Here is a 144,179-nt window from a genome sequence, read left to right on the forward strand (position 1 = left end):
ACTGTCAACCACCTCACTTTGGGGTCTGTGGATCAGCTGGGAGAGAGGCTGCAAGCAGCTCCTATTGCAGGCATCTTGAAGGCAAGGGGCAGATACATCAGGCTGAGGTAGGAGCCTGAAAGGCCAGTGGGAAGAGGCCATCAAAGTAATAGAGAAGGCCTCAAGAACCAGACAGTTTCAGCCTGATGAAACCCAACCAGATGACATCTTAGGAGCGCACTGACCGAGCAGGAGCCCACGGGCAGTCATTTGAAAGCCTCTAAACTGCACTCCATTGGCAGATCCTCCTTATTTAGGGACTGCGTTCTTTTTTTCTGGCTTGTCTCACCAGCTGTTCATTTAAATTTGTCTGTGTCTTGTCTAAAATCTGTGTTTCCCAAATGCAAGCCATGCCACATATTTAGAAATGTGATTATTTTTGTAGCTTATGAATGCATTTATGAGAAGTTTTACACACATACAGAAAATTATATATGTTTAACAAATTGACTTCACTGGGGGGGGGGAAATGATGAGACAACAGGAATTCTGGAAGATCTCATGAGCAGGGTCCTCGGGTTTGGAGAGATTCCCATGGGTTCTTCTGGTGGGTGGAGAATTGGCCCAGGATTTGTTGGTTCTTACTGCTTTGGAGCCTTGGTTTCAAAGAGCAAAGGGAGCAGACAGGAAAGGAGGAGGGTGTGAAAAAGGGAGTAAGGAGGGAGGGGAGAGTTGGGGAGGAAAGAAAGAGGGAAAGAGGGAGGAATGAAAGAAAGGGAGCAAAAGGAGAGAGGGGAAGAGAAGGAGAGAAAAGGGGAAGGGAAAAAGGGAGGGAAGAGGAAGAGAAAAAGGGCAGAAGGTTGTACAGAAAGTCAGAGGCGGCCTTTTCTGGTGAGCAGTGTCCTGGCTTTTGACCCGGCTGCGTGTTCCTCACTACATCTCACAGTAGTTGCAGTACACGGGCTTTAGGGTCATGCTGGTTGCTCAGGGTGCTTGGTGGGTAATTTGGAGGCTTCCTAAGCCCTGCTGCCTCTCCTTCTTCGCTTGGATATTCTACTCAACCAACTTACTAAGGATCATTTAATGGGCAGAAGCCAAGACAACCATCAAAGGGAAATTGTCCCTTGACATCCTGGAAGAATCACGCTGAAACCCGCACAAATCACAGACAATTGCTGATCATTGAAACTTGTACAAACCACAGACAATTGCTGATTGTCGAAAGCTCGGTGTCACCTTGGCCCAGCTGAAAACCACAGACAGGAGCAGCTAGGAACAATGAAATGTCTGCCTTAAATCTGAATCTGAAATTTAGAACAGACCCCTTGGACAGTCTGTGGGCTGTGTCATCATACCTCAAGATAATGCTTGGGGGGAGCAATGACCTCACACCTAAATCATGTCCCCCTCATAAAACAGAGTCTTGACACAGATGCATTCTTTATTTTTATTTATGAATTTAATGTTCATATGATGCATTGATACATTTTCTATTCTTATCTATGTTTGTAGTGGGCATGTATATGCCATCAAGAAAATGTGGAGGCCAGAGGGCAGCCTGTGGAAGTCACTTCTCTTAGCATGTGAGCACGAGGAATACAGAAACTCTCTCTAAAATCATCTCTGGCACAAATGGTAACAGGTGTGTCGTCAAAGCCTCTGGTTAAAGATAGGCACCTAGATATGAAGCAAAGATGTGCGTGCTTCTGTTACTCCCATAACAGCAACTTGGGGATTCATGCTCAATATTGGATGCCCAATGGCATGTGGCCTGCATACAAATCATCCTAACCAAATATGCATTTGTCACCTGCCAGAGGCAGGCATAGAGATGCAGCCTTGAGCAATGGCTGCAACCCTATCCAGATGTCACAGATACAGCTGTGTGTAAGAGCAGAGCCTCAGACCAGAGGGACGGCCCAGCAGTTAAGAGCACTGCCTGCTCTTCCAGATTGCACATGATCAGTTGCCAGTACCACATGGAGGCTCAGGACCATCTGTAACTCCAGTCCCAGAGGATCTGGTATCCACCTTTGGGCCTTTAGGGGTAAAATAGACTGGTTTTTTTTTTTTTTCTTTCTAACAGGTATTTGCATAGACTTGTCACAGTGAAGTTTGAAGAAGCTGATCTACACATAGCTGAATTCCATGCTGGGAGCATCTCCATGCTGGAGGATAGAAAATATGTAAGGCTAGGGTATCCAGCTTTCATTACACTGCTAGAGTCAGCCTCTTTCTTGTCAGGGTATTTAAAATGCTTTCTAAGCTCAGGGATTGTGCTAATTTCCACCAAGAGAGAACATCGTCGTTTAGGTGAGAAATCAAAGGAAATAGGTTTGAAAATGACACCACCTGACATCTAATCATTCCCAGAAGGGCAGTAAGGACCATGGTGCATAGTTAGGAAGAGGATTATTCTATGACTTACAGATGTATTCATGAGATGTTTCATAAACAAACAAAATGAGTTATGTGTGCTCAACAAATTGGTACTTTGAAGAAGAAGAAAAAAAAAAAAACAGATGAAACCCACATGAAAATACCATGCAAGGATTTGAGCCAAAGTTTGCCTCTTGCTGCTCAGTCTACCTGGGCTTATTTAACATCATGGCTCTTAGCTGGAGGAAAAAAATCAGAGGATTCCCACAGGATAGCTCTCAGAAATGGCCACTTTCAGAAGGACTGCAGGTGAGGCCATGAGAACTCGCCTATCAACACTGAGAGAAAGCTGATGATCTGGCCACAGCCAGCGAGTCTGACCACCCTATGTAAAGAATGGAAAACCACCCAGATTCCCCCTTGCTTCCTCAAGTGCCCTCCTTAGCAAGAGCCGATGTGTGTCCCACCCCTCCTGTTTTTTGTTTTTTTTTTAAGTCTACATCCTTAATTGAGTTTGAGGCCAATTGTTCTGATTAAGCCTCAGTGCCTTCAGCATGTACTGGGCCATCTGCTTGGCCTCACTCTCATGGGAGAAATGTAGTTAAATGTACATTGAGTTTCCTACTGATGCCCCATGGAAGTCCTCCATATTAGAATCCTTTATTATTAGCTGAAAAGCAGTGCATAGCAGACAGAATACCCAACAGTTGGAAAAGTGGGAAATGTACTTGGGAGACATTTGGGTGATGAGCAGATGTAGGGGAGGGTGCCACCGGCTGGTACAAGAAAAGGAAAAAGATAGCTTTCTTTAATTTCCTCATTGCGCCTTCCCCCTCCTCCGTCGGCCTGAACACTACCGAGGTGAGTGTACCCTCTGCTCCTGCCCTACTCCTACCCAACTTCTCATTCACCCAGGATCTCTCTGGGCCTGCACCTGCTTAGAGTGGACCCGCCCAGGCAGGGAGGAGCTCCCTGAGTCTGTAAACACCGCACTCTTCCTTCCCATTTCCTCTGCCACCAGCCCGACCCCTACTGAGTGAGGAGACTACCAGGAAAGGCAAGACCATCCAGAGCTGCAGACATTGAAATCTTGGCCCCCACACACCAGCGGGTAACAGGAGGAGATAGAGAGACCCCACCTGCGCCCACTGGGAAAAGACATGGGAAGAAGACTGAATAAGAACACACTCAGCAACAGAAAGACCAATATGACACCAACAGAATGTAGGGACTCCACATTAGCAAGATCTGAAAAGCCCAACACAGAGGATGAAGAAGAGATGGACCTCAAAAATTATCTTAGGAAGATGATAGAGACCTTTAAAGATGAAACAAGAAAATCCCTTAAAGAAATAGAAGAAAAAACAAGCAAAACATTAAATGAAGTGGAGGAAAAGACAAACCAAAAAATTCAAGAAATAAACAAATCTCTCATAGAATCTAAAGAAAGCCAAGAAAAAACAACCAAACAAGTGAAGGAAGCACTCGAAACAGTTCAAGGCATGAAAGCTGAAATAGAAACAACAAAGGAAACACAGAATGAGTAGATGCTGGAAATAGAAAGGCTGGATAAACGATCAGGAACTAAAGATGTGAGTATAACCAATAGAATTCAAGAGATGGAAGAGAGAATCTCAGTTGTTGAAGACTCTCTAGAGGATATACAGTCATCGACCAAAGAAAATCTCAAGTCCAACAAATCCTTAACACAAAATATCCAGGAAATATGGGACACCGTGTAAAGACTGAACCTAAGAATAATAGGTATAGAAGAAGGTGAAGAAATACAGCTCAAAGGTACAGAAAACATATTCAACAAAATCATAGGAAAAAAACTTCCCCAACCTACAGAAAGATATGCCTATGAAAGTACAAGAAGCTTACAGAACACCAAACAGACTGGACCACGAAAAGAAGTCCCCACGACACATAATAATCAAAACACCAAACCTTCAGAATAAAGAGAAAATATTAAGAGCAGCAAAGGAAAAAAGCCAAGTAACATATAAAGGCAGACCTATCAGAATCTCTCCCGACTTCTCAATGGAAACTTTGAAAGCCAGAAGGTCCTGGATAGTTATCCTACAAACACTAAGGGAGCATGGATGCTGATACAGACTACTGTACTTAGCAAAATTTTCAGTCACTATAGATGGAGAAAACAAGATATTCCATGACAAAACCAGACTTAAACAATACATATCCACAAATCCAGCACTACAGAAAGTTCTGGATGGAAAACTGCAACCCAACGAAGATAACTACACACACAAAAACATAGGCAATAGATAATCCAATTTTACCAAACATGAAAAGAAACAGGAGGGCGAAATCCACAAACAATGACACCACCAACAATAAATCCAAAACAAACAAGAACCAACAATCAATGGACATTAATATCCCTCAATATCAATGGTCTTAACCTGCCCATAAAAAAGATACAGGCTAACAGAATGGATACGAAGACAGAATCCATCCTTCTGTTGTATATAAGAAACACATCTCAACTTCAAAGACATACATTACCTCAGAGTAAAGGGGTTGGGAAAAGATTTTCCAATCAAATGGGCTCAAGAAACAAGTTGGTGTAGCAATCCTAATATCTAACAAATTAGACTTCAAACTGAAATCAATCAAAAGAGATGAAGAAAGGCATTTCATAATTATCACAGGAAAAGACCATCAAGATGAAGTCTCAATCCTGAACATCTATGCCCCAAATACGAAGGCACCAACATTTGTAAAAGAAATAATACTAAAGCTCAAACCACACATGAAACCACACACAATTACAGTAAGAGACTTCAACACCCCGCTTTCACCACTAGACAGGACCACCAGGCAGAAACTTAACAAAGAAGCAAAGGATCTAACAGAAGTTATGACCCAACTGGGTTTAACAGATATCTATAGAACATTCCATCCAAACACAAAAGAATATACCTTCTCAGCACCACATGGAACCTTCTCTAAAATTGACCACATAGTTGGCAACAAAGCAAACCTCCACAGATACAAAAGAATTGAAATAACCCCCTGTATCTTATCAGATCACAATGCTTTAAAGTTAGAATTCAACAGCAATACAAATTGCAGAAAACCTACAAACTCACCCCATTGCACCATTCCTGGGTTGAGGAAGAAATAAAAAAAGAAATTAAAGACTTCCTAGAATTTAATGAGAATGTAGACACAACATACCCAAACTTATGGGTCACTCTGAAAGCAGTGATACGAGGAAAGTTCATAGCACTAAGTGCCCACATGAAGAAACTGGAGAATAGTCACACTAGAGAATTAACAGAACAACTGAAAGCTTTGGGTAAAAAGAAGCAAACTCACCAAGGAGGAGTAGACGCCAAGAAATAATCAAACTGAGGGCTGAAATCAATAAAGTAGAATTTAAGAAAACATAACAAAGAATCAATGAAACAAAGAGTTGGTTCTTTGAGAAGATCAACAAGATAGACAAACCTCTATCCAAACTAACCAAAAGGCAGAGAGAGAGCGAGCATGCTAATTAACAAAATCAGAAACAAAAAGGGGGATATAACAATGGACACTGAGGAAATCCAGAGAATCATCAGGTCATACTTTGAAAACCTGTACTCCACAAAATTCGAAAATCTAAAGGAAATGGACAATTTTCCTTTAGATTTCTGGATAGATATCACTTACCAAAATTAAGCCAAGAACAGAGTCAGGGCCCAAATGAATACACAGAAACTTGTATTAGGTTCAAAGCTGCGTGGCCAATGACTAGGATTCTTCATCTGCTAGCTCAGTCTTAATTATCATAAATCTATATATGTTATAAGACTTATCTGTATAGAGGATGTCTTTTGCTGGCACCCTCTCTTGCCCGTGGCTCACATCTTGCCGCTGGAGGAGAAGGGGAAAAGAGGGCCCTTCCTGTTTCTCCTTCACTTAAATATGAGTCTCCTTGCTATGTCACTTCCTGCCTGGATCAGCACTTCTCTACTACATTTCCCAGAATCCTCTTTGACTCCTAGTCCCGTCTACTTGCTGTCTCATTGGCCAAACAGTATTTTATTTAACAATCAATAAGATAAACATACACAGTACATTCCCCATCATCTCCTCTTTTCTGTCTAAATAAAAAGAAGGGTAACTTATCTTTTATAATAACTGAAGAAAACTATAACCATAACTATCTGTCTTCAACTCTATCAAAGACCACAGAAGGATAATATATAAACTCTAGAATTGACAGGACATCTTGCTACCTGGACAGTCACCCAAAGCTTCTCTGTAACGTTGGGGCATCCATCTTCAGCCCATAGGCCACAGTGTGTCTGGCACACTTCTCCATTTCAACAGGAACCCTTCAGTACTGTCTTGTTTTGTAAGTTCAGCAGTCACTTTCTTGTGGGTCCTGTATGTCCAGTTTATACAGCAACAAACAGTCCAGGCAAGAGCAGTTTCTTGCTCAAATGGCTAATCTTGCCATGTTGAAAGCAAACTCCATAACGAGTTTCTTCGATGCCCATCCTCCTTTCTGACGTAATTGGTGTGCCAGGAGCAGTTGTGTCTCACTGCCAAGATAAACCCTAAACCATTTAAATGCCATATTTCTGTAGGTCTTTGAAAGGTTTGAAGAATACCTATCCATCTTAAATACATCTCTGTATATCTAGAAAACCTAACTAACCTAATTATAAGTTCTGTCTTTTACAGGTAAAAGATCTGTATAAACACAGTACCTAAACAAGAGGAGACATATACATATCACAAAATTGACCTTAAAGTTGTATCAATAAATGAAAATCTATACCAATGCAAAGTATTCATTCCTATATCCTATTCCCCTTTTTTTCTTTAAAAAAATTGACTATGCTCATTATCATTTATAACCCACTCCATTTAAATGAAAACAAACATTTATAAACAGTATTTAGGAATATGGGTGTCATTCTTTCTAAACTGCTTCCTGCTGGTTGGGGACAATGTTCATATACCATAGGGATCATGATAAAACATAGAAACCTGACCAAGTCCTTGTTTTTGTAGTCTGCAAGGCTGTATCGTCTCAGCTTCAGGGGTCTTGCTTGATCAAACCATATTAGAATGGTTTTGATTTTCTGTGGAAATACAAGCAAAACCTTTATTTCTAAGTAGCCTGTCCTTAAACTTAAATTTTGAAGTCAAAGCATTTTTAAAATGTGTAAGTTGGATTAATTCAGCAGCACTTATAATCAAATGTATTTTAGCAGCAGTAAGTCTTTCCTTGGCAATCAAACAACTTAAAGACAACAATATGGCATAAAGTATCCAGATTCTCTGTGTATTTTTCATCTCTAGGTGGCTTTTTTATTACTTTATTTTTACTTTCTTTTGTTTCTTTTTTCCCCGAGACAGGGTTTCTCTGTCGAAATCTGCCTGCTTCTGCTTCCTTCAGCAAATCCTACCGGTGCCACCACAACCAGCTACTCTATTTCCTCCTGTTATTTTTTCTCTCACAAGCCCATATATATTTTTGAATGCAATGTAAACCTTTAGAGGTTTTTTTTTATCTGGATCTGTCTTTATCATCTCATCATATCCAATGCCCAAGAGCGCCGAGACGGTGCGAGCATATGGAAGCTGCTCCAATGCCTCTCTGTGGCCCGACAGGGCAAGCTGTGGCGGCAGGTTTTTCTCTTTCTCTGGAAACCTTGGGGCATGGGTTTATCCTGCTCACTGCCACCAGAGAAGCTTCTGTAAGGAAAAGGACACAGTAAGACAAATTGACAGCCCACAGAATGGGAAAAGATCTTCACCAACCCTATATCTGACAGAGGGCTGATTTCCAAAATATACAATGAACTCAAGAAGCTACCCACCCAAACACACAAACAATGAAATTAAAAAGTGGGGTGCAGAACTAAATAGAGAATTAACAGAGGAATCTGAAATGGCTGAAAGACATTTAAAGTGCTCAAAATCCTTGGCCATCAGAGAAATGCAACTCAAAACAATTCTGAGATACCATCTTACACTATCCAGAATTCCTTAAATAAAAAACACCAATGACAATCTATGCTGGAGAGAATGTGGAGAAAAAGGAAAACTCCATTGCTGGTGGGAGTGCAAATTTGTAAGACCACTTTGGAAATCAGTGTGGTGGTTGCTCAGAAAAATGGGAATCAGTCTACCTCAAGATCCAGCAATTCCTCTCTTGGGCATATACCCAAATAATGCATGTTCATACAACAAGGACATATGTTCAACCATGTTCATAGCAGCATTGTTTGTAATAGCCAGAACCTGGAAGCAACCTAGATGCCCCTCAACTGAAGAATGGATAGAGAAAATGTGGTACATTTATACAATGGAGTACTACTCAGCAGAAAAAAAGCAATGGAATCTTGAAATTCGCAGGCAAATGGATGGAACTAGAAGAAACCATCCTGAGTGAGGTAACCCAGTCACAAAAAGACAAACATGGTATGTATTCACTCATATATGAATTTTAGACATAGAGCAAAAGATAGTCTACAGTCCTCTTCACCAAAGAAACTAGGAAACAAGAAGGACTCTAAGGGAAAAATGCATGGACCCCTGAGAATTGGAAGGGGCAGGATCTCCTGAGCTAATTGGGAGCATGAGGGTAGGTAGCTGCCAGAATGATAGGAGGAGAGGAGAGGAGGAAATGGAGGAGCAGAAATGTTGAGTTGGGGGAAGAATAGAAGAGAGCAAGATGAGAGATACCACATCAGAGGTCCAAGGAGAGATCTTGCACTAGGGAGATTTCCAGGTATCTCCAAGGATAACACCAACTGACAATCTAGACAATGATGGAGAGGATAACCTAAATTCCCTTCCCCTAAAATGAGACTGATGACTACTTCTTATGCCATCCTAGAGCCCTCATCCAGTGGCTGATGGAAGCAGAGGCAGACACCCACAGATATACACTGAACTGAACTCGGGAACCTAGTTACAGAGAGGAATGAAAATCAAAGGGGTTGTTACCAGGCTGGTGGAACCCCACAGAAAAAGCTGGCTTGAACAAGGGGGAGCACATCGACCCCAGACTGCTGTCTGGGAGGCCAGCACGGGACTGATCCAGACCCCTGAACATGGATGTCAATGAGGAGGCCTCTGCACTCTAGAGGGCCCCTGGTAGTGGATCAGTATTTTTCCCTGGTGTAAGAAGGGACTTTGAGATCCCATCCCACTTCTCGGCCTGGACACATGGGGGGGGGGCCTCCATCGAGGGCCCTCCCAGCCTGGGGAGTGGAGGATGGATGGGGTGGGGGGCAGCTGGGGGGAGGGGAGGAGGGATTGACATGTGAAGCAAGCTCGTTCCTAATTTTATTTTGTTTGTTTGGTTTTTTGTTTTTTCGAGAAAGGGTTTCTCTGTGACTTTAGAGGCTGTCCTGGCACTAGCTCTTGTAGACCAGGCTGGTCTCGAACTCACAGAGATCCACCTGCCTGTGCCTCCCGAGTGCTGGGATTAAAGGCATGTGCCACCAACACCCGGTCAAATTTGAACTAATAACAAAATTACCAAAAAAATATGATCTAAAAATAAACTATAAAGTTAAGTTACTATTTTAAAAAATTAAATGTCCTCATTGCTCCTGGCAATTTGATCCTTCTAGTCAAGAATCAATGTAAATTAGTTGCCCATAACGACGGCCAGCATTAGAATTAATTCTTGGTTACCATGTACTTATTTCCTAAATGGGAAATAACTATTAGCATACATATTCAAATAGCACCACAGGCCATTAAAACTCCATTTGTTCTACACACAGAGGGCTGGTGCTTTAGAATCAGCTTCTTTTAAGGGGCAACAACAACAGAAACTTCTAGATCTTCAGAGTCGGTTTTGAGCTCCAAATTGTAAAAAGAGATTATATTTATTTGCTAGAGAGGTCACACTGGCCACAGAACAGGAGTTTAGTCTTTATTTCTCCTGGACTCCCAAGGAACATTTGGCTCCCAAACTATGTAATAAATTCCCATTTCATCATAGTAGTTGTTAGAGTTAGGAACCATTTCCTGGAACTTAATGAATGATCACTGGGAGGCGGGCTGGGGCCACTCAGGTAGTTCTCAAGCTCTGCCTAGATTTTTATAGCTCAAAAAAGTTACCTCAGCTAGCAGAAGCTCTGTGGTACAGTAATCTTAAAGGAAATTTATTGCCTATGTCAGGCTTGAGAGTGGGGGAGAAGATTGATGGGAGAATCTGAAAGGGAGGCCGTTGAGAAAGGATCCAGAGTCCCCCAGCGAGCTATTTGGCTAAATCTACTAATTTCTTTTTATTAATCTTTAACTAATGTCACCAGGCCACCTTATTCAAGGAGCAGTCTGCCAAAGAAAAGTGGGGAGAAGAGAAAAAGAGGTGTGTGACACTTGGAGATGAGTGTGATCAATCATGGGGCCTTTATTCCTTGGGGACCCTGTGAGAAAGAGGTGCTGGTCTTGAGGGGTGATATTGGAATTAATGACACAGACAGGACAGTAGACCTTCAGGGCAGTCATGAAGGTGCTCCTGACCCTGAAGGATTTTCAAAGAACACAACGCCTCCCTGCAGTTCAGAATATTGCCATGCCATCCTCTTCCCAACCTGGGTGACTTTTGTTCTACTTTGCTTCTTGTTGCTATGATAAATTATCCTGACCAGAATCGACTTTGGGTTGAAGGGTTTATTTCAGGTTACAGTCCATTGTTTGAGAAATGAAGGCAAGAACTCAAGCTGTGGTCACATCACATCAGCCAACAGCAGAGAGACAGGAGTGCACACCAGCTTCCTGCCTGCTCAGATGCAGCTAATCCTCTCTAGTCTTAGACATCCCAGAACCCCAGACCAGGGAATGGTCTTCCTCAGCCCAACCTGATCTAGATAACTCCCCAGTTAAACTCATCTCAGGTGGTTCTAGATTGTGTCAAGTTGACAATTAAAACTACCCACCATCTCTTTCACCTTCCACGGTAGAGCAAAGCTACCATGGGCTCGTCTCAAAAAGAACTAAACGAATCTTTGTACTAAGAAGTTTCAAAGGAACTGGTGTTAGTGTTCAGGCATTTGTACTGGCATGCCTTTTGGAGTTCTGACAGGATACACCCTCAGCTGCTGCCACTAAAAGCATCACTTGTGCACCTTCTCTATGTTCCCTTTTTAAAAGGGCCCTGCCCACCTCCCATCTCTTTCTTTCTCTCCCTCTATCTGTTCCTTTCTCTCTCTCTGCCTCTCTTTTGTCTCTTTGCCTCTCTTTCCTCTCTCCCCTCTCTGCCCTCTTTCCTCTCTCTCTCCCCTCTCTGCCTCTCCTTCTCTCTCTTCTCTGCCTCTCTTTCCCCTCTCTCTCTCCTCTCTGCCTCTCTCTCCTCTCTCTCTTCTCTGCCTCCCTTTCCTCTCTCTCTCCCCTCTCTGCCTCTCTTTCTTCTCTCTCTCTGCCTCTCTTTCTTCTCTCTCTCTGCCTCTCTTTCCTCTCTCCTCTCTTTCCTGTCCCCAGAGGCCGGTCTCCCCACCTCCCCATCAGCCTTTCCCTTTTAACAATCCTTTTCTTTTAATTAAAAAACCCTTCACTTGAACTCTGCTGAATGGTGTCTTTCTCTCTGGAGGCACTTTTTAAAAAAAAATTACAACAACTGGCCCTGTAGTCACATGGATGATTCCTGGGTTATGACTTAGCACATTCAGGTTCTGCCAGGGCATTACATGTACTGTTTTGTCCTTTTTCCTGTGTCACAGAAGTCTCCAAACTTTGTGCAGAAGAAACTGAGGCTGACAGAGAGGAACTGACCTTACCAAGTAAAAGACTCTTGTAAAGGGGAGTGAGCCCAAAAGTGCATGTAAATATATTTACACCTACAAACATAAAAGCTCTGCAATTCATAGTATCAACAACTTTATTTTCAAATCAGCAAGCATTGGTTCCCAGGCAATTTATTTTTACTTACTTTCCGATGTTGGGAAGTTCTCTGGCCTCCTACCCTGCCTCAGTTCCACTGGTAGACCCATTATGCTTCCCGGGAGTGTTCTTCCTATGGCTCCCTTCCCTACCCTATGGCTGATGCTCTGCCAAGTTACTCAAGGACTTTCAGTGTGCAGAGCAATGTCACCAACTTCTGAGGCACTGCCACCTCACTGGCCATGAGTGACATGGATATTTGGACTTGGATACTTTTCTTGAGGTGACAGGAGTGTCTCAGACCCTCTAGAGGCCTCCAGCTCTTTTCTAAGCCTGACACATTCCCCAGTGTGAGGGAGGCAGTTGACTTTAAGGGCAAATAAACATTTCTACACTTTCTTTCCAATAAATTACTCCTACAGAAATTATATAAGCAACTCCTGTGTCCCAATTCACAGAATATAGTTCTTGGGACTGTGGAGAGGGGCGGGGTCTTGGGACTGTGGAGAGGGGCGGGGTCCTGGGACTGTGGAGAGGGGCGGGGTCCTGGGACTTTGGAGAGGGGCGGGGTCTTGGGACTGTGGAGAGGGGCGGGGTCTTGGGACTGTGGAGAGGGGCGGGGTCCTGGACTGTGGAGAGGGGCGGGGTCTTGGACTGTGGAGAGGCTCCTGGGACTGTGGAGAGGGCGGGGGGACTGTCTCTTGGGACTGTGGAGAGGGGCGGGGTCCTGGGGACTGTGGAGAGGGGCGGGGTCCTGGGACGGTGGAGAGGGGCGGGGTCTTGGCACTGTGGAGAGGAAAGGGCATCTGTGCTTGTTTTCACATGAGCGAAGCCCAGGTCATCCTCATGTCCTCAGTCTTTGGCTGTTCCTTATGCATGGCATCGCTCCCCATGATGTCCCCATCACATTCCACATACTATTCTTCCCCCATCAGTTTGTGGGACTCCAATTCACCCTTTTCACAGCAGCCCCAAAATTCCCTGTCCAAACACTTCTCCATGGTGCCTCACCTAGAGCCTCGCATGTCTCCATGGCCCTCTACTGTACACCTTTACAGGGGTCTTCCTCCCAGAACTCCCACAGGACACACCCACAGCCGTGACTCCACTAACACCATGCTGAGCACACTGAGCTGAAGGAAGTGGCACCAGCCTTCCTGTTATGAGAAGCAGCCAAGTCTCCATGGCTCCTGTGAATTCTGAGACTCCTCAGCCCAGAAACCTTGACATTTCTCCCCACATCTCAGAATTCCAGACCCCAGGCTATAGTCGCCGGACCATAGATGTTAAAATTCACTGCTATGGCCTAAAACCCATTAAGACCCTTCGAAACCCCTATATAAAACCCCCTGCACTTCAGCTGGTGAAAATTATCCTGGTGGAGAGTAGAGAAAACACACAGTAAGAGGGTTTTGTTGGCTGCCCTCTGCCCTGGGTAGCTTTAATTGTCAACTTGACACAGCTTAAAATCACCTGAGAGGAAAGCCTCCATTGAAGAATTCCCTGGATCAGATTGGCCTGTGGGCATACCTGGCGGGTGTGTCTTACTATTGGTAGAGGAGAGCCCAGTCTACTGTGGGTGGCAGTGCCATTCTGTAGGCAGTGTAAGAAAGCTAACTAAGCTGGTGTGCAAACTAGCATGGAGCATTCCTCTGGGGCTTCTGCTTCAAGATCCTGCCCTAACTTCCTGCAAGGATGGACTCCAACTAGGCACGAAGTCACATATACCCTGGTCTGCCTTCCCCTCCCCTTCCCTGACCTCCCCTAAGTTGCCTTTGCCCAGCGGGATTCACCACAGCAACGGGAGGGACCTGGAACAGCTTCCTAAGGGCCTTTCGCACATCCTATTTGGCTTTACACAAGGGGAAACTGAGACCTTGAGAAGTGAAATGTCTCGGTGGCAGAGTCGGCTCTCCTAGGACTTAATCTGACCCACATGTACTCATAACCTAACCATCATGACAACACTGGATAGAGCTTTGAGAATCCTGGGCAAGGCTCAAGTGCCTTGTATGCACCCACTTATTCCAGACAACGTCCTGGGGAATGGATGCTATTATTATCCTTCTTAACCGGTAGGGGAAAGGCAGATGGAGGTAGAGTCAACATACACCACTTAGTGAGTGGTTTGACCTTAACACGACTGCCTGGAGCTGCTCTCATGAACAGCTATGGATTAAGCTTTTAATGAAGTTTTTAAAAAGCGTTGCTCTTGACTTCTGACAAAACGGGGTGGGAGGATGGAAAGCACCCAGCACAAGCTCCTTCCCTACTCTTCTCCTACAGATACAGGCCCAGCCCAGCAGGCCTCCCTCTCCTGGGCCCAGAAACCATTTCCAGGCCATTGAGAGCCAATGAACAGCAGGATCACATCCTGTTAGCCTGAGGAATTACTGCATAAGCCACCAGCTACATCCTCCTGCGAGGGCTGTGAGACCCTACACTCAATGGTCACCACAAAGCCTGCCCAACAGCCTCTTGTCCCCTCTGTCATGAGCAGCCCCGTTAAACAAGGTTTCTTCCTCTCTTTATAAGCTTGTGTGTGTGTATGTTGTGTGTGTGTGAGTGTGTGAGAGAGTGTGAGAGAGTGTGTGAGAGTGTGAGAGTGTGTGAGAGCGTGTGAGAGTGTATGTAATTGAAAGTGTGTGCTGAGTGTGTGTGTGTGAGAGTGTGTGTGTGAGAGAGTGTGAGTGTGTGTGTGTGAGAGTGTGAGAGTGTGTGTGTGAGAGTGTGAGAGTGTGTGTGAGAGTGTGTGTGAGAGTGTGAGAGTGTGAGTGAGAGTGTGTGTGAGAGTGTGTGAGAGTGTGTGTGAGAGTGTGTGTGAGAGTGTGTGTGAGAGTGTGTGAGTGTGTGTCAGAGTGTGTGTGAGAGTGTGTGAGAGAGTGTGTGAGAGTGTGTGAGAGTGTGTGTGAGAGTGTGTGTGAGAGTGTGTGTGAGAGTGTGTGTGAGAGAGTGTGTGAGAGTGTGAGAGTATGTGAGAGTGTATGTAATTGAGAGTGTGTGCTGAGTGTGTGTGTGTGAGAGAGTGTGTGTGTGAGAGAGAGTGTGAGTGTGTGTGTGTGAGAGAGTGTGAGAGTGTGTGTGAGAGTCTGTGTGTGTGAGTGTGAGAGTGTATGTAATTGAGAGTGTGCGTTGAGTGTGTGTGAGAGAGTGTGTGTGTGTGAGTGTGTGTTGAGTGTGTGTGTGTGAGAGAGAGAGTGTGTGAGAGAGTGTGAGAGTGTGTGTGAGAGTCTGTGTGTGAGAGTCTGTGTGTGAGAGTGTGAGTGTGAGAGAGTGTGAGAGTGTTGTGAGAGTGTGTGTGTGTGTGAGTGTGTGTGTGAGAGTGTGTGTGTGAGAGTGCGTGTGTGAGAGTGTGAGAGTGTATGTGTGAGTGTGTGTGTGTGTGAGTGTGTGAGAGTGTGTGAGAGAGTGTATGTGAGTGTGTGAGAGTGTGAGAGAGTGTGTGAGAGTGTGAGTTAAGTGTGTAATGAGTCAGTATGTGAGTGTGTTTGAGAGAGTGAGTGTGAGAGTGTATGTGAAAGGGTGTGTGAGAAAGTGAGAGTGTATGAATGTGTGTATGAATGTGTGTGTGTGTGTGTGTGAGAGAGAGAGAGAGAGAGAGAGAGAGAGAGTGTATGTGTGGGTGAGTGTGTATGAATGTGTGTGAGAGTGTGTGTGTGTGATCTGCATTGCCCAGCATACTGTTTGGTCATCTTCACAGCCCAATGGGATGCATGGAAATAGAAGGTAATCGAGACAGCACGAACCAAATGACCCAGGGTCAATGGAGAAGCAAAGGCTCTAACTAGAAAAAAATACACAAACACAAAGTCTTGGTGTTTCTTAGCATTCCTTAGTGATCACATTTCCACTCAGAAATGACAGATCTAACACAGGAGCTGGGATCCCACGGTTTCCTGAAAAATAAGGACTCTGCCCTCATGGGCCATCCTTCATTCAGGTCAGCTGTAAACAAAGGAGCAGGTGCAGGCCTTGAATTCAAGTCATGTGCATTTTTATGGTCCTCTCTTGATCAAACTCAAGTTATTAAAGATGAAAGACAGGGAAACCTACCAGCTGGGCTGCCAACTCCTTTAGAATTCAGAATGTCATTATCTGACAAGGGATTTCGATTTTTATTTCTATAGTCCCCAGTTTAACTGGGCAGACACCTCAGTAGTTGTCAGGGTGTGAAAGTGCCCTGTCCCAGAGGTGTTTTGGAAACTTAAATCCCCTGCAATAGCATGAGAGACAAGACTGGAAGGGAGATGCGCAGGTCTTAAGGGATCCCCCACCCTCGTGGTAGGTTAAGGAGGATAAACTCCTTTGCCTCTTGCACATCCTCTCTGACTGTGGGATGACTCCCACTGTGTCACAGCGCACAAGGGCATTACCAGATAAGCCCCTTCTGTCTTGGACTTCTTGACCTCCAGAAACAATAAGCTTCTACTGCTCACATAGACAGGTTGGCGATATTCCATTGTAGCAGCACCGAGTGGAATAACAGAGAAGCACATACACACTCCCCACCCCAAGTGTACAGGGTTTGTAATTCAATGACTTACTCTCAGGACCTATGGTTTATATGCAAATGCTGACAACCACAGAGTACACCACAGGGCACACCAAGCACAGGATTTAAAAACATTGTAGGGAGAGATTGCTAAATACCTGTACCGCTCACCACGCCCATTTAGGCGTGGTCACAGGTACATAGAAGGCAGCCTGTGGAATAAAGGGCTGAGAGAGAGGGCACAAGCTGGCTTGGTTCCTGTCTGGTCAGAGAGAGCAACTGAGCTTGCTCCTCAGAGCTGGAACTTGGGGTTATCGGTTTCTCGTGTAAGTGACGAATAAAATTGATTTATATTATCTTAGTCCCATGTATCTTAATCTGGACATCCAGCAGTACAGGTACATAGCGATCTCTCCCTACAAAACACTATCTTGATGTCAGTCAGATTTTCATTGCTACGACAAAACACTTGATAAAAATCAATCAAAGGGTGGAAATGCTGGCTTGTGATTTCTGAGGTTTCAGTCCACTGGATGCACAATAGAGAAAACCTCATCTCATAACAGCAAAGAATCAAAGAGAAAAGGGAAGACATCGGGAATATTCAGGTGCATAACCCTAACACCCCAACTTCCTCCATCAAGTTCCACTTCTTGAAGGATCCACCACTTCTCAAGACCACCACAGGTTGGTGACCAAGCTGTTAGCATATGGCCTTTGGGGAGACATTTTCAAGCTTTTAGCACATGACCTTTGGGGGACATTTGCAATCTAAACCATAACACTTGAGGAGGGACCATGAGGTAGAGTGAGCACAGATTGCTCCTGTAGATACAGCCTTTGACTCTGACAAGATGGCTCCCTGGAAGTCAAGTCATCACAAAGCCATGGCTCTTCTCTCTGCTGTCTACTGCAGCCTGAGAGGATCTAAATTCAGCATCATCTGCCCTTATAAGAGTAAGACAGGAGGAACTGTGTGACACGGACCCAGAGGATGCCACATCAAAACTAAGGTGGAGTGCTGGGGTCCCTAAAAGCCAAGGCAGACTAAAGTTGTCAGCCATAGCAGCTAAGAGAAGGTAGCGTTGCTGTGATCATGAACATTGACCTCCAGAACAAAGGGATAGGTTTCAGGACATCCAGGTGTGATCCACAGAGAAGGGGACCCCAGGACACTCACGATGGAGGGAGAAGATATCTTGACCCACCCCTACCCAGCATCCTCTCATCTTGATGAACCCAGGGCCGGAATCCTTCTGCATATCCAGTTGTTTTGGTCTTCAGGCACTGCACGTCAAAGGGCAGTATCTTCAACCATCAAAAAGCTTAGTGGCTATCCATTGTCCAAACAAGACAGCTTCCAAATATGAACCATAGGCACAGGAGCCTGTTTGGGGGTGGCGGAGAGGTGCAGCATGCAGGCTGAGGTCAGGGATCCTGGAAAGGAAGTAGGAGGTGGCGACAAAGGCCCCTACTGTGTATTTCCCTGTCTCTCATACATGCTTAATAAAGCAAATTATTTCAAACTCGACACCATGCCTACCATTTTCCCCAGGAGCTGAATGTGCCTTTATGACTGTTCCAGGATTCTGAATGACTCTCACAAGCTATGAATCTTTAATGTGCAGCTGAAGTACTGAGCAGGGCTGCGGGCTCCCTGGGAGACATTTACGGAGACTCTGTTAGGTTTGTCTAATTAGCCGCTCCAAAATGCAGATCCCTCACTTAATGACAAGCTTCCTTTATGTGAAACTACCCCACAAATTCAACAGGCACTTTTGTTTATCCACAGACCATCAACTGAAGTTGACTGAGATAATTTAAAGAGGCAGTTACGTGTTTCTGGCAAAAAATAAAAAGCAAAAAAAGCACAAAATAATAATAAACAAATAAAATGGCATTTCATGGCTCAAAACTATGCTGTTACTGAAATTTGCTTCACTCTGAAGTTGGCCATGCGTGCTTTGAAGCAGTGACAAGACCCAGAGGGTCTTGGGCAGAGGGACAAGGTCCAGAGGATGTACTGTCCTTAGTGAGCCACTCTGTTTAAGAAGAGAAACAAGTTTGAGGCAAAGTTGGCCCTCTCTTGGAGAAGAATCTTCATGTGTCTGGAGTTTATTAAAAATGGTAACTACAAGAAAGAGGCAGCCATGAGCATGGACTATTATTATAAGAGCTTCGAGGCTTTGGCCAGGCATGGGTTGACTGGGTTTGCATGTATCCCTGAATGTTGTGATAGTCCAAACAAGCCAAGATGTTAAAGACATAGAGACCCAAAAATAAATGTAACATTCTAGAATCCCTGTGTAGTTATATAGTCTACAGGATAAACACACTTGTCAAACAAAAATAAATGCAGAAGCTAGGGAAGGAAACTCAGTCATTAAGGTGTTTGGTTCCATACAAAAAGCTGGGCATGGTTGAAGATGGAGGTTTTTGTCCCACCAGGTCCCACAGATGCTTTGTCCCAAATAAACACACAGAGAGACTTATATTAATTATAAACCTGTTGGCCAATGGCTAGGGCTTTTTACTGGCTAGCTCTCTCTTAATTATTAACCCATTTCTATTAATCTAAGTATTTCCACATGGTCTTATCTTATCGGAGAAGGATCTGGACCTGTTATTCCTTCCTCAGCTCCATGGCATCTCTCTTCGGCCTCCCTCTCTCACCTCACTCTTTCCTCTCATAGGCCCAACTATCCTTCCTGCCTGACTATTGGCCAAACAGTATTTTATTCATCAACCAATAAGAGAAACATAAATACAGAAGAAGGACATCCCCCATCACATGGTGGCCCACACTCATAATCCCAATTCTGGGGAGACAGATGTATCCCGGGTTCAGTGAGCCATGGGCCCACGAGACCCTGTCTCAAAAAGTGGACAGCTGAAAGGTGGACAACAGCTGAAAAGTGAATGATGGCTGAAAAGTAGACAGCTGATTAGGAAGGACACTCAAGGTTGACGTCTGGCCTCCGCAGGCATGAGCACACACAAATGCACGTGCACTCACAAGTTCAACAAATAGATAAATTCGATGAGTAGAAGAGAAAAGAAACATCAAAACACTTAAGAGAAGCTCTTGTGCAAGAGAAAGTGAACACCCAGAGCCGAGGCGCATGGAATTTTTGCAACACCAAGGGTGAGACAGGAGGTTGTAGAAAGCAGGTCAGAAATGCCTCGTGCTCACCAGTGGCCACTCAATGCCAGAATTCCTCACGGCAGCCAGTGACCCCATCACACAGCTACACAGGACCCCATGTACCCTTCTGCTTCTTCAGAAGGCTTTGTTCATCTCAGAAGGGAGCGATTTCCCCAGGGCAGAGGACCTGACCCACAGGAAATTCATTTGTGCAGCAAAACCACAAATGCTGAGCTGAAGGAACCAGACTCTTTGCTAACAAAGGTAAAGTGACTGTCATTGCTGAAAAGAATGACCTTGTGACATCCACTTCCTTAAGTGAGGGTTCTGTGACAAATGATTTTGAACTTGACTTGTCAGAGGAGCTCAGCCTACCATCAGTTTAAAAAGCTCCATCATCATGAGGAAGCAGAAATTTTGAGTCAGGTGTAGATTAGAAGAAAGGACATATGATAGGTAGGATTTTAGTTGGGGGGATTTAGTTGGTAGAGGAGGCAGGAAGGGAGAAGGGAACTGGGATCGTCATGTAATTCAATCTTGTTTGTAAATCAAATATATAAAAAAATAAAATAAAGCTCCATCACACTGTGGCGAGTGTCCCCACTCCAAAGGCCAATGAAAGGCATTGGTTTGGAGAGGCCCCTCTTACTGTCTCACTCTGGTGCACAATCAGCAGAAAGCTGCCATGGTGGGTTACATCCAGGGAAGGCAACTTGGTTTTTCTCCTATCTTAAGTATCACAATGGCCACCAAATTACAGTGGCCCTACTATATTCTGTTCTTAACAAGCTTCTGAAAAACTTATCTACAGGTTTTGTTCCCAAGAAATCTATGTGACTTAGAGATGTTCATCTGTCTGCTCTGGCACTCACAGGCCTTGGCATCAGCTTTCAGGAACTCCTGCATATTTGTAGGAAACAAGGCTCCTCCAGGAAGGACCTGAGATGGGTCATTTGCTGAAGCAGTGTTGAGCACAGTTTCGGGTAGCACAATCAGCCAGGCACTGAATATGAGCAAATCAATGCAGGTAAGCAGGCTGTGGCTCCTTCGTGCACCTCCCATTCGCTTTTTCCCACCATCTAAGTGGAGGCTCATCACAAGCTAGCAATGGGAAAAGGTGGCTAGGGTAGGGAAGAGGTAACTAGTTGTCAGTATCTGGTAGGCTCTGTGGTGTCCTTCAGAGAGAGCAGCGCTCAAAACTCAATCAGCATCAAGTTGTTGGAGTTGAGATAAGACTGGTGGCTGGCTATCTCAGACAGATGTGTGGATCAAATGTTTTGATACCAAGGAAGCTATGTATGCATTTATGGTGTTTATCTCACCAACCACATTAAAGAGTCTATTGAATGAATTTAGTTATTCCTACTGCAGCTGGCTCCTACGAAGATATGGCTCATCAACTTGCAGAAGTTTTCTGTGACTCCATCCTATAGCAAGACTAGCTCCACAGACTGGCATTTAACCCCTTCTTTGGTCCTGAGTTCTTCAGCGAGCATCAAGTGTGTACCAGCAAAGGACAAAGCCCATTGGTACTCAATAAGGAATAAACAACTCAAGGGAGGAAGTGAGGAATGGAGAGACTGATAGCATAGGAAATACAGGATCTCAGTGGCCAAACTCCCACCCATTATCCCCTCCATCCTTATGAGGTGCTACAGTTTGCCCCTGATGCATCCCTCAAAGGCCTGGTCTTCATTTTTTGGCCTTGCTGAGAGGTGATGGAGCCTTTAAGAGCTGGGACTGATGTAGAGGAAGTTAGGTCATTGGTGGTGCATTATTCAAAGGGATTTTTGAGAACTCAGCCCCCTTTTTTCTATTTTCTTCCCAGATGTTGTGATGTGTGTGACTTAGACCAGCCCATACTCACCACAGCACCCTAAATAACAGGCGAAATAACCACAGGCAGACCTCCAAAATTATTAGTCTAAATAAACTTTCATATAAGTTGACTTATCATGTGTATTTTGTTACAGTAATTCAGAGCTGTACGACTCTTGGTGAAAGACTCAGTGGCAGGGTCACTCACTATCATGGCTATAATATGGGTGTCTATGGCTTCCATTCAGCCAATGAGACCTCATACCACAGGGTTTAAAGTCATGGCAGGAGGAACCTATACCCCAGGATTCATGGATACTGGCATTAGGAATCCAGACTGGCCAGTCTGTGACTCCATCCCTGGTGCCTTGGTCTTTACCTTTTCTCTGAGTCAGGATCTTCAGCCTTCCTTTTAGATCTAGAATCTTCCATTGTAGTCATCTCTGCTTTAGTGGCTTCTGTATTCACCCTAAAGTTTCTGACAATGCCCTCACCTACAAAAAAGTTTCCAAGATCTTGGATCAAATGGGTTTGTAACATCTGGACTACTAATGTCAAGGGGTTTAAGCCACATGGGTGAGAATCCCCAGTGAGGTTCATTGGGAATTTTATATTATATATAAGTATTTGTATTATTGACATATGTTCATCTATCCAAAAAACTAAAAGTGGGGATCTTTTCTGTTAGCTACTTAAGGTGCATCCTATTTAACAAAGCAAAGAAGCTTGGATTTATGCAAGTCTTCATCATACCATAAGTGAGTGAGGATGTTGCTTTTCCCCATGTCTGGTTTGTTTCATTTGACTTAATGTGAGTTTCACACATGCTGCTGCAAATAACAGGATTTCACTCTTTTAACAGCTGAGTCATACTCTACTTGATAACTCTGCCATCTTTTCTTTATCCATTCACCCGCAGAAGGACAAATGGACTGGTTCCATATTTTAGTTAATGTTGAATAGTTCTGCAATGGAAATGGGGGTGAAAGCATCTTTTAGAGTATAAATATTTCATCTCCTTTGTGTGTATACCCTGTATTGGCATTGTTGAATCATGTAAAGATGCTATCATTGGGTTTTGGCATTTTTCTATTCTTTTTTGAGCACCCCCATGCTAATTTCCATGGTGTCTTTTGTTTGTCATTGGGACCCTGGGAGAAGGGGGAGTCATTACTTATCCCCCTGTCTGTCAGGAAGAAAATCCTCAAGTTGGGAAAATTCCAAGTTGGCTTGTTAGAATTCAAGGTGTGAATTCAAGGAATGGGGCATAATGACTTAGCTTCCTCCATCAGCAGTGTATGAGAATTTCCATATTGCAGCATCTACAAAGGCAAATACCACTGGTTCTTGCTCACATTTGGAGACCAGAAAGTCAACTTTGTAGAGGTGTAGAGTGGAATAGAGGACACTAGAGATGGGCAAGGGGAAGTGAAGGAACAGCAGGAAATTGAGATAAACTTCTAGAGACCAGGAAGGATACTAGCAGGGAGAGGGAAGGGAACTAGGGTACACATGACCAAGACACAGTGTGCTCATTAAGACATGCCACACTGTAACCTGTTAATTTATAAAGCTGATATGTCTTGAAGTCAAATTGCAAAAGCAAGATGAACACATTTCACAGAGTCAGCTTCTTGTGGGGTGAATAGGAAGCTCATTCAAGGGCACAGAGTGCCCAGTCATAGTGTAGAGGCTAGGCCAGCATCCCATGCCCGAACTTCAAATGTCTTACTTTTCAAAAAACAATTTTAATAATGGATCTAAACCTCAGAATAGATGGTCTTGGGGTTTATAGCTAAAACACAGGAAAAGGTTTATGAATAGAGATATGCAAATTGATTAAACCTATGGCCTTAGAGATCATGAAAACATCCAGCCACCTTCCAGAACAATGCCAGACAAAGATCACCAAGTAATTTCTGTTCTTACTTGAATAAATTAAAACCCTTGTTAGTCCCCAACCTTTCTCAGTCATCAGATCTGAGGGAAATGTGTTCAGTTCCTTCAGGAAATTACAATGAAAGCCAACCTTATAGCAGACATTGACCCACAGATGCTATGGTTGAGTGTCTGCCCTACCCATTAAATTCATACCTTGAATTATAACAAGTCACTGTTGTGAGAATTTTCTCCCAGAATGAAGAGGGGATTAAAAATGCCTTCTTCTTCTTTCTTCTTCCTTCTGCCTCTTCTCCTTCATAAGATCCCAATGACTAGCCAAAGTTCAATTCTACTAGAGATTTACCGAGTGAAGCAATGACCTTATTGATTTCAGCAAGAGAAAATAATGCCATACCCCAGCTTTCCCCACACATAGGCATTTAGAGTTCCAAGCACAGAGTTGAGATGCACCTTGCTGCCCACCTGGGGACCCGACTCTGCAGCTTTCTGCCCACCCTAGCAGCAGCAAAGTCAGAGAGCAGATACGACAACTGGGCCATCCCTATGTGGCCCCTAGACAGAGCCCTGTCCTCATTGGGGATTTCACAGTGAATGAGGAAGGGAAGACTAATGGCTCCAGCTCAGATACAGGCAACTCTAGAAATATGTAGACCAATGATGTTTCCTTGAACAAGGTCATGGATATCTAAGAAGCTTCCAAGAAGGGGCCATGACATTTTAATTTACCTTCCCCCAATTTAATCTCCAATATCATGAACTACAGTAATTGGAGTGCAGCTTGTGGAAAATGCTTAGGGTTAAATGAGGTCATCAGGATGAGACATTGGTGATGACATTAGTGACTTCAAAGAAGGAATTGTATGTGTTTATTGGGGGGGGGTCTGGTGGTATCTTCCTCTGTGTAGTAACACAATGAATGCCATCATAGTGATGTCATTTTAGTATAACATCATTATTCTAGGGAATCCATTACCAGATACAAGCACTTTTAATACTGGACTTCTCAGCCTCCTGGATTATGAGGGATGTTTCTTTTTATAGTGACTTACCCAGTCTACGGTATTTTGTTATAGCAGCAGAAAAAAAGACTAAGACAAAATTTAAGGAAAAGATACACTTAACTACGAAGCTGTCACCCTTGACATCTCATCTTACCACAAAGAGAGGAGAAGAACACAGCTGTCAGTGGCAGCTCTGTGTCATGACGCCTATCCTGAACTCTCTGGAACTAGTTCACCACTGGAAAGAGACTTAGGACACAAACATACTAGTGAGGCTATATCTGGGGTTACCTGTATTTGAACAGAGACTCATCACCATTGTAGAGACTTGAGCATTAAGATGGTGAATTCCACATCTTTAGTCAGGATGGTTATAAAATCCTCTGTCATAAATCATCATCTATTTACTCTGGAGCCCATAAATTCACAAGAATCCCCAAATCTGGGTATAATTCGTATACATCATGTTACAGAACTTTCAGCTATCATCCAGTAAAACACAAGTAAGTTCTGAATGCCTAGATATCTGTATTTTCTGAATTCATGTTATGAGATCAAACCGTCATTGCTACCATCTGGGTATAGTTCAAGTGTCCCCACAGCCTCTTGAAGAAATCTGGTTCCCATCAGGGGGTATCATGATGTTGGAGATGGAACCTTTAGGAGATGGTTAGGGTTAGATGAAGTAATCAGGATGGAACCAACATGAGTGACTCATAGAGACCAGAACATACGCACAGATACACACACATATACACATACACACACATATACACACATACACACCCCCACACAAACACACCCACACACATACACAACCACACACATCACAACCACACACACAGATACACACACACACACACACACACACACACACACACACACACAGGAGATCCCTGCACTCTATCCATATATCACTTTGCAACCATAAAGGCCACATCAGCTGAAACTCCTAGATCTGGAATGCATGTCCAAACTGTCACCAGGGCAAAGCTTTTCACACCTGACCCATGCAGCTGTTGGTCACCAGCAGTGCATAGGCCAGTAGGCAACATGGGACTTCAGCATGCATCACAGGGATCTGTGAGAAACCTGGCTCCCTTCCAATGCCTGGATTTAAGTACTACTTGTGAAAAGAAGACAGAAGACAGAAGATAGAGCCAAAGATCTCGACATCATCCCGACAGGTCAGTTACTTCACTCTGCAGCATGTATACTGGGAACTGCAAGGCTTCCCACAAGTGTAGTGCATGTCACAAGCAATCCAAGCACTGTGGTTGAAGACGTTCATAGCTGTCTTAATTATACTCTGCATGATGTGTTGGGTGTGTGTACATTTTGAAAAGTAACACAAATCTAAAAGTGTACCATGAGCTCCTGACCATGGGAATCCATGCCTTCCCTATAGCAAAGAAAACAGCCAACACCTAGTCTGTCCCCCTGAGGCCCATCAGTTTGGATAAACTGGAACCGCTATTTTGGAAGAGATAATCCATTAGCTCTGAGGCTGCAAAGGAAAACGAGTTCCCAACAGCTGGTGGAGGCGGAGCAGGTGGAGCAGGGAATCTATTATCTCTCTTCCTCTGCAAAAGGCTTGATGACTTTCTTACATGGGATGTTGACTCTGGCTCACAGCCTAGGGCAGTGAGCATGTCATCACTGCCAAGGGGCAAGAGGATAACTCCATTACACTGAGTACAGAGTCAATCAACAACACATCATCAAAATCAAGACACCACTTCTAAATGTCACTTAGCTCCCTGATGATGGACTTGTGTCGGAACACAGAAAGACTATTTAAAATGCTGGACAGGTTGTAGGCTCCTGGACAGAGGTGGGAGAGACAGTCACTTAAAACTGTGGAAAGCCTTAAGAGTTCTGTCACTGAAGACCCTTCAATGGAAGGAGGTTGGTAGCTCTCTTTGCGACAAACTCCAGAATTCTCTGCCTGCAGGGCAGGAGCAGAGTCATCTTCGCCTGGTGTCTAAACACACTTTCCAACAACATGTGAGGAGTGGGCATCTGAGAACAATGCTTCCCTGGCAAGCAGAAGGCCCTGGGTCCTATTCCCAGCATCACGCAGACTAAGTATAGTTGTTTATATCTGTGACCATAGCATCTGTGAGGTACAAGCCAGGGGATCACAAGATCAAGATTACCCAAGTTCAATGCCAGCCTGGGCTACATGAGACCTCGTCTTTTAAAAAAGTATGAAAAAGAGATGACAGAACTGATAGAATTCACTGGTGACAATGTGGCTGGCCCTCTCATTGTCACCTTGAGCCTCCGGGTGCTAAAGCACTTAAGGGCATCCTGAACCTGTCCAAACCAACCCAGCAATAAAATACAGGCTAAATATCTGTTTAATGGCTACCTAGAACAGACAGCCTCTGCCAACCCCTTTGCTCTCTAGTCTTATATCTGATTGGTTTTAGACCATTTCAAAGATTCAAACCTAATACCAACAAGCAGTAATTAGCTAGCAGGAGAATTGCATGCCTGTCTTTAGAAAAATTTATTTACTACTATAAGTCTGCTATCCAGCTCCTCATGGTTATAAAAGTAATGGCTGATTAAATTACAAAGAACAGAAATATTTCTCACAGCTCTGGAGACTAAGAAGTCTAAGGTCAAGGTGCCACTCTTGGTGAGGTCTTATTGCTATGTCATCACATGACAAAGGCATCACACTGCAGAGGAGCAAAGGCAGGAAATGGGAGAGCTGGTAGTGAGGGGGCAGAAGGAAAAGATGAGGAAGAGGGGAAGAGGGAGGAAGGGAATGTAGGGAATGGGAAGGGAGAGAGATGGAGGGAAGGGGGAGGGAAGGAGGAAGAGAAGGAGGGAAGGAGAAGAAAGGATACAAACAGCCTTTTGTAACAAGCTTACTCTCACAATGATAGAATCACTGTGTTCCTGAGGGTGGGACCCTACTGGCTCTACAGAGTTAAAACACCTAGCAAAGAGAAGAGGGCCATGAAGATGTCCACACTCTTAAGGCTTCTATTCTCGATACCGTTTCAGGGCCTTTGGATTTCAACATGAGTTTTAGAGTGGGCCAATGTTCAAACCATAGGGAAAAAGAACATACCAGCAACAACACTCTGGAACAAGGATTCCCTTCACTGTGAAAATACATGAATTAATCCCACAAATGATGCTGTTGTTCAAGAAGTCTTTGTATGGGGAACGGGGGAGGGGACTCGGGCTTCTTTGTGTTTATTTTTTTAACAAATACTGCCAGGAATTGCCAGACCACCAGAAGTTCTCAATCAGGCAAATGAATACAGGCTATGATTAAAAAGAAAATTACAAGACAAAATGCTGTGTTCAGACTTTCAAGGAGCCAATCAGGTGGAGATGTGTGATGGGGTCCTTTGAATTTGTCCATCATCCAAGGGAAAGGTAATAGAACAGAAACTGGATAGAGATAGGTGACAAGATGGATAACATCAACGCCAGCAGAGCCTGGGATTGAGCTGCAGACATCTTGAGAGTTGCTGCATATTTGTCATCACAAGAGACCCAAGTTCAAGGCCTGAGTTTTAGCAAATGGAAAGAGGGATACCCAACAGCAGATAACAGCTAATGGTAAAGGATGCTCCCAAAGACACTGATTCATAGAAGTGCCCAAGACAAGGTCAAAAAAGAGTGCATTCAACAGTAGGAGAAGCTAGGATTTGAGTGTACGAACCTTCCAGATTTTATCATGAGGTTCCGTGAGGACCTTTTCTGAAGGTTTCCAAAAGTCACAGCGTGAAGAGGAAAGAGTGGAAGATGAGGGGACAGAGTCAGTCCACATGGAAAGGGGATATCATTTGAGGGACCTAGGCTTGGGAGAGCAGAAACACCGTGGGGTCTAAACGCTGAAAACGAGTGTTAGGAAGGACCACATGAGGGAAGGATGAGCTAGACTTCTGAGGGCTCAGAAAGGCACAAAGTGCAAGAAGAGAGCAAAGAGGAGCATGAGTTGGCACACAAGTTGGCAATGACACCAAGCCTGAGTTGCTATTAAGACGATCACAGGAAGATGGACACAAGGCACTAGATGTTTAAAGAATCAGGAGCTAAGGAGCAACTAAGGGATTCTCTAGATAGGGGAACACCACTCTAACTTGAAATGATGATGTAATTCATTCCATAGAAATCATCTCCATTGTCCCCTTGTCCTGGTTAATTTTAACTACCAATGTGACACGGCCTATAGTCACCTGAGAAGAGAATCTCAATTGAGAGACCATTTGATGAGACTGGCATGTGGGCATGTCTGTGGAGGTTGTCTTGTTAATGCAGAAGACCGCAGACCACTGTGGATGGTACCATTCCTTGAACTGTGGTCCTAGGCTGTACAAGAAAGCCAGCTGAGTATGAGCCTGTGAGCAAACCAGAAAGCCACCTTCCTCTATAGTTTCTGCTTGAAATCCCTGAGGCTGGCAGATCTCAAAGTTAGCCTAGTCTACAAATCCAGTTTCAGAACAGCCAAGCTTAGGAAGTGAAGGAAACCATCTAAAATAGAAAGTTAGTGAAGGTGCAATTGAATGAGGGGGTCATTTTCCAACCCCAATAAGCAGCAGAACTTGGCAGCTTTAGCCACGTGTTTCTGGGGTTAAGGATAAAAGAAAGGCACAATGGAATTTTCCTCCATGACTAGGGAAAGCCTCTGAGGCCAGGCACATGCCAGGGGTATCCCTGAATTAGAGGCCTAGAGAGGCCATGGCATGAAACTGTGAAGTTGAAGCCTGGATTGCCTTGGAGACCCCAAGATGTTGAAGATGCCAGAGCTGTGGGATACCTGCTGAGGAGAGCTGCTAACAGGAGTGGAACCAGCCCAAGAAAGGGAAGTGTGTTGCAATCAATAAATCTGAACTGAGCTGAAGATCTGAAGAGTGTTTTGACATCAGACATGGAGATGCAGAGTTTGGAGTTTGCCCAGCTGGTTTTCAGTCTTGCTTTGGTCCTGTTTTTCCTCACTATGCTCCCTACCCTATGTTTTGGGATGGTAATGTATATCTTGTGACATTTGTATGTTTGATTTTGATTTTATAGGGGATTACAGTTCAGAAATTGTATGAAATTCAGAAGAGACTTTGAACTTTGAGCTTTAAGACATTGTTGAGTCTGTGATGGAACATGTGAACTTCTGAAGTTGGACTTATGCATTTTGCATTGTGATTGGACTTCAAGCATTTGGGGGTCAGGAAGTGGAATGTGGTGGTTTGAAAGAAAATGGCCCCCAAAGGGAGTGGCACTATTAGGAGGTGTGGCCTTTGTTGGAGTGGGTGTAATTGTGTTGGAGGAACTCTGTCACTGTGGAGGTAGGCTTTGAAGCCTCATAGATACTCAAGCCATACTCAATGTCTCAGACCATTTCCTATGAGTAAAAATATAAGGACTCTCGGCTACCTCTTCAGCACCATGTCTGCGTGCATGCCACCATATCTCACCATGATGATAATGGACTGAAAATATATGCAACCCCAATTAAATGTTTTCCCTGGTCATGTTGTCTCTTCACAGAAATAGAAACTCAACTAAGACACTAAGAATGAAGACCACATGACCAATGGGGAAGAGAAAAAAACATCCAATAGAAGTGTACTCAGATAGGTCAAACATTACACAAAGACCTTAACTAAGTTGGTGTTTCTCTGGATGAAGGGAAAGTATTACAAAGTAGACAGATAAAGCAACATTTTTGCCAAACAAATCAAATTGACAATCAAATGGGTGACTTAATTACAAGAGCTGAGTCACAATGGTGACTGGGTTTAAGAGAAATCCAAACACATCAGAAGCAGTGTCAGAGAACACGAAGAAAGCTATTAAATCTGTGCAAATTTCAGGAAGGGAAAATTGCCCTGAACATAAGTGAGACTCAAGTTGCCCACAGAGGTGCAGCTTGCATATACTTGGGGTCACAAAAAGGGAAACAAAGAAGGAAAATTGGTCAGAGGTGACAACCAAACAGATAATGGCTAAGAATTTTCCAGTGGTTAAAATGGAGGCAAGCCACCTCATCGTCTGAATTGTTAGAAGAGACAGAGTAAGGGATGTGGAGAATTCTGATTTGATGGTGTTGAGGATAAGAAAGGAGAGGCATAATCGTGTCTCAGTGAAGTGAAACACAGGTAACTGTATTAGCTACTTTTTCATTACTATGATCAAATACTCAAGAGAAGCAACATGGCGGAGAATCTGTTCTGACTTGCAGTTGGAGGGTACAGTTCATTGTGCAGACCTGGTGGAGGGAAAGGCTCCCAGCTGTGGCTGCTGGCTCACATTTAGGGCAGTGGGGAAGCAGTGAGATTAATTCCTGTATTCCACTTGCTGTCTTCTTTTGTTGTGTTTGCAGTGGTGCCACTCATACTCAAGAAGGGTCTTACCACCTTGATTCCCCAATCCAGAAAAATCCATCACAGACATGCCCAGAAGCGTGTCCCCCACATGTTTCTAAATCAAGCTGAAGATGAAGACTAGCCATCGCAGTGAGTTTCAGAGAGTGGGAATGGAATGAGAAAGTGAGTTGGAAACCTGAAGAAAACAGGGAAGCCATTAGCCATTGCCAGCACTTCACTAAGGAATCAGCTAAGAAAAATGGTTTTAAAAATGCTGACAAAGAATGGCTCAGCTGAGATTATACAGAATACTTTCCTGGTGAGAGCAAGAACTCCATGAGGTACATATTTCTCTAGTAGCACCTACAGGCTCTACGACAAGACTAGGATAGAAAACACATGTGTGTATACAGACACACGAGAGGGAAACTCACAGAGATGGACGTAGCCAGTGTTGGGTGACATCAAGTAGGATAATCAAATTCCAGCTGACACTGGATCTTAGGAGGCCTGCAGAAGGGCAGTTGGAATGTCTGGTCACCCCACTTCTGGAGGATACCAAAAACTAGGCAGGCCTGTCCTCTTCTTCTGTTTAATTCCTTCTTGTCTTTGCAAGCTAAGCAAAAGGACAATGTGTTATGGGAGTTTTTTAGTTAAGTCTTAACTTTTAAGAAAGGTTTTCCTTCCTCCCGGGCAACAACAATCTTCTAAAAACTTCTATTCAAGCTGTTAAAAATAAAAATATAGGTATAACATTTTTTGAAAAGTCCCTTTAGAAATGCCTGCCCATTTCCTTTTGGAGTCCCAGCTAAAAAGAACATACAAACTTAAAAAATAGTATTCCACCTGGCTCTTGAATTATGAAGTGAAAAACATCAGGTCAGCATGTTTTTAAGGGAGCGGTAAGAAAGAATATCCAACTCAATATGCTGCTCAGCTCATCCATAAAACATTAATATTTATGAAAGTACATTTCAGAGAAAGCTCAGAGAAAGCACAATCAAGAAAATGCAGCAAGGACAACTAAGTAATGCCAGCGACCCTATATGTACCATGTGTACATAGAGCCCAGAAGTTGGAATTGGGTGTCCTCCTCTACTGTTGTCCACATTATTTTTGAGTCAGGGTCTCTCTCTCTCTCTCTCTCTCTCTCTCTCTCTCTCTCTCTCTCTCTCTCTCTCTCTCTCTCTGACCATGGAGCTCCCAATTGGCTAGACTGGCTGACCAGCAAGGCCCAATGATGCTCCTGTATCTGCCTCCAAAGCATTGGGGTTACAGGGAACACCACTAAACCCGTCTTTTTACACCTGTGCTGAGGATTCAAACTCAGTTCCTTTGTTTGCCTGTGAGGCCTTTTACCAGCTGAGCCATCTGTCCATCCCAAACTCCCTTATTGTTTTAGTTAGGGTTATTATTGCTGTGGTAGAAACACCATGACCAAAACAACTTGGGGAAGAAATGTTTTCTGGCTTACACTTCCACATCACTGTTCATCATCAAAGGAAGTCAGGACAGGAACTCAAGCAGGGCAGAACCCTGGTGGCAGGAGCTGATGCAGAGGCCATGGAGGGGTGGTGCTTACTGGCTTGCTCAGCCTGCCTTCTTATAGAACCTAAGACTACCAGTCCAGGTATAACCCCCACCTACACTGGACTGCCCTCCTCCACATCAATCATCAATTAAGAAAATGCTCTACAGGTCTGCCTACTGCCCAATCTTATGGAGGCATTTCGTTTTTCTCAACTGGGGCTCCCTCCTCTCAGTTGACTCTAGCCTGTATCAACTTTGAGATAAAATTAACCAGCACAATTGACCCTTTGTCAACTTTACACCTAATACTTTTTAAGCCATAACTCTTCCCCCCCCCCCGTTTTTGGTTCTTCCCCAAGATCTCAGATTAATAAATACCACAAATATAAAACATTACAAACTTAACAAGTCCCACAGTTTCTTACCAATGCAAATACTTCAAAAGTTCAGTCTCTGTAAAAATCCAAAGTCTCTTTTAAAATACAAAATCTCTTAAAAATTCACTCTCTCAGCTAGTAAACAAGGAGGACCCTAAGAGAGACATATGTGGTCCCCTGGATAAGGGGAAAGGGACATGATCTCCTGAGCAAATTGGGAGCAAGGGAATGAGAAGGAGAGAAGAGGAGGGCTGAGGAGGACATGAGGGAGCAGAAAGGTGGAGTTGGGGGAAGAATAGAAGAAAACAAGAAAGGAGATACCATAATAGAGGGAGACATTTTAGGTTTCCAGAGAAATCAGGCACTAGGGAAAGGTCTGGAGATCTACAAAGATGACACCAACTAACAATCTAAGCAACAGAGGAGAGGCTACCTTAAATGCCCTCCCCTGATAATGAGATTGATGACTGTCTTATATGCCATCCTTTAGCCTTCATCCAGCAGCTTGTGGAAGTATAAGCAGACAACCACAGCTAATCACTGAACTGAACTGGAATCCAGTTGCAGAGAAGAATGAGTGATGAGAAAAGGGATCCAGACCAGGCTGGTGAAACCCACAGAAACAGCTGACCTGAACAACGGGGAGCTCTTGGTCCCCAGACTGATAGCTGGGGTACCAGCATGGGACTGATACAGAACCCAGGAACGTGGGTTTCAATGAGGAGACCTCGGAAATCTACAGGACCTCCTGTAGTAGTTCAGTACTTATCCCTAGCATAGGTGTGGACTTTGGGAGCTCAATCCACATACAGAGATACTCCTTGAGCCCAGATACACGGGGGTGGTCCTAGGCCCTATCCCAAAGTATATGATAGACTCTGATGAGCCCCCGCCCCCATGGAAGGACTCACCCTCCCTGGGAAGCAGAAAGGATATGTGATAGGTAAGAGTTTTAGTTGGGGGGGTGGTAAGGGAGGAGGGGAGGGAGTGGGAACTGGGAGTGACATGTAAAACAATCTTGTTTCCAATTCAGTTATAAAAAAAAATGGAAAAAATTCACTCTCAACTGTGGGATCCTATGGAATCAAATATAAGCTAAATTTTCTTACTGAGGAAGAGAAGAACCAGAGCACAGTCACAAACTAAACAAAGCGAAACCGCAACCCAACAATGTAAATAATTCGATGTCCGCCATCTTGGATTCACTCACAGTTTTCTGGGCTCCTCCACCGGGCATGGGTTGCCTCTCCAGCTCTACGGGACACACAGCTAATCTTCCAAGGCTCTGGAAGCAGCCTCCACTCCACAGCTGCTGCTATTCTTGGTGGTCATCCCACGATACTGGCACCTCCAAAATGTTGAGGTCCTCTACTGAAACTGGGCTGCATGTTCACCAATAGCCTCTCCTGGGCTCTCTTCATGGTGCCTCACTTCAACTTCTCCACATGACCCTTTCAATGTTGGGGCTTCAACAGCTGCTTAGGCTGTGCCCTCTCCAATGGCCTCTTACAGTGCCAAGCCTTAGCTGTTCTCCATGACCCCTGTATGCCTTCAAAGCCAGTACCACCTGGATGAATCTCACACTCCCAAGTTCGGAGTTCAGCTGACAACAGGAGGCACAGCCTTGGCTGCTTCTGGCACACGGTTTCTGTGTGCTGACTCTGAGGTAACACCTCCCAGAAGACCTCACCTCAATGATGCTGGTCTCTTCATAATCATCTCTAATGTCTCAGCTCCAGCCGACCAGCATCAAGGATCCCAGCAAAGCAAAGGTTTCACTTTAGTAGTCCTGGTTTCTTATTATCACAGCTGATTCTTCAGCCCCTGCTAACTAGACCGAAGACTCTTAGTCCAAAATAGCAAACGGCCCCAATAGAGTCTTTAAACTTCCCTCTGGAACTTACAAGCCAGGCCTCCATTGTCTCCTCAGCTCTCAACGATTTTCCCTTCCGGGCTTCTCCTGGGATCTCTTCACAGTGCCACATTTCAACTTCTCTGTACGACCCCTTCAATCCTGGGACTACACCTTCACAAACAGCCTCTCCGGCCTCTCACAGTGCCAATACTCAGCTATTCTCCATGACCGCTCTATGCCTTCAAAACAGGGACACCTGGATGAATCTTTCACTACAAGCGAAAGTGAGCTGACAGAAAGGCTCACTGAACTCCCAACACTCAATGGCTTTTCTAGCCCAAACTTCCAAAGTCCTTCCGCAATCCTCCCTGAACCACATCAGATTGGTCACAGCAATTCCCTACCCCACATCTGGTACCAATTTGTCTTAGTTAGGGTTATGCTGCCATGAAACACCATAACCAAACAACTCGGGGAGAAAAGGTTTTTTGTCTCATGTTTCTACACTACTGTTCATCATCAAAGGAAGTCAGGACAGGAATTCAAACAGGGAAGGAACCTGGAGGCAGGAACTGATGCAGAGATGATGTAGGGTTTCTCCTTACTGTCTTGCTCCCCATGGCTTGCTCCGCCTGCTTTCTTAGAGAACCTAAGATCACAAGACCAGGGATGACACCACCCACAATGGCAGGCTCCCACGTCAATCGCTAATTAAGAAAATGGTCTACAGGCTTGCCTACAGCCCAATCATATGGTGATATGTTCTCAGTTAGAGTTCCCTCCTTTCAGATGACTCTCAAGCCTGTGTCAAGTTGACATAAAATTAGCCAGCACACTTATAATTCCTAATGCCATATCTTTTCACAATAGCTAGTCTTTTCACATTTGGGTTTCAGGGCCTGAAGGATACCGTCTACATTCTAAACCACAAGTTAGCAGGCTCGTGTGACTATTTCTGTTCTACCAGGAGTTACAATTTCCCAAGATCAGAAGCAGAAAAAAAAAAGAGAAAGGAAAGGGAGGAAGGGAGGGGGAAGAGAGGGACGGAGGAATGGAAAGATGGAGAATGGAAGGAAAGCACTTTGCCTTGCAGTCTTTCTAGAAAATGCTAGAAACTAAAAAGAAACTAATTTTTTCTAAGATTAATCTCATTTACATGGCATTAGCTAGAGCCTCTACATTGTAGAGACACTTGTACAATTCGAGAAATAGCCCCTTAGAACAGTAGCTAAGAGACTAGGTCTCCTCAGCAGGTTGCTGTTTAGTTTGGCAGGTACACACACACACACACAGTTGAGTTGGAGATACAATAAAAATAAGTTCGTTTTATAATTGTCAGTCTTGTTTTAGGTCCTCATAATGAAAGTGGAAACAGATCCAGCTGGGCATTTAGGGGAACCAACACCAAGCTTTCCCAAGTTTCTCACCAAAGTTCTTGAAAATAAAGATATTTGGTGTTTGCAGTCATCATCTGCACATGAGAAATGTTTTCTAGATTCTTCTCATTCTGATTCAAGGCCTTTGATAGCTTAAATTTGGGAGGATTTCTTAGACAGTCACTGTCAGGTGCTGGGGACATAGCTCAGTTAATAGAACACTTGCCTAGTGCGCACACAGCCCTGGGTTCAATCACATCACTGGAACTGGACACGTTGCCACCTTCCTTTAGTCCCAGCACCGGAGGAGGATGCAGAAGTGTCATCAGCTACATAGCAAGATTGCCCAGGTTATGTGAAACCCTGACTCTTGGAGAAAAGGAAAGTTACAAAATATCACTCTCTTGTCCACACTGCAAAGTCTAAAAGCAAGTCAGTAAATAAACCCTAGAATATATCTTGTAGTTATGAATAGCAAAGCCTCATTTATGTTAACTTTCCTAAATTAAAGACACATAACCCTGCATGTTAAAATCCCACAGCTTCTTAGCTTACTATCATCTCTGTTTAGGGAGAAAGGCTGGGCCCACTGCATCTTGACAGGTTGCTTCTATTTTTAGTAAGATGATCACTAGGATTTTTCTAAGATGTCCTCCACCGCCAGCTGTAGAGACAGCAGAAAGACCTAAATATGGCATCTCACATCTTTTACCTTTCAAAGGGACTATATGAGGACTCCTTAAAAACCAATGTTTTAACACAGTTCTTTACAAATGTTCTCTGAGTGTGAGAACCTGTTCCCCAAGGAACCTAGTGGTAAAGGATGAGCAATAAAGTCACAGAAAATGTGGCATACATTCTCAAAGATCTGGTATGAAACCTACATTATAATTGCTAGCCTTTGGAACCCGCTAGTTCTGGACACACACACACACACACACACACACACACACACACGAGAGAAATAAGGTGACCTTGTGACATAACAGACCTGTTAACTTGACTGTGACCTGCATATGTATATTAAAATATAATGTTGTATACCTTAAATGAACATATTGAACTTTTTAAAAGGAAAATATTTACAATTTCTGAGTGCACTAAAGGCTTATATCAGACACAGGAAGTAATTTTAAAAAGAAGGAGGAGGAGGAGGAAATATCTAATAGATCTCACAACAAAATATTCTGAGTCAGAGTCTTACTACGTAGACCTGGAACTCCCTCTGTAGACCAGGCTAGCTTAAACTCACAGAAAGCTGCCTGCTTCTGCCTCCTAAGCACGGGGACTAGCCACCACCCCTGGCTTACACGGGATATTTTCCAGACAGGTGTTGCGTACAAGGGCCTGGATGAGGTCATTCACATAGCTGTGCTTTCAGAGAAACATCCAGACATTGAAGATCAATCCATGAGACAAGGGAGGGAGCTGGATGTCTCCAACCACAGCTGGAACAACAGAACCGATGAAGAAAACCATGTGCCAGACAGGCTCCCAGCCCAGCTATACCTGTCTTTCCCCCTAAGCCAGCCAAGGCCTCATGGGGCTCTTACTGGCTCTGAACCTTTCTAAGTACATCTTGCCCATTCTCGTTCAAGTGCTCTGGGTGTGGCCAGTCTTTTCAGCTGAGTGCTGTTTCCACGTGTGGACAACCTGCTGTTATCTGACGCTAGGCTGAGGGACTGTCCCAGCCCTGACTGTGGACAGGCCTTGCCAGATCTCTCCCAGAAGTCTCATTTTGCTCCAGAACATTTTAATGTGTTGCACACAATAGTCAGGCAACCATAGCTAACAAAACAAAATAACACATTTGTTATTAATAGAGTTTTCTGTTTATGTCATTTGCTGCTTAATGATCTACTGTAGATTATCCTGCACACTTTCATAAACCAGATTAGATGTGCACTGGTGGCTTCTAGCTACTCTCCCTGGAAGGCAATTTTATAGACTCAATCAGTCAAGGCCTAGTCTTTGTGGAGACGGTGTATTTTCTGAGTCTCGGGTCAGTCATGGTGAGTGTAACCACATGCCTTTCCTGTGGCAGCTGCAACAAATTAGCCTGGTAGCTTCCAACAACAGTAATGGGAGCCCAAGGAAACAGAAAATCAAGGTTTCACCATGACTTTGCACTTTACGAAGGTTTTTTATTTTTTGTGGAGAGTCCATTCCTTGTCTCTTCTAGTTGATGGTGGTTCCAAGTATTTAGCTTCCACCCCGTGTCTCTCTGGTTGTCTAGCGGCCTCCTCTTCTAGTCTGTGAGATCTCCCTAATTAGGTTTAAATTAAGAAATGCCCCATGGTTTTACACTTTGGAAGCTTGGTCCCCAGTTGACAGCACTATTTAGGGGGTGTGGGAACTTTAAGAATTGTAGCCTTGCTGGGGAAAGTGGGTCAGTGGGGTAGGTCCTTGGGGATATATTTTCCCTAAGCCCCATCCTGTCATGTTCTATACCTCATGTCTGTTAAGAAGGAAACACCCACCACCACACCCTCTTGCAACCACGACGCTTTGTCCAAGTGCACAGGGCCAAACAACTGTAGACAGGACCCTCTGAAGCTGTGAGCCAAGCATGAACCCTTCCTCCCTCAAGTTGCTGCAGTCAGACTATTCCATCACTGTAATGTGAATAAACAAATGACCCAGTGACTGATATTGGAGTCAAAACTTCAAGCTGTAGAACAGAAAAGCAAAGCAGCCAGCCACCAGCTACTGACCTCTACCTCAGGCTGAATGGGCTGATCCTGTCTTCATGGGCTCTCACCAAGCCTCAAACTGCTGCCTCTCCTCAGTGTGGCTGGAGAACGAATGCCTTGCTTCTGTCTTATGTACTTCCCTAATGTTGGGATTAAAAGTGTGAGCTCTAATTCTCTTTTAGATTGATTCACTCTTACGTAAATCTGGGTGGACCTTGGACTCACAGAGATCCCTCTACCTCTTAATCCTGGGTTCTAGGATCAAAAGTGTGTACCACCACCTCCTAGCTTCTGGCTGCTGGGATTCAAGGTGTATACCTGGCTTCTAAGGCTTGAGGCTGACTTTGCTTTTCTGAATCCTCAGGCGAGCTTTAATAAATCACTAATGATGTATCACCACAAAAAGAGGAATCACAAGAGCATGCCTTCTATCTCCTTCTTGTAAGAGATAACCCGCCATTGGACACGGGTCCATCCAGAATCAGCTAGTCCCAACTCATGATTCCTATGGTAATTCCATCTACAAAGACCTCTGTTCTAAATGTGATCACACTTCCAACTACAGGGGGATTAGAAGCGAATAAATCGAGCAGCAAATCATCCCAGGTTTTTGCCGGATGGAGGAGTTTGACAGGACACTCTCGGCTTTTATAACCAATATGGGGACTGAATGGTTACCCTAGATCTCAAAAGTAAATTGCGGCAGGCTGTCAGCCGGCTGAGTCTTGCTGCAATTCCCCAACTCTGGACCCTGGACCATCACCAGCAGCACCAGACAGAAATGTATTAGAAAAGTCAATCCTTAGGTCCCTGCCCAGACAGATCTGCATGAAGGACACCAAGGGCAAGCCTCCAAAATCCGTCTTCATGCAGCTTTTAACATTCGCTGGAATTACAGAACCACCAAGAGTAAGATTTGAAATTGGGCCAAAGGAGGACAAAGGGGCAGTGAAAACATTCCTAACTGCAATGGTGGCCCTCAGGTCTGTCAACACATCAGAACCGCATGAAAAGCTCTGTAAAAATCCTGATGCCCGAGACCCATAATCAGGCTGGGGACAAGTACAAGCAAAGCTGCTTTCACAGTGTTCCCCAGGAGATTCCGGTGTGAGCCAACACTAAGGAGGACCTGAGCCACGCGACTTCACCCAGGGGCAGCATAATGAATAGGTGAGCCCTGTAGTTCTGAAGAGGTGGGCCTGCCCCCCATGTTCTCAAAGGCCGAACAAACAAACGGACTTTTGTTTTGAATTTACAAAGAATACAAGATTACAAAACAGACCTGGGAATGTAATTTCAGGGTACTTTGGGGGAACAGAAGTATGTGAATAGCTCAGAGGAATAAAAAAGGTGCCAAATTTGGTAGAAAGTGAAGTATGGGTTTACTATGGAAGAAAGGAGAGGGGTCAAAACCTTCTGCGGAACTGACAGGCAATTTCCTGGGGGTGAGCTCAGGGAGCTGCCACAGGTTGACAGGATGCTGGCTGGCCACAGCCTGTGTGGGGGTGGCCACAGCAGCAACGGTCTAGCTTCTATCTCCGTCCTCCACTGTGTCAGCTGTACCCGGGATTTGATTTGTGGAGGTGACTGAAAGAGAGCACAAAGGCAAGGTGTTATTAGGAACAGTTCCCAAGACAGAGGAGCAAGCCTTGCCAGGCGGGCCACAGGAGGAGGAGGGGACACAGCTGATGCTGATTGTGACTTCCAAGGAAATGGATGAAGAAGCAGAGAAGATCAGTTTGAAAGAGCTTAGGACTGGACAGTTTACATTGCTTTGTGCTAGATGGGAGGGTGGCTTCGGGTGCTGGGCCTTGGGGTAGAGAAACTGTGGGTTTGGACTGTGGGTGTTAGATGGAGAGGTGATTGGAAATAGAGACTCCGGCTGGTTGGCTTGGAGAAGCTGTGATCTGTCTTCAGAATGCTCAGGAAGGGCATTCTCCCCAGGCAGCTAGGCATGAAAGCAATGTAAAATAGAGAAAATAAAGGTGCTCTCACTACATGTGTGTGGCCAAAATCAAAAGGTCATTTTTGTGCTGAGCTGACAGTTCTACAATAAAGCACAGGGACCCACATGAAAAAAGGCAGGCATGGTGTTACTATGTGTAATTCCATGGCCAAGGAAGCAGAAAGAGGGAGATTCCTGTGGTTTGATGGCCAAGTAACCCATTTAGGGCCAATGAGAGCACTTGTCTCAAAAAAACAAAAACAAAAACAAATGGTGGACAGTGTCTTAGAGTTTCTGTTTCTGTGAAGAGACACCACGGCCATGGCAATCCTTACACAGGAAAACATTTCATTGGGATGTCTTACAGTTTCAGAGGTTTAGTCCATTACCATCATGACGGAACATGGTGGCGTGAAGGCAGACATGGGGTAAGAGAAGGAGCTAAGAATTCTACATCTGGATCAGCAGGCAGCAGAAGGAATCTGTCCCACTGAGCATGGCTTGAGCATATATGAAATTTCAAAGCCCATCTCCACAGTGACACAACTCCCTCCAAGACCACGCCTCCTAAGAGTGTCACTCCCTATGATCAAGCAGTCAAGTCATGAGACTATGGGGCAGTACCTATTCAAACCACCACAGACAGTACCTAAGCAACAACAGCTGAGGTTGTCTCCAGCCTCCACATACATGAGCACACATTAATATTTATATAACACACACACACGCACACACACACACACACACGGTTGGGGGAGGGTTTTCTGTGTCTTATATTAAAACCAGGAAGCTGGAGATGAAGATTTTTAAAAGCAACTAAACACAGTTGTGGGTACATTAAAGATTACCCTGGCCAGAAGAAATGGCATGAAGTAATTCCCCTACTTTTAGTAAGACTATAAGGAAGAGCCAAGCCAATGAGGTGAAGAGAAGAAATCAACAGGTGGGGGGACAGGGAAGAGTGAGTGGAGAAACACAGCAGTCTCTCAGAGGAAGGGGCTGCCACATCATCACAACTCTTGGGTGGGTAAGTGAAGGCGTGGGTGTAAAGATTTCACTAGGCCCAAGATAAATGATAAATGAGGGTTTATTGGGGAACACTTACACAGCAAAATACAAAATACAAAGAACCGCAGGATTGGAAAGGGCAGAGGAAGAGCAGGCAAGCTCCCCTCTTTGGGCAGAGAAAGCGCCCATAAGCCTCCCTCTTTCTGATTCCTTCTGCTTGACGCCACACCCAAAGGTTCATAGACAAGCCGCCTACAAGTAAGCACTATTAAGCAACACAGACAGCTGGGAACCGTGATGCACATTTTTAATCCCACCACTCAGAACACAGAGGCAGGTGGATCTCTGTGAATTCAAGGCCAGTGTATGTTGTGGAATATTTGTTTAACTAGGCAAAGTTGTGCTACATTTGCTCATCCTGAATGTGTTAACTATGTAGTGATGTGTTGCATTCATGTTAATTACATAAAGTTTTGGGTCTCAGAGAGGGGCTCAGGTTTGGCAACTGGTTGACAGGAAGTAGCAGGGAGGAGCTTAGTATGTTTTTTTGTTTGTTTTTTTTTGTTTTTGTTTTTTTTGTTTTTGTAGTTGAAGCAGTATGAAAGGGAGTGGCTTCCAGGGGTGCCAGCAAAGAGAGAAAGTTAGCTACTCTAATTCTCTGAGCTCACAGGTTTTTACTCTAGCCGTTGAATCTCGAGTTTTATTAGAATGATGGAGATTTAGTTAGAACTACCTTTAGTGGCAGCAACAGAGCTATTGTCGGGAGGAGGAGAACCACTACTCCCCAGGCTATAGCCTTAGTGGCTGGGCACTAGTAGTTTAAAGTGCAGCCACTGCAAAACAGCATTTTGTTGCCCAACATGGGGTGCCAAATGTAACATGCTTTTTCCTTGGGGCCACTAACCAGCTTCCAAATCATAACACAGAGACTTCTTATTAGTTATAAATGATCGGCCTTATCTTATGCTTGTACCCATAGCTCTTATAACTTAACCTGTTTCTTTGCATCTACATTTTGCCTTGGGGATTTTTACTTTCCTCCTGCATATCTTACTTTCCTGCTGGCTGGTTGGTTGGTGGCTGCCTGGCGTCTGGCCCCTGTGTGTCCCTCTCTATCTCCACTGTTCTCTTCTCCTTTGCCTAGATTTCTCCTCCTAGCTATTCTCTCTGCCCACCAGCCCCACCTATCTCTCTCCTGCCTAGCTATTGGCCATTCAGCTTTTTGTTAGACCAATCAGATGCCTTAGTCAGCCAGGGTGAAACAAATGCAACACATCTTTACATAATTAAATGCAGTACAAACACATAATGTAACACAAAATACACCATTAACAAAGGCAGCAGAAATAAATGTAACAGTTTCACATAGTTAAAGCAATATTCTGCAGCATAAACAAATGTAACACATTTTACATAGTTAGAATAACATTCTACAACAAGTGTGGTTTACATATTGAGTTCCAGGCCAGCCAGGGCTGCCAACGGTAATGACTCAAATAGACAGATGTCTAAGAGAACACCGAGATCATAGGACAACTTTGGTTTTGAAGACAGAGTGCATCTAGCCCTACTGGTACAGAGAAGAGAAAGGCTACAAATAGTCAAGAAAAATGGGGGAAATTGTAGAGTATCTTCCTTGAGGAGACCATAAGGGGTGTGTGATCCAACCTGCAGAAAAATGGTGCACCATGACAAGGGGACAGATATGTTTTCACACACAGGAACAACAGGACCAAAAAAGGGGGAACAGGAGAGACGGGGGAGCAATGTTGTAACCTCATAAAGGTAACTTGGAGGAAAATTTATTCTTAATAATAAAATTACTCTCACAGTTTGGTGTCCTGATCTGTTGTGGTGTGGAAGACATAAGGAAGCTGAGCCTCCTTGCTCACTTCTGAGCAGATCAGAAAGCAAGGAAAAGAAAATATTGGTGTTCAGCTATCTTTTCCTCGTTCCCTTTTTATTCAGCCAGAGATACCCAACCACAGGATGATGCCACCCACATCCAGTGTGAGTTTCCCCCTCAGATAGTCTTCTATATAAAATCCCTCATGGAAACAACCAGATGAGTGCCTCATTGATGGCCTAGGGGGTTTATTGATCCCTCAGAATTAACCATTACAAATGGCTTCAGTTTTTTCAGTAGAACAGGAGGTGAAGTCAACCATGGGCTAAGCCTTCAGGATACATACAGAAGCAGGGACACCATGCGACGAGGATTTGATGAGCCTGTGGCTGTCAACTCCTAAAGAAAGCATAGGTTGTGAAGGATGGACTGAGGAGGGAGTGTGAGACATGAAGTGTCAATGTACACAGGAACATGACTGATGGCTGTGTGAACACAGATACATCCATAGTTATCCAGTTCCACTGCTGTCTAGAACATGCAGGGTACCAGAGTTGTATTCCCAACCCCTACCATACACTCTCATTTGGGGGAGCCTAGGGGTCTTATCTGCCCTGGGCAATGTCTACACATAGTATTGGGAATACTCAGCCAAACCTCCCTACCCTGAAGCCACTCACCTGCAAGATAGTTTTGAATGCAATGATTCCTAAGAATGAACTGGCAGATAAGAACTTGTGGCCATCTGACAGAAGCAGGGTTGATGACTCCATGGTATAAAGGGCTGTTCTGTGTTTTGTAAAATGTAATATCTTTAGCCTCGCCCACTGGATGTTAGCATTCCACCCCAGTTGTGAACCAAGACTATTTCTAGATATCACCAAACATCACTTGACAGTTAAGTGTTTGAGCCCACCCCCACACAGATGAGAATTACTTATCTAGGATAAAAAGAAAGATGATTTCTAAAACAAAGAAATGGAAAAAAAGGTAGAGTGCAAAATAAGAACAGATCTTTAGAGGAAACCTGTAATTAATATCTTGATAGATATGAGTAGCTAGTGTCTTAATAAAAAAGAAAAAATGAAAAAAATCTTCTATCCAGTGAGACAAATTGGTAGAGAAATGAAAAATGGGGAGGACAAATTATGAAGTGAAAGATTGTTCCAGGAAGCTGACATCCAAATAATAGATGTTCTAGAAAAGTGAACTCTGGGAAAAAGAAGAGAAGACATTACCAGACAAGTAATTTAGGGAAATTTCCATGAACAGAAGCCATGAGACTGCAGTGGAGAGCCCCTTTTAATTCCCAGCACAGGTGGATGGAAGAGACTGACTTGGGTACAGTCATTGTAAAGTTTTTGAAAATTAGAAAAGATGAATCTTAAATTTCCCACAGGAAAACCAAACCACAAAGGATTGGGGATCAAAATGGTGCTGCTTCTCTTCAAAAAATAAGGGAGGTTATGACATAATGGACAATACTTCCAAAGGTCTTAAGAGACAAAAACAAGCATCTCCAAGGATGCGGATCTACTGACTATCCCAGCATCTCCAAGGATGCGGACCTACTAGCTATCCCAGCATCTCCAAGGACTTACTGGCTACCCCATGCACTGTGGATAGGATGCAAAACGGAATAGCTGCTTTGGAAGACAGTTTGGCTCTTTATAATTTTCCATTGGTTGATGAGACACATTGCAGTCTCTCCACAGCAAGAATGCTACTCTACCGTAGGAAGGAATGAAATGCTGGCAACTAAATCAACGTGAATTTCAAAGATGCTGTGCCATTTGAGAAGGTAAATGTGAACAGGCTGCATGACTTCATTAGTACAAGAGTCTGGAAAAGGCAAGACTCCAGTGAGGCAAAGCAAAGCAGTCACTGATTGAGGTTTTATTTTGGCTGAACAGAAGGAAATTCTTTAACGAGGCACACCAGGACCAGCTATACTTTGGTTGTAGGGGACATGAAACAAATGAATATAGTTACCAAAATCATAAGATGATGTTCATTTATTTATTAGACAGGGCCTCACTGTATAGCTCTTATCAACCTGGAACTCTCCGATAACCACCTGCCTGTGCCTAAAAATATGTATCACCACACCTGGTCAACATATGTATATTTTTAATGAGTGAACATTATCATCAGTGTATTATGCATCAGTAAAGCTGGGGGTGAGGGAGGGATGGGGTATAATTTTTCAGTTTTCATGCAATAGAATTTTATACCTAGCCAAACCATCATTGATTTATAAGTATTAACCCAAATGATCTCCAAAAACAAAAACAAAAAAACAAAAAAGAATTCTCTAGATAGCTTTTCCTTAGTAAGATCTCAAACATATATTCTATCAATGTGAGGGAATTAACCAAGAAGAGGAAACACACGACAACATGAGGACGGAAGCTCTAATCAGAAGGAATATCAAGCAGCTGTCTAAGAGATAAAGAACAAGCACTCTGGGATAAAAGATATACTGCATTTGTGTTGGAACAGAAGGAAGAGGGGATAGCCCAGAAAATTAAAAATCACAGATAGATTTTTGGTAGAAATTCTAGCACAAAATAATTGTTAAGTTCATGGGAAGTATATATTCAGTAAAAGTCCAAAAAGTTGTTACTTCTAGAGAAGAAAATACAATGTCTTCCTTGAGTGACTCATCTGTATATTAAAGTTGGCATAATAATAAAAAAGCAAAGCATATGCTTTATTAAGGACTGGGTGAAGAGAAGATGGGTTGTGGAAGTCACCTTGAACGCGTCATCACAGTAGCCAGAGCTGACGATTTTAGGACAAGTCACATAAGTGTACCTGAGAAACAAGGAGAGAAATGGAAATGTTCAATGAAACATTTGAACTCTCTTGCTTTGGGGAGGCGGGACATAAAAGGGGAAGGTTGGGGCAGGGTGCCGATGTTTCTGTTGGAAATCCTATTGAATAATGCGACCTTTGAAATTAGCATCAAAACCCAGCAATGCATCTTGAGGGGAAGGGAACCTGTGTTCTCTGGTAAAACTAGGCCGAGTTAGGAGCGGATGGCTCAAAACAGGAAGAGTAAATGGGGCATTTGGGAAGAACGAGTACAGATGAATGTGGAGTCACACAGGGTAGGACATGGGTAATGAGTGAGGCCAGTAAATGGCATCACTGCAAAGTCAGGAAGGGGGTTAATGGAGTCCAAAGGGCTGTGGGGCTGGGGCTCAGCACTCAGGCTATCATGCTGTGAACACTATCTTCATCGATTTCCTGTTACTCTGCAGTTTGGGTCTTTGAGCACCAAGTTAGTTTCTCAAACAGAATGTTCCCTTGGTTCTATTCAAAGTTACATTCTTGAGGGAGTGAGAGCTGTAATGACACAGTTATGCAAGCCTTCGTAGAGCTGTAATGGGGGGGGGTCACACTTGGATAGAACCTTGCTTTATTGGTGTCTCTTCTTGGTTTTGCTCAACTCTGGACAATTACTCAGATTAGCCTTCCCATAATTTCCACCCATGGTATTTAGGCTGGCCAGAGCCCATCTTGGACACTCTAATATCTGAGAGAAAGATTTACTGACAATTGGTAAAATAGAAACTTCTAGACTTCAGGTGGTGATGACTGCTGCAATAAATAACCCCTAGTGGGTCTCAGGGATGTTTTACATGCTGTGGTGTGAGATTCTGCACTGGAAGCGCTTGAGCCCAGCTGCCCTCTTATGATCATTGGAAGCTCATGTTCTTCCCATTTGGGGATTCTGTCCCTGCCTTGGTCTCTTAACAACGCTATGGAGTTTTCTTCCAGTGAGCTCAAAGGTGGCTCACATGGCACCTGCCCTGTGATTTCATTGGCTAGAGAGCACTCCCCTGATGGGGAATGTACTTCTGTGTATGTTCATCTTATTGATTGTTGAATAAAGTACTGTTTGATCAATGAAGCAGCAAGTTAGGCGGGAGGATTCTGGGAAATGTAGTAAAGAAGTGGTGATCCAGCCAGGAAGTGACATAGCAGGGAGACTCATATTTAAGGAAGGACAAGCAGGAAGTGGTCCCTTTTCCCCTCCCCTCTTCCTCCAGATTCGCCATGTGATCCACCTGCAAGGGAGGGCGCCAATGGAAGGCGTCTGATAAGATAAGTCTAATAAAATATATAGATTTATGATAATTAAGACTGAGGTAACAGATGAGAAATCCTAGTCATTGGCCAAGCAGCATTTGCACCTAATATAAGTCTCTGTGCATTAACTGGGGCCCTAGCTCAGCGGGCAGAACTCAGGCGGCTGGTGGAGACTGCCCACGAGGCTGTAGGGATTGGGCGGCTTTTGGCAGAAAGATTTATCATAACACTCCTCTAGCTCTATCTCACTGCCAGGAAGATCACCTGGCTGTCTCCGAGATGAGGCTAGTACAAACCGGTGAACTCCTGGCCAGTTCTGCCCCACGTTCCATCTGCAATTTGACCTGACCTAACCTTCAGGCTTGGATTCACCCACTTCCCCTTCAGGTCCTGAGACACTTCTCACACTGGAAGGGCTACTTGTCCCTAAAATAATTTTTCCCTTTCCTAGAATCAGCTCTGCCTGAAATGCCCTGTTCACCATCTTTTAAGACCTCAACCTCTCCGTCAAATTTTACCTCCATTAAAATTGTGTCGCTTTGACATTCTTCATCTGTCTGTCTATCTATCTATCTATCTATCTATCTATCATCTACCTACCATCTATCTATCTATCTATCTATCATCTACCTACCATCTATCTATCTATCTATCCGACTACCTACCTACCATCTATCTCTCAAAGAACATCCATTTTTTTCCTTTACTGATGGGCATGTCCACCACATCCATGAGAGAGCAAACTCTGCAGATGGTCATATCTTAACACAATGGGTGCTGAAGCTCTCTCATGAGAACAGCTATCCCTGTGCTGGTCGTTTCTATAAAACTTGGCACAATGACTTATATATTGTAGGTCAAACATAACTGGTGCCAAGTTCACACTCTCACAGTAGACTGACCACAGCTGTACAGTTCTACAGAAAAGGAAGCTTATTCCTCTGAAGGGAGTGGTGGTGGGTTTATGAGGACCTTGGCAGACATGGTTCCCCTCCCTGGGCACTCAATAGAACCATGGCAAGGAGCAGGTCATCCTACCAAGCCAAGGGGCTGTTTCCTTCCCACTTCTTACTACTTGCTCCTGCTCTCCTCGCCAGCCCCTCTACCTGTCCTTGATGCTTGTCTTGCTTCTCCTCTTCCTCACTCTCTTCTTAGCCATTGTTTCTTTTTTTTAATTAGTGTTTTGTTGACTATGTATGCAATAAAGATAGGAATCAATAATCAGCATGGAAGGGCAAATTTAACAAGCTTCATTTTTTTCCTCCTTGGTCTTCTGCAAGGCAGCAGAAAATTTTCCAGAGCAGAAGGAGCAGCTGGGGGAGGGAAATGAACCCTGGTCCCTTCCTCCCCACACACCGTGAAGCCAAGGCTTTTTGTTACAAATGCGCTGTGTGGTTCTGTTTGGACAAGGTAGTTTGGATCCACTTCAAACAAGCTGCCGATTGATGTCTTACTGCTGGATGGAGATTTGTGCTAGAGCTGCTGAGATGCAGTTCTGAGAGCAGCCAAGACGGAAATGAGTTTGCAGTCTCCTGGCCTCAAAAGTCAATAGCTGAGTTTAAGCTGACCATGCCACCCTGCCATCCCTTCTCCTCTGGCAGACGAACTTATCGACATTTATTCTCATCAACTTAAGGTATCTGCACTCTCACACCTGCCAATCTGTGTCACCATTGTTGAATTAGAAGGTAAGAATACTCTTGGTCTCAAGGTCATGGTGAAGAAGAGAAAAGAGAGACATTTTCCACGGTGGGAGAAAGAATATTCTAGAGGAAAGGCAGCCTTCAGCAAGCTCTTGGCTGCATCCAGCTCAGCCCCGGGATAAGAAAAGGAAGTGCTGGTGGATGATGGCAGCTGTGTCTCACAAGGACAAATGGCCAGGAGTTGGTGCAGTGAGTGATGGAGGCAGAGAGTGGAGCTCTGTGTCTCAGAGCTGAGAAGTGATAAGGGATTCTGGGAGCTGGCAGAACTTCTGGAAGGCAAGGGTTTCCAGAAGGTCCAAGCCTACTGGACTTTCAGTGGGGAGAGGCCTCCAGAAGTGAGACACAGTTCCCTCTGTTGAGAGCTGGGGAGATGATCCAGAAAGAGCTGCATCAGCAGGAGGATCCAAGTTTATCCCCAGAACCCACATAAAAAGCCAGATGCGACAGCACAAACTTATAAACCCCTGAGGCTTCCTGGCTAGCCTAACCCACGAGTCCCAGGTTCAGCAAGGGACCATCTCCAAACATAAGGCTAAGACACCTGATGTTCCCCCTCTGACCTCTAAACATATGTACATGTGCATGCTTGCCTGAACTCACATGCTCCCATGCATACTCACACCTGCATGCACGCGCGCGCGCACACACACACACACACACACACACACACACACACACACACACACTTGCCTTTGCTGCCTTAACTGCCAGTGGGCAGTCATGTGTACATAGCATGCTGCCTCTATAAACAGTCTACCCCCATGAAAACAGAGGAGCAGGCTCCCTACCTGCAGATGGATGCCTTAGAAAACTTGTCCCATGTCTTTGTGCCTCTGACTATCTACATGAATGTCAATAACTAAGCATGCCTACCCACTTGCCATCAGGATGAAAATGAGACAGCTTTGAAACCCCCGTAACAGGGAATCAGATCAATGGGAAGTACTCCCAAGCCTCAGCTTCTGCAACACAACTGGCCAGACACTGCCCACTCTATGCCTTCTCTTAGGCACACAGAGAGCCTGGTTTCCTCTGCTTCCTCACAGCCAGCCAGAGGTGGGCTGTGTGCTTGCACTAACCTGGAAAATTGAATGTGAGTGGGCACATGTGCCGTTTCCAGGAAAACAATAAAATTAACCTGTGTGGAGTTTTGAATAGCAACTCCCTGAAGGCATTATCGTAACCCCTGGAACCTGGGGTGATGGTGTGGATCAACAGGATTTTACAGATGTAAGTAGGTCATAAATCAGATGATGTTATCCAGGGCTTAGAGAGAGCTCTAAATCCAGATGGCACCCATCACTGTAAAAGACAAAAAGTGAAAGCAAGGAGACCCTATAAGCAGGGCACAGCAAATGAAAACGAATGCAAGCTGGGGAGTGACAAGAACTGCTGATCTGCAGGAGTCAGTAGAAAAGCAAGGAGCACACCCTCCATTGGAATTTGCAGAAGGTACCAACCCTGCCACCCCCTGAGAGAAGATGTTTAGACTGCAGAACTATCTGTTGTTCTAGTCACTTGGTGCATGGCATCGTGTGGGGATAGCCCTGGAGAATGAATACACCATGAGATTGTCCAAGCTCCTTCTCTCAAAGCCAGAGGCCCAAAAGATGTAGAGTCCCCAGGGCATGGTACCTGACCTCCCAAGACAGTTTTGGGTAAACCATAAGATGCTCCTTCCTCAGTTTGGTAGGAATGAGACATATACTTCCAGTGCTAGAGTAAGACATACACTTTCTGTGCATTAACTTGATTGGAGTAAGACATACTTCCTTTACTAGGAGGAAGACACACACTTCCTGTACTAGGAGTAGGAACACACTTCCTATGCTAGGAATGTGACACATACTTCCTGCGCATTAAACCACTGAGATGTGGCATCACCTGGTGTAGCTCCTCACACCAATGCTCCCAAGCAACACAACTGTGACAGCAGGAGATCTACAGTGGGAACCTGGAGGTGACAGAAGGATGAAAAGCAGAACATCAGAAAAGGTGAGAAGTACACAGTTTAGATCCTCACTTCAGGGATACATCAAGTTCTGATCTTTTTTAGTAAATGTGGGTTCAGATTAGCATGAGTCATATATACTTTCTAATCCCACACAACCCCTACCTACTACTGGGATCACTGGTAGCTCAGAAACTAAGAGGAATTTCCATTGTAAGACATGGTAGTAGAGACTATGAAATCCTATGGTGGACATTGAAAAGAAATAAAGTCCTGGGCCAGAAGAGGCCATGAGGCGTACTCCAGGCACTAGTCTAAACCAGGTGCTCATATTTATAGCTATGTAAGAGGATATTTAGATGTCAGAGAAGGAGCGGATTGAGGTGAGGAGGGCATGGGAGGAGAGGAAGGAGAGGAAACTGCAGTTGGGATGTTAAAAAAATGTGCAAATAAATGTGTATATTTATATATGTGTGTTATATTATATATATTATATGTAATATATTACAGATAAGGATGTCTGACCTAGTCAGCTTGTGTTGCTTGATAAACACCATGATCAAAAGCGACTTACACTTCTACATCACAGTCCATCTTAGAGTGACGTCAGACAGGAATGCAAGGCGGGAGCCTGGAGAGAGAACCACGGAGGAACACTGTTTGCTGTTTCACTTGCTTGATTGTGTACATCTAGCTTACTTATACAACCCTGGACCACGTGGCCATGGACAGTACTGCCCACAATGGAATGGACACTTCCACATCAATTAGAATGAAGAAGATTCCCCACAGGCACGGCTTTCTGCCTGTCATCTAGAAGGGGTGACGGTTTAAATCCCTATAGCCAAGTGGAGTGAGGGATACAGGCACACATTTCATTATAGGTGATGCCCTCTTCCCCCAGGGGTCCTTTCTCCTCCTCCCTCTCCAGTTATCCTGAGAAGCCTCCAGATGCCCATGGAGATGGCCATGGAGATCTCTCCACTTCTGGAGAGCACATCCACATTTTCACAATCACAAGCCTCCTAGGGACACATCGTGGGTTTCTTTCCTGTTCTCTTAGTCACCTTCCACATAGATTCCCATCTTCAGCTCCTCATTGGAAAGTGCTCTCTAGGAAAGCAGAGACTGTGTCATGGTAACCCCAGGACTTGAATCTGGCAAGGTAGATCGGCCTCACCATCCTACCCCACCCTCCTTTGCCTTGCAGGGTTGCCAGCTCTCCAAAGTAGGGAAACAACTTTCAGTTGACTGAAAACTAAGTGTCCACTCCAATCTTAAGAGATTGCTTTCTTCCAAGTTGTGAAAAACATAATGTAAATACAACATATGCTCTGAAGGCTCTGGAATTCTTGGAACCTCCAAGTGTTGGCTCAAAGTGCCCACACATCTCCCTCACCATATGTCTTGGGTTAGTGTCTCCCAGAAGCGAACCTTGAAGCAAGGGTTTGAATGCAAGTGGTTGGCTTGGGAGACTGAGGGAGCATCTGAGGTGGGTGAAGTGTGGACATGAGGAAGACTGAATCTCTGAGTCTGAGGGGCTGCTCCCATCAAGGAACTCTGGAGTCTCAGAGAGGCTAAAGACCAACAGAGCTGGGTATTCATCTTCCGAATCCCATTCTATCACCCTGATGGGTTGCCTGTGCTAGGAACTGTGCTAGGCAGCTGTCACCTCCAGCTGCCCCGTGTGCAGGCTGGGGGCGGGGGAGCATTGATATAACTTCATAACCATGATCCGGAGAGATGTGGGCAATGGTGAGGGCATCTACAGAAAATGTCACAAATGTTCATCTATAAAGGTGGCCCATGCAGCAGAGATTGAATATTGTCCTCCAACTTTATCCTTGAGGGTATCCTTCACCTTGTCCTATCCTGAAGCTAGAGCTGGACATGGTGGCAACCCATCCAAACACAAGAGGAAAGGTAGAGGCACTAAGGATGGCTGAAGAAGGCTCGAGTTCTGCCTCCTACCCACAAAGCTGCTGTACAGGCATCCTTTTGAGAGTGTTGAAGCAAAGGACCTCTCTTGGTGATGCCCCTATTACTCTGGATGCTGATGAATGTGCTGAGCTTACATCTTAGCCAGCCATTCTTACACACACAGACATATCTGCGATGTGCACTGGAATAGTGATGGGGGAAGCCACCTTCTGATCTCTCCTCTGTTTCTGTTCCTGGGGAATCCAAGCAAATGTTCTCAGGATCCCCACGGAGCACACCTAGAGTCTCTAATAGGAGGCTGTAGATGGGTAGCACCATCCAGACAGGTGGCTGAGGCCCCAACAGAAGGTGTGCTGACTCTCCAGCATGCCATGCTAAGGCTTAGCCTCGGTCATGGGCGAGCCGCTGTGTTTGATTGACGTCGTTGTAAAGTGCAGGCTCTAATGAGGCCCTGGAGGTCACTTTAGCTCTAAAAGAAAGCCCTTGGTCTACAAACATGAACCACAGAAGTTCAGTGAGGAGGTGATGTGGAAATGGGAAGGAGAGCTGGACTGAGTGCTAAGCCTTCAGAAGGGAGCTTCCCACTGCCTCTACTCATCCTCACAGTCACAGAAGCTGAGCCCAGAAACCCAAGGAACAGCTCCACAGATCTGCCTCACCCTCCTATGCTTACCTGTGGTTATAATCAATAACTTCCCTACCTCGAGTCCTCTGCATTGCTGTACCACCATCCTTTAACCCCAGGAGCACGGAGAGGGCTGCACCCCCTTGTCGAGGGGATGAACTACCCTGGAGAGACAGGTGCTGCAAGAACAGTAGTGGCATTTTAGGCAGAAACACACCTCTGCATTCATCCTTCCCCTCAGCTCTCAGCATTGCAGTAGCAAAGTCATCCACACCACAGCCCTGCTCAGCACCCTGGTCATGCAGGGGCTGCTGACTTGAAGGAAGGCAAGTCAGACAAAATAGGTTGAGCTCCATCAAGCAGAAGAAAATTAGTGATGACAGCAAAGCTGGCTGCAGGCCGTCCCTGAAGCTCTCCTGCCACTATCTGGTCAAGCGACTGAAAATGCCTATGTCATATGGTAGCCATCAGCACCTCCTAAGGAGCTCCTGGCAGACTGTGGGGAGGTAATGTGGTTACAGCTCCCCTCCTCAGAGATGAGGGCTGATGACATAGGATCTGAGGTCACACTACTGTGTGACCAGTGTTCAGTGTCCAGCAAATCAGTAGCAGCACCCCTACCATCACTTCTGCGCTATTTTGTTGATCTGAGTAACTTGTGTGCTAACCCTCTCAGGGAACTCCCCCTAGCTGAGTTGACTGACACAGGACTCATGCTCACCTTAAGAGTAAGCATTGTCCCAAGACACCACATGTTCATATGCAAAGGACAGGTCACAATGCCACTGCGTAGTTTCCTATTGCTGCTGTAACTCAGTGCCCAACACCTAGTAACTTCAGATCACACAAATTTACTGCTACTACCCTAGGGGTTTGACCCATCTACAATGCAAAGTCCAAGTTCAAGCAGAGCTGGTTCCTCCTGGAGGCACCAAAAGCGTCTGTCTCCTTGTCTTTCCCAGATTCTAGACACCACCTGCAGACCTTGGCTCACGGCTCTTTCCTCCAACCTCAAAGCAATCCCATTGCCTCACAGCCATCATTCCAACTCCTTTTCCAGCACACATCCTCCTGGCTCCCTCATTTAAAGACACTGTGATGCAGTAGACTCTTCCCATCTCAAAATCCTGATTTTAGTCATATCTACAAAGCACTCCAACAGAGACAGGAGCACATTCACCCACCCTGGACTCTGATTCTATTAGAGATTGCAATTCAGAGGCTGCAAGTCTCCAAAGGCTATGGACCATAGAAGGATGCATCATGGGGTCAATAGAGAGAGCACAATCCAAACAGTCTTCTGTGTGGATAGGAGTCATAGGGAGTTATAATCCACACCCATGCTCAGTGCCTCATGCAGCATCAAGTGGGGATTCAAAGACTTCAGGCTGAGAAATCAAACCCATGAAGAAGTCAGGCTCACCCCCAAGCTTGGTGGCCCTGTTCTCTCCTCTCTGAGCCCCTGTTTTGTCATCTATAAAACAGGGACACATCATATGTTACATGAGACAATCAATACACGTCAGGTGTGTATTGCTTACTACAACCTGACTACAGAAATTATTACATACAGATGGCACTTTTGAACTTTGCCGTGTGTGTGTGTGTGTGTGTGTGTGTGTGTGTGTGTGTGTGTGTGTGTGTGTGGACATGACACAATATCATGTCCATTTTACACAGGGAGAGATTGAGATCAGATGACATTGCCAACAGTAGTAGCTGAAACCTGGCTCAGCTGTTTTCATGTTCCAGGCTGTCCTGTCTGCGATGAGGCTGATGAATGGGAGGACCTTGTCCTCATGAAAAGAATACCTACAGCAGACAGTGTGCAGGAGCTCAGGGTTGGAGCATGTAGACCCCTGCTGAGGTTGCCACAGCTTCAGGACATGCTTGGTCTCTAGGGGGGAAACATAGGGACGCCTTGATATGTCCCTGAGCTCTGGTGCCTGTCTGTCCCGAATGTTGATTTCTACCCATTGCAAAATGAATATCAGGAAAATGTACACCACAGGGGCTTTGCCTGATCCTCTTTAGACAAAAGACAAGAGGATTCAGGCTGCTGTGACCTCTGATGGGTCGAGTTTTACCTTGGCTAATTCCTGAAGGAGAGCGTAGGACATTTCCCTATCATATGCCTCTGCCATCAGATATGGTGGGGCGACGGTATCAGCACAGAGCATCCTTCATTCATTCATCCTTGTTTGCAGTGCTGGAAATACAACCCAAAGCTCGTGCACAACAGCCAAGTACCTACTGTTGAGCTACATCCCCAGCCTTCTTCATCCGTTCTTGCTACAAGTGTTTAAAAAGCATCTAAACCAATAAAATGGATGTCCCCACCTCATGTGGCTGAGTAGAAGGGACAAGAACGAATCAAAGTATCACATCAATGCCTGGGAACTTGTACTATAATAAATGCCATCAATGGGAGCACCCCTTGGATGGAGTCTGCACAAGAGGAGTGGGGGGCAGATATGTGGGACGGGGTGAATGAACCCTGTTTCCTTCTGCCCCAGGTGCATGCAGACAGAGTACATCTTGCAGCTGCCCCTTCAAGCAGGAGAGGCCATCCACTGGCTCTAAGAGCCAACATATGTTGTTGCAGATCCGACCCCTCACAAATCTTGCACTTGGAGAACAGAGTTGGCCCAATCTCTGCTTAAAACAAATCATGAACTTCTCCCATGAACAGTCAGCCAGAGCTGGAGACTTATCTTTTCCAGAAGTCAGTGTGAACTAGAGAATGCTGGGAATTCCCATGATGCAAAGATGGGTGGGGCAAAAGCTGGGCCTGCCTGTGAGTCTAACATCTAGACAAGGGACAGGGGAGATTATATGGAAAGAGCAAAGAGACCATCCAAACAGTAAAGGTAGTGGCCCCTAACGGGTCTTTGAAAGTCATAAGAAAGATACTGGCTCCATCCCGAGCTCATGGTATAGCCAATGAGAGACTGAGGCTGTCGGGCAGGACCACATGGAAAGGGTGGTACAGCCAGACTCGTGCTAGGTGCCAAATGAGAATTGCTAGGAGAAAAGTGGGCATGGCACCGTGAAACCAGAGGTTGACCCCTCTCCCACACTACCTTCATAGAGTCCTCTGCACCAGTTAATAATGTAAGTCAGCCTCAGGCTCTACTTCTGACCAGTCTTCCACTGGTTCCAAACACAATGATGGGGTTAGAAAACCTGGAGATAGCCACCAGGGCTACACCACGGAGCAGGGCACCAAGACGATACTTGCAGTGAGGTTAAAGCTCACGTGAGAACACAGTAGGCAGTGTAGGCTCCTCCTTTGTCAACAGAAGCTGTGACTTCCTGGGTATCTCTCGGTGCCTCATGGCAGGAATTCATCTGGCAAGGCAGAAGTAGAGCCTGGCCTTGAACAAGAACTTATCCACAGTAACTGCTCTGGGTCGTCAGATCTCAGGCAGTCTGGGGAAGTGATCATGTAGTTAAAGCCCACATGAAGGTCCCAAATGAAAGCCTTAGAAGCACTCACAGAGAAGTGCTTCCTAGCCCTTTAAAGTCTTGGATGCTGAAGACCTGCAGCGTTGAAATAATGAGCACGGCAGCTTTGAGGCCACAGATCCTCATATTCAAATTGCCTTTACAGTTCAGAGAGAAAAGAGTGAATAGCTTTAACAGTCCTTAGTGTTACCTAAAGAACATCACAGGGCCCTGCCTCTGGTGGTACAGGGGTGTGTGTGTGTGTGTGTGTGTGTGTGTGTGTGTGTGTGTGTGTGTTGTGTTGTATGTGTGTGTGTGTGTGTATGTTGTGTTGTATGTGTGTGTGTGTTGTATGTGTGTGTGTGTGTTGTATGTGTGTGTGTTGTGTGTGTGTGTGTATGTGTGTGTGCGTGCATGCGTGTGTGTGTGTGTGTGTGTGTGTGTTGTGTGTGTGTATGTTGTGTGTGTGTGTTGTGTGTGTGTGTATGTGTGTGTGTGTGTATGTGTGTTGTGCGTGTATGTGTGTATGTGTTGTGTGTGTGTATGTGTGTGTGTTGTTGTATGTGTGTGTATGTGTGTGTATGTGTATGTGTGTATGTGTGTATGTGTATGTGTGTGTATGTGTGTGTGTGTTGTGTTGTATGTGTGTGTGTATGTGTATGTGTGTATGTGTGTATGTGTATGTGTGTGTATGTGTGTGTGTGTTGTGTTGTATGTGTGTGTGTATGTGTATGTGTGTATGTGTGTATGTGTATGTGTGTGTATGTGTGTTGTGCGTGTATGTGTGTTGTGCATGTATGTGTCTATGTGTTATGTGTGTGTTTATGTGTGTGTGTTTGTGTGTGTGTGTGTGTGTGTGTGTGTGTGTGTGTGTGTCTCCTGCCCAACCCATCATTATCCAGCTCTGCAGACCTCTCACTCCTGGAAAGGTTACACACACCAGAGCAGGCTACTTTCTCCCAATTCTTATTCAATTATGCTCCTTTTAACAAAAGAACAAAGACCCTCTAAAGGGTGGTGCCACAGTAAGGAGAGGAGCTTATCACAACTGTAAGGAAACCAGAGCAGTGCCAACAACCAAAAGTGGACAGAGGTAGTCAGTGAGCATAGGGCCAAAGCCTGTGGAGAATCAACTGAGCAGTAAACAAAGAACAACCACTCTCTGGTCTGATCCCTTTATGTAACATGGAGCCCTAAATTGAGCCAGATGGCACAGGCCAGCCTTGTGCTCCCAGCCCTAAACTGATATGGTGAATCCCTGACCCCCAATATTAGGACATTAGGAGCTAGGGAATTCGGCACACAACTAAGTTTAGACAATGTTGTGAAGCTAGGACTCCTGTGATGAAATTAGTGTCTCACAAGAATACCAAAGGGGTCAGGCACAATGGCACGCCCACTCAGTCCTTGAGAAGTTGAAACAAAAGGGTGGTGAGTATTAGCTCAGGTTACAAAAACAAAGAAGAAAGGATACTATCTTCTCTGTCTCTCTGTGTTTGTGTCCCTCTCTGTCTCTCTCTCTCCTTTTTCCTCCCTTTATCTCTCTGTCTTTCTCTTCAGTGAAATAAGTTGCAATAAGTAGCTAAATGATAGCTAGGAACCAAGTCTACCAACATCTTGACCTGGGACTTCCAGAAGTGCAAAGATTAATGTCAACAGTTTAAGTCAGGAAAAAAAAATTCATGACATTTGTCACAGTGTCCCTAGCTGGTCATCTGTGCCCTGGTCATCCATCAAATAGGTTGCAGTCTCCTAAACCCAACACTAGAACGAATCGTCTCCTCACATCTGACCCTAAGCCCTGCCTCCCTCTCCAGTCTTTTGTTATGGTCATGCTAGTTTATCTAGGTGACTCTTTGATAAAATGCGTACATACAGTAATACTGAAGAGGTTCAAAGACTTTAAAAATATGTGTATCCAAGTCAAAACCACTCAGCCTCAAAGGTACAAGCCCTTGACACCACCACCACCCTCAGGGGACCTGAAATGATGACAAGCCTACTGCAACACGGGGAGATGGATTACAATGAAGAGAAGAGAGGAAAAACAAAGGAGTTGAAGTCATATGAAAGAAGAGACAGCGTTATTGCTGGCAGCTGATAGGACTGTCTCCCTGCAAAGCCACAGGAAGTTAGTGAAAGTCATCACACCACACAGCTCACTCAATACTCAACAGGGCAAGATATTCAGAAATCAGTCATTCTCTCAGACAGCTGAAAAGGCAGCTGCAGAATACTTTATAATAAAGTCCCCAAGTAGAAGGACAACAAAGACTGGGCAACATTTACAAATAGAACAAAAAGAAAAATTCAAGACATATTTAAAGAAAACTGTAAAACTTTACTGAAAGTTGTAAAATGTTGCAAAGATGATGATGTCGAAGGTGTCACTTCTTTCCCACTGTGCCCAGGTTATTTATAAATCTCATGAAATTCTGCCTGCCTATGGTGTTCTTTTTTTTTTTTTCTTGGATGTCTTGAATGTTCTATTTTTGGAGTTTCTCTCTTTTTTTAGCTACTGTGAGTGGGTTCCTGTTCATAGCAATCAAATGACTAACTCAGCCTGGGCTGCCCCTCTATCCCTCATAGGTTTGTGTATCCTGAATCTTGACTCTGGCCCTGTGCGCTACTGTACCTCCTTCCAAATGGCCCCTTACAGATTCTTGCAAATAAGAATTTCATTAGCAATAATAATTTTTTTAAAAACTTGAATTTTTTTAACTTGTTACACTACCTCTTTGAGTCTTAAATCAACACCGTGTATTTAAGTGGCTCAAGTCCAGCCCGAATTTTCAGGAGAAAGAACCTGATTGGTTAATCTTACCTTGGGTCAGGATCTATTGGTACAAATGGATGTGGCCATAAACAGAAGAGATCCATGGTTTGAGTTGAGCCAGAGCAAAACATTGATAAGGACGGCATGGCTTTGCCAGTAGACACATGTATATTTTACCCATCTCATTTTAAATTCTTAACTATTTTCCAGTCACACCACTGTGGTGTTTTGAATGAAAATAGTTCCTCAGGCTCATGGGAAATGGCACTTTTAGGAGATGTGGTCTTACTCAAGTAGGTGTGGCCTTGTTGGATGAAGTGTTTCACTGGGGGGTGGGGCTTTGAGGTTTCAAATACTCAAGCCAGGCCCAGTGTGTCTCTCTCTTTTCCCACTTGCTTGTCACTATAGATATAGGACTCTCAGCTCCTTCTCCAGTACCATGTCTGCCTACATCCTGCCATGTTTCCCCGACATGATGACAAAGGATTAAACCTCTGAACTTATAAGCCTGCCCAAATTAAATGTTTCCCTTTACAAGAGTTGCCACGGTTGGGCTGGAAGGATGGCTCAGCTGTTAAAGGCTAGGCTCACAACCAAAAATAAAAGAGTTGCCATGGTCATGGTGTCTCTTCACAGGAGCAGAAACCCTAAGACAACTACAAAGCAAGATTTTTATCAGCATATTGATGTCAAGGAACGACCTTCTTATGGCAGGTTAAGTTCTCTATGGAGGCCTGGCCGACTTAAAAATTAACAATGGGCCTACTTTCAATACTTGGATGCTTGGGGTCCTACCTGATGTTCTGGTGTGATACCACGCCCACTTTTCTGGTGTGTTGCCATGCCCACTAGTCCTAGAGCAGAGAATCTTCTTGCCTAGCTCCTCTGTGCCAGCTGCCAGCATTGCAATGGGGCCGCATCCCCAGGGAAGGTGCATGTGGGTCTCCCGGTCACTGCTTTGCTGCCGCTGTTCCCCGCTCTACCTGTCTCTATCCTCCACATCTAGCATTCTCTTCCCTCTCCCACCAGCCTGCCTGCAAGCACCCTGCCTTGCCTTGCAGCCACAACACCAAGTGCTTGCTCATAATAGCTCAGTGGATGGATCATAACTGAATCAGCACTTGTTGCCCCAAGCTGCAGACACCTTGTGGCATACCCTGAAGGGGCTTCTTTCTTTCTTTCAAGATAAATACTGTATCCCACAAGGAGAAATCCTCCTTGGCCTGGGAACACAAGCTTCTTCCTCTGCTCTTCGAGACCTAGACCTCATTCTCCACACACCCAACCCATGCTTTTGGTGGGAAACCAATGTCTCACCACCAGCCCACCAACTGAAGCTGTGATCCATGTAAATCTTCCTAGGAAGTGTAAAGCTAAATGCATCCCCAGGGCACCCTTGTCCTATGGCTGCAATGGAAAAACACACAGGAGTGTCTGAGTGACCCCTCCAAACTTCACAGTTCCTTTGTTTCCCCACCAGGCTGAGAGAGAATTCCCAGACTCTTGGGGTCATCAGAAGAGACACTACATTAGCATATGTTCTTTACACAGAGTCCCCAGGAGGCAATAGCTTCCTTAAGACCAGAGTGGCCTCCAGCTGTCAGGGCCAGACCATAAGCTATAAGAATAGGATACACTTCCTTTAGATAAAAAAGGTCACAGGATGGGAGAAGTGGTGGCACTGGACACGCAGGTACAGATGACTGAGGTAATTACATGTGCGAGATTGGGGTCCCAGCTTTCTTTACGGTAACAGTCTTAGGGAGCCCTGAGAATGACATCTTTTTTTTTTTTTCTCGTTTTAGTTTTTTTGAGACAGGGTTTCTCTATGGCTTTGGAGGCTGTCCTGGAACTAGCTCTTGTAGACCAGGCTGGTCTCGAACTCACAGAGATCCACCTGCCTCTGCCTCCCGAGTGCTGGGATTAAAGGCATGTGCCACCAACGCCCAGCTGAGAATAACATCTTAAGCCATCTAATTTCTGTGACATTTATTACCGTGCCTGCTCCTGCTACCTCTGCTGCTCTTTCTGGGGTGCACTTTCAACTTACTGTCTTCTTTGCAATGGGGACCAGCCCATTAGGTGTCCCGCCTAGCCTTCATTGGTTGCCATTGCAGAAATGAGCTTGTTTATAGTGTTCACTACCTGAAACCATCAGGAGAGTTCAAGCATAGCCTCCCACCCCCACCCCAGCAGCCGTAGGAAGGCCTAGCAGGAAGGATGTCCTTACACTAAACAGCAAGCACATTCTAGATAGGTTTTTTTGTGACGGGGCATCCCCCATGGGTTACAGTCTTTCTCAGCCTGTGCTCTTAACACCAGCAGAAGAGCTTTGTGACAGAACAATGTCCCCTCCATCTCCAGCTGTTACCTCACTCCCACACCATTTCATCCATATGCCAGCACATATGTGAACACTCAGACACTCTGCCCCTCTCCTCTCACAAGTGCTTATGACCCACTCAGAGCCACACAGCCAAGTCCACAGCATCCATGGTGACTTCCTAGAAAACAGAGCATTCTCGGGTGCTGGGAGAAATGTCACTTCTGCTTCAGGTTCTCTCACAGTGATGCTCAAAAGAACAGCCATAAGTAACACAGGTGTTAGGTGCTCCTGGTGCTTGCTGGCCAAGGTCAGCTCACAGTCACAACCCACCAACCTACATTTGACTCCTGATGCTGTAGAGCCACGCTTCCCAGGAAATTAATGTTTTTGCTACCCATAGGCGCTCTTTGAGGTATATGAAGCCATGTGTGTGCCTGCAAGGTTCACCCTGGAGAAAAGCCAGGCATCTTCTCCATACCACATATTTTTATGAACAAGCTTATAACCAGTAACAAACCACCATGAGCACCGAGGAGACTGGAGCATTTGCTTGCTGCTTGGAACTACACAGGTGTAAAGATGTCCCTTGTGGGGCGGGGCAACCCTTTGCAGATCTGAAAGGTACTTGCTGTGTACACCTGTGTGACATTCTAACCACAGATGCACGACCCTTCATGCCTTGTGTTCTCATGGATGAGTTATATATTCTGAATCCGGTACAGACTGCACTCCCATCCTAAGAAAATACAGCTACCACCTGTTGGCAGCTAGCACTCTATAAATGTGATGGCAGGTACTGCTAGGTTGAGAATGAATAGCTCCACCCTAACAAATCACTTTGTTACACCTCTAAGCTTTAAGAAGAATGCAAGGGGCACCTGGCTTCCAGTCACCTTCAACCTCAAGAACACTTCCCTAGCCTCCTCTAATGGGAGAAATGAAGGCAGACACTTGAATCGCTCATCTTACCTCCTTTTTATTACAACATCAAGGAAAATAGTTGCAGAGGAATTGTTATGGAGATAATCAGATTAAGCTACCCACAATTCCATTGTGTACACCTTTCTATAGGGGCATAAATACTATGGGTTTCTGTACATGCATGTCAGGTTTTCAGGAGGGTGTGTACTGTGTGGATGACTTCTCTCTAGGGTATTGTTCTCTTCGTCTCTTGATAGATGGTGGTTGGACTTGGTGTCTTCGGGTGGATTAGGGAGCAGCTTCCCCACTAGGACTGTGATCCGGCCTTCTTCTTCTGGAATTTTCTGAACTGAGACTGAATGGCCACAGCCGCACGCTCTGTCTCTGGTGCATCCATGTCAATGTCGAATTCTTCTTGGACTTTCTTCTGCCCATCTGTATCAAAAAACAAACAAACAAACAAACAAAAAGACATATAAGGTGACCACCTAGCTGAAAATAGAAGAGCAGGCAGGAGTCTAGATACATGAGCCAGTGTGGCCCACCATCCCATGTGCTCAGGTATTCATTCACACACACACACACCCAAGACAAGGCCCTGTTTGCAAAGCAAAATCCAGGGGCACAAGGTGGAAAGTTCCAGACATTCAGAATCTGCAATTCTCCAGCTTTCTGAAACCCACCCACAAGCAAAATGGTAAAAGTCATTGACTCAGTTTTGACACTTTCTGTAATGCTAGCTGATGGTCACCGTGTTCAAAGCTGACAGGGTGACATTTTGGATACTTGTGTCGCTAATGAGATTTGCTCATTGCTTTCTAGGTTCCAGTAGTGGTCATTTTAATTGCCAAATCATACTATTGACCATCGCCATAAGACTGCACTACCACAAATTATGCATTGTGATTCTGCAAGGCAGGCTGGGCAGTGTGTTTACTAAGGCAGAGAAGTCAGCTAGCTTACAAGGACATGGTTGCTGAGAACAGACACAAGCCAGCAACAAGTGATGACTTGACATGATTGTGCCTTTGTGCTGGGCACTTCCTGAGCAGTGACCAAAGGTAATTAAAAAAGTAAGCAAAATCCTCCTGCCAGAGAAAGGAGAGGAGACATCTTTTTATATCCTCCAACCCAGTGAAGGCTGGACTCATCAAAAGAACCACTTCTTTGTTGTTTTTGAATGCAGACCCTAGGGTCCCAGCCCAGACTCAAGGTGACTTCTTATGTAGTTGAAAGGAAGGTTCTTTAAGGGCAAGCCTGCTCATTTGTTAAGATTAGGGAGAGGCCTTTTAGAAGGAAGTTGAGTTGAGACCCAAGCTCCTGTCTACAGAGGAGGCAGTCGAAAGGAACTAAGGTTAATACAAGCCAGGGCTGAAGCCAGCAGCAGCTCCCACCTTCCCAGGACCTGTGCAAAAGCCTCACTGTCACCCTGGGCTTGAATAATGAGCAGAGAGGCCAGCTAGATAAAACAGAGTGGGGAAGGGAGGAGATGATAGAAATGATAAATAATATAAATAGTAGATAATAATAGATAGAAAATAGATAAGATAGATTATTAATAGAAAGATGACAACTAAATTAAGTAGATGGAAAATAGATGATGATAGGTAAATTGATAGATAAATAGATAATGATAGAAGATATAGATAGATAGATAGATAGATAGATAGATAGATAGATAGATAATAAACAGACATACAGATATAGATGGTAGGTGGTAGATAGACAGACAGGTAGATGATAAACAGACCCACAGATATAGATGGCAGGTGGCAGGTAGATGATAGATGGCAGACATTCGGGAAAATCTGCACTTATTTCAGAATTTCCTTGCATAACATTTCCATTTCAGATCCTTCAGCAGGCTCCTCTCAGTTTTCTTAGAGATTAAACAGGTTCTGCCCGGAGCACCCCCAGCACTCTTCCATCTGGGGCAAGTGATCCGCCTCTGGCCTTGTGAGCCTTGTTAGTGTAGCAGGTTTGTGACCTAAATCAATTAACTTTTCTTTCTAACTCACTGCCATGACTGCAGAAGCTGAGCCATAGAGTGCATTGTGCAAGGAATGCTGAGGGATTTCCTTCAGGATCCATGGGGGTCTAACAGACAGAGAATGGTGGAATTCTTCAGCTGCACCCCTCCAGGTCAAGTAGTCCTTGGCCTATTGATCCACATGGCAGTGAATACAGTAGGCAGGGCCACAGGAAATGACAGGAGTTGCCTGCAACCCAAGTAGATGCTGGGAAATATGAAATTGAACTGAAAGGCAAGAATGACAGATATGCAGTGGCCCTAGCTCTGGGCTGACATCGATACTATCTGGCTCTGTAGCTCTATGAGTAGTCATTTGTCACAAGAGTTTTGTACTTCTGATCTTTCCCTCCCAAAGGAGACCCTGCATCCACTGTAAAGTGATGGTGATAGGGGAAATTAGCTGCAATTCAGGGGAGGTCAGGAGAGGGATTTTTTTTTTTCAGATTAAAAAATGTTGCTGCAGCCCACAGTTTTTGAAGGGCCTGATCCATCTTCTCCCTTTTGTAATAATGGGAAAAAACAATAATTTTGTTTTGACAAATGATAAATGAAGATGCAGAAAATTGTGTATATTTAGGGGATTCAAGATGCAGTAGTAAGGACAGGCCATAAAAATCAATTTTACAATTACATCTTAAACTAATATCTTCCACCAAAAGTGATCCATTGATCCCACCCACATCTGAGAAGTATTACAATGCTTTGCAAAGCAACTTCTGATATTTAAGGACTTGTCACTTTCTGTTCACTTCAGAGCCTTGCCTTCCTTCAGGGAAAGTCTGCACTGTCACAGGAGAAGCAATGAGCTCCATGTTCCAAGGGGGCCAGGGACCAGAGTTGCAGAAAGGAGATTAGGAGGACAGACAGCTCATCAGATCTGATGGCAAAGAGTTGGTACTGGTGAAGGCTTGCAATGGTTCCAGGGGGTCCTGGCAGCAGGACAGGACAGTTCTGAGCATCCAATCAACAAGAGCAAAGAGTGGCCATAGAAGTTGTGGAGTGCCACATCTGGGCTCCCATCTCTAGAACCTCTTCCATCTTTGGAACCTCCCAAGGTCTCCTTCCAGGGTCCCTATTGACAATGGCAGCTCAGATGCAGGGTGACTCTGAAGAAAGCCTCCCTTCTCCTTCACCCCAGAGCAGAGCTCAGGGCACACTCTGTTTTGGTTTGGTTTGGTTTGGTTTTTGCTGTTGATATCACAGAAGCTCTCAGCATTGTAGACTGGAAGGCCAAAGCCCCTAGGGTTTGTTTTGTGTGTATATGATATTCATTGAAAATACACTATACATGTGCATGTACACACACACACACACACACACACACACACACACAGGCCTGCATTGTAATTCACTGTAGCCTTTACTATCCATTACCTCCATTACTCTAACTCTTTCCATCCCTGGTTTGTCCTCACTGTAACTTCCCTTTCCAGGGTGTGAGCCTGGGAAGGAAGGGGCTCTGCTTGCCTTGTTCCAGAAGGTCTCCTAGGGCCTGACACCAAATGGGTGTCCAATTAGCAGCTGCTGGTTGTGAACAACTCTGTCAAGCAAGCACACACCTCTAGCCTGAGGTCTAAGACACCCAGCACGCCCAGCAGTAAGTAATTTCTATTGGCCAGTGGGTCCCTGTTCTCACCACCTCCTCCTCTATCATGGATTCACAACAGGTCTGTAAGGAAGTGTGGATGGGAAGTGTGTAGTCAAAGCCACCGTGGGGCCAACCAGAGCTGTCTGGTTCAAAGAGGATGGAAGATGTGAAGACAGAGATGTGGCCACAGGAGAATGGCACAGAAAGCATTGATTCTCAAAGGGATGAGGCTCAGAGAAGAGGTGGAAAGAACAGGATGCAGGCATCCAGACACAGTTACCCAGAATGAATCAGGAAGGCATGGGTGTAACCACGTATCACTGACCCTGGGGCCTTGGACCTGGAAGAGGGTAAGGATACAACAGAGAAGGCCTGAGTGAGGAGAAAGTAGTCCATGCATTCCCCGCTGACAATGGGGAATGGTGTGCAGGCTTCTCAACCCTACCCTATACTAGACACCGGCTGCCACTCTCATCTGGCCAGGGAATAAACAAAACACATGCATCGTGTTCCCACAGTGCCCTTAGCCTCTTCAGGGTGAGGCGCTGGCTCTTCCTACCTGTCAGCCTCCACCCCCAGAAACTCTTGAGGTGTCGAGCCCGGCTAGAGTCAGTTTCGGGGATCGCTTCAGTGGCTGTGACCCTGGAGGAGGTTCTTAACTACCTTGGTTCTTGGCTTTCCTTTTTTAAAATACAGAAATAAAAAAAAATTTATTTTCCTAGCCCCCAATGTCACAGACAGACCAATGTAGAGTGGGGTGCTGAGCAGCTAATCCATCCAAACTGAACAATCCCCTCCAAGAAGGTGGAAGGAGGCTCACAGAAAGCTCAAAATTCCCCAGGCCCCTCCCAGAGCTACAAAGGCAGTAGGCAGTTTCTAGAGCAGGAAGGCTTTTCCACAGAGCTGTCTGCTAGGGATATGGTTTTCCTGAGTTGTTGCTTATGCTGAGTGGGGCTTTTTGATGATGCCTCTGCCTTCAAGTCACCCCTAATTCTGTTTGCCACTCTTCACTCAGGCCTCTGTAAAGCAAACCCAGTAAACACACTAGTTGACAAGGCTAGACTTGAGTGAAACATGGTTTTTGTTTTTTGTTTTTGTTTTTGTTTTTTATCTGTCTTTGCTGTTCTGGGCTGAAAAGATGTTTGTTTGCATCTTCCCATATAAAACTACCATACAACAGAAGTCTAGGTAAGAGTGACATTGAGGACCGTCTCTAACCACCATAAAGGCAATGAAGGTTTGTAATGGTAACACAGTTCTGGGCTTCCTTTTCTTAAAACTGGAAGACAAATCACTTCCTTCCCTGGCCCCCAGTTGTACAGTTCAACTTCTTATTGTAAGTTAAATTTTAAACAGTATCAGGCTGTATGTGACCAGGGCTGCAGAGATAGGAAGAAGGGGTATAGGCGAGAATGAGGTACTTAAGCCCTGGGGTCTCTGCACCTACTTATTGGTGTGATTCACAGGTTACTTGCACCCTAATTGGGAGAAAACCTGACACATTACATCATGGATGTTTCATGGTCAGTCTAGGCAGCTGGGTGTGTCTGGCTTGTTACAGAAATGGTCCTAGTTGTGTGATTCAAACCATGGAAAACATATTCAAAACACAGTCAGTAAGGACCAGCCAGCTGCGCCACCCGTGTTGGGCACAGCACACAGACCAGAGTATACAGGGAGACTGAACACTGCAGGACCCAGCCCAGTCACCAGGGCTAGGAAGACTCTGAACATGGCAAAGGTCTCTCTGCCCAGTGGCTCTATCCATGAGAGAGTGAGAAGTCTGTGTTTCCAGCAGGTTAAAAGTGTCATCGTCCTTCCCATCTGGCAGCGCAACCCTTCCCTTTTGTCTCCATTGGCGGTCTCATAAAGATGTTTGAAGAAGGCTTGTATCTGACCTGGGTGGGCTCCACCTGACACTTTTATTTAGGATTCTACTGTCTGAATTGGAAAAACCTACATCAGTCACCTCCAACAGAGGCTTTTTATCACTCTGAATAAGCAGTATTTTTCCACAACACTCCAGCCTAGGATTGCACAGACATTATTTGGAGTTCTGAAAGAATGCCATTTCCTTCTGCATGGGCAATAAAATGCTGAATCTGGTCACAGAGTGGTCAAGATTCAGGGCATGCCCACACCACTCAGCAGATTCCATGTAAAAGTTGGCAGCTTCATTAGAAAATGAAGACAACCTTGACTTCCTGGCCATTTCCTCAAGAAAACAAAGGTCCCCATAGCCACAATGTCTCCTGTGAACCATGAACCATGATCCCCCACAAATCCAGAAGACTTGTAGTCTTGAGTTCATCACTTGGAAGACGTCTTACAGGAAGTAAATATACAAATTTACCAGGTTGGACAACTGACATCAACTGCTACACTATCTACATTATCTACCTACCTATGATCTATCAATCATCTATCAATCACATGTATATATATATATGTGTGTATGTAAATGATATATATATATATATATATCATCTTATCTCTCACTATTTCTCTGTTTTGCTATTTGTCTGTCTATGTGTCCATTGATGCAGCCATCTGTCCATCATTCTATCCAATCTTATCTATATGGATATATATCCATCCACCCACCTACTCAACTATCTACTATTCCATTCCTTTATCTATTCAATCACTTATCCATCTATCTGTCTTTCCACCCATCTAGTCATCATTTTACTCATCATTTATCCATTATATATATATGTCTACCTATCACAATGTATGTCCTGTCTTCTTCTCTCTCTTATACATGGGGACACACACACACATACACACACACACACACACACACACACACACACACACACACACACTAAAGATCACAGAACTTGGGAAATAGCCCCAGCCAATTAAGCCTTTCCTTCTAAACAGAAACATTATCAAACTAGCAGGACATGTCACAGAAATCTGCAAATGCCACAGGCATAATGAAGAAACCACTTTCCCTGAGTAACAGTGTATCTTGTGCTTCTATTCTGCCCTCCTAAGGTTCAGTTAGAAAGCAACAGTCCTAGTCAGGTTTATACTGCACTATAGATATTTCTGATGCTGCTCTCCTGAAACACAGTTTCCCTTTGCAGAAATCCAAGTAGGTAGTGGCCTCTGGCAATATGACTGACCTTGTCATGGTGGCATTCAGGTAACCTGGTCAAAAGAGCTCCTTCTAATGAGAATCTTTGTTTATTGAGCATGAAATAGATCTTCCTTCACATGCTTCTGTGGGCTTTCTTGAACAGATCATTTGATGGGCAAAGGTAAGGAAGGTAATCTTATTTACCAAGTTACGGAACGGCTACCAACTGAAGAAAATCCCCAAAGAGTATCTCATGTCCCTGGGAGTGTTGTGAAAACTCACAGCTCAGGCTGAACATTTATGGGTTCTAACAGACGTCGAGTCCTGTATGGTCGTGGAGGTCCTTCAGTCTGCCCAACTGCCACCAACAAGACTAGACTAGCACCATCAGTCAGGTGATCTCACTGTGGCAGAACCCCACAGATTAGACGTGTTTCCTGTCATCTTGAGGAATCTGAAACAGAGGTGTCAGAATGGCTGGTTTCTCCTGAGTCCTCTCCTTCAGTCTTCAGATGCCAGCCTTCCCACTGTGTCCCTGTATGGTGAAGAATGTCCCTGTGACTGCAAACGTAGAGACCCCCTTCCTAACAGGACCCAGCCCTGACAGATTACCACTCACCCCAATGGCCTCAGTGAGTGCCAGTCACCTCCTTAAAGATGCTGTCCCCACATGGAGTCACATTTTGAGCTACAAGAGGAGAGAGTTTCAACTAGAGTTGTGGGAGACTCACGACCCAGCCTTTGATGACTCCTCACCTAACTCTGGGCTTGATGGATTTTCAAGTCGCTTTGCTATTTGATTTCTCTGTGTGTGTGTGCTTCTGTGGGGAATGTCTGCTATCACCATCTTACAAAGATCAGAGGTAACTATGCATCTCACCCAAGGTCACCTGGTCAGTGCACTCCAAACCCAGGTTTTACTCCACACTGTGTGGGTCTGTTGCAATGCTGCACTATTTCTGTTCCGTGGACGCAGGCCAGGATAACAGGCACCTGCGTGCAGTGATTAGCATAGCTCTGGGAGAAATCAGGACCTCAGAGCTCCCAGTCTGAACATATGATTCAATCAACCAGCTTGCAAAAGTCCACCAGGCTGACCAGGTGTTGTGTGCCAGGGTTTGTTATCTCTTAGCAGGGGGTCCACAATGAGCTGTCATAGCTCTGGGGACTGGAGAGTAGCAGAGAAGACACTCAAGCCCCTGATTCCCAGAGGAAGCAGAAAATAGATAAATATGCTCATTAAATGTAGAATTTTAGAGAATCCCAAATCGGAGAAAGGTGCCACCCCCCCCCAAAAAAATGTGGTGTCTGTGGTGGGTCTCTATGGTTTGTTAGGGGATTGTGGGGGCAGGTGGTGGTGTATGTATATGGTGTGGTGTATGTGTGGTATATGTGTATGTGTGTTGTGTGTGTTTGTGATATGTGTATATGGTGTGTTGTGTGTGTGTGTGGTATGTGTATATGTGTTTGTGGGGTATAGTATGTGTGGGCGTGTGTGTATATGGTATGTTGTATGTGTCTGTGGTGTGTGTATGTGTTTGTGTTGTGTAGTATGTCTGTGTGGGTGGCATGTATGTGCATGTGTTGTGGTGTGTAGTATGTATTGGTGTGTATGTGTGGTATATGTGTGTGTTTGTGGTATATGTATATGTGTTTGTGTTGTGTAGTATGTCTGTGTGGGTGGCATGTATGTGCATGTGTGTGGTGTTTAGTATTGTGTGGTATTTGTGTGTGTGGTATGTGTATATGTGTTTATATGTGTTTGTGGTGTGCAGTATGTATGTATTGTGGTGTGTGGTATATGTGTGTGTGTGGTATATGTGTGTGTGTGGTATGTGTATATGTGTTTGTGGTGTGTAGTATTGTGTGGTGTATAGTATATGTGTGGTGTGTGTGTTTGTGGTATGTATATATGGTGTGTGCTGTGTGTATGGCATGTGTGCATGTGTTGTGGTGTGTAGTATGTGTGTGTGTGGTATATGTGTGTGTGTGGTATGTGTATATGTGTTTGTGGTGTGCAGTATGTATGTGGTGTATAGTATATGTGTGGTGTGTGTGCTTGTGGTGTATATATAGGGTGTGTGCTGTGTGTATGGCATGTGCGCATGTGTTGTGGTGTGTAGTATGTGTGTGTGGTATATGTGTATGTGGTTTGTGTGTGTTTGTGATGTGTGTCATATGTGTGTGTGAGAGAGAGTTAGCACCAGGAAGGAGGCAGAGTGGGAGGGACAATCCAAACCGGTCCCAAGGTAGAGAAGCACAGCAAAAGTTCTCCATGGCTTAGAAATGGCAATTTACTGAGCTGTTTCCCATCCCTGCAGTCACAATCTAAGTAGCAGACTTCAAATAACCAACATTAATTCCTTAGAAATTAACAGCCGTGAAAAGTCACCCAGAGCGTGACAGAGCTATTCAGAGATCCCGCCCCTGCGCAGGAAAGGATGAACCACTTAAAATGCAGCAGAATTCAGAAGTCTATCATGAGATGGGGTATGCAGCACAGTAGTAGAGCCAGGCTTAGTATGTACAAGACTCTAGGTTTCGTCTTTAGCACTAAATACATGCATGAAAGCGCACGCGCGCACACACACACACACACACACACACACACACACACACACACACACACACACCATATTTACCCCTGACCTTCAGAAAGGAAACCTTGAATACATTGTTTCCAGGTTCATGATAACATGACATCATTGTCTCATGGTGCAAACAGTTAAGTCATGAACACACAGTTTTCAGTTTTAACACACCCCACACCACACACACCCATGTATATGCATACACACACACACAAAGGCTTCCATTTACATAATCACAGCTCTCTTCAGTTTGAGCTTTATTTGACAGAAACTAATTACCTCCTAAGGCCTAATCCTGTAGATCAGAAATCGGTACATAAGCAGTAAATTGGGATATAATTGTCCTGAGTAGGAGTTTCCCTTCGTTAGGAGTCGAAGCACATAGCGTACTATAAAAGGACTAAAATCTTAGCACTCCATCGGGAAATAACAGGAATTTAACTTAAGCACACCCTGAGAGGAGGGTATATGAATGCCAAGGTTCACAGGATGCCCTACCATCTTTCAGACTGTAACATTAACTCTAAAAGAATTAGTCTATGACTTGTGTTGCCCTTGATACAATTAAGCTAGTCTACACAGAGCAGTTGGGGGATTTGAGCTGAATCCACGCCTCTTTCTTATCAAAGCCCTCGGGAGCCAAAGGGGTTCTTCCTGAGGACCCAACCTTGACCTAGGGATAGTGAAAGTCAAAGTGACAAAGAAAACACACAGGAATTGGGAGTTTTAATTCTGTAAGCCTCAAAATGGATGAAGACATACTCAGACAGTAAGGTAGCCAGCTTGGAGAAGACAAAGCCATCTTCTTCCTCAAAACTAAAATTAATAATAAAAAGGAATTTTTGCACATAAGTGGATTACAGTACCAACACTGAACATGGAACACTGTATTTTATAAAGTGCTCATTAAAAAAAAAAGTGTTCTTAAAAGCTGGAAATAGGCCATGTAGAGGTCCACAGTGTCCCCTCAGTGAGACATTGAGAAAGGGACATTCCCTCGAGGAGCAGGAGGTGTGATCACAAGCCACAGGGCCCCTGCTGGCTCCAGCAGCCACCTCTGTGTTTATTGCACAGGGGCAGCCGGTGTGAACAATTGCAATTTTCCAGGTCTCTGCAAAGAGCAGAGATTAATGTGCAAAGTCGAGCATCAGCAACCACAAGCAAGTGGACTTCCTCCTCTGTGATTTCCTTAATGCACACAAAAAACAAGGTCTCCATTCTTTCAACTTACCAGGCTAACCCCTTCTTTGGTACACGCAGCCAGCCTTTCCCAAGGGAGAGTGATTCTTTGTCCTAAAATAGAGGTACCCTGAGACCTGCTGTCCAGTGCTGAATGGCTTGGCTTTTGGAGGATGGGAAGCCTAATTTGGTCATCTGAAAAGGACAGTTTACTCTGGGCTTCCCGTGACCACCATCCCATCTCCAGCTCAGTGGATCTGTGTCTGGCTTACATAATACACACACACACACACACACACACACACACACACACACACACACAGAGGGAGAGAGACAGACAGACAGAAAGAGAGAGAGAGAGAGAGAGAGAGAGAGAGAGAGAGAGCTGTGTGCTTTTATCTAGTCGAGTGTGTGCAAAAACTCACTTCTAATTGTGCTCATTTTCCCAGGTCTGTCATGACAAAATAATACCTGGGTGAAATGGGACATAAGAAACAAACATTGATTGTTCCACACCCACCCCACCCTTGGGGCTTGAAGCCCAGAAAAGGTTCAAATGAAGTGGGTTTCCCTTGATGCCCTGCACCCTTCCTGTGTCCTCAGAGGGCCAGGCCACTGGTTGTACCTTGTGTTCTGATCTCCTCTTAAAACCCAACCGAGTTTATCCCAATTACTACTTTTAAAGAGCCTGGCACTAGACAGCCACACTCTGAAGGGACAGAGGTCAAGGCTTCTGCCTCTAAATTTAGGGCACAGGACTAGTCAAAACCCTTTCTTTGTTAAGAAGAAAGAAATGACTACAGTCACACGGAGACAGAAACAGCTTGACCAGGAAGACTCAGAGACTGTATGTGCTCTGAGGTTTTACTGTGGTCCCTTCATGTCCCTCCCTATATTGGAAAATGACATGAACAGGAATCTAGGTTGGGTTCATCTAGGGGCAAGGACTGAGAATTTACTGCTCTAACCAGGTGGACTGGATTGCTACTATTAGGGATGACAGTTGGCTGGCTGGCTCACCCTGTGCCCTCTCCTTTGGGGTCCTCCCTGCACTGACTGAGGAGGCTGAGCTAGGGGAAACAATTGGGGGGGGGGTTCATGGCCCGTTTTAAATTCCTTCCACAGCTTTTGAACCACCCATCTTTTTCCTGTCTCTGACCCTGTGTAGGTCTCCCAGGCATCAAGCATCCCTTGTCATACAAACCTCACCTATGCCTTGAGCTTCCAAACTTCCAGACACAAGTCTCAGAGGAGCAGACACCTCCCTTGTTTTCAGTAGGAGGGACAGTCAGATACAATCAGAACTGAAGGGCACCTTAAGCCTGAAAAGAACATTCACTTGCCTCACTAACGCCCACCTGGGAGTCTACCAAGTGTCTGTAACTCTCCCCATCCCCTAGTCCACAGAGCAGTTGACATGAAAGAGGAAAGGGAGAAACAGGGCAAATAGGATGCATGCCCCAGGGCTCAGAAGGAAAAGAGGCTTACTGATGGGGGATGTCCTTCTGGATATATATTTCTCTTATTGGTTGGTGAATAAAACACTATTTGGCCATTAGAGGCATGAAGATAGGTGGGGCTAGGAGACGAAGAGAATTCTGGGAAAGGTAGGCAGAGACAGACCTCCAGGAGATACCATGTAGTAGAGGAAGGAGTCCGGACCCTTCTCTGGTAAGATAAGACCACATGGAAATACTTAGATTAATAGAAATGGGTTAATAATTCAGACAGAGTTAGCCAATAAGAAGCCCTAGCCATCAGCCAACAGTTTTATAATTAATATATGTATCTGTTTGTTTATTTGGAGCTAAAGGACTGTGGGACCTGGCGAGACAAAAAACTCCAGCAACAGCTTATAGAGATGTTAGAATCAAACTTCAGCATAATAGTTAACACACACACACACACACACACACACACACACACACACACACACAAGTACCAGGAAAAACTCTTTCCCCTCCCCACTCTGTTCCCTTCACAGCTACCTGGTTTAAATGTTTTCCTCAGTTGATAATGCCTTGTTCTCTGTGGCTGTCACTGTTGCCAAGCCAGACCCTATCTTGCAGAACACCTTTGTCCCCGTTTTCCAGCTCAGTGCCTCTAACCCAGGCAGACAGCTTTTTTTCCTTTGCATGTTGTCAAAGAGTACCGTACTGTCTCTTCTGAATGCAAACAGATGAGCCCTGCCTGTTGTGTGCGGAATTTGACTTTGGGTACAAATCTCTAAATGGAATTCTGAAAGAGGAGCTGCAAAGCAGCCAGAGGCAAGCTCCTCAGGGTTGAGCAGAGAGGAGCAGAGGTGTATGTCACCTGGACTTTCACCAGCCTCAAATCTCATGTGCTTGGCTTTTTGTCTGTTGATGCAGAAGGCAAAAAATCGACATTGCTGTGAAAATGCTTGCCCTCTCCTTATGTTTTCAAAACAATAGACGTGGTTGAATATTGTGTAATGATTCAGAAAGAACAACAATAGGTATTGGATCAATAGTGAATGCTTCTATCCATGCAAAGATGCGTGTTGACTACCAGAAATTGTCCTTGGCAACTGAGCATCACGCTCTGGCCTCCAGGCCCACATCTTCGGCCTTCCACTGCCCTGTGTCTAGACTGAAGACATCTGAGTGCTGTCTGCTTGTATGAAAGGCTGATTCCAGACCCCAGATAAACCTCGGCTGATGGGTTGGAAAATCGCTCTTTAGAGATGGTCACCTGAAGCCTAAGTCTCATTCTAGTTACCAGGAACTAGATGTTATAAACAATGAAGGCCCAGATGTTATAAACAATGAAGAAGAAGTGAACCCTGGGCTGGGGAGGTGGTTCAGTAGGTGAAGAGCTCACCTTACAAGCATGAAGGCCTGCTTTGGATCCCCCTGAACACACCCTAGAGACAAAGTCAGGCAGAGTGGTCTGTTCTTGTAATCTTGGCACCAGAGAGGTGGTGGAAACACAGATCCCTGAGACCCACTGGCCAGCCAGCCTAGCTTACATATTGCAGAGAGGTCTTGGTCAGTGAAAGAGGCTCTATCTTCAAAAAAAATTAAGAAAAAAAATAATAAGGTGGGCAGTGCCACAGAGCCTGAGGAATAACACTTAAGGTCACAGTTTGGCCTCCATACACACACACAGGTACACACAACATAGGCACACACACACAAAAAAAAAACTAAAATCTAAGAGGAAATGAAATGCTACTCTAGGCAAGGTGGTAGCCTGGGCTCAGGAAGACTGACTGTGTGGTTTTAGAGTTGACTTTAAGCATCACATAAGAACTTCCGATAACCAATTCCAGGAAGCCTTCCCAGGGCTGGTGAGCTCCAGGCTTCTTTCACAATGGGGCAGGTGGATGAAAAAGGAAAACCAGCTGCTTTGCCATCATTCGATGTGGCCTGCAGGCAGGGGGCTATGACAGTATGAGTGCCACCGAAGCCTGTTCACCTGAAGCACTCTTGCAGGCCAAAACAAAAACAAGTCATTTTAGTCCTTTCAAGAATTCCAGAAAGGGGGAAACTTCCATCATCAGCTGCTAGTTAGTTTTTAATCTCAACTTGACAAAGCCTGGAGTCCTGTGGGAAGAGGGAGACTCTCAGGGATTGCCCATGTCAGACTGACCTGTGTTGGTGAGAGATTGTCTTGATTGATGTTGACACAGGAGGTTCAAGCCTACTGCTGGTAGCACCACACCTAGGCACATGGATGTGAGTTGTATAATACAGCCGGCTGAGCACCAGTCAGTGGGTGACCTAGAAGTAGCATTCCTGCACGGTTCCAGCTTAAATGGGTGCCTTACCTCAATGATGGATTGTGCCTGGAGGTGGTAAATTAAAATTAACCCTTCCCTTGCTTTTGGCTGTGGTATTTATCATCATCACAGAAAATAAACTAACATATAAGGCAATGTGATCCAATCTGTATTTAGAAGTTGGAGAAATGGCTCAGAGGTTAAGAGTACTGGCTATTCTTCCAGAGGACCCAGGTTCAATTCTCAGCACCCACATGGTGGTTAGCAACCATCTATTAACTCCAGTTCCAAGGGATCTAATGTCCTCTCTTCTGGCCTACATAAATAATGCACTCATGTAGTGCACAGACAGGCAAGCAGGCAAATTCTCATGCATAAAATAAAAAAAAACAAATTTTAAAAACTTAAACACGTATTTTTTAACAGGTTGCTAAAACACCACCCCTTGAAACATTGTAATTATCAACAGAGGTAATAGTAGTTTTTCTGTCTAGATCAAAAGTGTAAGCAGCGACGGCAGGTGCCCAGGGGACAGCAACTGGAACTGGCAAGAGCTGCAGTTTAGACAGAATACTCTAAAATGCATTGACATTGGTGTGTTATAGAATGAAACATCTACCAAAAGCAGTTACAGCCCACCTTTTACAAAGTTGATTTTTTTTTTGCTGGGTATTTTGGTTTTGCTTGTTTGTTTGTTGTGAGACAGGGTTTCTCTGTATAGCCCTGGTTATCCTGGAACTCGCTCTGTAGATCAGGCTGGCCTCAAATTCACAGAGATCCACCTGCCTCTGCCTTCCAAGTGCTGGGATTAAAGGTGTGTGCCATCATCACCACCCAGCTGGCAAGAGTCATTTTAAGCTAGACCTAGAAAAGTACCGTAGGGAATTACATTTCACCCACTGTGAATGACCAAGGTAACCTCATGGGCTATTTCAAGCCCAGGCATGTAACTGGCAGGATTCTGTGGGTTTGTTCAACTATGAGGAGTGTGAACCGAAAAAAGACTGGAGTTTGTATGTGTGTGTGTGGCTCACCATGTCTTCTAAGACCTTAGCTTACTCTCCCACAAGCATATTTAGCTGCTAACTTCAAAATTACACTCTGCTCTTCCATACAGAAACCATAATTTAAGTGTCAATAAAAGAGACAAATGATATTCCTTCAACAAGTAATTCTCACTTGAAACCAGTGAGCAGAACTGGGGCAAGTAGACTGTGACCCCCTCAGGTTCATGCTCAGTGAAGCTTGGAAGGCAAGCGGCAACGCCTTGGTTGACAGGTAAAACAATTACAAAACTATAAAAGACGATACAAATATTCTGGCTGAAAAATAGCAATAATTTAATTGTAGGTCTTCATATCACAGCCGTGGGAGGAGCCCCTCTACCTGTGATATGTGGGACATAGCTGTCTACACCTGCATTCATCGAAATGGTAGTCGTGGACCCAGCAGCCACCCTGAAAAACTGCATGCAGACCAGAGTGATGTCCAAGAAAAGAAATCTCTTTCACATTCAGCAGTCAACTAGTTGGGAATGCAATAATTTTTTTGCAGATAAAATATTGAATTCCTATTCAGGCTGTCATAGTCTCTGTGAGTTCACACATGCGTCAGTCCTGTTGTGGGTAAAAGGCATTTCTTGCAGTCATTCATCACCTCTGGCTCTTACAGTCTTCCTGCCTCATCTTCCATATGGAACCATGATCCCCGAGGGAAGAGGTTTGACAAAGCCATCCCATTTATGGCTGAGTGCTTACAAATGTTCTCACTGTCTGCACACAGTTTGTTTGTGGCCTCTATACTAACCATCTACCGCAAGTGGCTTATCTGATGAGGGTTGAGTGATGGATGCATTGACCTGTGGGTGTAGCTCTTTATCATTTGGGAGTCGTTTTATTGCAAGTTTGAGTCAGACAGACTCAAGAGGAAAATAGCCCAAAGTCCCACCCAAGAAGCTGTTTCTAATTGACAGCTGCTAGAGGAGGGAAAACCAGTTTTCTTCAGTGGAGTGTCATGGGTATATCAACACTCTCCAGGAAAGGCCCCATGCTCAGGAATAGCTGGCCAACACAAAACAGATTCCATGATAGTGGGGGGGGGGTGGTGTGGTGTGGGTGTTTGGAAAAGAACATGATTAAAATATATTGTATGCAATCCTCAACAAAACAAAAAGATTAACAATTTTTTCCTTTAAAAAAATTAGACCAAATTCTCCCACCTCCCTGTTTTGTTGAAGTACTTACAAAAATCAGTATTTGTCATTGTGTGTTCACTGAGAGCCCCAGCTCGGCATTCCCTCCCCCACTTATTTCCCCTCCACTGCCTCTGCCGTATCTCTTACTTGGGCTCATATCTAACATTCTCTTGATGCATGAAAAAGAAAAATAAAGATAATTCAGGGGCTGGGAGATGGCTCAGCAGCTAAAGTACTTGTTATACTTGCAAGGGAACCAGAATTAAGATCACCAGAGCCCAGATAAAACGCCTGAGGGCAAAGAGGCTCACCTATAATTATAGCCTTAAAGTTAGAAGCAGGACACCTAAGGTTGGCTAGCTAGACCAACCTTAGCACTGAGATCTGAACTTGAGACCTGAGCTTGACTGGTGGATCCTGCAATGTGGTGGGAAACTGAAGAAGATTTCTGACATCCACCTAGAGCCTCCACCTGTACATACTCACGAGTGCATGTACACACACACACACACACACACACACACACACACACACACACACACACACACGTGTCACCACACATAAAAAACATAGATACACATATGCATGCATGTACCACATATGTGTGCACATGAAAAGGAGGGAAGGGGGGTTACAATGTTCTAGAGTGTTCTGAGAAAGAAGAGAGCCAGACACAAACTCATGAAGTATCAGAATGAGAAGGGAGACAACACGGTCCCACTGTGAAGACAATGAAGACTGGCGGGACTCACGGTCTATCCCAGGGTGAAAGATTCAGGCATTATCTGGCCGCCCCGGTTACCTGGCAGAATGCACTCAGGCGGTACTCTGGTCAGCCCAGGGTTCCATGGGTACTAGTTGCACACGGGTGTGAAGGACCCCTTTAAAAGACAGACCGCCGCCCACTTACACTCTCTTATTCTTACACTCTCTCTTCCTCTTCCTCTTTCCTTTCTCTTACTCTCCCACCCTGTATTAAACTCTATGATTAATGTACCCTCTACAGTTCGTGTTCCATCGCGCCCGGTTTCCACCTGGACTTTGTAATTTTTAAACTTTTACAAAATAGCAACACAGTGGGATCCAGAACAAGTTACTGTGGCATGGAATGACAAGGGCCAATAATCCTGATGCATTATCCCTTTGTATGCCAATCAAGAGTCAGATGTGGTAGTCTGGCCAGGCCTCAGAACAAGCAGGCTCAGCCTGCTATAGTTAGGGTAATAACCAAAGAAGGAAAGAGGGACTTCAGAGCCATCTGCTGACATGCACCTGCACTGGCAAGGAGGGGGCAGTATGGTGGCAGCTAACCCACAGACAGACTAGAAGAGGTCTGTGCTGACATTTGTTTCTGAGAGATTCATAGGAAATGATTACAGAGCTCAGAGCAGCCAGGGCTCCACCACTGACCAGCAGGTACCTGATAATCAGCAAAAAATAATTTCACAAGGCATTTCTGGTGTCCCAGACATCGTCAGAGCTCTCTATAAAAAATATGTTCTGTTTTATGGACTGGTGGGAAATTGCACTTTGCTGAGCACTTATTATTTCAAACTGCCAAAGAGTTTATGTCTGCACTGAAACATGGGAACCCAAAGTTCCAGAAATCACCAGCTAATTGTGGTCCAAGCTCTTTGTGATGCTGTGTGCTGAGGGGTGGGCCATGTTGGTGCACATAGAACCTTCCTGGAGACACTTGGCTCTGTAAGATGGCTGCAGTGGAAAGTGCTGGAACAAAAACCACTCTGCTCCCTTCAGCACTAGCTGCAAAAAAAATATCTCTGACATCCGAGGAGACTGTTTCCTAAATGAATGCCAGAGTGTGGCTCAATTTTCAGTTATCTGCAGGGTCTGCAGCAGTGTAATGGTAGGGAGGGAAGAATGTGTTTAGAAACACTGAAGAAGGCAGTTGTCACACACAGAACTAGCAATGGGCACACGTGCGACATAACCAAATCTCGTTATGAATGGTTTCTAAACCCATGTAAACTGATGTCTGTTTGCTGATCTGAATCCATTCCCAGCCGTCTCTATGACAGCTCACCCATGGTCCACACAGATCTCAACAAGAAAGGGGGAAAGGTTAGCCTATGGAAAAATCATGTCTGGAATCCAAAGGAACCTCAAGAGTTTCTAAGCAGCAGCTCATATTTAGTTACCGGAGACAGTAACTTCCAAGGGAAATAGAATCACGTGTGTGCTCCTGAGTGCAGGTATATGTGTAGATGCACGTGGAGGGAGGCCTGTGGATTGGAGGCCATTCCTCAGGTCCTAGCCACATTGTTTCTTTGAGGCTGGGTCCCTCTTTGGCTCAGGACTTATGGAGTAAGATAAGCTAGCTCACCACTGAACCCCCAAAATCTTCCTGTCTCCACCACCCAGTGCTAAGATAAAAGCAAGTGCTACCATGCCTGGCTTTTTTCCTCCTTTATTCATGGGTTCAGAGAATGGAAGTCAGGTCTTCACACTTGCAAAGCAAGCATTTTACTGACTGGGCTGGCACCCGGGGAATATAATTTCTTAAACCTTATTAAATGAAATCTAGCAATATGCAAAGAATGAGTCTTCTTGTTCATGCTGATGATGCCCAAGAGGACGTGATAGGAAAAAGAATTAACCCAAACTGTGTACCATGAGTAGAGGGTTGTCAGAGCCACTGAGCTGTCCAAGCATACAGGGTCTTTAGTCCCTGTGTGATGGGGGATGTCCTTCTGTATGTGTTTCTCTTTTGGCTGATGAATAAAACACTGTTTGGCCAATAGAGGCAGGAAGATAGGCAGAACTAGGAAATGAGGAGAATTCTGGGAAAGGTAGGCAGAAAGGTACTGCAAGGGACACCATATAGCCACCAAAGGAGTAACAGGTCCGGGTATTCTTCGGTAAACCAAGACCACATGGAGATACTTAGATTAATAGAAATGGGTTAATAATTAAGACAGAGCAAGCCAATAAGAAGCCCTAGCCATCGGTCAACAGTTTATAAGTTAATATATGTCTCTGTGTGCTTATTTGGGGCTGAAGATAGGCAGGACCTGGTAGAAAGAAACTCCAGTTACACCTGTGGTCCTCAGCCCTAGTCTAGAGATTTGAAAACCTACCTGCAGAAGGACAGTGAAAGACAGAATATCAACCCACAATTTCTGAACTACAACCACAATACTAATAAACACCTTTGAATTAATGCCGGGAGAAGTCAAGTTTAGAAATGGCTCATTTTCAGTTCACCAGCCAGCTGTCACTCTTGCTTTTTGAAACTCCCAGGCATCATTTATAATAAACAAGGTCCTATTCCTTTTATTCTTGCTCTGCTATAGGGAAAAACAATTCTTAGCTACATGGTGAGAGGAGACATGAGATTAAAAGAAGATATATTTGATTAACAGAATTTGATTAACAGAGAGATGTAGTCGTTTATCATGCTTTTAAGCTGCAGATCTTTCAGTTTAATTAGAAGTTTAAATCAAAGTTCCAAAGCGGGGGCAGCCAAGAAAGACCTGAGGGAGAGCAGATGGCTCCTCCATCCTCCCCAGCAAGGTCAAGGCCAATGTTAACATCTCTTCCCTGAACAGCAGGCTGGGAGAGATCAGTGCTGAATACACCCCAGCTCAGCCCTGTGCACCCCGGGCTGTGCACATGAGGCATGGCAGTGGTCCCTGCAGCAGCCAACGGTGCTCCCTCCTGCTTCTTTGTGGGCTGGCACAGCTTATCCACAGACCCCTTCAGCAGGAGCAGGCTTCAAGCTCTCTATCAGCCCACGGGAAGGCAGCTTTCCTAGAAGCCTGTGCTATGCCAGTTGTGGGCTCTCCAAGGATACAGGGTGTTTAGTCCCTGTGGTTCTCATCCATAGAAGTCTAGAAGCTGCTCTTCTTTTCCTCCAGGCTCTGAGGAATCTGACCTGCTGGGGCAATGTTTTTCTCTGCCCTTCTCCATTTCTCAGTAGCCTGGGATCCACTAGGGTCTGTTTTCAGGCTGCCTTACCCCTTTGTTCCTGAAGAATCCATCAGTGGGGATGAGGGCTCAAAGTGAATTCAAGTAATGCACCCTCATCCACACAGGGATAGACTAACACCCTGGGGACATCAAGATGTCACCTTCCAAAACAAACCTGCTAGTGCCTTCCTGTAAGTATATCAAGCCAGCCAGGAACGTCATATAGTTTAAACCCTGGACTGGATTTACCTGCTTTTTTGCTTTATTTGTATAAGATAATCATCCCTGACATAGAAGATAGATAGATAGATAGATAGATAGATAGATGATAGATAGATATTAATTAGTCATTTTATTGTAATGAATTCATCAATTGAAAACATCGTGCAGCACACACATGGTCCACACATACACTCAGGCACACACACATACACATTAAATAAACAATGTTAAAGAAATGTCATGCAGCTAGGTTAATGTAGCCTCTAAACAAACACTTGCCCATTTCCAATCCCACACATCCCAATAAACTCCTTACAGTTCGAAAAGGCATTCAGAAACCATGGAGATTCACCAGGATTTCACATTTTCACTATCAAGTATATATTTATATGCAATATCCACGAAAGAGAGAGAAAAAAAAACATGACAGACCCAAAACTAGAAAAGCAGTCAGTTTTATGTCCTCTTCGGGACTTGTGACCTTTTGCCTGTATTCAGCCTTGCTCACCGCCTTACTGAGTGTTACACTAGAGCCTACAGCTGTTTGCATATATGTGTGTGTGTGTGCGTTACAGGCTTGGATCCACATATGAGGAGGAAAGTGGTTTTTTTCTTTCTGAGGTTGGCGTCACCATGACTGCTTTGCCTCTGTGAAGATGCACACAAACGTACAAATGCCTCCATTGTTTGATTAGAGTGACCTAGTCCAACACTGAAAGAGAGAGGTGCATTGTGGGAAACTAAACATGGATCCTGGGCCCACACAACCTTTGTCCTCTCTTCACTGGCTCTCCAACCCTCTCTCTGCTCCTCCTGACAGTGGCTCTGTGGTGTTGGTTGGGGTTTTCCAGTTGGGTAACCCTAGCTGTGGTCAGAAAGCCTATTTATTCCTTTGCTTCCTTCTAACCTGGGGCTGCCAGACACGATCTAGAATGTCTAATAAAACTTTAATTTCAGATGTAAAATGTTTTTGGTAGACCTGTATTCCCAACACTGCATGAGGTGCATCCTAAAAAAACATTTTTCTAAGCTTATCTGAAATTGAAATTTGAGTGTCCTTTGATTTGGCAAGTCTTGTAGCCCCACTTGTGTCCTCTTCTGTGTTGCTGCAATGCTGCTGTGCCCAAAGTCCCAATAAATACCCCCTGACACCCCTCGGGGCTCTAGGTTCTTGCTGCAAATCTTAGATGGCACACCCTCTCCTCTGTGTTTCCCTCAGGTCGACCACACGCCTTTGCAGATAGTTCCTTCATGGTAGAGGCACTCTGGAGTACCCGTGAAGGGAGTTTCCAGTGTTTTCCTGGGCCCACAACAGGTACATTTGCCATTACAGATTGATCTCTCTCTCTCTCTCTCTCTCTCTCTCTCTCTCTCTCTCTCTCTCTCTCTCTCTCTCTGTCTCTGTCTCTCTGTCTCTCTCTCTCTCTCTCTCTCTCTCTCTCTCTCTCTCTCACACACACACACACACACACACAGCTCTCTTACAATATTTCCTCGCCAGGTCTGATTAGAGTGCTACAGAGTAGACAACAGAATGTTGGATGGATGGATGGATGGATGGATGGATGGATGGATGGATGGATGGAGAGAATAAAAGGAGAGAAGGAAAGATATGAGGGGGAGAGAAGGTGAGAATATAAAAGGAGAGGGAGGGGAAGGCAAAGGTAGGGGAGGAGTGGAATGGAGCCGACCGAAGAGATGAGACAAGCAAAGTGGCCATCAGAAGAACTCTTCACCACGGCTTTTCATCCATGACTGAGATAGCCATGAAGAGATGGTTTTTATACATGTAACCACTCCAATATTACTAACCTGGGCCTTCTCAAAGACTCGAAGTCCAGGGTAGCTGGGTTTCTTACATGGCAACTAGCTTTTTCCATTGATGACTCACAAGCAGGACAACAGATGCTGCCAATCCTGAGGCTGGGCCCTGAAACTAATTTGCATTCACTTTGCTGGCTTCACGGGGTCTGATGAGTTACAGAACTCATCCAGATGCAAACTCTGCCAGGTGTCAAATAATTGGTAGCCATTTTTAATCTACCACAAGGTGTGATCCAAGCAAGAAATCAAACAAGCCACAACCAGCACCTACAGGGATCCAGGAGTCTTGGCCAAGCTCATTAAAATAAAAATAGCAGACAGGCTTTCTGTGCCTCATTTGGGAAATTAATGAGAACCCAATTAATATTTCCTTCCTTTTCCCTTGATTTGGCTTTTTCTATGCTGAATGCATTGCCGTTTTGTGAGTTTTTCTGGCTCCTCCTGGGAAAGCTCTTGTCTAATAGCATTCGATTCAGGCTTAGGAGCCACTTGTCCCTCTTCAGGGAGAGTCCCCTCCATGCTGCAGGGCTTGCTCATGCAGGGATCAACTTTTCCCTGAGCTCTGTCAGCACCAGGTGTATTGTGAGTGTCTTGTCTACCTAGGTGTGATCAATGGCCAGAGAATCAGCATCCAAACTTGAAGTTTACTGTTCCTCTCTGCTTCCTTAAGCTCAGTGGCAACACTTCGTACTCTTCCCAGTTACCCAGTCAAGCCTGGGTATGCCTGCAAACTTCACCACTGCAACAAGTGTGTGCGTGTGCGTGTGTGTGTGTGTGTGTGTGTGTGTGTGTGTGTGTGTGTGTGTATGACATGCCTCACAAGTGTGTGGGAGGCGCACATGCATGTAGGCACACATGAATATTGGGGCCAGGGGTCAATGTCTTCCTTGGTTACTCTCCACCTTATTTCTTGAGATGGCATGTGTCCATGAACCCAGAGATCACCAATTTGGCCATGCCAGCAAACTCCAGGGAGCTCCCTGTCTCTGCCTCAGTGCTGGAGTTATAGGCACATGCTGCAACTCCCAGCTTTTTCATGGATATTACAGATCTAAACTCAGGTCTTCATGGATGTGTAGTAAGCACCTTACTGGCTGAACCATCTCCCCAGCCTCTTCCTTGTTTTTATTTTTTTGTTTGCTTGTTGAGACAGAGTCTCATGCAGCTCACTTGGTGATGTTTTGCATGGTCCAATATATGTCATAGGTATCCTAAGTGAAGCCAGGGTTTGGATTTCTTGAGCCACTTACTTTGTTGCAGTTTTCCGAGTGAATAACAAACCATTTCTATCTTCCATTTCAAGTCCTTGAATTGTTTGTTAATGCCAAGAAATTTCTAGTTATCTCTGTGTTGAACCAAGATAGCAACCTAGCAGTGGTGCAGTGAAAACAGATTCTGAAACCAGCACTGTGTGATTAATCAACTTCTTTAAAAATAAAATTTGGATATGATGCCTGTCTCGAGCTGGCCTCATGAGCAGACAGTGGGGCTGTGAAAAACACCTCCACCCAGAGGACTTGGTTTGATGCTCTGCTTAATCCTAGAGCCTTCATCCAGTAGCTGATGGAAGCCTAAGCCCAGATTCACAGCTAAGCACTGAGCTGAACTCCTAGAATCCAATTGCAGAGAGGAAGGAGGGATGAGCAAAGGGGTCAAGACCAGGCTGGGGAAACCCACAGAAACATCTGACCTGAACAAGGGGGAGCTCATGGACCCCAGACTGATAACTGGGAAACCAGCATAGGACTGACTGATTCAGGCCCCCTGAACATGGGTGTTAGTTAGGAAGCCTGGGCAGTGGAACCAATTTATCTCTAGGGCACAAATGGACTTTGGAAGCCCATTCCTCATAGAGGGATATTTTCTCAGCCTAGATATACCAGGGAGGGCCTAGGCCCTGCCCCAAATGACTTGACAGATCCCCCACAGAAGGCCTCACCCTCCCTGGAGAGTGGATGGGTGATGGGATGAGGCGGTTTAGCGGGGGGGGGGGGGGGGGGGGGCATGGGAGGATGGGAGGGAGAGGGAACTGGGATTTATATGTAAAATAAGTTTCTAGTTTAAATAAAATGTATAAAAAATAAAACAAGGGATGAGCTCCCATTCCTCATCAAGACCTACGATGAATGCCGCTGGCCCTATCCTTTGTAAACAATAGAGAGGGAAGGAGAGGTGCTGAGTAGAGCAAGCAGGAATAAGCTTGCCCGGGTTGTTCTGGAATTGGAGCTGGGGTGGACTTGTGGGACTCTCAGGACAAGCCCTGCTCTGTGTTTCTGGTGGTCTCTGCAATCCAGATGCCCGTAAAAGGTGTGTTGACACCTGCACGCCCCTACCACCTACGAGACAAAGCCATGGTGCTGGGCCCAGTCCACTGGGCTCAATTTTAGCACAGGGCCTAAGACTCTACAATTATTAAATATTAAACTAATTAGTAATTATTAATTAATAATCATTAGAGATATGATTGACAGATAACTTGTTTCTCAGCCTGCCTAAAGCTAATGAAAACCGGTCACTTTCTGAATCAGGGAGACCCCCTTTTAGGGGAGAATAAGATTGTAGAAGAGCAGTACCTACCACTCCTTGATTGGATAGAGCAAAATATTGAGCCCAGTCTTCATGATTAATTAGTATTGATCAAAAACTGATTTGCTACTTATTGTGAATGCTATAGAAGCCAGCCACTTAGTTGAAAGGAATTTACATAAGCTCCCAACAGTTCCCAGAGGCTTTCCCCAAAGGTGTATTTAAAGAGCTTTCTCTTAGAATTTCTAGACCTTCATTCCTGGAACCTGAAACTGGAGTGGACCTGCTTCCATCCACCCCTGGAGACAGTGTGGTGTCCGGGCTTCCATCCAACCCAGCATAGTTAGCTGGGGACACAGATCCAGCTCATGAGGGAGACGCACTCTCTAAGGACATAGGCACCTGCTGAGAGCTGACATTGCAGGGGCACCCCAGCATTCCCACACGCCTGCTGCTCCCTGCCAGACCTCCCTAGTGTGAAGCTTACTCATCTCAGCCACTTTATCACATAGCCCAGGCTGGAACACAGACTGCTCCTCACCTCTGGGAAACTGCTGCCTGCAAAAATCAATTTTCTAAATAAGATTAGGATTGCTTCAACTACTGGGGAAAAAATGAGAGATTTGCAAGCATACAGAAAATTTGTTTCCATACAAATTGTGGGATCAGATGCAGAGGAGGTGCTGGTCTGGATAGGGAATCTGCTCTAGCCCAACATGCTTTCATCCACGTCACAGGCAAGGCTAAGGCACCATCTGACCCCAGATGAGGAAAGGGACAGTGGTAAAATCCCCTAAAAGGCCAGTTTGGGGTACAAAGCTGAGGGTCCCCTCTGTTCTGACCCTCATGGGAAAATGAAATTCAAAGCAACCAAGCCACCATCTGCTCTGTGTTCAAATGCCCTTCTGTCTACAAAACTGGTCAGCTCATTTAAAGACATGTGCTGTTTCATAGACAGAGGCAGTGCCCAAACCTAGAGTTACAAGTGAAAGTCCAGTGAGATGTCTAAATTATTGCATTTTTCTCATTCGACCAAATAATTGATAAATGGAACTTGAAGATGTTCTGTCTCCTATTTGGGAAAGAGCTTCAAAGGGCAGAGGTCAATATCTCCCCAGGTCATAATATTTTTGTGGGCTCAGAGAGATCTTCAACAGCATTCTTGAGCATCATTTATCACTTCAGGTTTTCATTAATGCATGTGATGTGAAATGTAGTTTGATATTCAGCTGGTCTAGTCTTCTTATGCAATCTTCAATGTCAAAAGGGAGAGGATGCGGGCATTGGTGGAGCACACCTTTAATCCCAGCACTCGGGAGGCAGAGGCAGGTGGAATTTTGTAAGTTCAAGGCCAGCCTGCTCTACAGACCTACACAGAGAAAACCTGTCTTGAAAGACGGGGGGTGGGGGGGTGGATATGCAATGTTCAATGTCAGAAGGGAAACGATGGAAAGAAAGAAGGGGGAAGTTGGCGAGGGAGGGAAGGAAGGAAGAGGAGAGGAAAATAAGAACGAAGGTGGAGGAGGGAGGAGGAGTGGAGGGTGAGGGGCCAGCACATCCCTCCACGTGCTTAACAACGTGTCAAATGAACTCACTCCAAAGAAGACAAACTCCAAGTTCCTCTGAGATGCGCCTTGTATCAATGTAACTATATTGCTCAACTCAAAGGACAAAACAGACTTTTAAAAGTCATTCTGCCTACTCACACTGATGGCAATAAATCCGGTCAGCACTAACCCGAGACAACCTTCACACAAAATCAGCCACTCGTCCAAAACTACCACACGTGAAGCAGGCTTTCTGGCAGACCCTGATGGCTTAAAGGCCTGGCTTAATAAACTATCCCAATTTCATTCTTTCCCCCATCTGGATCAATATTAGAAGCAACCTTGAACATCCATCCCTTCCTCCTGGAATACAGATTCTGCAGTGGGCTCAGAGCCAACAGCACAAAGGACTCATCCCTGGGTTTCAGAAACTCTCTCTCTCTCTCTCTCTCTCTCTCTCTCTCTCTCTCTCTCTCTCTCTCTCTCTCTCCCTCTCTCCCCTCACCCTCTCTCTCCTCTCTCCCCCCCTCTCTCTCTGTACTGATTGTTTCAAATAAGAAAAAAGAAGGAAATGCAACAAGAGAACCTAGATGGAGGAGACTAGAGTGCTTTGATTTTCGCCCCGAATGCTTGAGGGTTTTTTCTTTTATGGTATGAACAGCTGCACTCAGTCCTCCTGCAGGGGCCCCTGGCTTCTGCAGCGCAGGATTTACTGCAGCAGCAGAGACAGAAAAGGCTCAGTGGCCTGGGAGACGTCACACACTCTGGAAATTGATGACTTTGTTTTCCATAGCCAGGTGCAATCTGGGTTATAAGCAATGTGTTTCTGGGGTGTGCTTAAGGTTGTCACTGTTCCTTTTTGAAGAAGCTCAGATCTCAGCACTGAGGTGAGATGGTGCGTGGAGTCAGATCCTCAGTGGGAAATAGAGGTCCAACCTCCACCCACCTCGCAAATGCACTGATATGCTTTCTCCCTCACTCCTAACACCACAGCTGCATCCCAGGAAGCTTGTGCCTCTCTGTCTCCATGCCTCAGAAAAGTTGAGCGTAGCCTTGTTACTTTTAGAGATGTCTGGGGTCAGAGACATCCAGTAGCCTTCCAACAATGGTCTTCCCTCCTGAGCATGGAAATGATTCCTCTGTCACCTCCGGCCCACCCCTGCCACGTGCTTGTGCAAACCAAACGGTGATGGGTTAAACAGATGCTGGGCATAATCAGCCCACATCAGTATAACCTGCCATGCACCAAGAACAACGAAAAGACTGCTGGTGGCTAGTGGGCGACATTCAAACTAAGGTGTGGAGAGGGCAAAGTTTGCTAGGCATACATATTTGGATACTGTTTCTTATTTTAGCTCTCATACTCAGTTTAATGGTAGTGTGTGTGTGTGTGTGTGTGTGTGTGTGTTTGTGTGTGTGTGTGTGTGTGTGTGTGTGTGTGCGCGTGCGCGCGCGCGCGCGGGTGCACGTGCGTACACTAAGGTGATTCCCCAGCCACTCTCCCCAACTATGTGATAGCAGAAATGTACCAGTGGGTGGACTCTCTCAAAAGTAAAGGTAAAATAAACTTGAGACCCTAGTATCTGGATTGTACTCAAAATAGGTAGAGGACAGAACCTAACGCAATAGAGGGCTTCCTTCATCGTCAGCCACCATGCAATTGTGGGAAATCTGACTACCTCCCTGCATATCCTCACAGCTACTAGAAACTTCTCCATGACAGCATCAGCCCCAAAGAAGAAACACACCTCTGGATTACGAGCCTCTCATTACAGAAACCCCAACTCCAGGGTGACCCCCAAGTAGTGACATGACACTGCACTTCAGAGCAGGGAGCTGCTCTTTCCTAGAACCAGGTGGGTTTATTTGCCTTTCACCCTCAGAGCAGAATCTTTAGAAACAATTCATCATTGTAGCTCAGGAAGTCAGGAGAATTCTGTCCCAGTTTTAGAAACTCAATTTAGCTTGGGCAAGCAGCAGAGCCTTCCAAAAGGGTTATCGATCATAAATCTATCCTTCGATGGGAAGTCCCCTGCAGGTGCTCTTCTCTCCGTATCTCTCCATTTCCATTACAAAAATTTCGCCTAGTCTCTCTGAGTGACCAATATCAGGTTACACATCAAACATCCAGGAAAGAGATATTATTTTTGCAAGAACAAACAGGTGATTAGTAATGAGTTATGCACATTCAGATGGCATCTGTATTTATAAACACATTTGAATTTGATTTTGCTGTCTAGACGGCAAAGATCTATCGCTGGGGCCATGAACTATTGTTTCACTGTAGTGGAAAATTACATCAGGAGCAGTGATTCCCAGGGCCTGATTCAGCAGACAGCCCAGGAGCTCTGTCCACAGAGCTATGGAAATCTCTAGGTTACCCACATCCTGAAGAGATGGCTACATTGGTAGAAGTGCTTGCTGAACAAGTGTGAGGGGCTCAGTTCAATACCCAGGCCCCATGTGAAATTTTGAGGCTTGGTGGTGCAATCATGTATACAAAGTTCTAGGGATATGGAAACAGGTAGATCTCCTACACCTTTTGGTCAGTTATCCTAGCAAAATCAGTGAGCCCTAGGTTCAGTGAGAAACTCTTTGTCTCAAAAAGGAGGAGGAGGAGGAGGAGGAGGAGGAGGAGGAGGAGGAGGAGGAGGAGGAGACCTTCCACACACATGCACAAACTTCACTTGCACACACAGGAGCGTATACACACACCAAAGAAATCATAATCCTAATATTTGAAAAAAAAACTGTGAACCATGAGCAGGCAAGATGTCAAGGTGATTAAGAGCTCTTATTGTTCTTCCAGATAACCTGAGTTAAATTCCTAGGATCTACATCAGGGAGTTCCAGACACCTGTAACTCCAACTCCAGGGGAATCTCTTGCCTCTGTCTCTGCCTGTACCTGCACTCATGTTCACAGCTCCCAACACACACACACACACACACACACACACACACACACACACTTAAAAATAATAAAAATAAACACTAAATTAAATAAAATAAACATTAAATTAAAATTCCAAATTTACCACCATACTTTAAATGACTGTACAAACACAGGGACATTGGGCTGCAGTGGTCTGATAACACAGCAGAGTGTCCAGGACAGTAAGAAATGGATAGGAGTCATATTTTTGTGTCAATGGATGTTATGATGACGGCTAGAAGAATTGCTGGAAACCTTATCCCTAGCCAATAGCCCTCTAGGGGTAGACTCAATTACACCATGTCAGCAGAACCCAGAAGCCAATCCCCTTCTGATGCTTTGAGACACCCGTGTTTCGTGATGCAAACCGTTCCAAGACCCACAGATCACTCCCAGAATTGTCATGACTTCATATTCCAAACAGAGGCTTTAGCTAAATCCACATTTAGAACAATAGCATGTTGGCTTGTAGAAACTAAGAACTGGGAAATCCTGATTTTAATATGAAGGACCACTACGGAGCTCTCACAGCCTTTCCGTGTTTCATGTCTCATGTGTCTATTCTCACCGGTCCTTGCCCCTTTAACTCGTGTAGGCAGCTTCATTCGATATTAGCAGAAAACATATATTAACATAATAGATTTCCCTTGATAATTGCTCTGACAGAGTAAAATAAGTTGAATTTTAATGTGATTTAATATTAAGCTAAAACAGAAATTCGAAGACCCAGAGATTTGAGAATAAGAAATTAGTTAACTTAGATTCTTTAGGGGAAATGTGTTCTACTCTGCTTCTGGAACATTTTAGTGCAGTCTTTTTTCAACTATTGCTGGCCTTTGTCTTTGTTCATTTTTAGAGATAAATCCTCCAAAGGGCTTACTAATATAAGAATGTATCTTATACAAATACATTATATACAAGCAGTTTTTCCTCAAAGTAAGGTATACCACATATCTTGTTTATAATACCCATGGATTTAACCAGTGCCATTATCCTATAATTATCAAATAATCTCTAACTCCTTTTTGCCACTTAGAAGCAAATCTCTTTTAATATCTATGCTTCTATAATGAAAAGCCTTATTCACAGTGTCTTGACTTTTTCCATTTGATTAATTTTATACCTCCAAAAGAGGTTCACTCCACATCTACTGATAAAAACCAACTTTTTAATTCAAAAACTATTTTAAATAATTAAAAAATTAAATAATAAAAAATATTTTAAAAGCTGCCTGGCAGAAATTCCAGTTCTTGAATAGCAGAAAGGTGAATACTCCTTAAGAGCCAATCACACCTGTGGGTGCAAATCCCAGGGCATGCAGACATGCCCGAAGCATCAGTGGCATGGCAGGAGAAAGTCAGGGTACAGCAGCAGGGGTCACAGGAGACCTGGTGGCGACTCAGCCATCAACATGCCTCATCATCAGGCTCCAGGATACTCAGCTACCCAGGGTTCATACTGGAAAAGGAGCCTCAAAGTGTGGGCCAGGGACGATCTCATAAAAGATATTATAAATGATGCAGTTGGATCATAAAAGGTTTTATTCCCTTCTTAAAAATCTCATTCTCTCCCAGGTAAATGGTGGAATTTTCCAAAAGCTGTACATCATGGGCCATTGCAAAAGACATGCATAAGCAGACAGGAAAATGTCTGTTAGCAGACATTAGCAAGAGCTGAAAAAAAACAAAAAAAAACAAAAAAAAACTCCACTCTTTGCACTAGACATATTTGATGCTTTGAAAACAGGAGGCTTTCATGAATGAAAATCCCTTGAGTTAACATGTATTTATTCCTATTTCATAATAAGCAAACTTGTAAAACTTGATCTACCATCATTTCCAGAAAATGAACTCTCTCTAGTTAAGCCAATACACACTAACGGTCTGTGAGGTCTTCTGGCATTCCTAAGATTACAGTGAAGTTATAGTAACAAGTTAGTGACTCTAGGAGTAGTTGGACTGTAAAAACCAAGGTCATTGTCACCTCAACATCTCTGGCCCTGACCAGCACAGCACAGCGGAAGTTCTCTACTTGAGCCTCATCTATTATCCACACTTTGGTGGGTGGACATGGGCATCGGTCCCACCCAGCTGGAGGCAATAGGGGTTTTCCACAAAAGGAGACCACATTTTGTAATCCATAAAATTTAAGAACATCCAGAAGCTAGTGTAGTTCCAGGTTTTGTGGGTAAAGGAGGTTCACTCTTACTCGGTGTCCTCTGTCCCCAAATCCATCTCTTCTAAACCAGTCTTAAGTTCCATAAAAATATGAAGCTCACTCCTGCAACCCAAGTTTGTTCCCAGTGGAGCCTGGCGAGAAGGGAGGTGTGTGTTCCCAGCACCCTATGGTTTTATTTGTGGGCAGTTCTCTGCAGTAAAAGCAAGACTCCTGCCTCAGCACCACCCCTGAGACCAGCACTGGTTTCTGAGTACTCCCAAGGGCAGAACCCGTCTTCCTAGCCCTCCTTCCAGGAACTGAGCATTTCACAGTTTTTAAAGCACTTATCTCATTTTAGCCTCACAACAACTCGGGTGGATTCTCACCAACCCTAATGGAGAAAGCAGAGACTATATTTGCATCATAATTAACATGTTGCCCAAAATGGGAGTCCTCTTTGGGAGGGAAACTGCTCTCAGCATCACATTTAGCTTGTGCAGCTTTTCTTTGTAAAGCCAGACCACGGATCTCTCTCGCTGTGAGTTGCTAAAAGCCACTCTAAACTGAAGCACGGGCACAAATAGCAAGCTGATTTGGGTGGAAGGCATGGGTCAGAGTTATGCATGCCCAGAGAGAGTGTGTGGATAAGGGTGGGTGGGCAGCAGGGCCTTTCCAGCCATCTTACCATTATCTCCCGATGTCTTGTCTTTTCCATTGGTCGCTCCAGCACCTTGTCTCTGAAAAAAAAATTTTAAGAAAAGGAAAAGGAATGATCAGATGCATTTAGGACTACTTTTGTCTTTTCTGCTAATGCAAATATCTCTTGTATCACAGTAAGTTCGGAGTTACTATAACTTAGCAGGTCAAAGCACAGTGATGGCAAGACCGTGAAACAGTGACTCCCAGCCAGGGCCTGCTGAAGCTGCCTACTGCCTCCTGTTTCGCTGCCCACTGCTGGCCAAATACAACTCAGAAGCTTCATGAGAAGTGAAATGGTGAGGGTTGTTGATTGAGCATAACCTCATCCAAATAGAAGAAACGTAGCCAAGGCTGCTTGCCAACCCCAGGGCTGCCGAGGATGGCCTTACACTACTCTGTTCTCACACCAGGCACAAGGGACTCTTACATTAATTGTAGGGACTTTTTTTTTACACTTAATTTTTTTATTTGAATTAGAAACAAGATGTCAATCCCAGTTCCCACTCCCTCCCGTCCTCCCCTACCACCTCCCCCCAACTAAAACCCTACCTACCACATATCCTTTCTGCTCCCCAGGGAGGGTGAGGCCTTCCATAGGGGGTCATCAGAGTCTATCATATCCTTTGGGATAGGGCCTAGGCCCACCCCTGTGTGTCTTGGCTCAGGGAGTGTCCCTGTATGTGGATTGGGCTCCCAAAGTCCACACCTATGCTAGGGATAAGTACTGAACTACTACAGGAGGTCCCGTAGAATTGTAGGGACTCTTATGTTGATCATTTCCTCCCCACTGCTGATCCACTTTATACATCATTGTCTATGCCTGTCCTGGGTGTTTCCATTTGTCCAGTTTGGCAAGAGGTATGAAAAACATCACAAGCTATTTTTAATATCTTTTTTTATTCCTGACATTTTTGTTCAGGTATATGGTGAATTTTAGTCATCCCTAAATAAACACAGTATGAAGAAATAACTTTTAAGGTTGGATTTGCATCAGTCTGGGAGATTCCCTGAGAGTCCTCAAGTTATATGTGAAACAAAACGCACACATAAACAGAAAGCATGTACCCTCAAAGCTTATCATGGCCTGTGCAGTTATTCTGACCCATGGAGGAAGATGTACCTTGTCAATCCAAGTGTCTGACAATTGTCAGGAAGCATCAGTTTGAGAAGACAAGGAGGGGTTGCAATGACTCTAATTTCCAGAAGAAGAAAATGGGGCCAGTAGGAAGCATGGAGCCAATGGTGCCCTGTGGGAATCACCACAGTGACATAACCACAGTAAAGGGGTCTTGGAAAGACAGACAGCCACCAGAAGGTTCAAGCCACCATAACGGACCCCTAAGAAGTAACGATGCCTCAGAGTTCACACATGGGTCCTAGACTATCCTACAAACAATCTCCTAAGAGAGGAATCAGTTCCCTTCAGTGTTCAATGTTGTCATAAGGAATTTTGGGGTCATTAGTCAATGGTAACTCATGAACCTGGATCATCCAGGTGCTATAGAGTATAAACAAATAGTCAATGATAAATGTGGGTTATCAGTAGAGTTGAATGTCCTGCAAATGCTTGCTACCCTGGGGAAATGATTACCCGAGATCACCAAAGGGTACCTTCCCAGTATGTTACCAACACCCTCAGCCCACGTGTTTGTTAAGTTGAAAGCAAACATCCACCTGGTCAGAGATGCTGTGCTCCACCCAGTGAGACAAGCACCTCTCTGGAAGGAACAGGAAGGAAAGGCGAGATGACAAGAAAGTTCACAGAAAATAGGCCCCTTCTTCATATTTGATTTGGAACCTTTGGGTGATAGACTTGCCAGTGTTCGACCCCAGCCAGACATCGATTGTCCCTGCCATAGCATTCATCCCCTACCTGGAGGAGGCTGTAACATAGCCAGCTTAATGAGCAAATGTACAGGTACCAATGGCCGTTTCTTTGTCTTGTTCTTAATTTGATGCCACCTCTTGTCCTCTGTTATACAAAGCTGGTAAGATGTGTGGCTCCTGAAGGAAACTGAACCACCCAAATCAGGGATGCAGCTGCCACCGTGGGTATGAGCAAGCCCACCGTCTAAGCCTTTCCTTGAATAATTCATAGATTGATAAAGATAAAAAGGGAAATTGTGCAGAATGAAAGGTGAGATTTTCGGGGCAGAATAAAGACAAATTAAATGGGATGCAGGTGTAAAGAGTGTGCAGGCCCGGCCCTGTCATCTTTAAATGCCTTAAATACCAATACCTTTCACAGAAGCCACAAATGCCACCCAGTTCCATAAAAGATCACATTTTAGAAGCCAGAGAAAGACTGAATGAGATGTGCACAGGAGAGAAAAAGAGCCATTCTTTCAGGATTTCTAAGACGGGGCTTTTATGCCAGCTCTTGTATGATGGGAACAAAATGGAGGTGATAGTGTCGTGGGAGATGCTGTCTCAGATCAGAAAATGAAGCCAACAGAAAAAAAAGTGCATCAGTGAAGGCTTCTTGTTTTCAAAGACCCAGTGACATTTTCAAAGGAAGACTGAGTGCCGCAGAGGGTTCCCAGAAGCTTCTGGATACCCAGAGTATGCTCCTCAGGCATGTTTACTTTACTGTCCCACTACATGGGGTGACAAGTGTCCCTGGACTAAGGAGCAGAGGGGCCAGGCCAGGCCCTGGGACTGTCTGACACCACCGACTCTGTGAATTCTGTCAGTGTCTTTACTGAGGTAAGTGTCCCCATCAGCTTCAGCAGCCTCAGTTTACCCACTGTATACTAAGACACACAGCAGAGCTTTGCACAGGGCCACAAAGCTGACAAGTGCTGAGCCAGAATTATAAAACCCAAAGGCTAGGCACTCAGGTCCTGCTCATTGTCACCATGCAGGAGGGTCCCTTCCCACTATGTGTCACACGTCTCCTGCCACACCACCACAGCTAGGGAAACCAGAGAAGGGAATTCATGGCTCATGTGACCTCATTGGCACCCATGGGTATCAAGTATCAAGAACACTTGGATTATAGGAAGAAGTAGTCAGACCAATAATAAAGGACTGAATTTTGGAAGGTAGTGAGATTTTTTTTTAAGTTCATATATAGAACCAGAGTTAAACCATGCTGAGATAAATGAGTATGGGGCTGGAAGAATGGATTGATGGATCAATGAATAAATGGATGAATCAATAAATAGGTAGATTAATGGAGGTGTTAGTGGATGGATAGGTGGAAGGATTTATGGATGATTGATGGATGGATGGATCATTTAATAGGTATATCAATAGATGGATGGGTATATGGGTAGATAGGTGAATTTGTGGATGGATCAATGGTGGATTGGTCAATAAATGGATGGATGGATCAATAGGTGGATCAGTGGGTGGGTAGGTCAATGGATGATTAATAGACAGCCAGATGTTGGTGGATGAATTATAGATAAGTGGATGGGCAGGTAGGTGAATAGATGAACAGACAGATGTCATTCTCTAAAGGAGAATGAGGGAAAATTTTATTTTTAATGAATTGATAGAAGTCCCTACCCTTGGGAAAGAGACTGCCTTTTCATTCCTAACCCCAAGGCAAGTGAAGAGCTAGCTCTTCTCTCCATCCTCCACCAGCTCCAACTATGACATCATCATCCTGATACTATGTTACCCACTGAACATTAAAAATATAATCTATTATAATTGCATCAAGTGCTAAAGGAAACAATGAACAGATAAACCCTGCCCTGGCTTGATATTCCCTTTTCTAGGAAATCAGAAATAGCTCAATGGTATGTGGTGTGTGTGTGTGTGTGTGTGTGTGTGTGTGTATGTGTGTGTGTGTCTTAGTCTGCATTTCCCAGAATGCAGAGCCTGAGGCAAACATTGTTCGTGCTCTATCTTTTAGCCAGGGTGATGCCTGGAGTGCATGAATGGATGAGAGGCAGTAGACAGAGGCATCCACCATTAGGGTGCTCCCTCAAGCTAGCCCTGGTGAAGTGCAGGTCACCTGCAAGAGCTGTGCAGGCTGTGAGGGAGGAAGCAGGGCAAGGGAGACACGGGAGTTGCCACCCAGCACATCCGTCTCTCACTGATCTAAGAAGACTCACAGAGCATCAAATCCCAATGCCTCCGACCGTGCAGTTTCACTCCTGGCATGGACCTGGGCTGAGGGGGAGGTGCCAAGGGGTAGGGAGGTGGAGGTGTTTGAAGGGGACAGAAGATGATGAGCTGCAACTGTGCATGTGGCCAAGCACCAGAGAACTGTTGGCCATGGAGTTCCATCACATGGAAGAGCTGTAGTGGCATATAGGACGGTGGCCAATGACTCAGCACATACGCTTAACTGGGTGAACTGTATGCAGCCTACTTACAAAACCATGAATGATTGCTTCATGGTAGATGTCCATTGGTTGAACAGATCACATCAACTTCTAGGAAACAATTGGCACTGGGTTTATTTATCCACCCCATACTTTGAGCTAATAAAGAATATTGATATAGGTCTGACCACTTCTAAGCCACAGTCAGGAGCACACATATTGACAACACAGCATCATATTGAATAGAAAAGTGCCTGAAACATCATTATCACACTCAACAACATCCTGATGGCATCTCTTGAAAACCCTGATTACGTTTCCTTCAAGCATAATGGACTTAACGACATCTCAGTCTTCTATTCTTCCCTGAGAACTCTTCCACAAAACCGCCCTGCTTGTAAAAATAACCACCCCCGGTGTAAGATGAAGAGCCTGGACTTTGCCCTGGGGACAAAATGCACAGGCACACTAAGAAATTCAGTAATCAAGATAGATACTTGAATTCCATGCTTAAGCTGGCACAAGCAAAGACCTATAATTTTAAGGCCAGAACTGAGATTATGTCCTTCTGCCCTTCTGCTTCAGGCTCCTGTGTGCCCAAGACAACACAAGTCCCTGTGCTTCCCCGAGGCAAGTATAAAGTTCAAGAAAGCCAGTCATGGGCTGGAGAAATGGCTTGGCCATTAAAGGCTAGCCTCACAACCAAAAAATATAAGCAAGCCTGTTATATGACCGTTTAGAGAGTTATTCCGTTGCAGAGCAGCTGTTAAAGATGCCGTTGCACCGGGGAACCATAGCTACAGGTTAAGAATGGATGCTGTTGCCTCCTGAGTTTTGTCACATGGTTTCTAGACTCTTGAAGTCACAGGACCACCTGCCACATGCCTGTGACATCAGTATTCCATTTGTATTACTCGGAAGAGGCCATTAGCAAAAGCAGTGTCATTATTCATGCTAATTTCCAACTTGAGACACAGGGCTCACTTGGAAACCCATCTGTCTGAGTGTGTACAGATGCCCTCTAGAATGAGAACTACATCCTCAGGAAATGACATCTTTAATACTTAAAGTTTGATGAGTTTGACATGTAATGCGAATTCCCACTGGTCAAACTTTGGATACAGCCCATGTGAGTACACACTCCTACAAAGCAAGCACTTAGTAGACTGAGGCAAGAGGATTACAAATCCAAGGCTAGCCTGGTCTACATAGCTAGTTATTGTCCATCTTGAACTGCATGAGACCTTGTCTCAAAAAGAAAAAAAAAAGGGTATTTGGAAGGATGTCTTAGCAGATAAAGGGCATCTGCCAGGCCTGATGATCTGACTTTGACCCCAGAACCTACATGAGGAAAGGAGAGAACCAACTCTGGAAAGTTGTCCCCTGACCGACACAAATGCACTATCAAGTGCATACACACACACACACACACACACACACACACACACGCACGCACGCACGCACGCACGCACGCACGCACGCACGCACACACAGAGGGGTGAGAGGAGGAGGAGGAGAGGGGAGGAGGAGGAAGAAGAGGAGGAGGAAGAAGAGGAAGAGGAAGAGGAAGAAAGAAGAAGAAGAAGAAGAAGAAGAAGAAGAAGAAGAAGAAGAAGAAGAAGAAGAAGAAGAAGAAGAAGAAGAAGAAGAAGAAGAAGAAGAAGAAGAAGAAGAGTTAGTCTCTGAAGGTGAGTCTACAGCATTTGTGGGCAATTCTGAATTCATTGGTTTGTTATCTAATTTTGTAAGATACTGTTTGCCTGGACAGTCATCCCTTTCAAAAGCCACTTTATTAAGAACCAAGGAGCCTCTTGGAGAGCTAAGTGCACAAGCCATTCCTAGCCTCCTCCAGGCTGCACATACCTAGTCTCCTGCCTTCTCCTCAGCCACCAAACACTGGAAGAGGATTTTATCTGAGTTTGACTTTGGCAATTCTGGAAAAAGGCAAATGACCATTGTACAGGGGTCTTGGGTTTTAGGGGACAAGGAATGTATAACACAGAGCCCTTGACTCACAGAGAAATTTCTTCTCAGTCAGTGTGCCCAAGCTCTTCATAGGTGGAAAGAAACAGGTCCTCATGGGCCAGGTGTCAGCATCCCACAGCTGATTAACTAGGGAAATCCCTAGTTTGAGGACTTTAGAGTCCTCCTGGCTCAAATCATTTTAAAGATAAGGTGTCAGGAGGTTGGAGAGATGGCTCAACAGTTAAGAGGGAGCAGAGCTCATGCAGAGGACCCTGCTTTCATGCCCAGCACCCACATCAGGTGGCTCACAACTACCTGTAACTCCTGTTTTTAATCCCTCTTTTGCCCTCTGCAGGCACCTACGATCACACATGAGTGCACACACACACACACACACACACACACACACACACACACACACACACACCATACACTCACAAACACATACATACAAGCAAACAGATTATTACAATCAAGTCCATTTACTGGCATGCAAAGTCAAAGTCCGAGAGCCCACCCTAGGCAGTGACTCTTTTCAACATCAGTTGCTTTTGCCTTCAGTGAGTCAGGCCTGGGCTGGGTCCTAGAGATTCCCCCACTTTGACTGGCTCACAATCTGAAGGAGTCGAAGAGAGAAAGGCAACCAGCCTAACATGTGAGAAGAGGCCTGAGCCCAGATACTTAAGGTCAAAGGTCTGGGCATAGGCTTCTCATTCACAGGGGCTCCGTCTATCTCAGACTACAAGCCAGGGGTTACCCACCAGCAAGGCATTTTTGTTCTTAGTCCCCACCCTCGAGGGATGAAAGATATTCGTAGCTGGCCCCTGCTATGAATACACATGTCAGGGACCTGGACCTTGAGGCCTGCTCTTCTCGGGTCATCTGTGATGGCGTCTCTCCAAGAGCCATCAGCAAGGTCCATCTAGTAGATGTTTCCCCATGTAAAGAGAGTGTGAATCATGGTTGCCAGCTATTCTTTAGCATCTCACCTTCCTTCTTGGTCTCTGTTGGCCCCTACCTACCAACCAGTGTGTCAGGGAATCCACGAAGGGAAGACAAATTGTTGACTCAATGGCTTGGAAGTTCCTGCTAGCAAAGCAGCTTTGTACTATCCAGCCCCGCTCCCACCCCCCCAGCCACAATGCACTTCCTCTTTTGTTATTTTTCTCTGTGGCACTGTCTTCCTTCACATTACAGAGTCTTAATAGCCATTCTGACGGCTTCAGGGTCCCTAGCTCCCCTACAATAGCAGCGTCTTCACAAGCCACCCCTCTGATGAGTCATAAATAGAACGAGAAACTTAAATCTGCATGCCATTGTACCAGGTTGCACTCTGAGGCAATGAAGGTTCAGATATTGCAGCCTCTCTGCAGAATCAAAAATCCCACACAGGAGAAAAATCAAATGAGAAGCCTCCCCAATTATCACAGCAAGCCCTTCTAAAAGTTCTCCCCTGCTTGCTTTTGATCCCCATGTTTATAAGGAAACAAAAAGGCGTGTTTCTGCAGTATTACGCTTAATGTTTTATTGATGAAGGACCAGGAGCCTCTTAGATGTTCAGAGTCTAAACGAGCAGGGAAGCAAAGCCTATAGCGACTGAGCAGAGAAGCAAGCGACAGCTGGGTGGGCCAGCAGGTTGCTGATGAGCGCTTGGGGCCACTGCGATCATTAAGCAAGAGGCTTCTCAGGAACATCAAAAGCATGTCATTAAAGGCACCTTTCCAATCAAAGTCCCTTGGTTTGCCTGAAGAGCAGGAGAGACTTTCATGCTTGTATTTTATGACGAGAAGAGAATAGCTTTAATTTCTTGCCGCTGATATTTTTAAGTCATAATTTTCCTCTAGTAACATTCCAAATTTTGAGCATTAAAAGCTCTCTGCTAATTTAATCCCTAAAGGAGCAGAAATTAATGTCAAAAGAAAACTTCAGATGGAAAGTTTAAAAAAATAAAGTGATGAGGTTTTTGAAGGCAAACTCGTCCACCTTTGCCATACTTTCTCTGTGTCCTGGTTCTCAACTCAGAAACACTCAGAGACAGAAAACTCTACTGGAACAGGGATTCTGCTCCAAACCCCTACATTTGGCCTTTGTGTCAGGGAATTAAATGTCACACCTGTAATTCCAGCAAAAACCTCCAAAGAGACCCTTATGTACAGGCACTCAAGGGTTACCACAATGAAATTAACTGTGTATTCTGTCTCACAGTTGTGTATTTTATTTAGTACTTTCAGAGATATACAAACTTTAAAAGTGTAGTACTTTCATGCCCCCCCCTCAAAAAAAAAAAAAAACAAAAAAGCCTTCCTTCTGCCTGGAGAACACAGTTTTCTATTTGTAAAAGTGGGAATGGTCATCTAGAACTTCCTGGTTTTCTTTATGTACAAAGAAGAAAGCAAAAATCTCACTTATGAGCCAACTAATCACAACCATGGTGACATCCTGTGGATGTCTCAGCACCTTTCCTTTTGCTTGTGAGCACACATACAGTCTGTTTTATAGGAGTGTCTTCATGCCATATAAATGTAATTTTGTCACAGGTGTATACTGCCGTGTAAAAGGGCATATTCAAGTCAGTGGTCTGTGTGGAAGTCTCTAATTGCACAGATCTGACCATGGGAAGAGGCTGGACCACACTGTCACATAGCCTCAGGCAGCCATGCCCATGTATGATCTGTGTGCCAATGAAACCACTGGGCTTTGCTGATTCAGCTTAGCTTGACAAAGACTCACAGTGATGAGCATACCACTGCCATTGTCACTGGAAAGGGATGGCACAGAAGGTTCGGATGTTCCTTTACGTTGAGGGTGAAGTTCACCGTAACTTCTGCGGCATTGTGCATTCGGTGCTGTATACCTCAGTGTGTCAGCTGTTTAGTCTGAGGCCTTCACAAGGTAATTGAGCTAAGACTGAGATATTCTTGAGTCCTAATCCAGTGTGACTCTGGGAAGGACAATTTGGACACAGACACGGTTACAGAGAAAGGACATCATCCCCATAGAACCAAGCCCACTGCTGGTCCCAACATTCATTTCCTGTCTGCTCTAAGGTGTCTAATGTTTCTCCACATAGCCCTAGAATGTAATCACACAGACTCTGGAACAGGGGCAGGTCATGGGGTTTAATACGGAGGGGAGGGGACAGGCCTGGTGGCACACACCTGTGATCCCACTATTTGAACCACTGAGGCAGGAAGATGAGTTCATGACTAGAAGTAAAAACCAGTGGATCCATAAATGAAAAGAGGAAACCCTTCTGTCTGTGATGCTGGTCCACAGGGAGCCTAAACATGGTCTTTTCGTAGCTGAATGGTGCTATGTGTGTGCCTCAGCACCGTGGTTGCTGTACCTGGTCAACCTCTTCAAGGAGCATTGGAAAGCATGTCCCCACAGCTACTATGAGAATACAAAGGTAGAACACTAGTTTTTAAGCTGCAGCGTCTCCCTGGGTCAGTTATTCAGTTGTTGGCCCCAGTGAAGGTTTCCTGGACCCCTGATTCTGCCACAGGTATGCTTTTTGATTTTTGGTGCAAATTACAGATTGTATTTCTTTATTCTAGGATAGGGACCTGCAGGCCGGAGAGGCACTGATGACCAGAACACAGTGAGGGTGGGAACTGGGGGACTCAATGGCGCCATCGCATGTGAACGTCAGGCTCGATCGCTTCAAGGCTGAGGTTGGATGAAGGCCACATGAACTGTCAGGACTGATCCATCCTGGGGCTCCTCAAAAACTCCCACACTGGGTAACATCACACTTTCTTCATCTGAAGAAACCCCATTCCTCCCACGCAATCTCCCCCACTGAGTACCTGATTTTGAGTCATTTCCTTAGATTACACTCATGACGAAGGTCACTAGGGTAAAGACCATCTATCTACACGCTTGTCACAGTTGACAAAGATGACAGTGGTGACCAGATATCCAGAAGTTTTGGGGTGTATTGTCACAGAACATGCAGAAGGCACCTGACACCCACAGAGAAGAGCAGAACAGAAGATATTCGCTTCTCTCCCTGCTCTGAGAAGTAATGGATGACCAGCCAGAGGGCAGGAGTAAGAAAGAGGGTGGACAACTGTCAGTAAGAAAGACAAAGGCAGCCACGGGAACAAGGCTCACCTGCAGCAGCTCATTTGAGGATGTTTACCTTGTGAAGACGATGGGGGGTGGGGAGCCAACAGGCAGAGACAGCTTTCAAGAGCGGAATGAAAGTCACACCACAAGGCAATTGAGAAAAGCAGAAAGTCTGTCTGTCCCTCCTGTGAGGTGGGATTTCTTTCAGTTCTTTTACATCCCAAGGCTAGAGGAGCAGAAAAGTCTCGTGGGGACAACTGAGATTTCAGAAACTGGCCACAGAGAGGTATGCGTCTCTTCACCGCTGTCAACAGTAACAAGACCATTCCCTTCTCCCATCATCCATTGCATCATAGATAAGCCCTGTACAGTGTTGGGCTGGGTGTACTCAAAGAGGAACAAAGAATAACTGGAGACCACTGCATTCGTCACCATTGCTGTTGCTAACTTGACAAAAAGCAATGGAAGGAAGGGTTTATTTTGGCTTACAGTTCCAGGGCTAACAGTGTGAGGGTACAGTCCATCATGGTGGCAGAGGCCTGGCGTGAGGGTATGAAGAGGCAGCTGGTCACACTGCAGCCATGGTCAAGAAGCAGAAAATGGCAGGGCAGGGTAGTGGTGCACACCTTTAATCCCAGTACTCAGGGAGGCAGGGGCAGGTGGATCTCCATGAGTTTGAGGCCAGCCTGGTCTATAGGACAACCAGAGTGGTTACACAGATAAACCCTGTCTCAAGAAAGGAAGGAAGGAAGGAAGGAAGGAAGGAAGGAAGGAAGGAAGGGAGAAAGAAAGAAAGAAAGAAAGAAAGAAAGAAAGAAAGAAAGAAAGAAAGAGGCAGGTAAACACTGGTTCTCAGTTCACTTTCTCCTTTTTATTCAGAGATCTCAACCCATGGAAGGATGTCACCAACATTGACAATGAGTCTTCCTACCTTTGTTGACCCAGAAATTCCCTCCCAGATGTGTTCAGCATTCTGTTTCCATAGCAATTCTAAATGTCATCAACTTGATAACCAAAAACAGTCATCATAATTTCTGAATGAAATCACACACAGCTGGAAGAATCTTTCTCTGCTGCTTCCTGAGTGCTGAAAGACCCACATCTGGCTATACCAACCCTCATGTGGCTGAATCAATAAAGACAACTGCTATGCTCCATGACTTCAAGTGAACACACAGGAATATGCGGAAAAAGAAGACACAAGCCAAATCCATCACTGCCCAGGAGAACTCCAGAGTAAGGCTGAGTGAATGGATGCTACCTCAAGTCTAGCAAACCCATTTTCATTTCCTCTATCAGTTCAAAGCTCTGTCTTCAAATACAAATGACTACGTGTTCCCCTTTACAAGAGCATTGACTCAGCACTGCTAGAGAAATGGCCCTGTGGAAGATACAATGCCAAGGTTCCAGCTGACAGATGCAAAGCTTGAGGTAGGAAGAGGTTTGGAAGCACACACACAAATTTGACTACCAAGTGGTATGACAATGGAATTTAAATGGACCAGCTTGGAAGTCCAGCACTTGACTCTTACCCTTGCCTCTTTACAGGGGAAAGCCTTGGCTTAGAAGATGAAGGACCTGACTGTGAGGTGCCTCCTACCACCTATGATCCATCCGTATGCAGACTGGGGTCATCGTTGCCCCTCATTTTAAGAATGAAGCAACTGCAAAAGGAAAGGAAATTGATGATGTCACACACAGTTCTACATGGAGTGGTATCCAGGACATTTTAGGGAACAAGATGGGCTAAGCACATTTCACAAGCTTGCCTTAGAACCTGATGGTGAAAACATCTGTGGGCAGAGTCTGCCCTGCCCTGACAGGTTCACAGGCCTGTGTCAGGCACCTGTGAGAACAGGGCTCTGAGAGTAGGAAAAGCCCTTGGTGACTCCTGACCTTTGATCACATAGTTGTGAACTTCATCACGTGAACACCATTCCTACAGAGCCAAAGCTTCCTGATCTCTTGCTAAATGCAAATGCTTTTTTAGCACTGTGTGGTGCTAAATGTGCTTCTCTCAGAAGGGTATGCCAAGCTTCCGAAGCAGGATACTTTCTTTTTTTGGTATTAAAAAAATTGCCAGACTTTCCCCCCCACTTAAATGAAAATAACTTCACAAAATTGTAGAAGGCTGAGGTTGTATACCTTTGGAAGAAAGGAGGATGCTTTGTCCTAAATTAGCTATCAGAGCTGAATACTTAAAAACCAAGGCAGATTAGACAACAGGCCAAAGCCAGAAAGATAACTCGGTTGGCAAAATGCTCACAAAGAAAGCATGAGGACATGAGTTCAGATCCTTGGAACCATGTGAAAAAGCCAGGTGTGATGGTATATTTATAATCCTGTTGCTGGGGAGGTGGGACAAGGAGGATTTCTGGGGCTCACTAGCCAACCAGCCTAGCCTAATTGATGGACTTCGGATTCAACAAGATACCCTGTCTTCAAAGGACATGGACAGCATTCCTGAGGATGGCACCCAAGGACGTCTTCTAGCCTCCACACATACACACGTGTGTACACACACACACACACACACACACACACACTATTATTAGTCAATTTCATAATCTAATTATTCACATAATTCTTGGGGTCAGCTGATTGACCCCTGAATAAATGAATTTCTCATTTGAGCATCACACACTAGGGTCGGCCCAGAAGCTTCTCCAGACTTGGGAGAAAGACTCAGTATGCCTGCTTCTAGGGTCAGGCATGGGCCATCTCAAAGCCTTCCAGTTCACATGGAAATAATAGACTATGTGTCTAAAGCCAAATACCCCACCAGGGTGACAGAATCACATTTCAGTATTAATTTCTTTCATTTTCTTTTTAACTTTTGCTTGTTTTCATCAAAAAGCTACCAAGGCTCTTATGTTGACCAGGGTTGTCCACAGGGTAAAGTGACTCTGGCAACTCTGTCAGACTACACCCTAAAAAGGACCTCAATTGGGTCTAATGTTGTTGTCACATCTTAATATTCTTAAGAAAGTTTAACAAGGAAATTTGGGAGTTTTTATTCACAAATTGTCACAACCCTGATCCCAGTCTTCTTAGATGTCCCAATCTTGAGCTACAACCCTTCCACAGAGCCATGGGAGAGAACTAAGGGGAAGGAGTGGGATTAACAGTTGATGTCTTTAAGTCTCCTCCTTTCCGCTAGACCTGCTGGTCGCTTCCATCCACAGCCCACATCTCATTCTGCATTGTGATTCTGAAGGGACCCAGCAAGCCAGAACAAGGGTCCCCAAGGCCACTTCTCACAGCGCTGAAGTCACTTTAGGCTGCATCTCTGTGTGTCTGTGTATAAATTCTAAGTCTTCATCCAGAATTCAACTGTAGGGAAATGCTCACATGAGCCTCCCCCAGAACTGACTCTTGGCAAGAACTCCGCAGAGAAATGATGACATGAGAATTTATTATAAATAAATAAATAAATAAATAAATAAATAAATAAATAAATAAATAAGGTGCCCCCTAGAATGAAACAGGCTAGTTTGGAAGATGAGAGATATGAAACCCCAATGGGGTCGGGGAAGCAGCTATGAACTTGAAGGAGGCACTTGGTGGAGGTGTCTGACAATTTGCTACAGCTATTTTAAGAAATATTCTTCAAAAAGAGGCAAAATAGCCTACATTTCTAATGTGGAGAACACTGACAGGAAAAAAAATTTGAGAGATAGCCCTAGATTAGCTAGAGATTTTCACAGGGATGATGCAGATGTGGGAACTGGGTTATAAATAGAAGCTGAGTCCATCCGAGGGCAAAGTCTAAAAAGAACAGAATAATAATGGCGGTCATGAAGCCACCTGGGGCCCTAAGGCTCAGAGAAAGCAATCGTATGCTGTCATGAATCAGTACGAGCCCTCCTGGCAGATGAATTGCAAACAGGTCTAAATTCACCAGATTTCTCACAATTAGAATGTGTAAACTTTACAAAATAGAGCAATATGCAAAATTCCAAGAAAAAAAAATATTGTTGACTGCACTCTGGCGACCTGTTTCCAGTGCATCATGGGGAACTTGTCCCTCTTCGTGCTTTTCATGTGATAGGGAAATCAATGGAGCTGTAGTATTATTAGTAAGAATAGGAATGTATCCTATATGTTTTAGGACATTCTTGACACTGGGGCACGTGATGGCTAGTGTCAACCTGATAGAAACCGAGAATCTCCTGGATAGAGTCTCTGGGTTGTCTATGGAAGGTCATTTGCTTATGTTAGTTCATGCGGGAAGACACCTCTTCCCACATGGACTGGGACCATTCCCTAGGCAGGGAGTCCCAACTTCCATAAAAGGAGACGATCTCCTTAGCTTTCTTCCCTTTCTGTGTCTTGTCCTGGGATGTGATGTCACCAACTCCCCTGAGCTTCTGCCATTATAACTTCACTGTGATGACAGACTGTACCTGGAGACAAACCCTTTCTCCCTTAAGTTGCCTCTGCCAGAGTTCTGTATCATGGCAACAGGAAAAGACTAAGACAGGGAGCTTAAAATTAAGTATAGCATGACAGTAAGTGTGTACTCACTCATGCAATGTGACTACTGGTAACTTCTCAGTTGGCTCTAAGATCTACTAACTGTTATCGTAATCCTCATCTGTAACTGAGTCTTCCCTCCTTTTGGTAGGCTCCACTGAACTTTGCTTCACTTCTTCACAGCCCTGCACAGTGACAAATCACCTACTACTTCCCTGACACTTGTACTCCACATGGAAGCCATAATAGAATCAATCTTATGTGGCTCTGTCTCTACACTCACACTCTAAGAGGCGGAGACAGTGTGTTCCCATCCCCTCAGCAGTGTGTGACAGGTAACCAGATGTTCACTAGTGGGAGCTCAATGCTGTATGTGCTATGGATTAAAAAGTATGGAAGACACAGTCATTTATAATGTCACACTCCTGGAGGACAGAAAGCAATGTGATTTATCCAATGCGTGCTTGTCAATGATATATGCAACAGCTTTGACCAGGACAAGGCTCAGAATTCTCTGAGAAATAGAACATTTTTTGTTCTTCGGAGCCCTGGGAGGTGAGTGAGGCTTGAAAATGGTTGGTCTAAAGTCATAGCAAAGAAAACTCTACAAAACCAAAGTAAACTTCACCCAAAGAGCCTCCACAAACCATTCCATGGGGATAGTAACGTTAACATTGGGATGTGGCGGAGGGGAAGAAATCAGAACAGAAAATAAATCCCTGGGAAGCCAGGAAGAGACCTGGGAGGGAAAGTTGGCTTTGTCCAGACTTCTATGGGGCTCTTTTTTGCTAGAGACTAAGAAAAATACCCAGGACTATGCTGTTTCCAATTATTTCTTGCAGAGTCTTAAGTGGATGTGAGGCCGGTATAAAAGGTAATGGGTAGCTTCCAGAATATGACAGAAAATGAGAACTTTAATAGGATGAGAAATGTGGAAGAGAAAACAAGACCAGCTTTTCCTCAAGAGCTCTGGGATTTTCAGCAAGATTAATTTCAGGTCACTCAGTCCCCTGATGAAAAATGAATGTATTCAAGCCAGTAAAAGGTGCCAATAAGTCCCAGATATTTGAAAAGCTACAGCAGGAGGGTCATTTGTCCCCAGGAGGCTAGCCTGTGCGTGATACTGAAAGGACCTGCCTTGAAGATTGATGGGTAGATGGATAGAAGTAGACAGACAGAAAGACAGACATATATATATATATATATATATATATATATATATATATATGATAAATTGATGATAGATAGATAGATAGATGATAGACAGATGATAAATAATAGATGGATGTTAAATAGGCAAATGGTAACTAGATAGTAGGTAGGTAGGTGGATAGATGACAGATAACAAATGAAAATGACCACTTTGAATGATGTGACCAACACAGTCTCCTTCAGTCTTTGATGTTGGGAGCCAGGAAAATTCCGTTAGAGGATTTCTCAGGGTCCAAACCTCCAGTTCTAGTAACCAGGAGTTCCGGTCTACATTGTATTTGCAGATGCTAGCTAATCTGCTATTGAATAGCATAGCCTCAGTGGAGAATGCCTCCGTACCAGGGCAGAGGGCTAGGTGTACACAAGAGAGGACAGATAGTTAGGAGGTATTGGTCTACTGGAGGAGAGACGGTTGAGAGAGATCTGCTGATAGGGTCTAGGAAGATGGAAGAGAAATGGCCTCGTGGTCAGGGAAACATGGTTAGATTAGAGCCAGGAAAATGCTGAATAGAGACTCCCGTTTTGCAGCATGGAACTGAGAGCTGTCTAAAGATGACAAGATGCCTGTGTCTGGTTTTTATCATCGGCGTTGGGTTGCTAGGAGTTTCCAAGTCCATGCTCTCCCACTCAGGCCGAACCTTGTGGCTTCCGTGGATTGGGGCTGAGACATGCCGGGCCAGGACACTTTGACTTCTGTGTGTAGCTACAGTCTTCCCCCATGTCGATTGTTCTTAAACAAACTGACACCAAACAAGCAGGAGCAGAGCCACCATGTTCAGCTGCACACAGCACAACTCTGGAGGCATCACTGACCCAGACCACTTATACCTCTGAGGTTGTAAGGAGAGTCACTGTCAGAATCACACAGAATGAAGAGAATTGAGGTTTTACATTTGAATCTGCTTACTATGGTGATAGCCATTGAAGATTGGGTTTTGTAAGTGGCTAATACCGGGGCTGATACGGATTTCCCTTTCTAGGGGTGTCTTGAGACTCCATAGCTGGAAATTGCCCTTGATACCCTCCCTAATGGCATGCCTTGAAAGCATTACTATGCCACACCAGATGCCTCATGCTCCACGAAGAGAACCCAGATCACACCAATCTGTCTAGTTGCACCTCCCTACTCCAGGTAAGTGCTTTTTAATGCACACATGTCCCGGGCACAGCTCAACCGTGTTAGCACATAAGCATAATCATACGAGAAACAAAGCAGGGTAGGCACACATGCACAAAAGCTGTCAATGACGGGGTTTAACCTGACAGAATGTTAGAGGCCCCAAGGTCCTTGGGAGACATTACTCTACTGTCCTGTCAGTATCTACGGGAGGCCTGGGCAATCCAAACAGTGAGGTGCTGACAAGAGCATCAATGTTAGGGCCACAAGCTAATTGGAAAGTCAGAGGCGGGAGGGGAAACACAGGTGACGGCAACAGAAGGTTCCTCGGACACAGACCACCGGCTGTGACAACTCGGGTGTGCTGCTCCACCTGGAACTCTTTGAAATGTGCAAAGAGATAAGAATCTTTACAGGAAGTCTCCGAACTCTTGCCCCACGTGGGCGTTTCTGTGTCTGCGACAGTATTTGAGTCCTCACCCTTATCAGTGCAGATGCTAGTCCCGAACACAGCCACTCCCAGGCTCGGCGTGCGACCAGTTCATGGACTCAGGAATGTCTCTGTGTGTGTACAATTAGAACAAGAAAACCCTAGGTACAATTTGCCTGTCTGCAGGGCTCAAGAAAAATAGCCCCAAATGAAACAGTATTACCTAATAAGAATATTATACATATAGGAAACTTCCATGTTAGAGTAGATAAGATTCTTTAATGTTTTGTTTGCTGGTCTCCAACTTGCTACGTAAGCAAAGACGACTTTGCACGTGGGATCTTCATGTCTGTCTACCAAGGGTTGGCAGTGCAGACATGCACCACCATATCCCATGTATGTGTTTATGTCATAGCAGGGTGCACGCTAGTCAAGGACTCTGCCAACTGAGCTACGTGCCAAATCCAATCCATTTTTCCACATTGGGATCTAATCACAGGACAGACTTGCATGTCAGCTTTTGAGAAAGGTATTAGAAAGAGAGGGTATCTGTTTCCTAATAGTATTTTTACTCTTACTTGATTTAGATAGATGTTCATATACATTACTGTTTCCAGAAATTATGTAAAAAAAAATAAAATAAAATAGTAGCTGGTCACTTTGCTAAGCATTTGACGGAGACACAGGTGTGGTACTCTGGGGTCACATGACTATTTCTTTGGACACACCTCACTAAAACAGGTTTGGATTTTAGTATCAGGAGGAAGTTCTCTCAAGTCAGCCCCAGTCCTAGCCCAGTTACTGCAAGGTCAGAAACACACCAGTGGCTAGAGACATATGAGCCTTGCTGTAGCCAAGGCTGTCTAAGAAGAAGGCAGAAACCATATAGAAAGATTCACCCCGTCTCACCACTTCACACTGTGAAAACGACTCCTCTGTGTGGTATAAACAAACCAACCCTGTTCCCCAACCAGGTGCTCTGTGCAGGGGTCCCGTTGTCCCGTTGCTTTCATGACCTGTAATTCTAATTTGTCTCTGTTTCATTTAGAAGGTGGCAGGTTAAGAACAAAACAGAAAATACAGGAGTTTAGTGGGTGATTGATGTCTCCTCTGGCAATGCCATAAATCTGGGCAAGAGCTTTCCCTCTCAGAAACTGAACGACAAGTCGGGCCATGAGGTCCTGACGCAGAGATTTAGAACTATTTTTGAGGCACAAACAGTAACAAGCAGATTAATGCCCAATGTGTGTAACTTAGGCTGAACTGATCATGTAAAGCAGCCCTGGAAATGGGTGTTAAGATTTATGGGTTTGGGCCACTGAGGGGTGTGGCAGGCTAGTTTTGTTTGTCATACCTACAAATTTTCTCATGTTTCTACTCAATTGAAGGGAAATGTGTCTACATAACTCACTTCAGTTTAAAGACCAGAAACAGCACAACCAAAGTGCAAAGCCGAGGCTAACAGGGCAGGGGTCTATCCCAGGGCTGTGGGTAGAAAAAGGGGTCTACCTTGGAGCACCCCAAGAAAATGCATCTGAGCTGGTCACCTTCCATGTACTAATACAGTACTGTATTTAAACATCCAAACATATTTTGGTACAGAAAGTAGCCAAAATGTGGGGGCTGGGGAGATGACTCAACCAGCAAAATACTTTGCAAGCAAGCATGAGAACCGCAGTGCAAATCCCAAGTACGCACATAAAAAGCCAGACATGGCAGTAGGTACCTGCAATCCAGCACTAAGAGGCAGACACAGGCAGATCCCTGAAGCTCACTAGCTGACCAGCCAGCATAGCCAACTCTTAAGATCCAAGCCATTCTCAAAAGAAAGGTGGACAGCCGAAGAGTACCACCAGAGAGAGTCCTCTGGCCTCCACCATGTGCTCACACAAGTACACACACACACACACACACACACACACACACACACACACACACACACACACACACACGAACACACAAAAATTAATATTATTAATAAGAAAATAATAAACCAATCAAATGTTTTCATTAAAATACCTGTTTTCATTGCTGCTACAGTTTCATAATTATTGATAGTTAATTTTAACTGCTGATTAAAATATTTACATCTACAACCTGCTTTCCGTCTGTTTAGACATATTTTTCCTACAACAATATGCTGAGATTTACATGTCTGTCTCCATGCCAGAAGCCCTACTATGAAAGATCTGCCTATCCTTTCTCCTCTCACACAGCCAAATTGTCCTGTGTCCATACAGTAGAGCCAATTTCCAGCCGACCCAGGCTCTGTCCATATTCTTTTTGTTTCAATTCCATACAACTCTCCTGAAGTGAGTCAGTCTCAGAGGAGGCTAGCAGAGCTTCGTTCTGTCTGAGCAAACCCCTCCCCTCAGCTCTCCTAATTCCCTGGCATTTTCTCAAATGCCCAGTGTTCTTTCTCTCGAGGTTTCCCTAGCTTCTCTCCTTTCCTTTTGCTTCTATGGGAGCATGTATAGCCAGACCCCCATTTCTCACTTACAAAGATCTGAGGGGCACACACGGGGGCCGGAGGAGGGGGCTCAGACAGGGAGCAAAGAACAAAATGCAGGTTCTGTCCCCTGCTTACACATCCTACATCAATATGAATGCCTGGTGCATCAGTCACAGCGGCTGATAATCCACACTGGAGTTCCACTAATGCCTTTAATTGCTGGACACAAACCTGGCTCCACCTCTGGAGAGCCTAGCCTTTCCCCAGCAGCAGGTTGACAGGCCTGAAGGATGCGTCAGTCCATATAGTGTGCCTACACGGCCTTAAGAGCATGCTGGCTTGAGCTGGGTTTAGCAAGCCAACACACAAATGGAATACAAACCCATATACCCGCAGCCTTTAAACTCTTTGCAGAAATTAATGAGGAAACCCTGAGCCTAAAGCCGGTGGTTCTGTTTGTGCTTAAATGGTTCCTACACCCTGCAGACTAAGAACTGGGGAAGCACAAACAAATTTCACTAGAATAAGACCTCCCAGAGCACTGAGGAAAGAAATTACAATCTCAATGCCAGCGCAGGGGCTGTGTCTATTATAGACTCAAGAGGCTTGCCTGACACAAGATTGGGTCTTTTTTTTTTTCATGTTGATCACACTACCTCTACTAAACTTTTAATAAGACCCATGGTAAGTCATTTATTCAGCTTTCCTCTCTGAAAAAAAAAATAATTACGCACCTTGCCTTCGTTCATTCTTAGAATTCAAAAGAGAAAACACCAGGTGGCTTGATCTTGAACTTGGTTAATGAGATGCAGGCTGGGCAAGCAAGTTTTACTGACAATCCACTATGATCGCCGGCCCTGAAAGCATGCTTTTGTGCCTGACCTTGGAGCCCATGTTGTAATCACTATCCAAGAAGACTTAACATCTCATTTGAAGGGCAGAATAACGTCCACCATTGGGTGGTTTAACACAAGCAAAGTCCACATCTGAAAATGACATTGTGAAATCCATTACTTTGTACAAATAATGTGTGGTAATAAAAATTCACTAAGTGGATCTCACTACATCTTTCCATAGCCCTACTTCATGTGCTCACCTAAATGAGGATAGAATTATGTAAGAAATCAAACTGCCATTCGGCCTTCCTTTGCAAGCACCATGTTTGTCTGTAACTCTCAGAATCTATGCTAAGCCACTGGTCTAAGCTACACAGCCCTTCCCCAAACCCAATCACCCATGCAGAGCACTGGCCCCAGTTCAATACAGTGGAGTCCTTACAGCCTAAACTACAGAGCCTAAACCTCTCACCTTGGGGACATCTCCTTCTCTGGGTCTCCACTGAGTTCCCCTGAGAGCATACTGTGTGAAGCCCCAAGCCAATGTTGTGCATTTTTAACCGGTATCTACTTGTAATTGGTAAAGCCCATGAATTTTCCATGCCTCCTCCCCAGTGTTCCAGTGCAGGGATCCTCCTGGGGGACAGTCAGTCCCTGCTTCCGTCGTTCCTTCCAGATCACTGTTTCCAGTAAGAGGCAATGGGTCTGTTTCAGTGCTTGGGAGACGTGTGTGTGTGTGTGTGTGTGTGTGTGTGTGTGTGTGTGTGTGTGTGTGCATATGCTCTTGAATGTCTTTGATCTTGTCTCAACCACGTCTTCACCAGGCTTAGCCCTTTTACTTCGGCCATTGTCTACATGGACCACAGATCCTCAGCTCTGGTTAACACGTCCCACCTAAGAGAAACAACCAGAGAGCCCAGGATAGGGCTCTGGGAAGGCTTAGGGTCTCATGTCTAATTAGCAGCTGTTGTCTGATGTATTATATAATGAGATTGCCTCCCCAAACACTTTCCAAACAGGGTGATAGGGCATGTCATCTTTAAAATCCATTTTCCATTAAAATCTCACTCAGGGCTCTCCTAAATGAGTTTTGTTTGTTTTATTTTGTTTTGAAAATCCACTTAAAAACAAACCCCCAAATGAGAACCTATGACACTATACATGCTTCCAGGAATCATTTTTAGCAAAGGGACACTCTTCCTTCTTGCACACGGTACTTTTTATACTTGGGCTCTGCTGGGAAGATTTCAAATGTGGTTACTAGACTTAAGCCTACATTTAGGGCCCCACAAAATTATCTCCCAATTGCCCCAAGCACATCTAACATAATTTAATACAGATGAAAATCAGATGCCCCAAACCACCTCCACTCTCTATCACACTGACCTAAATTTGAACTTTATTTCCTTGCTATACTTAGTTTTTGTTGTTCTGGGTTTTTTTTAAATAAATTTATTTATTTTTATTTTACATCCAGGTTGCAGTCTCCCCTCCCTTCTCTCCACCCCCACTTCACCTCCTGTTCCCACCCCCCAGTCCACTCCTCCATTTCTGTTTAGGAAAGGGCAGGTCTCCCATGAGTATCAACAAAGCATGTCCTATCAAGTTCCTAGCTGTACTTAAACTGTTCTACTTGACCACACGTCAACCCCCTGCAGTAGATAATGGGTCTGAGGCATGAAAACCACATTGTGTTAAGTTGTCCACTTTAAAGCCAGCTTCAAGACTAGTTTACCACTGTCCCTTCCCCTTCTAGCCCAAAAGTCCCCGAGGTGCACAGCTGTCCCCAGGGAGTCTTTGGACTTTGGGGGTCTTTTCTGTCCAGCCCTGGTTTGTATTCACTCAAAGGAATAATCTAAAGACCTCTGTAGTTCCTGCAGTTGCAGCAAACCCTGAGAGCTGCAGAAGAAGACTTAACACACACACACACACACACACACACACACACACACATCCCTCTGCTCCAGCCCCAAATAATCCAGAGGGCGGGGGAGGGGGGGAATCAATGTCTCTACTTTGACCCACAACTAGTCATACAAGCACACTAATGACCATGGGCCTCCAGTCCCGCCTGGGAATTATTGATACTAGAAGCAATGTGTGCAGTTCATCCAACTGAAGAAAACCTTTGAGACTCAGAACCCTTCCCTGTTCCTTAGTTGTTTGTTCCCTTTATTAATTTTTAACACAGATTTAAGTCTTAGTCGAAGGACAAAATTCCTCTTTTCCAAGGAAAACCACCACCCTGGGACTTGGAGACTGGCCAGCAGGGGGAGATCAGGAGCAGTGGTGTGGATGACAGGCCAAGATGGGTACAAAGCAAAGTTGGGGTGTCGAAGGACTGGGGACACAGCAGCAGAGCCTGCACCTTAGGGACTTTTACCCATGGGGGTTAAACGAATGAGCACGACGACGTCACGGACGGCTGGGGTGGGGAGGGGTGTGTGAGACTGCCCTAATTACAGGTGCAGCAGAAGGAGGTTGTGGTCCTAATTGTGGGCTGAGCTCTGGGACAAAGCTCCTCCCTGGAGACTCACACAGTGAAGTGATCTGCTGAGTGACCAACGAGGTGAGGGAGGACCTCCCTGGGCATGAGCCTCGGCGGGAAAAGGGTGGAAGGGCACAGTCTCAGGTTGCTATCTGGACACAGGAGAGGGGCCCCCTGCAGCAAAAATAGGCCCCAGCTCTCTAGGCCCCTCCTTGATGAGAGTCCGTTGAGTTGTGTGGGGGGAAAGCACAGCCATCCCGTTTTACCATAAGCAAGGCGAGGTTTCCCTCAGCCTCGAGCTTCTCAAGTCTTAGTGAAGCCCAGAAGGAAGCCCCTCCCCCACACATACAAGGAAAGAGACCTTGTCCTCAATGCCCTTGCTCTTCAGAGCCGGGAGTTTCCTCTCCTAGGATGCTCACCACATTCTGCTCCTCCCTACCCCAGCTGTTCAAAGACCCGCATGTGCATTCGGACACCATCAGGAACCTGGGACCAACTACATCGGTGTGACAAGGCTCATCCTGGATCTGCTGATGGCTAGCTGATGGCCTTGAATCAGTTAGTCCACTTCTCTGTGCCTCAGTCTCCCCATCTGTCACAGACAGCCAGGGTATTAAGAGGTTCACAGAAGCGACACACGTAGGAGTGTCTGGCACTGCTCTCAGCATTGACACCATGAGGCAACCAATGGCTGTCACTGTGGCTTCTGTTCCCAGGGTTGCCAGGAGACTCCCCCTCCCCCTCCCCCCCCTCCCCCCCTCCCCCTCCCCTCCCAGGCTCTTGGCTCTGTCCCACCTCCTGTGCCTCAGTGCCCCTCTCCCTTCTTCCTGTTGTTGGTATCCAAAGCCTCCCATCAAAGAGCCGAGAGCCGAGAGGAGGCATTGGATTTCTGAAGTTGTTAATTCTACTCTAGTCTTCCAAAAAAAGATCACCCATCTGTCAAACAATTTTTTTAAATAAAATACAAAGATGATAACATATCTCTCAAAGTAATTAAGTATCAACCAAGGGGAAATGAAAATTTGCCTGCCTGGGCTTCAAGTTGAAAGAGGATAGCATTGTATAACCCCAAATCTTCATGGGGGGGGGGGAAGAGATTACAATCTCTTCTTAAAAGAAAAATATGTAAACCACCAGTTTGCCCCAGCATAACATGTTCTATATACACATAATCAGAACGGGTTTTTCAGGTTGAAAATGAGCTATTCTGCCAACATCCCCTGATCCCTCAGAGGTAGCAGTCTCTCTCTCTCTCTCTCTCTCTCTCTCTCTCTCTCTCTCTCTCTCTCACACACACACACACACACACACACACACACACACACACTCAGACCTGGACTTTGCATATTCCCTGGGGCTCTGGTTAAGTGATTAACGCCAAGCCCTCTCTGTCACGGGCAATGATTCTGCAGGAGATTCCACCACAACACAAATCCTCGCCCCCTTCCCCACCTCTCTTCTGAGGCTGGATTCCCCGGGTTGCTTAGCTCTGTCTGCTAACACTCAGATTGTGTCCCAAAGAAACAAGTGAGTACATACTCCATAGAAGGAGCACACACCCTCATGAAAGAATCAAACAACTGGATTTCTCTTCAGAGGTACAAAACCCAGAGTCATAGATCAGAAACATTATTCCTACCTCTTTTTCTTTCTAAGACTAATCTCAAAAGTTGTAAACTTAACCAATTTCTACACTGCCATTCAAACCAAGCTACCAGGAGGCTCTATCCTCAAAATGACAGCATCTATTTACCCCCTCAACCCCACTGGGCACCCTTCGTGTTTCTGAGACTCCCAGAGGTACAGACCCATCTCACTCTCCGGCTTCCCTGTGCTAGTGCAAGCATTGCTCACCTCACTCATGTTGGCCTGACTCCGCAGCTAGGTCCCACAGAACAGCACAGAAGGCAATGCTCAGGGGTGGCTGTTTCTCTGGTCCTGGCTTTTCTCTTAAAAAGAGCTGCTGGGTGGCATCATGCTTCCCGCCAGCCAATGAGATGCATTCACCTGTCTGAACGCCTGCAGACATCGGAGAGTGTAAAGAGCCACCTAGTGGAGAAAAGTGGAACTGCGTGGCAGGTCTCTGCTCAGCTTCCATCCAGGAAACCAAGGAAATTTGCTGCACTCCAGCGCATCCACCCTAAAAAGATGCTACACCCTACCACAGAAATACGTGCTCATCCGTGTTCATGGCTTCTCTGGTCACAATAGCAAGGAAAGAGAAGCAGCCTGGTTCCCCACCAGAAGATGAGTGGATAATTAAACTGTGGTGCAGTCGGTTTTATTCAGCCGCGGAAGAAAAGGAATCATGACATTTGCAGAGACATGGGTGAAAGCTGGAAATCCCCTAGTAAGTGAGGTAAGCCAGACTCAAAAAGACAAGTGACCCTGCTCCTGTGAGGATCCTGACTTCAGCTCATTACATGTTTATATGAGTGAGGGTAGATTCAATGGACGGGGATGAGGAAGTAAGATAAAAACCTGTGATAGATGGCTTAGATGAAGAAGAGGAGCAAGGAAATGGGAGAGAAGAGGGGATGGGGAAGGCCAACCAAAACTAAGGCTGCATGAAAGGAAACCTGTTGCTTTGAAAGGTTTTGTTTTTCTTTTCATCTAAAGGAGAGATAAACGGCGGCAGTCACGGGCACACGGCTGGCCACAGGACTGCCACTGTTGATGCATTGGGAGGTATGAGATTCACACTCTCGGGGAATGTACCTCACATGTCTGTAATTTACGGGTTTTGTTTCCCAATGAAGAGCAAAGGGAACCCTGTATGAAGTGGCTCGTGTCCCTCCTGGGCGTCCAGCAGCTTTCTCCTCCCTCCCTTTAGGGGCACCAGCCTCAGGCTTTAGAGTTTACCATTTCTGTCCCCTGTCCCTCACCCCTATCTGTCTGCCTGCTTGGACCCTACAGTGGAAGGACATGAACAGTTGTATGTTATGACCTTTGGAATCTAACAACCCTGAGTCCCACTTGGCAGCGACAGGGAGGGGAGGCAGCTTTTTTCATTTAGGGTTTTCATAGCCCACCTAGCAAATGGAACCCCATGAAAGGGCTTCCCAATCTGGGATCCTCACCCTGGTCCCCTCTAGCCTTGTGAGTTAGAAGCTCTTTTTTTCTCTTCAGTCCTGACCTTGGGAGCCTTGATATCCACGATGGAGATGTGGCATCTGCCAGATGAGAGGCATTTGCAGCCTGTGCCCTAGCTGATCCCACTGAGCACCAACATGACCAGAAAGATCAGGTCAAGTGCTCCCCAAAACCTTCCCTGGTGTCCCCAATACCTGTCCCAGTGCCTCTCTGAACCCAGGAGGTGGCTGACACCCCTCTGTACTAATCTCCTCTCCTCTTCTCAGCTCAAGCTGTGTCATCCCCAGGTTGTCAGTCTCATGTGCCCAATGCCAGCAGCACAGCCACCTTCCAAGTGTCTCCAAACGGAAAGGAACAAAGCCAGGCCCTGTGCTAAGAACTCTAATCCATGTGTGTGGATGTGAATCGGAACAGAAGGCAGAAGGCCAGAGCCTTGCCTACAGTCTGTGGGTGCCCAACCTAACTCAGAGCCGTTGTCATGGGCAAATGGAAGCACTGGATGTTCACCAGGGTATACATTTCACAGAGTGAAAGATGTGGGCAGTATGATATATACAGTACATATGTACATACATTATTGTGTATATTATATACAAATTAGTTATGTGTCCTAACCATATAAACTAGTAGAGAGAGCATCCTCTCCCCCTCTGCACTCCCAACTCACCCTTATGAAGGCTCAATATCATGATATCCTTAGGAAGTAGATCCAGGACCATAGTGCTGTCTGCTCTGCAAACAGCCCAGATAAAAGGAATCTCACTCATCCTCAGAGGAGAACCAAGTACCTTCTGAAATGCAACCATTCCCTCCCTTCTCAGGAGATGCCTTACTTGGAAATAACAACCCCGGGGTGCCATATTATGGGGACACAACCCTTCGGTGGCAAACTTCAGAGTTCCATGTAGGTTTTGACAGCCTGGACTCCTTCAGAGAGGAAAAACAGAAAAGTCACCAAGCACCAGTCCTTACTTGTTCACCAAAGGCTACAGCAGACCTGAATTCCCTACTAAAACACACACACACATACACACACACACACACACACACACACACACACACACACACACACACACACACAGTATGTATGCTTGCAACATCCCAGGCTTGGGGAAGAAGAAACAGATGCTAGCATTGAAGCTAATGGGCTTAGATTGGACACACCAGGCTTGGCTGTGGCATTAGTGAGTGGAATGCACAATTGTTGGGAATTAATATGGAAGAGGAGTTGGGAGCTATCATGGCCTGAGTTGGTCACCACTTCCCAATTTACTAATCCCCAGCAACTTGAACCGTGGACATCTGGGCACAGAGTCTTCATGGAACTAACCAACATTAATTAGATGGGCTGTAAGGATGGCCTGACTCAAAATTCCTGGTGTCCTCATGAGATCAGGACAGAAGCACAACAGAGAGAACAACCTTGGGAGTGCACAGAGAGAAGTCGCCATCTACAAACCAAGGAGGGAACCACAGAAATGTCTTTCTTGATCCCTAACATCCACCCTCAGTGTCTGTGGTGTAAGCCTGATTGTGTAAGTGCAGAGTTGCACCTGTTGTCTTTGAGACACGTACATACAAACAGACACACAAGCAAAATCAGGCATGCCCACAAAGGCACTGTCACACTCACTTGTGGAAGTGGAGACACATACCTGTGAGTAAGTAGGACCAAGCGCACAGTCCTACCATATCTCCAAATGCTGATGGCAAGGGACACCTGTCCATGGGCACCAAGCACACAGCCATCATCTCTTAAGGTGGCCAGTGAATCCTCAGGGCTGTAGGGTCCCTGGAGAACCAGCCATCAGCCTGAGAATTAAAAGAACTCCACAGCCAACATCTCAGAATCTCTGACCCTGGGGCTGCTCTCCAGCCTTCCTGAGGGTTTCTGATAAGCAGTCAGTTGAGAACCACTTGAAACAGTGATAGGGGACAGACAAACACACATGTACACATGCATACATATACACACGCCTGCAGGCATACATATGCACGCACATGTATGCAAACACATACAAATGCTTACACACATATACATGTGTATACACATGAACACACATACATGTACACATATATGCACATACACATAGCATTCACTCCATCCAAGCCCTCCAGACTTTCTTCTCTCACTCCTGCCTAGCCCCTTCTCCCACTTTTAGGGTCATCTTGGTTGTCTGCTTTTATATCCTGATGTCCTTCACTATTTGAGAGGAGCCATTCCAGGATCCCCCATGGATGTCAAAATCTACAGGTGCTCAAATTCCTTGTCTAAAATGGTGCAGTCTTGGCAGAGGACCCTGTGTCCTTTCTGTCACACCAGAGACACTTGTACACTGTGACAGTTGTACAGAAATGCTTAGAAAATAACAACAAGGAAAAAAAGCCTCCCCTTAGGCACAATGCTTCTTCAGACAGCTGCATCTGACTCTGCAGAGGGGGAGTCCACGAATATTCAACTAGCAGCTTCCCACAGATCACACAACTCTACATCATATAGTAAATGCCACATAGACCAGGAACCCAGATCCTGAATCCAGGGTGCGACAAAGTCTGTCTGATCCTCAGTGTCCAATTCCTCCATGGGCAACAGAAATATTAAGACTTTGCTTCTGCTGACATAATCTCTCTCTCTCTCTCTCTCTCTCTCGTCTCTGTCTCTCTCTCTGTCTCTTTGTCTCTCTCTCTGTCTCTCTCTCTCTGTGTGTGTGTGTGTGTGTGTGTGTCTGTGTGTATGTGTCTGTGTGTGTGTGTGACTGTAGAAACATGCTCTTGCCTAGGTGGCAGAGCACATTCTATTTTTCATTGGGGGCTTTTAACCAAACTTTTGTGTCAAATGCATCATCTTTAGACATGGAGGAGAAGGATTTTTTTTTAAGCCAGGCCTTGTGTGATCCCAGCTACCTGAAGGCCTGTAGGAATCCCAACTATTTGGGAGGCTGAGGCAGGAGGATGTCAGTTTCAAAACCAACCTGGACAACTTAGTGAGCCTCTGTCCCAAAATAAAATGGGGAAAGGGAGTCAGGGTATTGTTCAGCAGGAGACACCTAGCCCGGCATGTTCAGGTACAATCCCCAGAGAGCAAGAAAGGAAGGATGGATGGAAAGGAGGGAGAGAGGGAAGGAAGAAGAAAGAAAGGAGGGAGGAAGAGAGGGAGGGAAGGAAAAGGAAGGAAGGGAGGGAGGGAGGGAGGGAGGGAGGGAGGAAACAACCACCCTCAGCCTTCCTCTTGCGTCTCCTGATTTTGCTCCTGGCATCTTCGTGTTTTATGGCCCAGGCACCACTGTGTGCCCACACAGCACACTCAATCCCTGCACAGAAAGCTTTGGCACTGACAAGAAACGTAGTCCATCCCTCAGAGGGCTTGACTATGGCTCCCAGTTCCCATGGTGCCCCTTCTTTTCCTGCCTCAGCTGCTCTCCAGTCAGCTTCCAGGCCAGCCCTGTGCACCTCTGCAGTCCCTGGACCCAGCATCCTTGCCCCTAACAGGGGTCCATGGCTCCTCCCTGGTTTCTCATCTTTCTGCCACTTTGAACAATACCAACCAGCTGATGTCACTGGGCTCCAAGCCAGGGGACTCTGGTTCTGATGACTCTGTGGAGTTCTCCTAGAAGCATGTGGCTGTGGTCATGGCATACCAATGGGTGGCACTGCCTATCTGGTCTTTACACCCTGTGAGAGAGGAGGGGCCAGTCCCACCCACCTGGCAAGGAAGGGGCACCCAAAACTACTTCAGAACACACAAATGTTCCAGCAGCCACAAATGTGAAGTCTAATGCAAGAAAGAAAACTCCAGATGGGCTTCCCAAGGACGTGTCACGATTTTCTCTTCTGCAAGTGATAAAGGGTCTTTCAAAAATCCCCATGCTGACGGTTTCAAGGCTGCTTCCTAGAACTTCTTTCTTTTTTTTAATTCTAGCAAGTTGAACTTCTTCCAACCCTAGATCACTGGGCTCTGCTGCCTTTATGGGACAAATGGATCATCAAAAATAGGAGGCCATGGCCTTGTGGGGGCTGGGCAGGCGATGTGGCTCAGCAGTCCTCCTGCCCTGACCTTCCTCTCTACACACTATTGGCCACACTCGTGTAGCTGTTCTGTACAAATGGTGTGCCTGCCTTATTGTTCACTGATGTTATTAAGAGTTTGCTGTGCTGTCCTTCCTCTGTCTTCTTCACCTCTTCTGTCCACTGCCTCCATCCCTCCCTTCCCCACCCCGTCTGTCTCTTCCTCCTCCTCTTCCTTTTTCTCCTCTATGGCTCTCTCTTATCTAAAAGTCATGTGTGTTTTATGCCCTCAGCCTTCCATCCCACCTTGATGCTGGGCGGGGTTATCATTTCTTTCCCAATCTACCAGGATCAGGAGAGAAGGGACTGGTGAGACAGCTGAGGGGGGAGGAACATGGCTCCCCTTCTGAGCTCCAGTGCGGCAGACTTAACCTGGAGCCGCTGTCTTCATAAGCTTTGAGTTATTCCCTGTTTACAGAGGAAAAGGTCATTTCATAACCTGCAGTCTCTTTCAGCCCAATTAACGGAGTAAGCCTGTCCTGGGGACCAGGTCTGTCTGTGACACAGAGCCAGCTTGTCAGCCCTACAGTCTTCTCTGTGACGCAAAGGCCAGTGGCAACTGCCAAAGGTTGCACTGAGGGCCTGCTGACAGGAGCCTCAACCCCAGGTATCCATGGTAGCTCACAGAACTGGACTTTGTTGTGTTCTTAATTATTTGCCATTGTGGAGTAGGTAGAGTCTTCCTGTTCACTTTTCACAGTGCACCCAGCCTGCTCACCTGGGGCTTGGGGTAACACAGTGCGCCCAACCTGCTCACCTGGGGCTTGGGTGAGCTCCTCCCAAGCTCATATACCTTCCTCTGAATGTGATATATCAAAGACCTAGCCCCCAGCCTTTTACAACTAGGGTTCTAAAGAGATGAGAAAGATCAAACAAGCACATAAAATAGGTCCCAATCCAGTATGACTGGTTGGTCATTAGAGGAGACTGGGGCACACACATGCGCAGAGTGATGAGGCCATCATGAGAAGATGCTGTCTGCAAGCCAAGGAGGGGGGGCTCAAAAGGAACTGGACCGGCTGACTCATTGACCTTGAACTTGCAGCTGTCAGTAAACTCCTCCTATCTGTTGTAGTCTATTGCAACTTCCCAAGCTGACAATGCCACCTGGGCCACAGCCAAAGATGGTTTCTGTCATAGACTCTAATCCCCACCTCACATACTAAGGACATGTTCTCTCAACTGTTGACAACACCAGCAATGGACTTCATGCTCAGCTCAGTGTCCCTAAAGACTGGTCTCAGCAACAGGTTGCCACCTGCAAGCCTCTGTGCCAGGTAGAGGGGGTATCTCTCCCCCTGGAAGCCTGGCTCCCTTGTCCTAGGTCAAGACAACCCTATTATTCACCTCAGCTCCAAAAACTCCACAGGAAATACAACTGTTCCAGAGTCGGCCCCATTTGTTCCATCCTACCCTCCTCTCATTCCCCTGGGGCTATGGATCAAGGTCCTCGTGATATTGTTCCGCCATCTGGTCTTCACTTTGTCTCACCTTCCAGGCAAATTGACCAACACCAACATGGGGTACCAAGAGCAGAGGGAGAAAGCAGATTCAAATCTGAGTCATCAACCCAGTAGCAGGCCAAACGGACCCTTTGGTGCCCATAGGTACAGTGTAGAGGCCACGTGGACACCTCACTGGTCACAGGAAGATAGGACACCTGAGCATTCTCTGGTAAGCCAACACTATTTGGAGATACACAGATTAATAGAAATGGGTTCAGAATTGACAGCACTAACCAATAAGAAGCCTGAATAGGCCAAATAGTTTATAATTAATATAAGCCTCTGTGTGCTCTTTTGGGACTAAAAAGCTGAGGGACAGGGCAGGACAGAAACTTCTGTCTAAGCATTATCCTCCCTGCTTGGGTGAAAGGACACAGGGCCAAGTACAGATGGCGTCCTGGCATGAGGCTAACACCGTGGGCTCACCAAAAACATACACCTGTGGGGCAGAACTTCCACAGTTGTCCCATGGCCTGAGCCCTGAGAGTGGGGAAGGGAGCATGGCTCTAGAAAGTAACATACCTCAACTAACAAATAAGCATTACATACCATCTCAGCGGGTTGGCAGCTTTTGGTGCCACTCTTGAACTTAGAAGGAGTGTTTTTGAAGCTCTGTTCCAAATATGCAGCGGCATTTACACAGTTTTAAACTGCTCCGGGAGTGTTTTTGAAGCTCTGTGTGCCTGCCTGACTGCAAAGCAGCAGAGGTTACAGCATGTGTGGATTCATTAGCATCCAGGGAGTATTCCTGTTGCTATGACGAAAAGCAACTTAAGGGAAGAAGAGTTTAAGAAGGAACCCAGTCCATCCTGTTTCTGCCCAGCTACCTCACTTCCTGTCTGTCTGTAGAGACCTCCAGACCTCTGTGGTTGGTTAGTGGCAAGCTCCATTCTCTGACCTTCAGACAGGCTTTATTTGTACAAGCAAGACATCACCACACCACAATCTCCCTCCTGGAGCGTGATTTCTATGATCCCAAATAAAAATGTTTAATTCTGTTTTATTTTCTTGATTTATGGTGTAAAAGCCACTGTTTTCTCACAGCCGTGGTAGAGAATTAGTGGTTACATCAAGCAAATGGACAAAGCCAAGATTTAGGGGAAGAGTTATGATGTCTGAGTGTCGCTGTCCACAGGTCTTGGGAGCACAGGAGTAGAGGAACAAGAAGGGGGTGGATGGAGACTAAACTCTGAAGTATCTGCTGTAACATGTCTGACGATACTTCCTTGAGCAATGGGACACCAGAGAACAGTTGACAATTATCACTCCCTAGCCCTGCTCCATATGCCAATGATACAGTGGGAAACTACACTAAAATCTTCCCAAACATAATGTCTAAGAATGATGCCCCCCAAAAAAGAATCCATATCCTTGTCACTACTTCAAGAATGAAAAGGTATTAGCATAAAGAGTGATGGCTTTGTTCCATCTACTGCGAATACTTTAAGCAGTTCTGGCTACTGAATCATGCTAACAAACATTATCACCAATATGATAAAATTAGAAAAGACCACAGTCAGTTAGATTCAGTGAACTGAGACTCTTTAGAAAAATTCAGTTTCCTAATTAAGCAGCCAAGAAGTGGGGACAAGGTCCCACCAGAGCAATAGCATATCGCGTCCCATCTGTGAGGAGCCCCGGCTCACACACGGCCTGAAGGATGCAGTTTAAAACTGTGTAAATGCCGCTGCATATTTGGAACCCATAGGCTGTTTTCATCCTGTGCAGAAATGAGCCAAAACCAAAGCCTTCCTTTCTCTCCTAAGAATGGAATTGCAGCCACAGGTATTCTCAGCGATAACGTTCTATTCCACAGCCTATTTTGACTTGAAAATTCTCTAGACCCAAATTCACCTGTTAAAATACAGGCAAGTTCACTACTCCCTCTACCTGGAACATGAATTTTTTAATAATTTATTTACTTTTACTTCACGCACATTTATGTGAAGGTGTCCAATCCCCTGAAACTGGAGTTACAAACAATTGTGAGCTGCCATGTGGGTGCTGGGAACTGAACCCAGGTCCTCTGGAAGAACAGCCCGTGCTCTTAACCACTGAGCCATCTCTCCAGCCCCAGAACAGGCTTTTCTTAACAGACATTGGAACAAGTTCCCTGTGGATACATATTTATTTTTCCTTGTTGGACTCTTCTCCAGGAAAGGGAACAGGGTTCTCTCCCTCCCTCCCTCTCTCCTTCCCTCCCTCCCTTTTTCCCTCTCCCTCTTTCCCTCTCTCTGCCCCCCCCCCTCCTGTGCTGTTCTGCAGGCTCTTGGCTTTGTTTTTCTGGGAATGGGGTGTTTCTTTTCATCACACATCAGTGTGCTAAGAATAATCACAGCTCATTTCCTGACCACCCAGGGGCAGGGCAGGGGTCACAATATCCCTTTCAAAGGCTGCTCCCAGTGGCCAGAAAACCTCCAACTAGACCCTTCCTGCCTTTGAAAGCCGCCACCATCTCCCAGTGGCATCAGACTGGAGACCAGCTCATAACACGGGCATTTGTGGAACACTTAGCAGCACCAGAGCAGCCCTTGTCCTGGCATGCTTGACTTCAGGATGTCAGTCTCTGGAAACCCAAGTGGGGATTTCAGCATGGAAACCAACCAAAAGTTATCAACCAGTTGTCCCCGGTACCACAGAGACCAGGAGTCCAAGCAGGCTTCAGCTGATACCTTGCATTCGCTTTAAAAACACACTCATGACGACATTCATCCCTGCATGATCTATGCATAAGTAGCTCCATTTTAAATGTAAAACCCCTTTTAATTTAGCAAACTGTCAGTTTCCCTTTGTGCTATTACAGATCAACACAACTTCGCTCTGCTCCATGGTGTCTCCTTAGAGTCCCTGGCACCCCTAGTCTCAAGTGGCTCATGGGACTGTACTCCTTCTGCAGGGGTTTCCAGATCCCTGAGGCCATCCTCATTCTTTGGCCTCTGTCGTGCGCCCACTGACCTCTGCTTCTGCTGCTTCATCCCCTAATCTCACCCTCTTGTATCACTAAAGAACACTAGAGTGGCACGAGACCTGGATAAGCTAGGGGCCTCCACCCACCCCCCAAATCTTTTATTTAAATTACAATTTTAAATTCCCTTCTCGACATGCCACATGGCATACTCATGAGTTCCAGGGATCAGAGATTTGAGGAAGACATTATTCTCCCCACCACTCTGCCCAAGGCATACAACTCAAAGGTGAAAATGCTGGAGAAACAGCAACAATACCCAAAAGCCCTAATGCTTGAGAGGGTGTCTGCAAAGAGGAGAATTTACTGGAGTGTCTGGCAGCACCACCACCATCCCACCTCCTGCATAGCCCTCTGTACCTCCCTGTCTCTCTGTCTCCCTGTCTCCCTGTCTCTCTGTGTCTCTCTGTCTCTCTGTGTCTCTCTGTCTCTCTGTGTCTCTCTCTGTCTCTCTCTGTCTCTCTCTCTGTCTCTCTCTCTGTCTCTCTCTGTCTCTCTCTGTCTCTCTGTCTCTCTCTCTGTCTCTCTCTGTCTCTCTCTCTGTCTCTCTCTCTCTCTCTCTCTCTCTCTCTCTCTCTCTCTCTCTCACACACACACACACACACACACAGCAGGCCGACTCACACACATAGCCAATGAACTTTACACTACAGTGTTACTGAATAGGCCCCTTCTCTGCCGAAGAACAAGGAAAAAATGAGTGAATGAATTTATTCCCGTTTGCTTTCTATTGCTGTGATAAGCAACATCGCCTAAAGCAACCTGGGCAGAAAGGATTTATTTTCATCTAACAGCTTATAGTCCATCATGAAAGAAAATCAAACTGAAACCCAGAGGCAGAAACTGGACTATGGAGGAATGCTGCTTGCTGGCTTGCTCTCCATCTCACACTCAGCTGCCTTTCTTATACCTCCCAGGACCAACCGACCATGGTGCCATCACCCACAGTGGTTTGGCACCTCCCACATCAAGCATGAATCCAGAAAATATACCCAAAAGCATTGCTTACAGGCCAGTCTGATGGAGGCATTTTCTCGATTGAGGTTCCCTCTTCCCAGATGACTCTAGCTTGTGTCAAGTTTATAAAATTAAAAAGCAACAAAAGCCTGCACAGAAGAGTGTTGGCCGTGAATAATTTAGACCACAGTCAATGTAAGTAAGGTGGGGAGTCCCCAAGAGCAGGTCAAACCTCCAAAGAGTTTGGAGTTTTCTAGAATGTTCATGAGTCAGCTTGGAAGTCTACTTTGGCAAGAGAGTTCTGGGAAATTCGCTTTCATCTCAAGTAATTTCCCTAAGTATCTGATGAGTGGAGAATCTGATCTTCATTGTGTAACAGACATAGTGCATTTTCTTCCTAATAAGTTAAATCATAATGATGATATCTAACACAAAAACAAAAGGACGGCAGCTGGATGTCTGCTACTGTCATGGTTCCTTTCAACTCTGAGGACTGGGACTTCCTTTCCAGCCTAATTCTGATAGTCTAGGCTGAAGCAATTTTATCCTTGATGGAGATAAAACATTGCCGATAATTCATCTGAAATAATTCAACTTGGCAAGGAAGGAAAGCAGCTATCCTCATCACCCATGAAGACGACAAGGGTAAAAGCATTCACAATGAGGGATATATGGGTACAACAGCAGGCAAGTTCTTACTTTAAAACATTATTGTGATGGTGTGATTCCAGCATATTAAACTCAGCCGCTCAAATAAAAAATAGATCCTGGTGATGTTTCCAGGAACACAATAAGACCAGTTTCAAAGTAGGAGCGAAAGAAGATTGATTATAAATTAAGCTATAAGAGCCTGGTGGTTCGAGCTTATAACCACCACTTCTCAGGAGGCAAGATCATAAATTCAGTAGCAGACCGGGCCACAAAGTAAGCTCAAAGCCAGCCTGAGCAATTTAGTGGGACTCCGTCTCAATTTTTTAAAAAATTAATGGAAAAAAAAGGATAAAATGTGGATTTGGTGTGTAGAAAGGAGGGAGGGAGGAAGGGAGGGAGGGAAGAAAATTTTTAATTAATAACAGCTTTTGGCTTCACTGATAACTTCCATTTTTTAATTATCAAAAATTGACCTTGAACAAAAAAAGCTACATTTTTCTGCTTCAAACTCTCTCTCTCTCTCTCTCTCTCTCTCTCTCTCTCTCTCTCTCACACACACACACACACACACACACACACAGTGGAATCAAATTAAGAGGGGCAGCCTCACATTTGTGTGAAATGTCAAGATGTTTAATTTCATTTTCTAAAAGAGGTGCTGAAGCCTGGCTCTGGGTCCACATTCTGTTGCCTGTGAGCGAGACCAGGGCACACAGGGTCACCTCACCTAGGTTTGCTCCGATTTCAAACCCATTGAGCATTCACCACCTGACTTAAGCCAAAGTGAAGAGGGAAATGACCGGTGGCTGCAGGGAGGCAGGTCTGCCAGATGGGAGCCAAGCAGAGAATAGCAGGGGACCACTAGGCTGTCTGGGCTGGGCCTGAGCATCCCAGGAATCCAGGAGAATTCATGAATGCCTACATCCCTGTAACACTTAGGCTTGATGCTGGGTAAGTAAGGAAGCTCCTGGGTGATATAAGCATCTGATAAGGTTACCCAGAAATTAGGCTAGTGTGCTGTAGTCAGGGGACTTTACCTGCGCCACAAAGGCACTCAGGAGGATTACAGACCCAGCAGCCAGCCCTGATCACCTAGAAGTTCATGAAAATCACTTCACAGGCCTTGGGGGAGCTCAGTGAAGCCTGCTCACATTTCATGTCTAGTATCTAAGGAAGTCTAGGTGTGTATGGATGTTTGCTAGATGGACAGCGATGAGCACTGGGAAGAGACGATTGTTCCTCTGTAAGGCTGCCTCACACACTGCAGGATGCTTAGGGCTTCAAGCCCACTCACTAACTACCCAAGTCCCCATCCCAAACACCACTGTCACGGGGACACTAACTCACCTTTCTGTCTTTTATGCCTCTCTCCCAGAGCACCCCTACTCTCCTCTGGCAATGAAATTTAATTAAAAGGGGGAAACGCATTAATGATCAGTTAACAAATTCCAATCTCTATGCAGATGAGGGAATTAATGAGTTTTCTTAAAGGCTTCAATAATTATTTCTTGAAGTTTAGAGAGGGAGTGAAGATAAAAAGCGTATCTATAAGCTTGGCCTCTGAGCAAGAACCCCTCCTGCATTTCACCCGTCTTCCTCTTCCTCAGTTCAACTTCCTAAGCTCAGCTGGCAGTGGCTCTCCGTCTTCACCTCTACAGGTGTGTTTGCTCACATTCAACATTTCAGGGAAGCAAGGGCCAGCTCAGTGGTAGAGTACTGGCCTAACATGTATAAGACATTAGAGGTGAAGGAGTGGGGTGGGGTGGGGAGGTGGAGATTGATATTATAATAATGAATTATAAATCTCAAACAAGAAGACGGGATTTTCCAAGTATTCACAGCATGGATAAAATTTTGAAGAAATGAATATGGAAATTTCCCTGGGAGGATCAGTATGTACACATGAATCAAATCGGGCATTGCACAGTGGGTATCTGTGCAAATGCTGTTTGTCAAGCAAAAACAAAGAATAAAAAGGAAAAGTCAATAAAGAGCAAAGAAGCTTCGAAGGAGAAGAGGTGTAGCTAGATTGTCACGGTGGCAGAACTTCTTGGTGGCCTGCTTTGGTTTTTCCTGGCCCCTGTTGCCTTGTTTATGAATTCTGGCTATTCCCTGCTTTTATGGGTAGATATTTGACTATTTTCCAGTTCACACGGTTCCAAGGAACACCCCAGCACAGTGCCTGGTACACCATGGGAACAAGAGGAACCCTACCAATGTGCAAATTAAAACCGGGCTGTGTAAACACACTTAAAAAGATAGATCTCCTTCTGAGATATTCTCAGACTCGTTTCCAGACCAGCCCTTTGCCTTCCTTCCTTCCTGATGATGCCTGCTTGAATTATTCAGCCACTGCAAGTGGAAAGCAGAATACAATCAAAACGCTTTAAGCCCCTCAGATTAAACATAGCTCAAAGACAGCTATAGCTGATGGGTGAGATGCTGTGAGGTCACAGGCCCCAGGAACAGGTAATACTTGGGGCAAGAATTACAGGAAAAAATAATAGGTTTTCTCCTCCCATTTGAAGGGCTCTGGTATAAGTTTCCTCCCACAACAGAGGCACCAGCCACCAGCAGGTTCTGAGGCTGGAGAACCAAAGACCAGCCTGGGCTTGAAGTTTACAGGGCAGAGGACACAGGCTGGAGTCTCAGAACAGGGTCTGTACACAGGTGTGCTGCTGTGTAGATTGTCTTTACTGCAGAAATCTGAAGGACACCAGACCTACAGAAGGCTAAGGCAACAATCGTCTGTGGTCCCTGGATTGTTAACGTGTTCCCATATTTGATTGCTGGCTGTCTCCCCTCCCGATTCCCTCCCTCCCCCTTGTTGGCTAAATCATTTGGAAGTTGGTTGAAATTATTGCAAATAACACCCTATCCCAGAATTGACCTTCTAAGAAAACTGATACTTTTCAACATTTTTATTTTATTTCACCCCAGAAAGTTAACATGGACCAGTAAATGATCTTGTTGAGTATGTAAGTCTTGTGTTCAAATGACACTTATCCAAGATGGCACCAAGTCCTCATGCAGGATGCTGGATCCTTACAGGTCTTTAATCTTCCACTTAGACTAATCTCTTGGCTACATCTCCGTTGTTTTTGTAGTCGTTTGCTTTCTTTGTGTGTTGTAACAGATTTTTTGATAGTTCTCTGGGTTGTTTTGTTGAACGCTCTGCAGCGCATGGTTCCTGATGGAGGCCTTATTGTTAAACTCGGATAAAGCACCGTGTGTCCTTGATTTGAGCCTGGGATGATACACAGGGTCTTGAGTAGTTGACGCTGAGCCCATCCCTGAGCATCAGAGTGGGTACTCATGTTGTCATAATCTCCAGTGACTGTCATGTGGACCATTGGAGGCACTGACTGTCACCCCGACCTCCCCACTGACACAGGAAGCTTCATATAGTAACTAATCAGCAATGTGAGGGTGGGGTGCTCTAAGGCCACGTAACTATTCTGTGCCCCAACAATTTTGCATCCCTTAAGTTTCACCTGCTTCAGTTTTAACAGCCCGATAATGGTTGTTGTAGTTGTCCAGACCCACAGGACAGCAACCTAGAGCAAGAAGTCCAGGGAGGGGAATGGGGACAAGAGACACAAGAGAATGACCACAAGACAGGATTCTGATCAAGTGGCAAATTTTATTTTTTCCAGGCTAGTTTATATAGTCAGTAGTGTGGAGCAAAGAGGAGGGGGAGAAGAGGCCAAGACCAGGTGTTAGTCTAAGCAGGATGTTAGAAAACTATAGAGAGAGGATGTTGGCAGGGTGAAAAGTTCATGGGTGGTGGGGAGAGGGAGGGTTACCTAGGTGAGTGGTGGGATGCGGGAGGTTTGCTTAGGTGAGTGGGCCTGTGGTTGGAACAAAGGATTGACGTCTGGGTCATGTTGTTCCTTCTGGGTGCTCATGCTTCTAGAAGCCATTTATAATCAAAAGACAGTTCTATAACTGTGTGGCTTGCCAAGTTTGGCCTAAAGGTTCATGCCAAGCTGTTTGGCTCCCAACAGGTCATCTAGTTCTGTCGTCATTGTCCACCCGACTCCATCTTTCCCTTCCCTTTGCTCTGTTTTCTTACTGTGTAAGCATTTGTGGAGGGAAATCTGTCTCTAGCTGAGGTCATAAAGGAGCCCTCAGGGAGGAAACAGCATTTGAAGATGGGAAATGAGACTCCAAAGCTGAATTTGATGTTTTATATAAGGAAATATACCCTAAAACTCTACATGGGGGCCAGGGTTGAGTGGGTTTAGGCATGGGTCTCTTCACACCCCTAATTTCTATGGATGTATGTGAGGTGCTGCCAAGAGCCAGTGGGGTTAGAGTTGCATCCATAATCCAAGAAAATGTCAGTTTCTGGATGCTCTGATCTTTGTCTCACAGGAGAAGCACTCAGTTAGGCCATGCTCACCTCTCCTCTTGATACTGTGCTGCCCACCCAGCTAAGGATCCCCATCCCAGAGCCTCAAGAATGCTTGGAAGTTGGAGAAAAACAAATATTAACAAAACAACTAGGAATATGATTAGAATTCAAATCACAAATAAAATGTTAAATTAAAACATGCAATTTCACTGCATCACTGTGTGCTTAGTCCACCATTCCGTGCACCAGTAAGCACGCAGCACTCCAGGGGCACACATGGCCTGCTTTAAAGATGACCTTGAGAAGACCTTTAGCCACCCAGCATCAAACAAAAGGGGGAGGGTCCATGAAAGTCAACATTACAGAAAGCCCGTGGGAGTTCTGCACATGGTAAAGGGGCCAGAGGATGGTGGCTGGATATTGATGTCTTTGAAGTCTCAGCCTAGAGCTAAACTGTTCCCAAAGCCCCGTGTGTTGACGGTTTGGTCCCCCCAGAGCATCAAAGGTGGCACTTTACGAAACAATTGGGTCATAGTGGCTCTCTCATCTGTGGGGTCATCTTGGTAGGGGTGGATTGTATGGGGTCCAGGGAAGTTGATGGGAATTTAGAGAATGGCTCCTAATTCAGAGGAGCAGGCCCTGAGTATTCTAACTCATCACTGGCCTGTGTCCCATCTCCTTCCCTCTTCTTCCCTTCCCTCGCTCCCTCTCCTCCCTTCCCCTCCTTAGCAGGAGGTTAAGGAGATTTTCTCCACCCTACCTTTTCACCAGGTCCTGCCCATCATAGACCTAAACACAATCGAGCCAGGTGGCACAGAGAAAAACCTCTGAAAACATGAGTAATAAATCTTTCCTCATTTAAGTTGGTTTTTTCCCCCTGTATTTTATCATAGCAATACAAAGCTGATATCTCAGCTTGCTTTCTGTTGCTGTGATGAAACACAGACCAAAAGCAAGTGGGGGAGAGGGTGTGTTTTATCATATGCTTCAACTCATACCCCATCATTGAGGGAAGTCAACAGAGACCTGGAAAAGGAACTGAAGCAGAGACCACGGAGGATGGCTGCTTACTAGCTTGCTCTCCGTGGTTCGCTCAGCTTGCTTTTTTATACAGTTTTTATACTGCACCACCTGACTAGGGGTGGCACCAAGCACTGTAAGGATTCAGGCATTATGCTGACCCCGACCCCTGGCAACTGGCATTCAGGTAGATACCTAGCTCAAAGGGTCCCGTGTGGCATGGCTGCGTAAGGACTCTGCACGCATGCGCAAGCGGTCCCTTTTAAGCAAGCACCCGCCACCTGTTCGCCCCTTCCCCTCCTCTCTCTTCCTGGTTGGCCAACACTACCCCTCCCTGGTTTCCTTTCCCCAATAACCTCCACGTGGGTTTTGTGAGTTTTGGGGTTCTTGTTTCATCACCCGCAGTAAAACAACTACCACCACAGTGAGCTGGACCCTCCCACATCAGTCTTTAATCAAGAAAACACCTACAGTCAACATGGTGGAAGCATTTTCTCACTGAGATTTCTTCCCAGATGATGCTAGCTTGTGTCAAGTTAACAAAAATAAACAAAACCAGACATCACTGTTGACCCCTTGTCAACTCGAAACAGAAATATGTCACTATCAAACTAACTTTTTATTTCTTGTTTCCACCCAAGACCTCACATTAATATCACAATATAAAACAGTAAATTTGAAGATTTGGCACTTTAAAAATTCAAACACTTGGAATGTTTAGCCTCTTTACAATAACTAATATCTCTTTAAAAGTCCAAAGTCTCTCAACTAAAAGATTAAAAATAAGTTACCCACACCTTACTTCAGTAGGGCAGAGTCAGGACACAGTCACAAACTGAAACAAAACCGAAACCCAGTGTTACAAATAGCTTAGCATTTGGTGCCTGGTACTTACTCAAGATCCCCTGAGTGAGTGCGAAGGTTTTTTGATGATCCTGCCCCTCTGGTTCTGCCATTCCCACCAGATTTCACCTCACAGGCTCAGGATGAGTTCACCCCACAACTGCTGCTGTCCAGGCACCTCCAGTTTCTTCAGTCATCGCTGCAACTGAGGCTTCATTTTTACTGTCTTTCCCTCACCTGGTCTGTCCTCAGGCGTCAGAACACGGTCCAGGAATGGATTTAGGTGAGGGGAATTCTCAGTGCTTGTGAGAAAACTCCAAGAAGACAAGAGTTTTGGGACCTCCGTTTCTTCAAAACACAGAATTGCTCTTGGAGCGTTCGTGTTCCGTGCTCCTCCCAGGTGTAGGGATAGGAGTGCGTTTACTTCAGATTACTCATTATTGCTTGCTGCTGTTACTCCAACAGATGTTTAAGCTATCCTTTGTGGGAAAATGTGGTTTTGCCATGTGCAGCTTGTCCTTGTAATTGTACACAGCTTGAACTCATGAGAACTTTACTCTTGTGACTGTCTTAACCCTCAGAGTGTAAATTGCCTGGGGCCCTGAATAAAGTTGGTTCTTGCATGAAACTTTAGCCTCCTCATTTATCAGCTCTAGTCTCCTAGGTCCCACTGCCACCAAAGCAGGGACACTCTAGTCTTGCCTAATAGTGCCAAGTCTCAGCTGCTCTCTATGACCCTTTCACGCCTTCAAAACCAGGACCACCTGGGAGACTCTTACATATGACTAAGTCTGATGCCAGCTCAAGATGCAGCCATGGCCTCCTGGGTCTACAGTTTCTGTGTGCTGACCCTGAGAAAATACCCTCCAGAAGATTTTACCTCAGTGATGCTGATCTCTATTTAATTGCCACTAATTTCTCCTCAGCTCCAGCTGACCAACACTGACTGCTCCCATAAAGCAAAGGTTTCATTTTAGCAGTTCTGGTTTCTTCTTAATCCTAGCTGATTCTCCAACTCCAGCTGACCAGAAACCAAATTCTTAATTTAAAATATAAGTCGAATGGCCCTGATAGAGTTCAAACTCTCAAACTTCTCTCATACACTTCCCAAGCCAGGCCTCTGCTGTCTGAAATGTTCTCAGCATTACCCTATAAGCTCCAACAAATAGCCCATTAAGCTTTGAGTAGTAGTGGATTTTCCAGCCCAAAATTCCAAATACTTCCAGAATTGTCTACAAAACAGCATGGCACAATAATAGTATGCTCTCTGGTACCAATTTCTACTCTAGTTTATTCTGTTTCTATGATAAGACACTGGCCAAAGGTAACTTTGGGAGGGCAGGGTTTGTTTCAGCTTACAACTCTCAGGTCAGACTCCATTGCTGAGAAAAGCCAGGGCAAGAACTGAAGACAGGAACCTGAATGCTTACAGCTGATCAGTCTACTTTCTTTTACCACTTAGGACCACCTGCCTAGGGGTGGTACCACCCAGAGTGGGCTGGTCCACCCACATCAATCATTAATCAAGAAAATGCCTCCACAAACTTGCCTACAGGCAATTTGATGGAAGCGTTTTCTCAATTGAGGCTCCCCTCTTCCCCATGACACTAGCTTATGTCAAGTTGACTAAAAAACTAAACAGCACAGCTGACTATCACAAATCAACATAGCAGCCATGTGAGGAGGGAATTGCAATGTATCACTAACCATTCTGCTTCCTATAATATCCTTACTAGCAGAAAGGTATATAAGCAGGCTCGGTTACCATATCTACAAAAATAGAGTGCATGGAGGGCTAAGTTAGCAAAGAAATGAAAGATGATAGATAGTTGTTAGGTAGATAGATGTATAGATACATAGAATATAGATACATAGATGATAGATAGTAGATTGATAGATGGTAGATGGATACATATATAGATAGAAGATGATAGATAGATAGATAGATAGATAGATAGATAGATAGATAGATAGATATGGATAGGCAGACACACATTCAGACAGATTGATAGAGGAAGACAGTTTCTTTCTAAGGCTTAATTTTAGTGTTCTTATTTTAGAAAATTCTCTATGAGAGAGTACACATTCAACAACAACAATGCAATGTATTAACATAAGAACTCCAGATCTTATCAGGGTTTGGACCTTGGCCCATCATTTCATGAAGCATGAAAGAGAAATTAAAAGTTTGGAAAGAAAGTAATAAAGTTACCGTTTATGGCGTTTGTAAGAGTCAAAGTTCTGAAGATTCGGACTGAGTTAAGTCATACGAATCTGGACACAAGAAAGAAGAAACAAAGAAATCTCATAAGCATGTGTTTTTATGAAATTGAAACTGTGATAATTTTTATGGCTGCAAAGAAATGGACTCCTTTGGGTTTGATCATCAGTTTTAATTCTGGGGAATCTCCTAAATACTGTGTTTATTGACTCTTCGGGACCTATGCCTCAGTAGCCAAAACTCATAATGATGTTTGAAAGTATACCCCAGGATACTATATACTCTGTTGTGTTAGTCATGGCTCTGGAGAGGAAAATAACCAATGGGATGAATCCATGCTATAAAAAGGAATTTATTACATAAATTTACACAGTGGAAGCTCGATAGCCATCTATACCCTGGAGAGGCTGAGAAGCCCGGGGCTGCTCAGTCCTGAGGCTGGGTGCTCAGCAGTTCCAGTCGGGCCTGAATGCCTGGAGGATTCCTGGGAAGTCGCTAGTCTTTTGAAAGGCAGAAGAAACTGCAGTCTGATGTCAGAGGAGGGTAAAGGTGGAAAGGGAGGAAAGGACCAGCTGTGCTGTGCTGTTTTCCTCATGAGTCGATGCTCTCTGTCTGGTGCTCATGCCTAAATACAGACAGACAGACCTCTCCACATCAGGAGCATGAATCTGCCAGAGCCAACCCCTGCCCACTGACCCCTGGATCCCAACCCATCCTTGACATGTTGGGGAATCCTACGTTGTTCCTCCCTCTGGCTGGTCTACTTCTCTCCGTGAGATCCCTTCATCACTCCAGGCCCCACCCCTACCTAGCTGCTGAGAGCAAGTGTGGCACAGAGGACTGAGATAAGGCCCCTGTTTAGGGCAGCCAGTCACAGGTCACTCTACTTCCTCCCTGGAGCTGAGTCAGCCGAGGAAGCAGCACCAGACTAAGGTATGTCTGACAGAGAAGTCCCCAGAGACAGCTGATTAGGAGCTGAAGAACCCACAGGTGAGCCGAGGCCTCCAAGGAGCCAAGTGGTGAGTGGGGGCCCTGTCCCTGTGGCTCTTACAGAGGACACCTCCATGTTAGGCTTTTCCAAGTAGCAGAACGGCTCTTCCTGGTGTGGGCCCTGTGGCCTCTCCATGGCCCCACTCCAGAGTGTCTGAAAGAAAACTGTTTCAAGACTCCCCAATCAAATCCCTGCTGTACTGATGCCCATCAAGGAAAGGCACCTTGAAACCTTCAGGGAGAACCATGGGACATGCTAGGAATACAGAGCAGAGAAGGGGATGGGGTTAGGTTAGTAAAGAACAGGCACAGATTGACGGACTCTAGGATCTCACACACTATCTGGCCCTCCAGAGACATGGTAGCTGCAAGACCCAGCAGAGATGGGCGGCTTCTGAAGGGGGGGGGTTGCTAGCCCCAGGCTGGGGGTGGAGGGTCCAGGTATGAGTGCTGCAATGTGAGGTTTGTTGGATGAAAGTTTCTTCCCCACCAGTCTGGTCACACAACCACTTCAGCCCCAAATAAGCACATAGAGACTTACATTAATTATGAAACTGTTGGCTGATGACTAGGGCTTCTTATTGGCTAGCTCTGTCTTAATTATTAACCCATTTCTATCGATCTAAGTATTTCTACATGGTCTTATCTTACCTGAGAGGAGTCCGGACCTCTTACCCCTTTGTGGTCTCACTTGGCGGCTGCTAAGTGTCTCTGAAAGAAGAGAGTGATTTCCTGTTTGTCCCTGCTTATATCCTGATTCTGCCTAGCTACGTCCCTTCCTGTCTATCTGTACATACCTCCAGACCTCTGTGATTAGCTAGTGGCAAGTTTCTGCCCAGCTATGTCACTCCCTATCTGGCCAATCAGCCAATCAGTGTTTTATTCATTAACCAATAAGAGAAACGTATACACAGAAGAACATTCCCCATCAGACTGCAACTGTGGGGGAAATGCTCAGGGCTATCTGCAGGGCCAGCCTTGCCAGCCTCTTCCTGCCTCAGCTAATCTGCTAGCTAAAGAAGATAAATCTACTTCCAGACTCACCTGTGTGAGGGACCGTGAGTCTGTTTGTGTGGCATGTGTGTCTGTGCATGCACACATGTGTGATGTGTACATGTGTCTGTGCGAAGTGCACTGCTTTGCATATGCATACCTGTGTGTGTGTGTGTGTGTGTGTGTGTGTGTGTGTGTGTAGATACAACCATATCTGTGCAGTGTATGTGATATGTGCAGCATGCATGTACAGGCCATGTGTATCAATTACATATATGTGTGTGGTGTGTGTGCTTATATGACTGTGTTGTGTGTGTATGGCATATATGTGTGTAGCATTCATGTCCAGCATTGTCTTTCCTAGTGGTGTCATCACGAAACTTCCTGGGTGCTCAGGCTTTAGAAGGCCTGGCTTAGTAGAGGTCACACGAGGTAAGCATTGTGCTTCAGGGAACAGGGAACAGTGCTGGCATGGGGCTCTGTCCAGATAACCCTGGCCTCCCCATTATAGGCTCAGAAGAGCTGCTCTCCAGGCCTCTGGCAGGCAACGGGAAGGCTAAGTCATGCCCCTGGATCCCAGGGCTCACCTGGGGTCTTCTAGGATCTGAGCACTGTGGCCTCTCCCTTTCCCTGCCACTGTCACCACCCCAGTGCTTACCTACTGCAGGGCCAGGTCCCTGCACTGCTGTCGTTTCCTAAGGGGGAGGACCGTATCCACAGCCTCTACTTCTTGTAGCCTCTGAGGTAGCAGTCGTGACAGGAGAGGACTGGGTGAACTGTGAGAGCAACAGGGAAGCCAGAGCCCCAACCGCCCTCCTGGAACAGTAGCTCCACACTTGTGACATGGAGGCCTGCACCATACTGCGAGCCATGAATAGAAAGAAGAGCAGCTGAGGGAGTCTGTGACACTGTCATCAGACCACCTCCCAGAAATGATATAGTGCAAACTGAGGCTCTGTGGGAAAGGGTGGCTGGCTGGCACAGCAGACACCGTGGTAATAGGGAGACATCATTCCTTGAGTTGACTTCTTTTTTCTTTCTTTTCTCTTTCTTTTCACTTTCTTTCTTTCTTTCTTTTTTTGAGACAAGTTTTTTTTTTTTCTGTATAGAGCTGGCTGTCCTGGAACTTGTTCTGTAGACTAGACTGGCCTTGAACCCAGAGATCTGCCTGCCTCTGCCTCCTGAGCACTGGGATTAAAGGCATGCACTACCCAGCTGAGTTTTCTTTTTTTTTTCTTTTTTGGTTTTTCGAGACAGGGTTTCTCTGTGTAGCTTTGGAGCCTATCCTGGCACTCACTCTGGAGACCAGGCTGGCCTCAAACTCACAGAGATCCGCCTGCCTCTGCCTCCCGAGTGCTGGGATTAAAGGCGTGCGCCACCAACGCCCGGCTTCTGAGTTGACTTTTTAAATAGAGAAAAAGAGAAGTAGAACGAGAGAGGGAAGGAAGAAGGGCTGCAGAGGAAGGGAGGGAGAGAGAGAAAGAGAGAGAAAGAGAGGATAATGGAAGTTACATTGTCTGGTCTGATGGTACGTGATATTTTAACTCACATTTTACTACCTGGTATAGTTTGGATGTGAACTTGGCCCCAGGCTCACATGTTTGAAG

At 45.3% G+C, this 144,179-nt stretch overlaps 1 protein-coding gene across 1 annotated transcript; it reads right to left on the reverse strand.

Moving 5' to 3' along the window:
- Positions 1-63,640: 63,640 nt before the first annotated feature.
- Positions 63,641-104,670, reverse strand: Pcp4 (Purkinje cell protein 4). Its single transcript, XM_035443442.1, has 3 exons — positions 104,629-104,670; positions 95,572-95,623; positions 63,641-63,768 (listed from the first exon to the last, which is right to left on the reverse strand). The coding sequence occupies exons 1-3, from the start codon at positions 104,668-104,670 to the stop codon at positions 63,641-63,643; spliced, it is 222 nt and encodes a 73-aa protein (XP_035299333.1).
- Positions 104,671-144,179: the final 39,509 nt, after the last annotated feature.

Source organism: Cricetulus griseus, chromosome 4, assembly GCF_003668045.3.
Source record: "Cricetulus griseus strain 17A/GY chromosome 4, alternate assembly CriGri-PICRH-1.0, whole genome shotgun sequence".
Lineage (NCBI taxonomy): Eukaryota > Metazoa > Chordata > Mammalia > Rodentia > Cricetidae > Cricetulus > Cricetulus griseus.

What these genes read in the sequence shown, in the direction of transcription:
- Pcp4 (XM_035443442.1), bottom strand. Translation starts at nt 104,670, where the DNA reads ATGCACAATGCCGCAGAAGTTACGGTGAACTTCACCCTCAAC. An exon ending in CGGTGAACTTCACCCTCAAC is followed by an intron (nt 95,624 to 104,628) that starts GTAAAGGAACAT and finishes TTTTTTTTTCAG; the next exon opens with AGACAAGGTGCTGGAGCGAC. An exon ending in CAAGACATCGGGAGATAATG is followed by an intron (nt 63,769 to 95,571) that starts GTAAGATGGCTG and finishes TTTTTGATACAG; the next exon opens with ATGGGCAGAAGAAAGTCCAA.